Source organism: Hippoglossus stenolepis, chromosome 1 (assembly GCF_022539355.2).
Source record: "Hippoglossus stenolepis isolate QCI-W04-F060 chromosome 1, HSTE1.2, whole genome shotgun sequence".
Lineage (NCBI taxonomy): Eukaryota > Metazoa > Chordata > Actinopteri > Pleuronectiformes > Pleuronectidae > Hippoglossus > Hippoglossus stenolepis.
This window is the reverse complement of record NC_061483.1, coordinates 4,480,231-4,604,072: the sequence shown is the minus strand read 5'-3', so window position 1 is coordinate 4,604,072 and position 123,842 is coordinate 4,480,231. Positions and strand designations below refer to the sequence as shown.

Here is a 123,842-nt window from a genome sequence, read left to right as displayed (position 1 = left end):
AATACTAACTGAAGAATAAAAACAGGCTACACACCAGAGGGCTGGTGGACGGAGGGTGGGTTCCCCCAAAAATGTCTGAGACGATATGGACAGTTCAACGGTCGCCAGGTCAAATGACAGGTGACGTAGTTGCTAATCCCACGGATTCCAGTATCATACTGGATAGAAAATAGATTGAAAAAAGAAACACCAATGTATATTTTTCTGCCATGTATCCGAACATCAATATCTCTCCGGGGTGACAGTGGGAGCCGAATGGAGTCGGATGCCTTTAATCCTCTTTAACTGCTCTCTGCCGCCGTCGCTGAAGAGAAAATTTGCCGCAGAAAATCGCTTTTCTACTCCACATCCCATCAACAAAGGCTTACATTTGGCTCACGGCTTTCGCGAGGTTCACTCATGGTGAGCGAGAATTAGCGAGATAGAGTCGGAGGGAGGAAGTAACACATCAGTGGCAGGTCAGGAAATACTCGCTGGAATGGCCATTTAATGTCATAACCGTTTTTTAAAATCCTAATTTCTTTGCTCTGCCTCCATTTAACTCATTTACTATTTATCTGGCGTTGTTGTTAACATCCCTGCACCAAAAAGAATGAAAGAAACTGATTTTTAACTCTAATGATCAACTGTTACCCAGATTTTAACACAGGTTTTTTTCAAGGAAAGTTCTTTTGACACTTTACATTTGACTTTAACCTCGTCCGTCATAAATCCACATACAAATAGAAGAGTTCAGTCTTCTAATAATGCAAATGTGTTAGTTTATGTGGTAGGATTCACTGTGTCGGCTGAGATTGGCTCCAGCGATAATGGATTTAATTCCTTTTAAACAACTTCTCTAAAAAGTGAAATATCTTTGAAAAACTTGTGTAACTTACCTTTGATAAAATTGCTATTGGATCGGTAAGGAGCTAAGGGACATGGATGATAACGGTACACAAGAAACGCAACAAGCTAAAAAGGCAAAATGTAACTTTACTAACTTGAAAAGGCAGCAGATAATTCCCAAGCATTTGAAAACAGTTTTACGAAAATACAAATTTGGGCCTTTTAGAATTAATTAGTCTTTTGTGTTGTCAGTCATCTGAAAAGTCTGTGCTCACTCTCGATGTGTGTTTTCGTCGATCCACCTCTGATTCAGCTCCGTTTTGTTACCGTGGTGATTCCTGTCCATGTTTCCTGCCTGAGCTTTGAGTTTTTGGGATATTTCCTGAATCTACTTGTACCTGCTCAGGTTTATTAAATATTCTTCACTGCACCAACCTGCTCTGTCCGGTGTGTCTGCACTTCTGCTGCAGAAAATCATACAAACCGAACTGTGCTAATCCTTTTAAATGCAAACGTACAGCTCATCTTTATTCACTTTAGTTAATCCTGATTCCTGGTTCTCTGATCTGTACTTTTTACACCTGCTCAGGGGATTTTCCCAGAACAATACACGGATCCGCAGACAGTCGCTGCCATATACTGTTAAACAACATGAGGCAAATTTGTGTTTTTGGGCCACATGAATAAAATTTGACTGGACCAGCCTTCATAGTATTTTTCATTACACAGGGGCTTCTGCTGCTCCCTCTCATGTGGAGTGAGATTTGTCTGGACAGTGTGAGCATGTGAGACGGAGCCTGAAAGCGTGAGAGTTGGCAGCACTGGATTCCAAGCAAGCCACACAGCTGGTCTGAGAGCTGCCAGCCCAAAGCTGCAAGTTGAGCCAGTCACATCACTGTAATAATAACATTTTAAAATCGGAATAAGCTCCAACAGTTTCATGGCAGCGTTGCTGAGATGGGGAATCTGTGTTTCAGTCTTCTGCACCCAAACATACAGCAAACCTAGAAATCCAGGTTCCCACATTTAAGATACAGGAAATCCTCGTATCCTAATCATTGGAATCTTTCAACCAATCGATTAATTTGCCAACGTACTGTTTGTGGTGTGTTTTATGTTCCTTCTACTTCATGCATGTTATAGTGCTTTCTTCCATGTTGTCATACAGTAGGTTCTCCTGAGGACGGAACAATGCTACTACATTAGTCATACAGTCGAGTGCACTACACCACTTAATTCTAAAAATATCCCTTCCTGTCAATGTAAAGAATATCTCGAACATTTCATCTTATCTGCGTCACACTTGACAAACCAGAGGACGTTTAGTGTTCAAATTTGGTGGAATTTGCATTATACAGTACGTTCAGTAATAATAGAATTTAAATAAACAGGAAACTAGCACTGTGTATGACGAAGGCAACAACAACTGATTCTTATTCTGTGAACTGAGGGGACCAGGTCTTTGTGCTGCAGCAGTGGTGCAGCTCCAGGTTCTGTGGATTGGGTTCAGCAGCCGGTCTTTATTTAGCAGTGGCTCAATTACTCCAGGGTAACTTTCACAGTTTCAGAGAGAAAGCTGCCACCGGCATCACCACAGGCCAAACTCACAGCCCATTCCAGACAGACAGGTTTAGAGCGGACATTGCACTGGTGTGATGGAGTGAACCAGGTGAGATGGTTCCTGAGTCTTTGAATGGACGGGTACATTGGGCCTTTCAAGGCTTTTACAACAGGACCGGTGTCAAGTGGGATGGAGCCTACGTGACCAGTCTGTAGAATGAGGATTATCAGAACTGAACCGCTGAGGGCGTGGAAACGAGCTGGATTTGCTTCTGGTATCATACGTGCATTGGGACATAAATGACAGTTGCATAGTCTTTCACTATTCTTGTGGAGAGTGAGGGAACAAGAACCTGGATGTGACAGATGGTTGGTTACACTGAACCATATGGGGAGGCTTTGCTGGAAATTGGGAAAGGGCAGGCGTTTCAATAAACACTTGGCAGGTGATTGGAGGAACCATCTGTCTGTCACCAGTTACCGAAGCTAGTCGGGAGAAAGTGAAAAGATTCTTTGCGTCGGGTAAAGTTTTCAGGGCCGTTCTTTGCTCTTCTTTCAACTAAGAAATGCTCAAAAGTTTGGATGTAACTTTTTTAAAGCATCGTCGTCACACCTGAGACACGCCCCCAGGCTGCCAGTAGTTCCTCCGTCGATGCTGATTGGTCCAAACCACTGTAGCCACGAACTTTCCAAGATGGAGTACACCTCAATTTGTGCACATGAGTACATACAGATGCCCTGAGGGGATTTACAGGAAACAACCACTAGCTTCTCCACTTTATATTTCTTCAGAATTTCAATAATTCCACATTGATTTTTTTACTGTTTTTCTGAGTAAACTTTTGAACTCCTGCAGACTCACAAACGCACATTTCCAGATTTAAGATTTATCTCCTCAAACGCTTTAATTAGTTTCCATCTGTCTCTATGATATCTCCCAAAAAAACACTGTCAGGGAAACCAAGCAGCCACATATGGAAGAAGAAACAAGTAATTAAACGTTGGTGTTAATCTGGGATTTCTCCCATATACAGTTTGACTGAGTGACTAATACACATGAAGATGTGATTTGAAATCCTGAGTGGGCGTTTCTGCAGAAGAAATCAATTAAAGTCCAATGTAAGAGGTGGAACTGTTGTCCTGCAGCACTGGAGGATGTGGTTCAGCACTGGCCAATGTTTCTGCTCTTTTGTTAGTTTGATTTGTTTCTCTGCAGCCTCCTCCACACACCTATGGCTGTTTATCCTGCTTTAGTTCGGCGGTGCTGCCGGGATCAAATTGTATAAATGATTCAGAATTTCCTATAAACCACGACTGTTAACTCCCCCGGCAACCCGAGGACAAAAGCCACATAAACACAATAACACACCGGCCCCCGACCGAGAAAAGGAACTGCATTCACAACTTAGGAGGTATCACAGGATCTCGCAGGCGTTTGAAGAAAAGTGGTGCAGTGTCTAAACATGCCTGGTGTTGCTGGTTGCATGTTTCTTGAACCGTAAAGGTAGCCTGTAGTATTTGAGTGAGGCTGGAGTCGTGATCGATGCTTCGCTGCTCGTCTTTGTCTTTCCTTTCCAAAAAGTATTAATTTCGTTGTGTATCCAAAATCCTTAAAGGTCCAGTGTGTAAAATTTAGTTGAAAGGGATCTATTGGCATAAATTGGATATAAAATAAACCTAGGGATGTTTTCACTAGTGTGTTTCATCTAAATTGTAGGATTTGTTGTTTTCTTCACCTGAGAATGGGCTCTTTATATTTAAATACTTTATATTCACATCAGGAATCGGCTCCTCTCTGCGGAGGCCGCCATGTTTTTTACAGTAGCCCAGACTGAACAAACTAAACACCTCTTGAGTGTTTATGAAAACTGAAGCTACCACAGGTTCTCTTTCATGTTTGGAAGGGGGGAGGGTGAGGTGAGAGGTGTTCAGCTGCAACATGACACGTCACCACTAGGTGTCACTAAATCCTACACACTGGACCTTTAAAGAGACAGGAGCTAAAAACAAGAGTTTCAGACACAGGCTGAACAGAAGAGCTACATTTGAATCCTCGAGTTGGATATAAAGTGAACATGTGCAGTAAACTTTATAAACTTTATGCTGTTGTTGTTTCCACCTCACTCTCATTAATGCCCCATGTGGGCAGATCCATAGCTTGACCAGCCTGCCGTGTCTAATCACTGTTGCTATGAGCGGAGGGTCACAGTTTGGGGCAGGATTTAGCAAACGGTCAATTCTATTCTTCTTCATTGAACTGGGGAGGCGCCAAAAAGGCAGATATCTCACAAGCTCGGCACGTAAAAACCCAAACGATCTGCTTGGTCATGTTGTTTTTTTGGCAGTACTTTAAGCACGGGTTTAACCAAAGTTACTGCATGTCTCTTCGTTAATCTCTTACCTTTAAGTCAAAGCCCTGTAATCAATAAGACTTTTCCTCTTCCGCCGCCAGCTGTTTTCTAATGAATGCATCTCCCTCAGTCATTACTCATAAAGACACGAACCGTGCTGTGCACACTTTCCCCGGAGAAACAAGCCCATTGATTTTTGTTCCTTCTGTCATATAATCAGACAAAGTTGACAGCGAGTGTAATGGCCGACATTATTAGGCCTTGATGAGAGGCTAAAGTCTACTGAGGGCTTTTATCTATGAGCCTGCGATTTATACACTATTCTGTTTTATCTTGTTTAACGTTTAAAGTTTGGTTATTTCATATTTAGCGGCACATTATCCACAGGATGTCAGGAGGAAACATGTCTCGATAAAGAGTGAAGTTTATTAAGTGTATTGTTCAATGTCACCCGCTGTGACTGCTGGCGATTTTCTACATGAGGAACGGGGGCTGTGATGGAACGGGGGGGAAAGGACGGAGGGAACGACGTTGTAAACCCAGCAAGAGAATTCATCCACAGTGTCCTTGGACTACTTCAGACCCCTGTGAGTATGTGTGTGTGTGTGTGTGTGTGGCCTAAGACAAGCATAAGGAAGCATTAGGACCATATGTTGACAGCATTGTACAGAGAGAGAAATTAAAAATCAATGCGTCCTTATATCATCTGTGCTTTTCTTCTCTTTCATCACAGGCAGTGGCGCCCGTTGACCTCCGCAGACTCTTCATCAGCAGCTGCCAGAGGAAGGAAAGTCCAGAGAAACACTGCATCGACCTTGGGTTCTTACTTATTTATTTATTTTACGTTTTATTTTATTTTTGTATTTATTAAATGATTGATGAAACTGGCCATTAAGTGAAAAAATCATTAATCATCAACCATTATCTCTATTGAATCCAAACCATAAAAAATAATAAACAGTCTCTCATCCTCTAGGTCTCGAACCTCGGAGATTCAAACTCTTTCTGAGGTCAAGATGTCGGATTCAAGGACGATTCACAGAAAAAAGGGATCACAACTCGGTTCTGTGGCACAGAACAGGATTTGATCTGCTTCTCTCTCGGGGACAATGGAAACTCTGACAACAATGATGATGCAGATGCTCGGGGGGGGCTTGAACAACACAATGACACAATCAAAGATCTAATCTGTCCTGGTTCCACAAAATTCTCGTGAATGACATTTGTGAATTGACACATTCAGCCGACACAAAGCGACATGAGCGTTCATTCAAACTGGTGTTTCTGTTCGGTTCTGCCCCCATAAAGGACTCAATAGGTGACTTTTAGAACTTTTTGACTATTTATTCGATGTCTATTTGTAATTATTTCCCGTTTGACTTTGACTTTACTGACTCTACCTTGTGTGTCTCTTTGTTTTTTCCTCCTTCTGTTTGTCTAGAGCGTGGTTTTCCCTTTTTTTTACCAAACTTTGATGAGTTCTAGCCAGAACAGGTCCAGAGTTACGTACAGTGTGAGCACATACATCCTGAGCTTTAGCAGGAAATCAACTCAGCTCTAGTTGGTTTGTCTGTTTGTCTCTCATGTCTTACCTCATGTTTGTTCACCTCAATGCTTGAGTTTGGACTTTCTGCTTCTACCTGCTGCAGAACCACGTGAGCATGTTTATTCTCATTCAATCATCTCCAGGGCAACTTCCTGCCTTTTGTCAAGTGTCTGCATTTTGGGTCCAGAAATCCTTTAACACGTTTTAACAGCTTCTGGCCAACTGGACAACCAGGTCGGTAGCTCTGAGATCCGACCATTGAACTGTGAGACTTAATGGACACGTTGGAGCGATGCGAGGCGGCTGATCGTCCCGGGTGAGGACCTCCACGCTTTCAGATGTTTCTCGTCAGGGCTTCAGAACACTTTCAGTCTCCCTCTGTAATGTGCCAATTAAGGAAAAACAGCCATTTTGCACAGTAATTGCCTTTTTTTTTACATCTCCATGTTTTTTCCGTGAGCCGTCTGGTCTTCACCTGCTGACTTTGTTCCACTCTGAGATTCTGCATTAAGTGCATTTCTCTAAGAGCTTTGTGCAGGTTTAACTTTGGTTCTCATCACATCATTATTGTCTCTACTTGTGAATAATATCAAATGTCAAAGTAGTTTCTTATGAATGAAAATACCCTTTAAATTCAGATTACAGCGCGTTTCTCATTTTCCGGACAAAAGCTGCAAAAGAACAGGTTGTGAGGTTGTTGAATATGACATAACTCGCAAAGTATATGGACAAGCTGCATCTTTAATGGATGTTTAGAGATTTCCAGCTTTCAGATGTGGAGGATGTCATGGTCTCTTAGGGTCGAGTGCGTCTGAACAAGGTGCTTATGTTCTGTGAATGATGTCTCCCACACTGGAGAATAAGAGCCCTGGAAAATATGAAAAGCCTCTTGAAATCTGCAAATATACCTTCCGAAACATCTGTGACCCCCAACTCCCCCCCTTTGGAAAAATGAAATAAACAAAAACCTCTCACGCTCCTTCGAGGTGGAAATCTGTCTTCAAAAAGAGACGTGAATCGAATGCACTGGTTCAGAGAGAAACAACAGGTGGAAAGATATGAATTTACTGTTCAACATGACGTATACATTCATATGTAGTTGTTCATGTATGATATTGAAAAATGTCACTTAATATTTCTTAATAATGTTGTCTTTCATATACAGATGTTAATGAATCTTGAAATCTTGATACTGATATTTAAACCCAGTTAACATTTGTCTTCATCACTGTCACATCGAATGAAGACGTACTACTCAGTGTCGGCTTGTGTCTTTCTCTAACTTTTACAATAAAAAGTAAACAAATGAAATCCAGAGACTGAAACAGACATTTTTCCCTCAAAGTAAAAGTCGCAGGCTTTGATAAGTAATAAGTAATCAAATAAACAAATAGTCAAATTTCTGATTATTATGACTATAATTTAAAGTTATATAGCTGCCACTTTTATGACAATTGAAGGAAGGAATTGAACAAGAAGAAACAGCTTTCTTTCAAAATAAAAGTTCTTCATTTGCAGGCCACCAAGTGTAAATCTGTGTTGTTGTAAATTCATAATTTGTTAATTTTGTTAGTTTTACTTTCTGTACATTGACGACTGCAGCCAACGTGCCGCTCAACCCGAAACTTTCACTTTGACGGCGAGCAATATGAATTTCAATGAACAAGTTGGATGGAACAAGTTGACTCAGAGTTGAGCTGAGTTCTATTTTACATCTTCATTCTCACTTCATGAGCAATACCCCACTAAAGTGACATTTTTCTATGTACAACAGGAACAAATGCAGATGATTTATACGTCGTGCTCGGAGCCATAGTGAATATTATCCTCATAACTAATAGTTGTGTCAGTTCTGTCTCCACAGATCCACAGAGACGACTTCATCACTGCCCATCTTCTGTCTGAAATACACAGATCATAACAAAGCCCCTCCGACAACTTCATGGCACCACTACGCTCCACAACTCAAATAATGCTGGTTTGACTTTATTGTGTGTGTGTGTGTGTGTGTGTGTGTGTGTGTGTGTGTGTGTGTGTGTGTGTGTGTGTGTGATGCTCGAGTCATGATTTATAGAAAGCATCATTGTTTGTCTATATAGGTTGATATAAGACACATTGAAAGCTTGTGTGTATATAACAAATTACAGCACAATATTCATCATGTGAAGCTTTAAGGGGAAAGAGCTTCCCTCTCTACTGCCAGAGGCTAATGGACGGAGGAAGCAGCAGAGAGAGCTCTTGTAGGATTTGAGCAATAGATGAAAAAGGTTTGATGAATGGAGCGTCGGTGCTGCTGAGGCCGACGTGATCTCCTGTCGCCACCCGGTGGAGCACGTGGGATTCAGATCGGTGGAGTTCAGTTGTTTGATTATTACATCACGTGGCAGCAAATGTTGTTGTTCTTCTTTTTGCCATTTTAAATTTCACATAGAATCGTTACTCAGGATATTGACGGCAGATTTAAAAGGTAGAACTTGGCCTTGGATGCAGCACCTGTATGTCAACCTGTATATGACCTGTATTAAATTACAGACATGGTTTTGGTGCAAGTCGAAGAAGGACATAAGTAGTGCAAAGATTTTTCTTTAATTCCATTGCATCATATCCTTAAAATCTTCTAAGACGAAAACATCTTATTCCTCACTGTACCTCAGTAAACGAACCTTCTGAATTATATTTGTTTCATTACAGATCAAATGATGCTAACGTGACTAGAGCCTGATTGATTTATTGGTAACTTTGGCCAATATGAGTCTTTCACATGAAGATATGAAGCAATATGGAAACTTTATATATGTAATAGAGCTTTATAAATGCATCTCAGAGTAATAATACCGTATTATATTCATATTTATTATATTATCAAATACCTAAATTCTTAATTTGGTGATTCCTGTGATGTGTGTATCTTTATGTAATGCACAGTAACATGTGATGTATTTTAATAGTTTTCCAGTCCGCGTTATGAAGTAAATCAAACTGGAACGTTACTGTGCAGCTCACGAGCTCCAAAAAAGAGCCAACACCACCATCTAGTGGACATAAGATAATATTCACTGGTTCTTTTTTTTCAATCATGAATTGATCTGTAGTTATAAACACAAATTTAAATAAATCCATGAATATGACCTGGGTGACCCAGGTTTGTGAAATACATGAATTAATCTAAAAGAGGGATTTAATATTAATCTGAAATATGCTGAAATTACTGAAAATCCTTGATAAAGACAAACAAAATACAATGACTGTAATTAACTTAATGAAGTAGATCTGTTGTCCTTTTAATCGTGCACTGTTTATAAAGTTCAGTGTTTGTAAAGTTCAGTGTTTGTTGACAGATGAATCCAGCCGAGGACGTGAGAGGTCAGACCCCTGAGAGGAGAATCCTTCCGTCAGGTTCTAATCCTGTTAGGCTTGTTTCTCCCTGTTCGGTTAAACATAGTTATTAACTAATCCTGAAGCCAAACACGGACGTGATTTCATTTAACTAGTCTCACCACACTCACACGCTGCATAAATATCAAGATTACATTCTTGTTTCTTTTCTGTTCTCTGTTATACAATTTGATATTTTCTGCTAATTTTAAACTTTAGAATGGGATGGATTTTCGATTTAACACCAAAACACAGATAATATGATATATTAGTTTTAATGCACCTGCACATTGAGTTGATTTTTTTAAAAATCCCTTATTTTTAAGGTCTTTCTTGATCCCATATGCAGAGTTATCATTTTCAGGTTAATTGTGGAATTAGAGTGTTTTAAACTATTTCAGGCTGTAAGTGATGTGGTGTCACTGGGTTGTGCTCGTCACAATTAAACTTAAACTGCAAAGTAGTGATAAAATACACATTTATTATTGTAGCATATAATTGTAGTCTAGTTTAAAATTTCATGGTAACTTCAAGACATGAATAGAAAAGCAACTTGTTTTCTCTTTCTTTAAATCCTCTTACAGACCGACTGAGTGAAACCTCCATGAGGAGCCTGTGAAAGCCACAACACAGAAGTGAAGAGTCGTCCCAATCATGAGAGATTAACAGATGAAGATATTTTTGATGTTGTACCGCTGTCATCTCTGTTTCTCCTTTGCTCAGTTTACACAGTATAAGTTGCTGTAATGTGCTGGAAAAGAAAATAAATCCCACAGTCTTGAGAGATCTGAGAAGATCTCCTGTAAAAACTTTGTGTTGATAAAGTAATTAATCAGGATTTGTGACGTGTTGTGTCCTTGAATTTGAGGGAATTGACCTGGAACGACTTCAGATTCAAACTTTGTTTCTCAATTAATTTCTACAGTCTATCCCATTCTTGTAAGGTGAATAAATACATACAAAATACATGAGAGTATAACTGAGAATTCCCTGAAAAGTCCATTTTCGGGATTGACTTATTATTCCCTCTGCTTTCTGGACTTGAGGAAAGTGGTGACACCTCAATTACTGGATGCTAAACATTTACTAAGTTTGGATAATTAAGTCAAATGAAACAGAAACCAATCAGCACGTTGTTGGACTCTCGGGGTTAATTTGGACACCTTGAGGGATCCACTCACTCTACTACCACTGAGGGATTTGTGCCTCTATCAGCAGAGCTTTTACAATCTGATTAAAAGAGATTGATACACCAATTCTAAATAAGCGTGACTTAGAGCCTCTTAGCCTCTCGGTCCTGACGAGAAAAACAAGAGTGGGACTGATTAGGGACAGCAGAGGACGTTTCTGTGTAAAACTGAACCCTGTCAGGCTGATGACCTGCTGCTGCCCTGCACGGTTTAAATGTGACGACTGAACGAAGCTGCAGTCAATCAAACGGGATGAAAACTTTGAACCAGGTTCACTGCTGCAGGCTGAATCCTCAGGCCTGTTTGAAGCTAAATGCTAATGTTAGCATGCCGCTGTGGACCCAGAGAACAGCTGATGCTTATTTATTGTCCCGGTTTAGCACGTTAGGAATGAGTTAGTTCAGAACACAGTGCAGCTTGAGGCTAATGGGAATATCTGATAACAATAATATGAGAAAAAGTCAAAATTCTCTGACGGCATAAATTGCTGCAAACCTCAGAATTAGTAACGAGTTGGTTAAGAAAGTTGAATATCTCACAGTTTAAGAGTCAGACATTTGTATGTAGAGTTGATGGGGAGCAACAGCTACAAGAAAAGTAAAGTTTGGATATAATGAATTCCTAATTTACTGCTTTTTAATCACCTCTGATTTTATTTTACTACTGGACATTTTGTTTGAATAACACCTGCCACTCCTCTGTGTTTTGGCCGAGACCCACATTTGGCTGCAGACCTTATTAGCTCAGTGGAGGAAACCCCACTGACGTACTACCAAAGTAATCCTGCAGCCACGCTAATCACCTGACTCTAAAGTAAACTGGAGCTTTGGGATTCCACGCCTGTTATAAAACAAAATCCTGAGACCGAGATTCTCTCCGAGTCCGGCCACGCCATCGCTGCAACTATGGACGGTTGAACAGCACGTCGGCCATGGGGCAGACGCAGCAAACAGAGAACAGTGAGGAGATTGACGTCAAAGCACTTCAGGATATGTATAAAAAGTTTGTCATGGAGTGCCCAAGCGGACGTCTGTTTCTGCACGAGTTCAAGCGCTTCTTCGGCGTGGACCCGACGGGAGAGGCGTCCGACTATGCTGAAAACATGTTTCGAGCCTTTGACAAAAACGGGGTGAGACAGTAAAAGCTTTTTTCCATCCCGGCTCCCCGTGCGACACCTTTACTTTGGACCGTGACCCGGCTGTTCTCATTTCAGTGATGTGTTCTTTCAGGACAACACCATAGATTTCCTCGAGTTCGTGGCAGCTCTCAATCTGGTTTTCCGAGGCGACCTGGAGCACAAACTGCGCTGGTCGTTCAAGGTGTACGACAAAGACGGCAATGGCCACGTGGACAGGGACGAGCTGCGGGCAATAATTGATGTAAGTTAGTCAAAGAGTCAAGTAACAATATTTTTTAAAAGATACTGACTTTGAGAAAGGAGATTTTCTTACAGTGAACGACCGCTCACTGTCACCCTCTGTGCCAAAACCACATCACAGTACTTATTATGCTGAGAAAATGTGCTTTCATCCTTGAATATTTTATATAATTATTAAAATGTCATCCTTTAATAAGTGTATCATAATCTACTTATATGCCTATTGCCCTTTTCATTTATACTTTAGTTTTTCAAGTTTTAAAGCCAAAGAATATGAAGTCGGGAGAAAAAGAAGGAAAACTATTCTCTGTAGTAATAAAATATTCATGTAATGTAAAGTGAGTATATCTCGTTGTGAGTCATACAATGATTCGTATGTATACAAAGCTTTAAGGGCGACTTCTTCATGCTGAAGTGAAGCAGATGACCTGATTGAGTTGGTTTCCACTGTAGCTGCTCTCTCATCGATGTTGTAGCTGGATGCAGATCTGACAGCAGACGTGAAAATGTGCTTTCTGGTGAAGCCGCTTTCTCAAGTTCACGTTTGTTTCCCCACCGGATTTCAAATCGTTACTTTTCCATACTTCTCTTTCATTTAGATAAGACATGATGGTAAAAAACACATGTATAAAATAAATGTAAAATAGATAAATATGTGTATTAAGAATGAGGAGTAGTTTTTGATTTGAATTCAATCAGTATTAACAGTTAAATCAAGAAGATGAATTAAACATCACAGCACAAAGAGGATTGCTTCAAATAGTCAAATATATTCAGGATTTACAGGATTTAACAGATATAAAAGGGATGTTACTTTAATGCCACAATCATATTGCTGCTATAAACCAATCATCAGTCCCTGAGTGTGTCAGGACTCATCACACAACAAGAAACACAACATGTCCCTTTCTGTTTCAGAGCATCTACAGGATTAAGAAAGGCTCGAGGACGGACACGAGCAGTTCTCAGCTTTCAGTGGACGAGGCTGTGGATCGCCTGCTGCAGGCGGTCGACAGCGACGGAGACGGTGAGCATCTGTGTCCCACCTCACATTTACACTGAAAACAACAAAAGACGGATTGGTTGTATCAGCAGAGAACATCAATCGTGCTCCAAGTTCTTCTTCGTTTTCTTGGGACAGGTCAGATTAACATGGAGGAGTTCATCAGAGGTGCACAGCAGGACCCCTGGGTGCTCAACATGCTGAAGCTGGACATGAACCCTGCTGGATGGGTGCTGGAGCAGAGGAGGCGGAGCGCACACTTCTGAAATGTCACCGTGGATCTGCCTTAATAAGAATAAGCCTTAAATTCGATCTACGAAATGTATTAAACTCACAACTTACAAGTAAAATCAGGAGTCACCTTCGATACTATGAGTGAGAGATGTTTTATCAGAGCTGGCCAACGTTTGTCTTAAATCTCAGCCAAAGAGAAATATACTATCTACACATAAGTCTTTCTTTTCAAAGTTAAAAGTATTTGTATTTTAATTTTCTTCCTGTATTTTTAAACAAATACACAGTCACAGCTTCTCCTCTTATCTTACAAAATGTCATTAATTGTCTAAAATGTAAATTGTCTGCTTTTCTAATTTTGTTGTGTTTTTAATTAATTTGTTTTGCTCTGAGAAAACTAAAACATTTTCACTGTGAATATTCAGTTTTTACCTGATTATGTTATTGATGCTAAAGGCGTGTTTTAAATATATGTCAATTGAGGTTCAATAAATAATAACATGAAAAGTTTTGGTTTCACATGTGTATGAACATCTGTCCTTTTTGTTCAGACCTGAAATCTATGCTCAGATCTGGTTTTGTATCATGTTCAGGCATTGAAATATTTGTAGGCATCTTTTACTCAGCATGACACGGAACATGTTGATGATAATCTATAAATAGAAGTTTATACAAATTCACATCATATTTGTATTATAATTAAGAGTTACCTTTTCTCTGTGAGGTATCCACAGGACCCAAGGTTGAGTTGGGAGAACAAATATAGTAGAAAGCAACTTCGTGGAGAGTTTTGATCCATTAGAAAGTTTGATTGTTTCTTTATCTTGTGGGCTGAGGTCTAGTTAAGGAGGGAGGACGTAAGGCAAAACTGAAACTCCACATGGGGGGTGGGGTCTGACAACTACCTGGTTGCACTGACCTGTGTCACCTGAGGGGGGCGTAACTTCAGCTGACAGCGGGGGGGGCAACCCGACAGACCGTCGTAACCCAGAGCTGCTCCAGCTCAGAGTCTGGTGGAGGCAACGCCCAGTAAAAGTTAGGCTGAAAAGGGAGAGTCATCCATCAGCTCCCTCGTCAGATAGTTTGACTGCACATAGGTGAAGCATGTGATTAGTAAACTGCAAACGCTGCAGGGACTGAATTCAATATTACCAGGGGAAGCTAGATGTTGAAGACAGATTCAATGGTTTGACGAGACAAATAAAGTTTTAGACATATTAAATTTAATACTTTGCCCTTGTAGGTTTATAATGAACCATTTTAGCAAGAAAAGCTCAGTTTTGATGATTGCAATACAGCTGTTAAATTGTTAAATGTCAGTCTCCCTGATGCATTTCCTAAATATTCCTGCTTAAAGCATAATGCGTCTCCAGAAACCTCCTCCCTTCACCTTAAAGACTCTGCAAGGGATTCCTGAAGGTAGAGAGGGAGGCTCCTCTGCTCTGACAGCGTTTGCTAACTTATTTTACTCCAGGGGAGTAGCAGTAGTAGTCGGGGGCACTGAGTTCAAGATGGAAGCAAACCCAGAGATTCCATTGAGTTGCACCGGAGAAATGAAAATTAAGGTTGTCAGAGCAGTGATCTGGCCACTTTACCAGCTGCAGTGAAAAGGAGCTGTAACTCCAGCAGTATAAAGTGTATCAGTGACCCTGGGTCACCAAAGGTTCAAGATAGGATCAGGATTATTATTTTAAACTCAGCTTGTTGTGGCCTCGGGCTGAAAATAAGCATCTTGGTTGGGGGCAGGGATCACATGAATCTGTTATGATGCTTAACTCTGTTCTCGACCCCAGAGCTGTTGAAGAGACCTTCGACAGCAGCCATGAAGCGGACGCTGAAGAACTCACTGCAAGGAGCTTTCAGGATATTACTCTACTAAAGAATCTGCATTTATGTTTTATACAAAATAAGAAACTCCTAGTTTTCACTGCAGTGGTAGAGTTTGGATACAGCATGGGTCAGAACCAGCAGATACAAACGCAGGAACCAGAGCTGGAGCTGAACAGCATCCAGGACCTCTACAACACATACATCACGGCGTGTCCGAGTGGATCACTGTACCTGCACGAGTTCAAGAGGATGTTTGGAGTAAAGAATGGGACGCCTGAATCCCAGTACATGGACAACATCTTCCGAGCATTTGACATGAATCATGTGAGTCACAAGTGAAATCTTCCTCAAATGACAGCTCAAGCAAACAAAGCTCTTCCGCTTATCTAACCGAGCAGATGTTCCATGTTGGTGTTTCTCCCTGTTTCTTCAGGACAACACGATGGATTTCATAGAGTACGTGGCCGCTCTTCATCTTGTTCTGCGCGGACGACTTGAAGACAAGCTGCGCTGGTCGTTCAAGGTGTTCGACAGCGATGACAACGGCCGTCTGGACAGAAAAGAAATACACAAGATTGTAAAGGTAAGAGGTCCTGGTTTCCTAAAAGCAGTCAGTCACAGCCTCGTGAGCTCCAACAAGGAGGTCATCACCTCTGTCCGTTGGTTATTGGTCGGTTTGTGTGTTTGTTTATCAGCAAGATTACGCAGAATCAGCTTGACGGTTGAATACCATTCTAGTTCAAACAAGAATTGCTTTTTAGGCAATAGCTTCGGTTTTTAGGTGTTTTTCAAAAGACCATCTTTACGTTTTTTTATTATATCTTATTAACTGTGTTTTAGATTATCAGGTCCAGCTGTAATATAATGTTTTACTGTTCATTAATGTTCGGTGGACTACATGAAACGTTGAGTGGTCAGCAGCTGATCCTCTTGGGACCACGACATTAGAATTCGGGTACGAGATGAAGGACAAACGGTTTCATTCCTGGTTTTTTCTTTCAGATAATCTACAAGATAAAGAAAGGCTCCGTGTCTGACGAAACGGGAAAGGAAAAACTCACTGCGGAGGAGGCGTGTGACCGCATCTTTCAAGAGGTCGATGTGGACCATGACGGTGAGTTGACCGCACACATAAAATCACCAACATCACCAAAACAGCGAATGCCTAAAAAACAAAGGTTCCCATGCTATCTCACTGAAAGCTCCTCTGTCTGTGCTGCAGGTCAGATTACACTGGAGGAGTTTGTGGAGGGTTCTCAGAGAAGTCCGTGGCTGCAGAGCTTCCTACGTCTCGACGTCAATCCTTGTGGATGGGTCCAGAAGTACTTGTCCGACCGGCAACTCATGAGTGCCAAGGATCCCTGAAGGAGTTCAGTATATTCAGCCTGCACAATGGAAAGGAACCTCATTGTGAAGTTTCTGGGAAACACTAAAGTACTGTGACAAGACTCCTCCTGCCTTCACTGACAAACCAGCATAATGACTATGAGCTAATTATTTTTAATTTATTCCCTCTTGGACCTGGACACACTGAACATTTTGACATGAAGGAAAAACAATCTTCTTTTTTCAGAAATGTGTTTTCTGTGGCACAAGGAATATCATTTAATCTGCGGCCTCGCAGAAGGCGTCTGAAGGACTTCAGCAACATCTAGGGGTCGTATTAAAAATAACACTTGGCCAATGAAATGGAGAGATGGACTGAAGCATTTATTTCTTACAAGCAATAAGTTGTTCACTCGAAAGAAAGAAAGAAAAGAGAAATCAAGGAAACTGTTCTTATAATATCAGGATCATCACAGAATTATTTTTTTCTACACACAATACAGTGAAAAGTAGCCTACTGCCCTCTGCTGGTTTGTCTCTGACATTACTCCCTAATAGTCCCAGGTCTTGATAAATGTCATGTCAACAGACTGTCTCCAGTGTGTTTGTGAGTGTTGTTTGTTTAACAGATTAAAGACAAATCAAAGAGTTTTTTTTATTCTAAACACAAAACATTTTTCTCTCTGGATTAAACCACTGAAAGATCAACAGGGAAATCTACACCTGTTACATTCAGACTCGTTTTTATAAATGTGATCAATACAGTGGGTCACGTTCCTCGGATTAGTCCAGTTTGGTACCGACTGAAATCCACCTCTGTTTCCTGATCCTCTGTTTTCCATCCACTTGCATCCCTCACTTCTCTGCTGCTGCTGCTGCTGCTGCTGCTGCTGCTGCTGCTGCATTCACAGGCTCATCGTAAACTCCAGCTGCAGGAACACAAGCAACGTGATGTCAGGGTGAACCATTGTCCTGTTCATCTGAAATATCTGCTTATCATGAACTAAAACAAATAGCGTTGTTCTATTTTTCTGTGATGATGCATTCTGTAAAATAATAATATCATGTTTTTTTTTAATTATCTCGCAAACGAACATACAACTAACAGAATGTGCCTGTTTTTGATGTCGTTGATGTACGTGTTAATATTAACTGTTAAAACAATTTTGTCTGATGTGTGAATTATGGCAGACCCACTCCAGATGAATATTTCAGAAGTTCTTCCACTCCATGCTTTTGCAATTTCCCTCCAGCTTTTCTCATTCTCTAACATACGTATTGCATTGCATGCTCCACTGACTCCTCTATTTGGCAGTAATCGCATGAGCCAACTCTGACTTGAAATATCACCATGTGTTTTCAAAATAATCTCTCAAAACTTTGACTTTTACTGACTGGCTTTGACTTGATAGTTTTTATTTTAGTTTGAACTTATGTTCCTTTTATCTTTTTCTTTTGCCATTAAATGCTGTTGAATTTTTGTTGTTGTTGTTGTTCTTTGTTTGGTTTATTGCAGGTGGCAACCAACATCAAGGTGCACCCCCACCATCCAATAGATCTGCTCGTCCTGTACTGTACAGTTTATATTTTAAGGATTCTTCTTCTTTCTTTTCGTCCATTCTAATGCCGGCTACTTTTCTGTTGTCTCTGATTTTAGATTTTTCTAATAGGCTTACAGGCGACTACTGGCTGTCTTTGATTTTAAATGCTCATGTGTTATTTAGCCTTGTTGCCTTTGATATTTTGTTCAGAAACGTTTTAGGGGGGGGGTGGTTTCTGAGTGTTTATCATTTATTATCATTAATAAATGAACACACACAGTTCCCTCATCACCAGCCCAGTTGGTTTACCCACAGCTCAGCGGAGTTGTGACTTTTCCCACAGCCCTCAAAGGCAGCGGCAGCATCGCAGCAGCAGCACCGCAGCAGCAGCAGCAGCAGCAGCGGACCTGGCAGGTGTCTGCACCGGGGAAGCTGCGAACTGCACAGCGGAGCCAATGGAGGCTTGATACGGAGGCGGCATGGCGGAGAGAGACAAGCGGAAAGCCAGCCCTCCGGCCGGCCGCGGCGTCCAGGTGAACTCCCCGGCCAGCTTCAGGTAAGAGCTCCGGGGGAGGAGGGAGCTCCCCGGTGGAGGAGGAGGAGGGCCTGCGGGGCTCGGGCTGCTGATGGCCGGCTGTGTGCGCTGCGGGGAGCCGCTGCAACTGCGGTTTGGCTCCGCGCGGCTCTGCGGGGAGAGGTGCTTGTGTTTGGGCGTGTCTCTGCTCAACCAGGGGCCGAGGGGAACCGTGTGCACGTCCAGAGCATCCACTGGAAACATTGCATTTTAAAATGTGACGCGCACTTTTTGGGTGATCACGCACCGACCAGCAGAGCTTGCAGAGCGGCTGTGGGACTTCCAGTGTGGCCTTAATATGTTCCATGACATTTGACATCATGTGGTATTTCCCTCCTGTGACCATCATGAGCTTGTGTTGTTATAAATATACAGTTTTTTTATTGTTTTAATATCCACTTTGATTTATGAACAGACATCATATTCATCTCCAGTCACTGTATTGCTGAGTTAACATGAGAATTAACATCCTAAAAAGTTAAAATCTTTGTAATATAGAATCATGATATATTATTATTCTATCATTCTATATTATTAATAATAAGGAGTGGGATGCTCATAAGATGCGAATATCGATACGCTGGAGCCAAATATCGATTTACTTTAGTTTGCACTTTTGCCAGTTTATGGTTATTTTACTTTAGGATGATGTCGCATGTGGATAATGACTAGTGTGTTTGATAAAGAACAAGTACTAAGATACGACTAAATTAACAAAGTACAGTGAATTAATACACAAATACATCTTCAGGGGTATTTGTATTCTTCTCCAGTTACCCAAACATTGTGATGCATCTGTATATATGATTGTTTTGTAATATATATAGATTATCGCAGAATCGCGGTATCGTGATATTCTCGCAATCGCAGGCCATGTATCACATATCAGGTGCCCGGGTTGTTCCCAGCCTAATTAACAATATTCTTAGTTCAGTTTATTGCACGAAACATAAATACAAAATACATGAATTCAATTTAAAAAGTACACATGGGGTTATAAAGGTTATATATTGGTATTAAAGAGAAAATTCATTATATTCATAACTGTATAAGTAAAATAAATGAACACATTATGAGTTACAGAATCTAAAAGAACAGCAGATAAATGGATGTTTTAGTTTTCGTATAGTCTTTGCTGTTTAAACCTGGCGTTGTCATAGCCACCATTTTACAGCTTTGTTTTGAATTTCATTTTCATTTGTTTTAATTGACGAATACGAACTGTCTACTTGTCTGATGAGGACATTGGTTTGCATGAATAATTAATGAAACAGTTCATATTCTGGCCACAGATACAATTATCAGTCAGTTTGAAATACATGCATTATTCAGACTGCTGGTGGATTGTATCAGTTTTATTTTGGCCCAGATTAAATCCCCTCTTGGGTTCGAGAAGTTTGAAGATTCACTTCAGGCTCCGGGAAGATGAGATTGTGAATTTAGCCTAAATAATTCATCAGTAATGAATTGCATGAGAGCACGATTGATTGCAGAGGTTGAGTTGACGATGAAAATAGTGTTGGAGAGAGAGAGAGAGAGAGAGAGAGAGAGAGAGAGAGAGAGAGAGAGAGAGAGAGAGAGAGAGAGAGAGAGAGAGAGAGAGAGAGAGAGAGAGAGAGAGAGAGACCCTTATAATGGCGCCTGAGGAGAAGCTGTAATTCTTCAGTGGCGTTACAGAGTGTTGGGAGATCAATGATCAATATACAGTGAGACAGCGACACACACACACACACACACACACACACACACACACACACACACACACACACACACACACCATCAGGCTCGGTCTGTGTCTCACATCCCCAACCCTCCTCCCTCCTCCCTCCTCCCTCAGATCATCAGAGCGGCTCCAGCAGTGTTTGATTCATGTGACACATAAAATATATAAATAAACCTTAAAAAAGAAAAGTGCCTCAGAGTTACACACGAACATACAAATCATCAGAGGAAACAGAAACCGTTTCAGCAGCACAACGAATTAAAGATGCTCCAAATGTAAACTGATCATCAGCAACATTCAAAAAGACATGAAACCGTACAACTGGAGCTATTTAATCAATCATTCATAATCAATGTCAAACGCTCACTTCATGTCGACGGATGTGTAATTTACATGTTAAAGAAATTAAACGTTGATTTAGAAATCGATTGAAAGTGCGAGCTGTTTGAAAGGATGAATTTAGAACATAATTGATTTAGATCAGTGCTTAACACTCCGGCTTCTTTTCCTCATCACAGCTGAACTGTATTCATTGATGGTTGTAGTTGACCGTAGCGAGAGGAAGCCCGATAATCCACTCAGGTTTGGCGCCGGCCCAGAGCGGCCATATGTTGGCTTGATTTCCTCCGTCACCTCCTCCTGCCGGTGGTCAAATCCTCCGTCTCTCTGTGCAACCTGCTGCTGCTGGAGAACAGACGAGTGTGGAGATATTCGCCGAGTGGAGATGCACGAGCAGCGGATGTGACCCACTTATGAGGAATCTTTAAAATTTTCATCGCTCCTCAATGGGGACGTGTCAAGTTGGCGTTTACTCAGATATTCCTGTTTTTTTCTTTTAGCAGTTTGAACGTAAGATTTTACAGAACAGATATTTCTTTAAGACCTCCATTGTATTTTATAGAACAAAGAAATGCATGGATCTTTCTTGTGGACATTGTCAACCCCTGGCTAATATTTTTTAAATAATTTTATCTCTAAAACAAGTTCCATGAAATACATAAATACATATTGTTAATGCAGATTCGCAAAGATTGAAAATGCAGCTCTCAAAAGCAGATATTTACAGATTTCTGTGAACGGCTCCCTAAAGATGTTGTATAACTAAATTTTACAAGATTTTTTACAATAAGCACTGACTTCAAAATCTTCAGCTTTGAGTGGACAGGGACGATTACACCTTGTCTCATTCAGTGGCTGCCGTCAAAGATGGACGACAAATCTCGACTTCCTCCCATTGTACATCAGTCAGGCTCAGCCGCCAAATCGTGATGTTTCTAATTAAAACTAATTACCACAAACGTAAACACTTTAAACATCAGCGGTATAAGACCTATTTAACATGACGCAAACCATTTTTGAGAAAAATTTATTTAACATACACTTTTAATTTGGTCTATGTCTCATCGGTTTATATCCTATACTGAATCCAGCCACCAGGGGGCAGTCCAAATGATTTGGCTTCATCTATAGGATCTATAATGTCGTCCATCTTCATTTAAAGATGATACCAACAGATAACCACTGATTTAGGAAGTGAACCCTTAATACATCAAGACACATTCCTGACGTGCTTGAAGAAGTAAATAATGAAGACAAAAGTAAAGTGTGTCCATGATCTCATTTCTTTCTCTAAGTCACTGACTTACCCTCTAATGTTTCTTTCATCCTCTTCTCTGCTGCGTCTGAACCGACTCTCTGACGAGATCCGCTCAGGCAGACGCATTCACAGGCTGTGGGATGTGAGAGGGATGTGAGAGAAAGGGGTGGGGGAGACAGAGGGAGGTTAAGGAGATTTTCTGAAGTGTCAGTTTCTCTGATCCGCTCACATCCATCTGTTATTGACTGTGATGTTTTCTCGATGATAAAGAAAAACTTGAATTCTGTTTTTTTTTTTAATCAGTTTTATCCTCGAAGAGAAAAGGAGAGAATCAGGCTGATTTGAATTTCACCCCCAGTAGAAGCTGACACACTGGACAGTAATGGCTCTGGTTGCAGTCGCCCCCCCCCACGCTGATAATTTACTGCTGTGGCTCGATTTTGCTGACAATGCACGTTCCATCTGATGGCACCTCCCCTCTGCTTATACAGTATGCTCTCTCTCTCTCTCTCTCTCTCTCTCTCTCTCTCTCTCTCTCTCTCTCTCTCTCTCTCTTGTCTCTCCCTGTCTCTTTCGCTCTGTGTCTCTCTCCCTCTCCCTCTCTCTCTCTCCCTGTCTCTTTCTCTCTCTGTCTCTCTCTCTCTCTCTGTGTCTCTGTGTCTCTCTCTGTGTCTCTCTCTGTGTCTCTCTCTCTGTCTCTCTCTCTCTCTCTCTCTCTCTCTCTCTCTCTTTCTCTCTCTGTCTCTCTCTCTCTCTGTGTGTCTCTCTCTGTGTCTCTGTGTCTCTCTGTCTTGTGTCTCTGTCTCTCTCTCTCTCTCTCTCTCTCTCTCTCTCTCTCTCTCTCTCTCTCTCTCTCTCTTCTTACTGCTTTGCCAGTATTGAGGTTTGTCTGCCTTAACGAACAAAAAGATTTTAAATGATGCAATCGTCCACTAGAGGGCATCACATTCTATTGACAACCACTTCTTCCTACAACATGGCGACGGAGGAGGAAAAAGCCAAAGTGGCTGTTTGTCCCAGTGCCCCGGTCTTAATGACATCATACAGACACCTGTAGTTTATAAATATTGATTAAATTAACGCAGAGTACGGACATAAGGCTCCTTCAGTTTAAATGTCTCACGTTAAGCATGAATGAGCCGGGATGTGTCAAACATACAAAGCTGTGCATACGAGTAAACTTGTATTTGAAACAAACACATGTAGCTGCTTTATAGTCCAGCACTTTATTTTACTATGAACTTCATTCCAATTTTTTCCACAAGCTTGAAATTCCTTTTAGCCGTTTTATAAAGGTTTTGTTTTCCATTGCACAGCATTTTAATATTTAGTATGCAGACAGGGGTGTTTCAAGGGATTTTGTGGGCCCCAGGCAAATGGAATGTGGGGGGGCCCTGCGCAATTATCTTTGCTGTGGATGAACGTAATCAGCTGTTCTCAGTGGGGCCCTCCATCAGCCCGGGGCCCCAGTAAATTGCAGTCTACGCTGTGGCAATGCCCCCGTGTGCAGATTCTTTCTTCTGACAAAATTCAGCACAAGTTAACGTAACAAAGGATTTAATGCAAAATAATTTAATGTTGCTGATGGCCCCATCGACGTCACACTCTTAATTTGCCTCCGCTGATGAGCTGTAAGGGGATTAAACATCACACACACACAATAATGTAACGCAACCTGTACAGTCTACACTGGGGATGTCACTGTGTTGAAGTGTGTGAAGCCTGTGTGTGAGCTCCATAGCTTCGGGCCAGTTACCAAGGTCTTGCTATGTCCATCTGGCTGCATGTGGGTTTCTCAGTGTAGAGGAACCCGGATTCAGTGTCTCTGACTTTTTATAAAGAAAAACCTTGAGTTTGCTTTTTCCAAAGTGCAACTTTTATTATAACTTTTACACCCGTTGCCATTTAGAAGTTTAACAGGTTGGAGGAAGATAACAAGATGGTAGATATACGATTTAGTTACATGTTTTAAAGCTGTTGTCGTTTGCGGCAATGAATTCTCCATTTACACATCCAGCAATGTAATCAACACATTACTGTTGTTTTTTAGCTTTAGCTTTAATTTCTTCACTTGCTAAAAAATAAAAAAAGGACCTCTAGCTGTTAAATGTTATGGTATATATATAAATATATATATAACTGAGTCTGTCTTTCATTTGTTGCAGAGAAGGTGCAGTGAGATAATCAGAACTTGTTTTCTAAAAGCTGTAAAATAAAAATTTAAAAGAAGTAGAAATAGCTGTTTTGGGTGAAAACCATTTGTTCATAGACTGTTTATAAAGATGGACGACGCAGAAACCATCTTCGGAAAAATATGCTATGTTGTGTATTTAGATTTTTTGTTTGCTCCATGTTTTCTCTATAGAGGAGGCAGGGTTTTATGACTGACTACTGCAACCAGCCACCAGGTGGCGATAGATATGCTTTGGCTTCACTTATAAGGGGTTGTCACGTCCTCCATCTTTATGTGCTATGATCAAAGACTAGCACAAAGATTATTCAGATTTATTTTTTATTGTATTTTTTAAAAAAAATTTTAACAAAGAAGCTGGAATTTTCCACTAAGAGGACGACTGAAGAGAAAGGAGAGATGGACAAATTTGGTTCAATGGTTCTCATGAATAATTGAGCACAGTGGTGTTTTTCAGAGAGAGAGAGAGAGAGAGAGAGAGAGAGAGAGAGAGAGAGAGAGAGAGAGAGAGAGAGAGAGAGAGAGAGAGAGAGAGAGAGAGAGAGAGAGAGAGAGAGAGAGAGGAGTGTCCTCCCGTGCTGATGTTTCTCTTGTTGGATGTTCTGTTAACATCAGCAGTTCCCTGCAGTGGCGCATAGTAACATCTGATGCACGCAGCACAGAGTAAACATCAGAGAGAAAGACAGGAGTAGATTATATAACACTCCTCTCCGGCAGATTCAGCTCCTCTGCTTTAAAGAATTCCCCCCCCCACTCCATCTCTCTCCCGCTCCTCCGTAAGAGCGGTAGCGGCGGCAGCGGCAGCAGCAGCAGGCTCTGAATCCATCGACCCGGACAAGCTGCACCCCTCCTCCCTCTCCTCCAGCTCTCTTCCTGCTCACTCCTCCCTCCATCACTTTCTAACCTCCTCCTCCTCCTCCTCCTCCTCCTCCTCCTCCTCCTCCTCTTTTCTCGGCTGTGGATGCCCTCCTCACTTACAGTATGGACTCGGGAGGGGAAGGAGGAGAGGGCTGGATGGAGGACCAGTGGGAGAAATGGTAGGGCATGTCTCGCGTTTCTTCTTCCATCTCTTTTACCGGCATGCAGCAAACATGGCTCTGTGCGTGCGTGTGTGTGTGTGTGTGTGTGTGACCTTGTCAGTGTGTAACTGCTGACATGTTCTTCCTGCTATGTGTCGTCTCCTCGCACCTCAAAGCTCAGGGACAGCCATGCCCTTGAAGGCGAGTGTGCACGTTTGTGTCTTCAGAGGAGGGGTAGCGTGCACAGCAGGTGCTGCTGGTTTACGTTGACCAAAAATACGACCAGAGAAGCCAGAGGGGCGACTTTATGTTGTTGCATGACAGAAAGCGGTGGTGGAGCAGATGCACTGCATGGATGCATTTGTGTCTTCAGAGTTTGTTGTTGATGGAGGTTTTAATTTTTTGTCCCGGCTGTATGTGGTGAATCGGATGGGACGGTCCTGATCTGGGTGCTTGTCCTGGTCCTGTCCTTGCAGGAGGGCAGAGCTGATGAATGACGGTCAGCGCGCAGCCTTGTAACCTCTCAGTGGGAGAATAAATGTGTGAATCATTGGGGCTGAACAGGTGTGCACACATCTGTGCATGTGTGCGGAAAGTAAGACTGAACCATAACAGCACCACACAGATGCTGAGGACAGGGTAACGCCACCGTCCTGCTTCTGCTGGTGCATTAGCCAATATTGCAATAAATCAATGCTATAAGTGTTTGGATGGAAATCAGACTCATGGCAATTTAGGTCCATAATAATCTGCCTGTTTGCATTTTCTCCACATCTTCTAATACAAGAGGTGTTTTTTTAATCTGCCTTCCCCACAACATCAACCTTTTTCACCCTAAACTGCAAAAGAAGTACATTCTTGCATAATGTGTCTTCAGGGCCTGATGAGAATAGGGAAGAACTAATCTTTTCAGTGACAATCTGATGACGAGCCGTCGTGTAAGGATATTCGACCTGGACAAAAACCTGCGGTCAATATGTGCAACCAGGCAGCACTTTGATACAGTGCTGTCGGCATCAGGGTCAGACCTGGATTCAGATAAAGACTAATGAGGCCCATCATGGCCCGAGCGTGCAGGGTCATGCTGTCCTTCATTAACGAAGAACAAACAGTCCAGCAGGACGCAGAGAAACACAGGAGTTTAGCCCAAATTCTTAGCGTCCGTCCTGCAGCGTCGTTGCCCTCTTTACGACAGAGTGTCGTCATGTTTCATCTCAGCTGGGACACTTTGGAATCAGGACTTCATCCACCTGCTTCGGTTTTATTTCTGAATTTGTGCAGAAGTGACGAAGGAGCTGAGTCTTAAAACCCAAGACACGTGCCTCTTTAAGCCTTTAAATACGGAGCGTAAGTAAGTGTTGCACCTTTGGAACACACGGGGCTGTGTGAATGCACCTGAGCATGACTTTACATCTCTGGGGGATCACAGAGCGTAATTAAAATCATATTTATGGTTATTAATACTGGAATAGTGGGAGAAAGATCATACAGTCAGAGAATGGGATCAAAATGACTAAATGACACATGAAATATTAAAATCTCCCTCAGAGAGACGGACTCAAGGCTTAAGATCCATTAGGAGTCAAATTGACTAATGAGACTCTGACATCCTGTGGAAAATAATTCATATTTCATGAGAGGTTTGGGGTCTTTTGGGGATTGATTTAGATTCTCTGGAGCTGATACCAGTGTTTATTACAACACTACATCTTCAGTGGCATCAGGAGCGGTTAAATGGTTTTTCAGTTGCGTTATTCACTGCATGCAAGTGTATTTTTATCACTTGTAAAAATAGGAAACTGTACATTGTTAGTTTTCACATTTGAGCCACAACAACAGCTGACAACAGCAATGTCCTCTTCCTCATAAGTGGCTGGTTTGCATCCAGCTGGTTCTTGGAGGTTTTCCACTTTTTCTGTTTATGTGTGTGTGTTGGTTTTGATTCGATTTTGAAAAGGTCACCACTGACTTGGAAAAAACTGAAAAGTCGAGTTTGATATTTAACCCAAATGGATTTTCCTGAAACCTTAAAGGCCTGAAGAAATGAAAAATACATTTCCCCAGTTGTAATCCTGTGTCCTTTTGGTAATGGTTCATTTATCTCTTTATCTACATGTAAAAAGAAAAATAACATTTTAGTATTTTACATAAAAAGCTCAGTCATTTATCTTCCTGTAAAATAGGTTAAACAGTTTCAAGGTTACTCATTTTTGCATCTTGGAACTTTACCTCCGTCCAGTGAATATACAATCGACCAGTTCTTGGTCAGTTTGCCTGAGCTGTCGAATTCATCTGTTGAATCTGCAGGTGTAGGCGATGGGGGGGGAGTCGGCCACGTGGGTTGTAGCGCACATGTAGCGTCAATCAATATCTGAGACAAGTCCTTCTACACCTCTGTGTTTGTACCTGGTAGATAAATAAATGTGTAAATATAGTAATAGTTGATGTGCAGGATCAGTTCTGACACGGGATGTGTGAGCAGTGTAAACAGAAGCCACAGAATACAAACGTCCAAACATCTGCTCCTGCTGACGTCGCATCTGCTGCACCGAGAACATCACATCTCCTGAAGGGGAACTAAAGCTAGGCCATTTTAAAGTTTCCTCTTGAAGCCTATTTCCAACAGATTCGATCATTCTCGACATTTTCCCCCAACAGGTTGTATCGTTTCATATCTTTCAGCAGTTTCCTTCAGGTGGTCGGATGCTTTTCGGGGTCCCCTGAGGTAATCGTGTGTGACAGTGAGGATGTCGGCGTCAGCTCGTCGTTACTACAGTCGCAGATTTTGCTGCGTCTCACTTTCAGCGATGATGACACTGTAGCTGCCTCACAAGCATCTCTGAACCCGGACAGCGCCGCCAGTCTGCTGCGTCAGCACACACTGATCACTGAGGGGGTTGTGAGAGGGATGCTTGTACTATGTAGTTCAGGAATACAATCCCAGAGAGGATGTGTATGTAGGCCTCTGGATTTTAAACTAGATTTTATTTAAAGATTTAAATTATTGATACGACCACATAATGTTTGTCAGATTTTTTATTTCTTAGAATAATAAAATATGTGCATATTTTCTGATTAAAGTGTTTAATCTCTGGGGTCAGGTGTGTCATTCTCACATTTCCTGTCCATATCTTGTTCTTGTTATCGTGTTCTTCCAGAGTTACAGGCCTAATTTGTGAGGATTATTAGTTTGTCCTCAAACTTTGGACAATACTTTAGAAGGAAATGTTTTTTTCTGGGACTCTGAACGTTGTCAGGTGCTGTGGACGCTGCTGTCGAGCTCAGCTGATCCAGTCGTTCTGATCTGTATTCTCCTCCAGCGAGCTCTGCTGCTCTGCTGCTCTGCTGCTCTGTTGCTCTGTTGCTCTGTTGCTCTGTTGCTCTGTAACGATTATCATCACCATAAATTAGAATGCTGATTTTTCTTTTATGGGCTTCTTGATGAAACATTTGGTCCATTAGAATGTCAGAATGTCAATAGTCCATCTGTTCATTATCTATATCACTTATTCTTTGAGGGTCATGGGGGAGCTTGAACCAATAACAGCTGACACGAGAGAACCATTCACCCTCACATTCAGAATGTCATTAGCAAGAATCTAACTCTCATCATCCACAGTGACATTTTCTAATTTCTTGTTTAACTTGAGCAGTTGCCGAACATCTTCAGTTCACCGTCAGGAAAATAAGGAAGAAACAGCAAATATACAGATTTAAAAATGTGGGAAGTTGTGGATATTTTCTTTCTTATACGTAATGCCTTGAATGCATAATGTATATTGCAATTTGTTGCTATACAAATGAACTTGAGTTCAAATTGATTTTTATAGAAATTAATTAATTACTAATCTAATTGTGGCTGCTTGAAACGTGAATGAGTGAAGGAGCGGTATTCCAATATCAATATTTCAAATTCCCTGAGAATAAAAGGTTGATTCATATTTCCAGTGTTTCCTTCTTAGCTGGAAGCTTTTTAAACACAACTCCGAGTGGTGGGGGTGCACGTGTATCGCTTGAGTTTGCTGTTACGCCTTAATGATGCTGTCAGGGATAAAATATCTCCACAAAACAAACTGCTCTGCTCCTACAGATCTCGAAGATAAAGGAGTCCTCTTATCTTTTACAGAACAAAATATCCCCCCCCCGCCCGAACTCTGTAACAGGAGGTTTTCACGTCGTGACTGTGATGCGACCGTGCCGCCGTTTTTGATCGTCGAGCGTGCTCAACGTGGCACGCCACCCTGTGATGCGTGAGCCTCGATGTGTGACGATGTAATTTGCTCGGTAATACACACTCTGTTGGTTTTCTCCCGTGTCCGCATCCCTCTTTACCCTCAACTCACTGCAGCAGAGAGGTCACCCTGTCCAGTCCTGGTGGTTTATCTCCCAGCACTTAATTCCCCTCCTCCCTCCTACCATTCCCTTTTTTGTCCTGATGACTCTCTCCATCCTCTCACTGTCCACACCGCCTCTTTCCTCAGGGTTTGATCTACAGTCACGACATCACCTCTTTGTTCGTCCTCTCTACGCTCCCTCCCTCTCTCTCTCCGTCCTCGTGAAGCCGCAAGTACGGGTCAAAATCCTGCAATTCACGGTCAAAAATAACGTGACATATTTAAGGCCGATTGGCTCTGATCCTCCTCCTCCTCCCCCCCCCGTCCTCCTTTCTGCTCCTTCCTGTAAGTGAGGCTGATAATGGGGGGGACACCGAGGAGGATATTGATTTTGTTCCCATATAAGCAGCTGTCTGTGCTGTAACAATTACATTAGTAGTGAACTGATAAGTGCACAGTTCTTGGGTTTTTAAATCAGAGCAGGTTCCCCTGAACGACGACTTGGTCGGGACAAGTTGGGATGGCACCTGAAACCACAGGTGGTGAGTGGAGCATGTTTACTGGGAAAAATTAGCAGAGCTGGAGATATATAAATATATATAACAGAAAGGATTTTCTTAAATATAATTATATCTTTTTAGCTGGAAAAAAATTGACCTTGTGAATGCCTCAGCTATTAATAGTTACTAGTCCAGTGCTATTAGCTTGGCCTGTGGTGTTTGTGGTTGCAGCTCTCTGTCTGCAGCGGATAAGGGGGGCTGCACTACTGTTTGCTTGTTTACTCAAAGTTCAGAAGTGTAGCTCGACCCTGTTTGCAGAACCTTGAAATGGAAATTCAGTTTTTTCTCGCCCTTGTTGTGAATGAATATTTGATCAATGACCCGACTCATGTTGTTGAGTCCCGGCTGCTGCTGCTGCTGCTGCTGCTGCTGCGTAACAGAGCGCTGTTCACCTTGTTTATTCAAAATTTGTTTTGTTGCTTAGACTAAAGCAGAACCCCCCCATGCTGTAGTTAGCCTCTTGCAGCTCGTTGTTGTGGTTCTCCAGCTGCACGTGGAGCCCATGGTCGAGTCTTATGGCTCTCACCCACCTGCTGATTCTTACAGACTCTTAGTCGATGGAGATGTAAATCAGAGTGAGAGGGAAGATTAGTCTTTACATTTATCTGGTGGACTCGAGCACAAATCGTTTTACCATAGATCTGCGTAGGTCAATTAAATTACAGCATTTAAAGAAAGAAGAACAACACAATACACGACTCCCTCTCTGTTCGTTCCCTTTACCCAGACACTGTGGCTTCAGCCTTTTTTATACTGACAACACAAAGCTTTTCGGCTGAGATTACACAAACAGATCCATCTTTCAAAAACCGCCAGGTTCTGTTTCATCCACCCGCTCTACTGCTCCGTCTTTGAGGTTGAAGTTTTAAGGGACAAGCTGCATCAGGCTTTGTTACAATGGCAAAACTTGCAGGATCAATTGATTGTTTTTGTGTTTATTAGATTCATGGATCCGATCACCAGCCTCATCCAAACTCTACAAAACAAGCTTTTATTTCAGCAGGAAATTAAATCAGATTTTTCAACCTCAACTGTTGCACAACTTAGGTTTCACAGTAGAAAACCCTTTTTTCATTGTTTCCCATTAATTACTTTAATCGGTACAATCACTCAAACCTAAACTCACACTGATGCTGCAGCTTCTCAGTTAAAGGGCCGTTGAATGAAGGTGGATGGTTGTATTCCACTGGCTGGTTTTCTTAATGTCTCATTATCAGATGTACAGTATATCCTCATCAGGGATTCTTCATTCTCTCCCCGCAGTTTGCAGGGTTCATTCTCTCTCTTCATCTTCCCTCTCTTTCATTTCTTTCTCTTCCTCTCCATCCATCATCCATCCATCCGCCTCCTTCAGGGCCTCATTATAGAGCTAAACAGATGCTTCTTCTCGGGCTATTTAACTCCTGCCGCTGACACGTGATGGCTGAAGAAGACGACGGCAGCTGTGTGTACAGGAGACAGCTGCAGTGTCTATGTGGTCAGAAATGACATCAGCATCGTGCAGCAACAAGGGGGCTCGTAGCTCTCCAGGTTCACCGGGTGTCTTCGACAGCTCGCTGCTCCTTGTGATCGCTGTCATCTTCTCTTTCCTCCCGCTAATAACATTTACCTGCCCTGTCTCTGTGTGCCGTGCCCAGGAGGCTGCTGGGTAAAACGGATAACAGACGGACATAATTACAGACGGGCAAAACTGAAGCATTGTTTACTGGCAGCTAATTGAATCATCCTGCTACAGCAGCAGCACATTTCCCTGCCTGAATCTGGAGTGATGGACGGGGTCGCTGCAGGAGTGTTTAAGACCTTCTGCTCTTCCTTGCAAAATAAAATGTTTTTAACTATGTGCACTGCTGCACTAGGTCGATGTGCTTGTACAAAACTGATGCAGAGGTTGAAGCTTTGCAAGGAGCAAAACATTTGGCAATGATTCATTGATATTTTATAGTTTAACCATAGACTTATATAACTTATAAACTATAAATAAAAAGCTTTAAAATACAACCAAATCAATTAATTTAATTTCTTTTCTGCGATGTTTAAGATAGAATAACTTTTGTCTGTTTCCTCACAGGATTTAGATGATTAGTTTAAAAATGTGGCTCTTTGGAAAAGCAACTCCTGAAACTTCTAGTCAGGATTAGTTCAGTCTGCTCTGATATGCTTCCAGCCACAGAACCCTCGGACTGAGCTGTCGCCTGCGATCCATGTTTCCCTTCCACTCCGTTATCACTATGATTCAGTGTCCTCGTCACTGTGGGTGTGCAGCTTTGTCCACATGGCTGCTGAAGCTTAACCAGCAGCCACATGGACAGTCTGCACCCCACCACCACCCCAGTGTCTGGTGTTTTCACTGACCAGGGGTGTGACAATGGCGCCTGTTTGTGATGAGAATGTGCTGCCCGGGGCTGTTTGTGTGATGCTCTGTGTGAAGTTGAAGGGAATCTTGAAATGCTTTCCTTTTTTGAGAAGTAGCTGATGAAGATATGCACAGAAATGGTATTTGGAGTTTTGGTGATTGCTGTTCCAGAGTAACAGATCTTAGGCATCGAGCAAAATTGATAATAAAATAAAGATTTTCTCAAAAGTGTACCAACCCCATCATCTAATAGATGCAAAACAAAAAATTGCAGTTTGTTTGTGAATATCCTATTGATTAAAAAGCTTAATTCAGCCATTATGATAATAATAATAGTAATATTTTATTTTAACAAAGCACAAAGACACTTTGCATAGGAGAAAAACTGAGGAAGCTAAAAAGGCAAATTACTAGAAATCAAAAATATCAGTAATCATTCCTTAAAAGCCATTTTTTTTATTTTACACTTTATCCAAAAACATATTGAATACACTTTTTTTTGTTGAAGTTTTATGCTGACATTTGTGACCAGAGCTTGTGACCCATATTCATGTGTCCTAGGATTTTGGCTCAGAGTTTTCACCCAGTTAAATTCGGTCAACAAGAGATTTTGAGATGTTCCGAGGCTGCGGATGAGTGATGAAGGATTAACTTAGATTTTTTTTTTGTGTGTGCTTCTCCCTCTTCTTTCCCTTCTCACCCTAATCCCCGCCCTTCGACCAGGTTGACCCACGACATCAGCCTGGATGAGTTTGAGGATGACGACCTGTCGGAGATCACAGAGATCACAGACGAGTGCGGGCTGAGCCTCAACTGCAATGGCCCAGACATGAAGGTGAGCTGCCCCCACACAGAGCTGCGAGTTTATATTCTTAAAAGGAAGTTATTCATTTTTTTTACTGAGAGCCTTTATCTTAGAGGTCATCTCTCCTAAGGTCCCAAAAGTGAAGCCAACTTGTCTTGATCGCCCCCTGGTGGGTCCCTTTAGTACAGGCCATGAAGCCCTCCTCCTCCATGTCACTGGATGGGAAATGGACCAAATTAAAAAGTCAACACACGTCAAATACATTTTTCTGAAAGATGGTTTCCGTCCCATCACAAGGAGGCGTGATGTGTGAGGAAGTGGAGAGGCATTTTCCAATCTTTGTACAAAGTCTATGTCTATGGATGGAAAATTAAATATACAAAATATAATATTGGACACAAAGTATATTTGACACATGGAAGTTTAAAATATTTAAAAATAACCTTATAGAATACTGTATTACAGAGGCTTGGCATTAAAAACATAACATAACATCCATTCTTCATTCACATGCTCATTGAGCCAGATCGTGTCCGACATGCTGCCGTCATTCAGTGACACCGTGTGTCCACGTCCGAGCTCGGCGAGGGGTCGGACTCTCTTCTCTGTGGCGTTTTGTCCTGAGCAGCTGCTGCATCCAGCTTCCTGCCGGCAGAGGACGGAGGCCAGAGGCAGAGGGGGGCCTGACAGACGCTCTATTAAAAACCTAGAGTCTGATTGCATACGATTGCCCTGCTGCATCCTGGAGTGTGTGTGGATGATTTTCTCTGAGCTGTTTACATTTTCTTTCTTCAAGACCTCAGAAACTTTGCCCGAAATGGAGCGTTTTGTTGTGTTTTTGTTAAGTTTTGAGCAGCACGGGCTCAATCTACACTCTGGTTTTCTCAAGTGTTATTGCCACGGAAACAAGGAGGTCATTATCTGCAACTGGAGCGAATGTGAAAATGCAGCCGTGGAGAGAGAGAGCGAGAGATGTGGAGAGGCACAGGGGGAGAGAATGAGCCAGAGGTAAATTTGTCATTCTGTCAGATCTCTCCGGCTCCGTCTCCACTAAAACCTTCATCACCTCCTCCTCCATTCATCTTTTCTACCGTAACCAAGGCAACAGGAGGGTCTCGGGGCTTTTTTCTGTCACGTATACGAGCAAGACGAGAGATTTCCTTCCACCATGACTCGTATTTGTTTGTTTCAGGGAAATTTGCCGCAATGCTACGTAGTTCCTGGGATATTTTTAGATTTAAAAGCCAGTTTTTTTTCCCCCTCTGCGTGCTTTTTCTTGGCTTTTCACCCAGGGAGCTAATTATGGCCCAGATTATTGAATGGGAAAGCTTTCTGCTGGAGGTGTGTGTGCTCACATGTACTATCTGCACCAATGACTCATCCTCTCCCTGAGAGCACAATCCAAAATGGCTCATACTGGCTCAAATTTGCAACTGCAACAATAACAAACCGTATGTGTTACAGTCTCGTTTACTCAGGATGAGCCACACAGTCCTGTTTGGCTTCTGCACATGTGGAGAGGCTACGGAACATTTCAGTTAAGGATTGTTTGCCGTGTAGGGAAAGAGCAGGCTCTGCTGGTTGGTCTCAATAATGTTTCAGCCTCTTGTCACATTTGACAGTTTGCCAAACTACATTTTGAAGGCAGTGATCGGCATTCAAAGTATTTTACATGAACTAATTGTGAAACTGAGAATAGCTTTGTGGGAAAAACACAAAAAAGTCCTATGAGTGATTGCAAATCATTAAAATATGACCATGCAGAAAGAGATATAATTCCATAAACACTTGGACCAGGATTCCAGAAAGAGAAAATGCATCATCAGTGAAAGATGAGCATCACGTCCCCATAGGTTGTGTAATTTGGCTTCTGCGGTGTGTTAATTATAATGTAGGCAACATGACAACATGTGTAACGATGTTCTCTGAAGCCGCTGAGCAGAAACTAATCCCACAATGCTCACAACGACCTTGAGGACTGTTTGTTTTATTAGCGATTAATCTGCACCAGACGGACGAGCCTGTTGTCAAAGACAGAGCCAGAAAACCCACAACAAATGACATCACTGCGTTTCTATCCTTTTTAAATCGCTGCTGATTTCATTCATTCACACAAAACTGAAAGATGTGTCATCGGTACACAGATTTTTCAGCAGTTTCAGACTCGGAGACAGTATCAGAAAAATAAAACTTACAGAAACAGGAGATTTCCTGATAGCAGCATCGGTAAATCTCTACTTTCTACAAGATTGTTGAACTCCGGTCGTTCAGACGTGGAGGACAGAGGTGAGGAGCAGTGACTGAATCAGACCTTCATCTCTCCCTAACCCTAACCCCCATCATTCTATTTCAAAGTGCACATTGTTCGATGGAGGCCCGGCCTGTTGAAAGATGCATGCGGAGGCTGGTGCAGCTGCAGCACGTTTGGGGAGGAAAGGGGTGATGGACCCTGGACACTTCACGTAGAAGCCCCTCACTGACCCACAGAGCGGTGACCTCATCAGTGAGCTCATCATCATCCCGGGGGGGAGCTTCAGGATGGATCTAGTCTCATCAATAATGGAGGGTCACACGGAGGGAGCATCACACACCGCAGACGGGCGTGGTGTCTCCCTCTGCAGGGGGGAGGGATGGGGGGTGTGGCTGTGCTCACCCTCTTGATAGACATGAGTGCAGGACGTCTTTCATATAGCACCTGTCGTCCAGAAAAGTCCAGACAGAGGAACTGTCAACTCAGGAGTTGGCAGAAGTAAATCCCATATTTTTTACCAAAGTTGTTCAGACTGAAAAAGAGCAACAAGTAGTAATGAGGTGGAAAAATAAGCAGATATTTGTTTGAGACAACAGCTTCTTTCCAGGCTTTTCTCAACTGAATGTTTGTGGTGGAAACACGAACATGAATGTGATAAAGATATTGATTTTCATTCCAAATTGAATTTCATGGCTGTTCTCATGAAGAATTAATGTCTCACTCTGGCCTTGAGCTGCTTCACATAAAGAGATTTACTGATCCTCAGAGACATGAAATGACAATGTGCATTATCACAACCTGTGTGTGTGTGTGTGTGTGTGTGTGTGTGTGTGTGTGTGTGTGTGTGTGTGTGTGTGTGTGTGTGTGTGTGTGTGTGTGTGTGTGTGTGTGTGTGTGTGTGTGTGTGTCAGAGTGGAGTGCTTCTGTGCACTTGTGCAGGGCTGAATGGATTAGATTAGCAGCCATTTGTTTTGTGTGGGTGGTTGGACAAGTCATGTGTCAGGGTGGGGTCGGATAGAACAGGCAATTACATAGAAGTGACTCTGGAACACACAAATCAAACACTACAACACAATGCACACAGACATATCATATATAACCTCCTCAGCACTCAACACACCCCGATCTGCGCACAGAGGAAAAATCATATCAGGAACTGCAACAAATATGCAAAGTCTCATGAATTTCAATGCACGATTAAATCCAGCGTCTATCATCTAAGTTTCTTTCAATCAAACACGTCACTTAATCTCGCTTATTTTATACGATGTCCATCATTTAGACCTGTAGACTTATAGGAAGGGTTTAAAGTGGGTCGGATGAATCTGAAATGGTTCTAAAGCACCTGCAATTAAAAGGCCTGAGGAAATGAATGTAAACTTAACAGTTATGCCATCGTGTTTAAATTCAAATACAGAAATCCTTTAGATATCAAATTTGAATTTTTAAATTATTTACATCGGTGATAAACTTCAGGGCTTTCGATTACACTGTTTAGAAACGTTCCGATCGATAAAGATGATTGATTCAAAGCACTTTGGTGACAGTGCTACTACAAGCAGGTTTCAATTACCCAGAGAGAGAGAGAGAGAGAGAGAGAGAGAGAGAGAGAGAGGAAGAGAGAAGAGAGAGAGAGAGAGAGAGAAAGAGAGAGAGAGAGAGAGAGAGAGAGAGAGAGAGAGAGAGAGAGAGAGAGAGAGGAGGGGTCCACAAAAAAATCTCGAAAGAGGAGAGGGAGGGCTATTTCCATGGCAACAGTGTTTCTCTCACCTACTGCATGTGTCGGAGCTGAAAATACATGCACTGTTGAAGCACACACACACACACACACACACACACACACACTATCACACACACAATGCCCCCTTGGATACTGCTCACGTCATCTCATCCACATGGTAACAGCAGAGAGGAACCTGCTCGCTGCTGCTCACAGGATGTTTACTGGGATTCAGCTGTTTGCACATAGTCATGCATCATTCACAGAGACACCAGCTCCGTGTTTCCTGGGACTAATCAGTTTAATCAGCAGGAGCCACTGTTGACATTTTTCAGTCCTGGTCTGTGTGGATTCATTCACAGTATAAAATAACGTTTATTTCTTATTAACTTTTCAGGCAGCAGAAGATGTGGAACATGTCAAAATCATCACGTTGTGTTAGAAGACAATTACATATGGAGCTGATAAGGACTGACTTTATAGTTTGATGTCTTTTTCACATGTTAAATACAATATCAATACTATGTCCACTATTATAGAGGGTTTATCAAAGCTTTATTAAATGCTACCTGAAACCAGGTTGAGCTGGAAAACCAAAACACAACGAGCTGATATGAGTAAATGAGCCTGGGGAGCTGACATTATATATGTGATAACGTTTTATATAATAACAGAACGTTGGCACTGAATATTGTGTTTTAATGTTCCACTATAATCTGTCAAGGAATCTGATGTCACATCTGTAGCCATTAATTTACACCAGCTGTTAAGACCTTTCTCTTAATGTGTTTATTTGTTAACCGTGTTAATTATATTCTTATTTTCCGACACCATGTTTTGAGTGATTTAGGACTTTCAGACCTTTTTCATTTTCTTGTGTTGTTGTGGTCTACGTGTTGCCTGTGTGATTCCCCTTCTCCGGCTGCTCTGATTGGTCCAGAGGCAAGCGTCACCGCAGCATCTCCTCAGCCTCCTCATCCTCACTGAGCCCCCTGTCTCCTAGCAACAAGAGCCAGGCTCTCTTAAAGGGGCCAGTTAAAAAATAGCTGTATTAGCAGGTATTGATCGTCAGCAGGTGTAAAGTTAGATGGAAGAAGAGGCTGAAGAGAGAAAAGGGAATGAAAATGAGAGTGGTTGTATTTTTATTTCAGACGCAGAAACAGATATGATGTGGCTGAGCTGAAAATTTGGTGGTAGTGGTAAATGAATGGATAGATGGATGGAGGCATAAACAGGTGGACAGATGGATTTGATCAAACGCTATCGGAGTTTGTTTTAACAACTGTGAAAACAGCAGGAGCCATAAACACCGGTCACATCAAATCTGGATCCTGACAATTATCGACTTTTGTTTATTTCTGTAATTTCCAGAGAAGGTTTCTCTGCTGCTTTTGTTTTGCATTTTCATTCAAACAATGTCCTGCTTCCATTATTTACACCTTGCAGCTGCAGTGGCATTTTCTCAGGTGCCAGTCATATGATAGATTAACCCTCATTTCAACATACGTCATGTGACATTTCCGGACGTACCAGACATCAAAGTCAGCCTGAAACCATTGTTGAATAAAAAGCTACATTTGGAGAAACATTTGAAAAGCGACAAGACTTTTTTTTATTGGTATTAAATCCAAAAATGTGGACTTTCAAGGGCGATGATCACTGAGTAGAAAAGCAGCTACACACACTCTTTCCATTTTATTCCCAGTACAAAGGGACTGATACAACACAACCCTTCTCACACACACACACACACACACACACACACACACACACACACACACACACACACACACACACACACAATCCTCTTTTCTTTCTTTAGGCAGAGATAGAGAGAGACTTTCAAATATCTGCGATTGGCGTCTCGCTGCATACAAATGTGCTTGAAGGCAACACTTAGCCGGTGGGGTCGGATTAACCTCTATTCCATTCACCCTCCTGTGAGTTCGCTTGCACCATCTGCAGCAGCACACACACACACACACACACACACACACACACACACACACACACACACACACACACACACACACACACACATGCTAATACCCACTCTGCTACTTTCACAAAGAAAACACATGTAATTATCTTCATAACGCAGTCGATCGCTAATGCACAGCCAACGTGGAGGCGTGTGCATGTTGAAATAAACACAATATAAGGTTTATACTTCCAGGTTTTATTCCTAGAGGTGATTTAGTTATTTGAATGATTGGAAAATGTGGGTCAATTTAAAAAAGGAGTCTTGTTGAACTCTCGGCGATTTTATCCCCTGAAATAATCCAGACTGTGGTGGATGTGGTTATCATAGCGGCTGGTCTCTGGATCTGCTCTGAAAGGAGCTCGTTGTTTTTTCTTTTAGCCTTTACTCTTGACATCACATTTCACCAACATTAGCAGGTATATACGCAGGGTTTGTTAACGCAGGTACATCTGCAAAAAAAAAAGCTGATTGAATCTTTTCCCATCGGAGGTAAAGGAGTTTGCCTTTTCTTTCCAGAAGAAATGATCGTGTTCACACAAGTGTCACGTTTCCATCTCTGCCGATTTGAGTCGGAGCTGATGAAACACACAGAGTCATTTAAACTGAGCAGATTATATCCATTATAATCGCAGTTATAATGTTAGTGGGGTTTGTTGACCGGTGGGAAAAAAAGCTTAACCAATCATTGCGGATTCGGGGCTGATTTATTACAGACCGCGAGTTTAGCTTCCCGGTATCTTTACTAATTCATTTCCCAATTATCTGACTCATTTGTAAGAACAGGGTGATAAATGATCAGGTATTGTCTCAGTAAGATAAAAGACTGGATATAATAACATATAGAGATTATGTGAAAATAAATGTGTGTAATTAATTCAGTCTGTTGGTGTTTCTGTTGCATGTTCACAGTTTTGCATTTTGCTTCATCAGGAGATGACTTTTTTGGGCAAATTTGCTCAAATTATTCAAATCTTTGCAAACTCTTAACAGGAAGTTAAAGCCTCTTAACGTGTCTGATGAAAAAAATCTCAAGACTTTTTGGGCTTAAGAAGTCAAAGTGACTCCAGTCGAGTATTAAATGTTACATCCTGCATGTGTGTGTTCACAGCGGGGCAGCAGATCACGTGTTGTGTACATGGAAATTTTTTTGGGAAGTTTGTTTATGTGCAGCAAAGAGGGAGCTAAAGACAGTAATAAGCTTAACTGTGACTCAGTGTCAGAGTGTTTCTCGTCTGTGTGTGTGTGTGTGTGTGTGTGTGTGTGTGTGTGTGTGTGTGTGTGTGTGTGTGTGTGTGTGTGTGTGTGTGTGTGTGTGTGTGTGTGTGTCTGTGGCTGTGGTGATGGTGAGTAAAGCAGACTGTTGCTCTGGCCCACTGGCCTCTGACTTACCGTCTCTCCTGTCACTTGGGTTCACGTCAGTGTCGATGTGAAACACATTCACAGACAGATCTCAACACAGCTTCTCTGACGTGTGAAAGTTATGGGCAAAAAAAAGAAAAAGATCCCGTGGAGAGAAGAGTCTGAAATTTGACATTTAATCCAAATGTTGCAGATCTAACAAAAGAAAACGCTTTAATTTATTTTATTTATTTAGATTAAGATCATTTCACAGTTTTGTAACAATAGTATATATCCAGTATAGTAAATACCCAGGAAGTATTATTGTGTAATGTTACTTTATTAAATACAAGATAGAACAAATACAGATTTTCCTCCTTTATTTTCTATTTATTATTCTTCAGTATGGGGATTTGCAATGTTATTTTTTCGAACTGTTGGAAAAACCCTCGTTGACTCTTATCCTTGATAAATCTACTTGTGTCCTGTGGCAGCTGCAGGGATTCTCTCAGTGGCTTCCCATCTGTCAACAAGGCTTGGTGTACACATAACTATCTTTGACTGGAAATAACCAGAAAGACGTTAATAAACACGTATATGATTGTCACAGCTCCACAGAACGTTGTGAGCAATAACAACTTTTACATATTTCCTCTTTCAACCCGAAAAACAGCAAACCTCTGCTGCCGATCCCGTGTCTGGTGTTTATGTGTCGTTGATCGGCTCACTCGCTTGTCTAGATAATAAACCCTGATCAAAAGAGGCTCGAATGGGAGAAATGTGTGACCCTGAACCGATCAGGGGACGTCAGCGCTCTCATTTACTGTCGGTAGGTAAATGTTGTCATGTGGAGAGGCTCCTCTCCGACTCGGCTTTAAGCTGCTCAGTGTCGGCAGCGACAGTGTTACAGCCTGTAGACAGAGCTGCTTCTAATTGGCCGGCTCAGTCTCCTCATCCCTTCCACATCACATCCACTCTCTCTCTCCCTCTCTCTCTCTCTCTCTCTCTCTCACTGCCTCGACTGACGGAGAGTTTCCTCCAATCCCTGCAGGGCCATGTGAGGCGAGGAACCAATCACACGTCGGTGAGGGCAGAGCTTGGCGCCGTCGGCCAGCTCCAGGCAGAGATGCTGCATTTGGACCTCATAGACGGTGCTGACGGTTACCGCGGCGATCAGGAGACATTGAAGGCGTCTGCCATCGCACCCCCGCCGGCCACCAAGGACCCTGCAGCACCTGTTACCATGGATACCTACCGGCCCAAGAGACCTACGACCCTTAACCTCTTCCCAATTGTGCCACGCACACAGGTAAAGCCTCAATTAATCTTATACACACACACACACACACACACACACACACACACACACAGACACACACACAGTTTGTGGCAGAGGAAAATTGATCGACATCCAGTGGGAGTGGAGGGGATGTTTCAGTGAAGGAGATTTAACTCACAAATATGAGATTTACAAACGGGAGTCGTGAATGGACAGACCTGCGTGACATCACCACCGGCTTCATCACCAGTCCTCCTCTGACAGGATTTGTTTACTGGACTGAACAATAGCCTCAGTTGTCACGACAAATCGGTGCCCGTCTCTGTGTGTGTTCCAGTGCTGCCCGAGCTTGTGACTCTCTCTCTGTGTGTGTGTGTGTGTCTGTGTGTGTCTGTCTGTGTGTGTCTGTCTGTGTGTGTGGAGGACATTTTGTCTTCATTTTGTCTTTAAAGCTTCTTTCAAGCTTAATACAATAAGGTCTTGGTTAAGTTTATGCTGAGCGACAGAATGCCCAGTGTCAGTGAGGGTCCTCATAAGTATAGACATACTCATACCTGCACTGTCACGCACCGCCTCACCCAAACACACATGCTCATGCTTGTGGGTGTTGATGACGCAAAACACAGTGTGTGAGATTCTGAGTATTTTTTGTAATGAACGAGGCACATTTAACATTTCTCATCAGCAGGATGACACCGTTTGTCTGGAGCTATTATTAATCTAATGAATCTGTTTGATAATGTGACAACACTATGTCTAAGGTTTGTTTAGGTTAAGGCACAAAATGACGTAGGTTAGGTTTCGGGAAATGTTGTTGTTCGGGTTAAAATGACACGATGAAGTTTAAGAATAGGGAAAGATTGTGGTCATGCCTCAAAAACCATTGTCGTCCACAGTCAAGTGGAATCAAACAGTGTCAGATTTGATTCACCTATAACAGATTTTGTTGATTTATAAGAAAGTCACCTGACTTCCTCATTAAGGGTGTTGACACCTGAACCTTAAACCCCCTGGTGGCAGGCTGCAGTATAGGTCATAAACCCAGACGTCTACATCACATAGAAGTTCACATCTGGATTTTTCTGGTATGTTTGGTTTTGATTAGTTATTTGAAGCTATAAAAAGGGGGCGGAACATCATGATTGGCAGCTGAGACTGACTCGCGATTTGTCGAGCTTGTGTATCGATGAAACCTCGACACCCCGGCACCATGTCATCCATCTTAATATACAGTCTATGGTTCAAACTTAATATATTTCACTACATGACAATCCTCTAAAGAATCATTATGGCTTCCATCAGATGTTGTCATTGTCTCCACCATTGATGGGATTTCCTACAGCAAAAGTCCAGTACAGCAACAGACATGAGCCGCCAGTTAATTAAGTGAAGAATTATTAACACCCAACATTAGCATTCCTCTGCTGTTACGTCTCCACAGGCAAGATCGATCGTCCCTCTCAGCATCGTCTCTGTCTCAACTCCTGAGGACAGTCTCTGTCTCTTCAGCCGCAGGATATCTTGTTGTCTGTCTGGTGTTTGGTTCTGGATCCAGAAGGTTTATCGTGACATGTTCGGTCAAAACCGCTGCTACATGGATGAAAGTGAGAAACGTCTTTATAGCTGCAGAGTAATTCAAGGGTTTTAAATTATAAACTCAAGCCAACAACAAGTGAAATTAATTATAATCTTCATTTCCTGCTAATTTATACTATTACATATCTGAGAAAATGTTTTATTTCAAACGAGCCAGGTTCCACAGGAATGAAAGTGCCTGCATGGTGATACTAGTTATGCAATGTATATAGTAATATATAGGATAGTGATAATACACACACATACACACACACATACATACACACCCTCCCCACAATGCACCCTGTCATCATGATCAACCCATGCAGTAGTATACGTGTCTCTGCTTATGAGGTGGAAACGAGCCCACTGTACTCGCTGCGGTGCGTTTGTTCTGTGTGTGTGTGTGGGTGTGTGTGTGCGTGTGTGTGTGTGTGTGTTTAAGCTGTCAGAACTGAAAAGCATAAAGGAAATAATTGCTTTGAAACATTTGTTCTCGGAGAGTCTTCCAGTCTCCTGGAACCTTTTTCGCTCTCCACACACACACACACACACACACACACACACACACACACACACACACACACACACACACACACACACACACACACACACACACACACACACACACACACACCAGATTCTAAATATCTCATGTTAAATGAGTGAAATCTTCCTGAAATGGGACTTTGCATGAACCTTGTCGATGTGAAGCAACACAATCTCATTTACATAACATCCACCAGCAGCAGATCTGGGATCCTTTTGGATTTGCAGAAGTTTTAATGTTCGTGGTATTCATTTGACCGTTTGTTGCGACTGCGATCTTTTAATAGTTAGCTTCAAAGTTTCAGCGACCGACTAAAAAGCTTTGGTTTAAAATTACGATAATCGTATCCGTTCTTTTTTCAGAGTTTGACAGATAAAAATAAAGTTTTATGTACATATGATGACATACAAGTAAGTTAATTGATTTAGTTTCACTCTTACCCTTCTGATCCTGAAATGCACAAATTACCAAAGTGATTTGTGCTTGACCTGTTTTCCCTGCACACCAACACTTGAGACACTGCTGCAGCTTTACGAGCTCTAACAAAGCTGACGGTGAAAACTGCAGGTTAAGTCCGGAGGTGCAGGGGATGAGGTGAGCTGCACGAGTGCTGATGACACCCTGACAGTTTAACTCAGACTGAGAACTACAGAGAGCAAGAAGAGACAACACACTGGCTGACTGTTTCCAGGTCAGTGGATCAGTGGAGATGCAAAAAACGTGCAGTTAGCTCTCGCATCGTTTGGCTCGACAACACAACTCTGAATATGAATCAAGGTTAGAGTAGTGACGCTTTATTTTTAGATGCAACAATTTGCCAGGAGCCAGCGTCTGTGCCAGAGAATAAAACTGTCATCAGACACTAAACCAGTTCTTTTAAAGTAAATATTCTTTTCACCTGTTTTTAAAGAGAAAATAACTGATCTGTGCTCAGGCGGGTTTTATTTCTCAGATTGTCTCGGCTGAAGTAGAATGATTCCACAGACATGTATCTCAGGGAGGATTCCTAATCTGAGTCTAATCTCTCATCTGGCTGCAGCACGCTCCTTATGTTCAAGTGTGTGTTTGTGTGTGGGGGGGGACACAATAAACCCTTAAGTCATACAAAAAGAATGGAAGGGAGTTTAAATATTTGCTTCCATCTTTCACTGACTGCAGGATAAAAACATCCCATATTAACCAAATGCATTAAGATAAGAAAATTAAGAAATATGGGAAAGTTATGACACAAATCGACTTTCTGGTTCAAATGTAAACAAGTTGCCAAATTGTAAGATTCAGTCTTTCTTGTTCTTGCCTCATGCTCCCAGATCTCAGTTATTACTTTGTTTGCATTGTGTTTTTTGTAATCTGATAAACCTTTGGAGATAATCCACATGAAGGAAGGCATCTCAAACCCCTGGATTAACTGTACCAAACAAACTTCAGAGGGTTTCTGTTACTTTTAAAGGAGGCGATATGTTTTTTTTTATTCTGCTGCCAAACATGGTTTCTGGTCTGTAGTGGGTGGTGGTGAAGTTATAATACGTCTCTGAGCAACTAAGTCTGAGCAGACTGGAGGCGACGGTGACTCAGGAGAAGCAAAGAAGTTTTAAACATTCACAGCAAATTCATGAGTTATATTTTCGGTGTTTTAGCAAAAGTAGAGTTAATTATACTCGGGACAGAGTCAAAACTCTTATATTTGACTCTCAGTTGGCAAATAGTTCATATTGTTATGGCTCCACGCCGGCGACTGCCTGTGGCTGGAGGCGTTATGTTTTCGGGTTGTCTGTCCGTCCTATTTACCGTGAACATGATGATATCTCAAGAGTGCCAAAGGTCAAAGGTCAAGGTCACGTTGGACTCACAAAGTATGTTAATGTTTTTTCTTGAAAGGGATCATCTTAAGATCGGCTTGAGGGAATCTCATCAAATTTGGTACAAACATTCACTTTGACTCAAAGATGAACCGATTCCATTTTGGTAATTTAAAGGTCAAAAGGTCAAGGTCACATGTCCTTGCGTTGGGCTTTATATAAAAATGGGTATGTAGAAATATTTACACAGAAACTGCACTGGCTGGGGAGTCATTTTTTTCCATTTCTTTGTGTGTGTGTGTGTGTGTGTGTGTGTGTGTGTGTGTGTGTGTGTGTGAGGCCTACAGCCAAATTTGGAAGTATAGTTGAAATAGTCATGTGTTATCAGTCAATCCCAGTAGATCTTAGTCACACACACACACACACACACACTGTATCTGAGTCACTACCCTCTCTTTTGTCAGACCAACTTTTTGCTCTCCTTACTGACGCTGCTGTCTCCCACCTGCTAATGCAGGCGTTACCATGGCAACAGCTCTGTCTTCGCCTGGACTGTAATATGAGTCATGCAGTGGGCGGACAGAGGGGGGAGGACACAATCTTATTCTGGACATCGCGTCGTCGTCACAGGAGTTTCCGGTTCTCCTTCCAGCTGTTAAAAATTCTCTCTCAGCCGTGTCTGTCTCTGCTTCTGTGGCAGAGTCACTCATTTAGAACTGCATCACACTCTGATTGAATTTTTCACCTGGTTTGCTTTAACATTCTAGTTAAAGTTAAAGTTTTGATCACATGATGCATGATCGAGGGGGAGCGAGGCTGGAGAGAAATGTCACTGGTTGAACTTTCCAAGTCTCCTCCTCCTCTGACTGGGTGTGGTCAGGAGTGGGCGTGGTCTCCCCTGTTAACCACACTGATGTCGCTCGTACTCTTCTACATCACCACAAGGTGGAGGATGAACAAGTGAAGGGCAGCAAATCCAAGGTTTTGATTTAGATTTTTTGTATTTTTTGTATTTCTAGAAAATCCGAATGAAGGTAAGACAGTTTTGTGAACTTACATTTTTCAAATGAGACACGAAATGAAGGAAAAAGAAGTTCTTGTGATTATGGTGAAATGACCCTTTAAAGTAGAGTTTGTATCGTGGTTTCCAGAGAAGGATCTTTCCCGACAACTTCCCAAAACAGCAAAGAGACTGTGTGTGTGTGTGTGTGTGTGTGTGTGTGTGTGTGTGTGTGTGTGTGTGTGTGTGTGTGTGTGTGTGTGTGTGTGTGTGTGTGTGTGTGTGTGTGTGTGTGTGTGTGTGTGTGTGTGTGTGCGTTTCCCAGTCGCTTGGGTAAAAGGTCTAGTTCCCCTTTAAATGCACACCACGGAGCACAGACAAAGAATCCCTGCTCATTCAAATGAATGAAAGCTTTGTGTGTGTGTGTGTGTGTGTGTGTGTGTGTGTGTGTGTGTGTGTGTGTGTGTGTGTGTGTGTGTGTGTGTGTGTGTGTGTGTGTGTGTGTGTGTGTGTGTGTGTGTGTGTGTGTGTGTGTGTGTGTGTGTGTAAACTGACAGAAAGAGACAGGGAGAGAGAGACAGGGACAAAACGTTGTGTACATTGAGCGTCAGGATCCAGAACTCACTGACCAAACCTCCCTCTCCTCTCTGTCTCTCTCTTCCTCTCTTTACTCCGTCTGTTTTTCTTTCCCACGACTCCCTTCTTCTTCTCCTCCTCCTCCTCCTCCTCTCTTCCTCTGCATCTCCACAGGACACGTTAAACAACAACTCCTTCGGGAAGAAGTACAGTTGGCAGGAGAAGGTTTCAGGCTCGTCGTCGCCTCTGAAAACAGGTGAGTTTTCCCTTCTCTAGTTTTAGTTGAGTTGTCAGTTATTTTTTGTATTGATACCTGAGATGTGCACAGATGACATTATTCATCCCTGTGCTACTAACACAGCAGCTGAACGTGTGATTTGCAGTGATTCTGGCAGGACGTGTGTGTCTCTGATCCCCAGGGGACAGTGTTAAAGCTTGGATTAGCTATGCTGGGCTAAGTGTAGCTAGCTGAGGCAATGGTATATTCTGTGGGTGTGTGTGCATGTGTGTGTGTGTGTGTGTGTGTGTGTGTGTGTGGGTGTGTGTTATCCAGCTTGGGGCTTAGCCAGCCGGGAGCTGTCGTGGCTCATTGTAACAGCTCTTTTCAGAGCGGCATGTGGGGGCAGACCAACCAAACTCACTGCTAACGACTCAACGCTGCAGGAAAAAGTGATAAATTACTTATATTCTCAAATATTTGAAAAAACACTGGGAATAAAACCCGAAAAAAATTAAGTCAACTTTCCTTTTTGTGCTTTTCTACTCATGGTGATAAAAGGCAGAATGGGAATATTCACGCTAAGCTGGCACAGTTACACCGATCCACTCTGCAGCCAAATGTGGATCCAAAATGTAATCAATTAATTAACTTAATTAAGTTCATTAAAATGTATTTAATTATAAGACTGAATTTATATATGTCAATGAAAACGTAACCTCCTGGGTAATAGAGGAAGTAATGAAGTAATCCAACTATGCAAGTCGCTCCAGCTAAGAACATAAATATATATATATAAGACCGAGACAATAACAATAAATAGAAAAACAAATTCAAGGCATGAGTTCAAGCTTTCCACCAGACTGTGGTGAAACCGATTAAACAATGAACACAACTGTTGCTATTCACATGCAGATTAGCAACTGACATCATACGGACTCACAGACAAAGGAAAGCAGAGGTTTGCTTTTACGGAATCTTCCACAACTCAGAATAGTTGAAACCAAAAGTGCGGCGTCTTTCTAATATCGTTATTGTGGAATGTTCAAGTATTTTCAAAATGCCACACTTTAATTTTCAATTAGCCATTCTGCTCCATAAATTCTATAAATAATAAAACATCCAGAACTCACATGTCGTTTTGTTTTCCTGTATTTTCTGACGTCATCATCCCCAATTGAAATTATCATGCCTGGATTTCCTGGCAGTGGATTATGACATAACGCCTCAATCACCTTCTCTTGGCTGCGCTCTGAATTTGATGAGTAATGGGGATTTAGCTGCGTAATCCTCACATCTGTTACCTAATCATTTCTACTCCTCTCTCTTCCTGTCTGTGCTTTACTTTATCCCTGTGCATTTGCTGCCATGCCGGCCTTCGCGTCTGCTCATGCATTTGCTTGTCGCTCATGTCTGCGTCTCTGCATCATGTGTGTTTACTCCGTGTGCGTGTCTGGCCTCTGTGTGTGCCTGTGTGTTTGTGCGGCCGTGTGCATGTTGTTGTTGTCCGCGTCCGACCTCTCTCTAGGTGAGCTCACCCCTCCGCACGAGCACAGCTGTCTGAGCGACGAGGACAAGGTGCAGGGCGGCGGAGCACAGACCAAAGACCGGGGGACCTCCACCGACGGCCCCTGCAGACACGGCTCCGGACACTCGCACGGCTCGACCACGGCAGCGGTGACGCGCTCCAAACTTCAGGAGAAGCCACCGGCTCCCCCGCCACCGCAGAACTACACACCAGCTCCCCTGTATCCTGCAGGGAAGGTAGATGGAAGTGGGAACCACCGGGAGAGGATCCGCTACCACACGGACGTTCATGTGGAGCCTACAGAGGAGATCTATCTGACTCCTGTGCTGCGTTCTGCCGACTCTCCAGAACCCCCGACCATTCAGGACCGGCCTTATCTCTCCCAGCAGACTGAGCAGGGCCGTATGTCCATCAGCTCCGACACTGAGGGCCCGCCTCCGTACCAGCCCCTCCCAGATCGGACAAACCCCTCCATCTACGAGGAGGACGAGGTCTACATCCCCCCACCCTCGTATGCTTCCTGTATAGAGTCCCTCATCACGCCGCCCAGCATGGCTCTCTCAGCTCGCTCCTCCCTCGCTCTGGACCTCAGCTTGAAGGGGGCAGGAACGGGGGCCGGGGATGTCCTGAGAGCAGGGTCCTCGGTGGAATATGTGGACGCCACAGATGAAAGCTACTGTGGAGAGGACGAGGATGTGGACAGGATAATTATGGACGGAAGAATGAGGAAGTGCGTAGGAAAAGGCGATGGCGGCGGCGGTGGCAGATCTGCCCCGCCAAGGACTTCCATGAGCTCGGAGGCCAGCGGCCTTTCGTATGACTCAGTCAAATACACGCTGGTGGTGGATGAGCACGCTCAGCTGGAGCTGGTCAGTCTCCGTCAGTGTTACCAAGGTTACAGTGACGACAGTGACACGGCCACCATCTACGACAACTGCGTCTCCTCGCCCTACGAGTCGGCCATCGGCGAGGAGTATGAGGAGGATGAGGACGACGAGGACGGGGCTCAGATAGGAGGAGTCAGGAGAGAGGCCACAGCTTGTCTGTCTGAAGACTCCACACCTGAGGCCGACCTGCACTTCTCCAAGAAGTTCCTCAATGTCTTCATGAACGGACGCTCCAGCTCCTCCAGTAAGTTATTTCCATTAGTACATGATGGTTAGTTCTTTGTGTTAAGGCTGTTTAACTAAGGGGTGTAGTTTCAATGAAATATTCCTAAATTGAGATTGTCACATATTATTAGAGGTGTGGGTGAAAAATGTGTTTTATCATGTGTCGACTTCTGCTGGAATTAGATAATAATGTGATACAATGAATTATTCCAAGCAAACTGAAAGATAACAAAAGCTTTTAGTGAGATTGATCAAATGCAGAGCAGCAGAATGCACGACACTGCATCAAACGTAATATTTAACATGCAATCTTGCATGTATTTACTCTAATGTGGCATAAACAATACCAATAATGGAAAAATACTGGTTGATACCATCCACCTAAACATACTAAACAACACTTTTTATTTTTTGATGGGGAGTTTTCAGGTAAAGGAACAAATATTTTGCTTGTGATAATTTGATTATTTGTTTTTTATCCATAATTATGAAACAATAAAAGAGGCAGAGCGAGGGAAAGAGAGAGAGAGACATAGGGCTTGAACAAGAGAATAAGGTTTTTTCCGAAGAGATGCTGTGATCCATCATTTCAGAAGATTCTCAGTTCGATTCTCATTCTCAGTGATACTTTCATTATCAGAATACAAATCTGAAGTTCCCATGAAATGATGTGTGAAACAGACACATCAGCAGTGCAGCCTGCTGCTCTGTGCACGTCCCTGTGAACACACAGTCACTCAGCACTGAATCCTGTCTGGATGAATTGGCAGCGTGGTGGAAAAGGATTAAAGTGACTGATGATGACTCCAGAGATTCTCAGGAGCTGGAATAGTTCCCGTACAGCTCAGATCATCATGCACATGACTGGTTGTTCTCTGGACACTGTGACAAAAGGTCTGATTTAGGTTTTTATTCGTGAAATGGTTCAAATTTAAGGTTAAAATCATGATTAAAAGTCTACAGAGCAATAATGTACTATTACTGAGAGATGATATTATGTTCTAAAGATGAATATTAGCTCGTTTCACAATGTGATTTACTTGAAAGTTGCACTAATTGAGGGCGTATCTCCCGACTCAGCTTGTAAGTCTCTGCCTTGTTAATGTCTTTATCAGCAGAGTGACAGCAGCGTGTTCTGAGCACAAACCCAGCTGGACATTAAAATGACCGGCAGTGGGGGGCAGGGACACTGGGCCAAAAACATTCTGCAGTTTCATGGATTTACCTCCATGTGATGTCCAGATTTATCACATTAACAAACAGGTTCTGAGCCTTTTTCTGGGCATTAAAACAAAGTTGGTCGATGTGTGTTTAGAGGAACTGAGGCAGGGACGTGGTTTTATATATTATGTGGTTTTTCTATATTGTTTCTCAGCTAAATCTGCTGAAGGTTTATTCGCCACCTATTTTCCCCACATCAAAGACAAATGGGCAAACTTTTCAAAGGCACAATTCCTGATTTGCCTCCAATTAGATTTCAAGGTGTCTCGACCAATCGTCGACAACTACGGCAAATCAAAGATGAAGATGGGTTGAATATCGAGGTGAAATTGCAGGGATCAAAAGATTTAGTAGTCCGAACATGGCATTACCCATAATGCAACTGAACCACAGTTTGAGCTAGTATATGGCTAAATGCAGTCATGAGGAGAGGACCGGTGTCTAGTGAGTGTTCGTTTCTTTCTGACTCCCACAACTTGTCATCTTCCAACTTTACCACCTGTAACCATTTTAACCATTTTAACTTTGACTTGAAATTGACATACAATCCAAGACGCCCTGTTAAAGTCATGAGTTTGACATTCTTTACAGTAGTTTTTCATAGACACAAGAACATCTGCAAAGTTTGTTTTGTTGCTGGAGGAAGGATGAGTCAGTCACATCATCTGGAGACTTTGAATGAACTCTGTCGCTCGATGTGCTTTGAGCAACAGCTTCAATCTGTCAGTTTCCAGTTCTGCAGCTTTCCCAGAATATATATATATATATATATATATATATATATATATATATATATTTTCTTTCACTCCTAGTGGAAAGAAAGAGGACAACGGTCCTGTGATGGAGGATTTACCTTCATTATCCCTTTTGTCCCCAGTCTGAATCATGGGCTGACCCACATGACGGTGTTTATAAAGAGAGGACTCATAGAAGAGACACAGAGTGATTTGTCTGTAATGTATATGTGGTCATTTCCTCTAATGGTCCTCTATTGTTGTCCACTTGGACGCCGTCCATGTTTTTACAGACTCATTAGAAACACCACAGCAGTTCATCTAAATAACTGATGTGTCCGGGGGGAAAGTAAATAGAAATACACGAAGCTCAGCTGTCACACACCTAATTAAAGTGTGATTCATAGGTCGTAAAGAATCCATGCGAGCGTTAGAGTAAACACCATGTGCCTCGGTTGTGTTTTCTGTTTGTTAAGGGAGAACCTTTATCGCAGTTTGACGCTGTCGTTAGTCTTTAGAAACTGTTTGTTCTCTCTTTATATCATTTCCCCTTGTGTTTTTCTTTTGCTTGGTGTTGAAGGTGCAGAGTCCTTTGGTTTATACTCGTGTGTCATAAACGGCGAGGAGAAGGACCAGAGCCACAGAGCCGTGTACAGGTGAGGAAGAACTGCACCAGCATCATCATCCTCGTCCTCACGTGCACACTTACAGTTGTGTTACAGTTGGCCTTTAATAACATGGGTTTCTATCTTTGCATCATAGACTGGACATGTCTCTACTTCCTCCCATTGTACAAAAATGAAACCACAATATCCTGGATCTTGCACATTTGATCAGGGTGTCAGATTCGTGATGTTTATTAAAACACAAATTGTTCACATGGAGGCGGCAGTAGTGTTTATGACCTTTAGGCTCGCCACCAGGGGGCGATCGAGAGGAATTGTCTTCACTTGTGAGCCTTCATGTCCATCTTCATACAGTTTATGGCGTCTGTCTCTTACTGCAGCAGCGAGCTACTTAGCTTGGTTATGTGATAGTTTCAGGTCATATTAAGTATCAAGAGTTGGATTTCTGAGTCTTTTGACTCTTTTTTCCATTCAATCCATTAGTTTGTTTGTTGTTCTGTCAAATACACACTCGGACACAAATTAAGAAAAAAGAGAATTATTATTATCATAGTGTCTGAAGTGTCACTTTAAAACTTGGTTGCTATAGAAATCATGTCAGAGATCATTTGTCAGAGACATTTTCGAGCTGATTATTACTTTGAAAATGAACCAGACGTCCCGGCGGACAGAACCTGAGAGACGTTATTGTGTCTCTATACATCAGCTGCATAACTGAATTTGTCCTCCACAGATTTGTCCCCCGCCATGACGACGAGTTGGAGCTGGAGGTGGACGACCCGTTGCTGGTGGAGGTCCAGGCGGAGGATTACTGGTACGAGGGCTACAACATGCGAACTGGCGCCCGTGGGATCTTCCCGGCTTACTATGCTATAGAAGTGACCAAGGACGCAGAGAGCTACAAAGGCACCGAAGGTAACGACACCGGAAGAGTTTGGATTGGTGCTTGAAACGATGTTTGTTCCTCGCGGTTAAGTTTCACAATGTAGAAATGTGTCGCTGGTATTAACTTCTGCAGGAGAACATGAGGAAATTCTTAATGATTCTTAAGATGCTGTTATCAAAACCTAATGATAAATATATGTAATTGAGGCTTGATAATTTACAGTTGAACTATAAACAACTCTACAACAAATATATGGAACCTGAGTTGTTCCGTCAAGTTCTTTTGAAAATTCGCTCTGGATTTTGTATCTTGAATAAATTATTGCAAATCATTTTGTTACGTTGTGTTTTCATGGGCTCTGACTTATTCTTATCATTTTAATTTCCTTCCTGTGCAGTGAAGAGCAGTGAGTGGATGGACAGGTACCGGCTGAAGTTCCTGGGCTCGGTCCAAGTCCCCTACCACAAAGGAAATGATGTTCTGTGCGCCGCTATGCAGAAGGTACCAGACTAATAAATGTGTCTTTTGCATATTTTAGCTTTTAAATCATTTGACAACTATAGCAGAGTCGCCTCATGCAGCCGTTGTACCTTAAAATGAGAACTTTAAAAATCATCGTGATGGGAGGATGGTGCCTTTTCCTCTGTGTCCTGAATGTGTGTTCTTGCTCTATGTTCCTTTTAGAGTGGACGGGATCTCAAACTGAATGAAGTCAGTAGATTAAACTGTTGGAATGAGGCCGGACGGGTTGAAAAGCAATGCGGAATTGATGTAGATCTGTTAAAGAGTCGTTAAAAACCAGAGTTTATCTGCAAAATTCAGCCAGAAATGCTTTTAAAATATCGAGACTTCCACATGGAGTTTGGTGCGTTGGCTGAGTTTCGGTTCAGCGAGTGGGACCATGTTGTAATATAATAAACAAAAAAGTTCATTACCACTTGGCCTGCAGAGGTCGCTGTTGCCCAGGAAAAAAGTTACAGTGTTGCTTTCAATGGGGATAAATGCCACCTCAGCGTTTGTCCCTGAAAACTCAGGTAAAAGACACGTGACATAATGTGAAAGGTATCAAATGAGGCAGAGGATCTCCTGATTGTAATGTTTCCCTTTTGACTCTTCTTAACAATTTCTATCTGAGTGTGTGACGTGTCCAGAAAACGTGCATTTAAATAAAAAGATAGAATCACATGCATACATATCAACATATTCCAAACGTTATTTTCATTATATCATATTATTATATTGTATATAAATTGATGTCTATGTTTGAGGGTTAATCTTCTAAATGTGTTTTCCAGATTGCCACCAACAGAAGGATGACGGTCAAGTACAACCCACCGTCCTCCTGCATCCTGGAGATCAGCGTGAAAGGCGTCAAGCTCGCAGTTCAAGAGGATTATTACGCTTGTGACAGAGTAAGACGTTTTTTTAATGTGTTGTTTCTTTAGTGTTTAAGTCAAAGTTCATCTTTCGCACCAGAAACCCATTGAACGATTGAGGCATGTCGCCCCCATGTGGCTGCTAATGGACAGTGCAGAAAATGATGTTGACTTTACATGCTACTTCACACTGAACATAGGATCAATTCTGACATTTTATGTTTGCACATCCTGTATTAATTAAAAAGTTAAAAATATTAATACAACTTTTTCCTAGTGAGCTGCTTTTCCTGATGTATTGCTAATAACCACACTATCCAAAATGATATTATAGGTTTACTGTAGTAGTTTCCACTAGTTTTGTCTACCACAAATTTGCAATTTCCCAGAATGAATCCTGTAAATGATCCATTGATTTTCAAAATCATTGTTCACGTTAATTATCTCAACATTTATTTTGTTTTCCATGTTGTTTTCACAGAGTAATGAGTGCAGTCACTTCTTCCAGTTAAAGAACGTCTCCTTCTGCGGCTATCACCCCAAAAACAGCAAGTAAGTAAAGCGCTTGAGGCAAAGTGTTCGGTCAAGGGTTTAAACAAGTCAAAACCCAAACCCAGAAAATATAGACTGGACTGAAAATGTTATGTTCTCCGCCTTGGTTCTTCCTCAGAGACCAAACATTAATTCCACCACAAGGTGTTGCTTAAAAACAACCAATCTACCTGACGTCACACACAGGCCTCAGCTGATCAAACTGCACGTTATCATCACCAGGACGTAATGGTGTTGGAAAGAATGAGATGACGATGCTGAATGTGTTGATTTTACTTCTGTGTAGTTCCTTCATGGTTTTCCTCGACCCCTCCGCAGGTATTTTGGTTTCATCACGAAACATCCGGCAGACCAGAGATTTGCCTGCCATGTGTTTGTGTCTGAAAACTCCACTAAACCCCTGGCAGAGTCAGTAGGGTGAGTCGCTTTTTAAATATCCAGTCTAGGAGGTTTATGCCCTATAGGCGGACAAGAACATTATTAAATCTTGCTGCAGGTAAATAATCATTATAAATCTAAGTTTTTAAAATCATTTGTCAGTGATGCAGCATTTCTTTATGAAGTCCTCGCAACTATTTAACACCAAATGAGAGACCTGCATTATCTTATCCAGATCTAGATCCATCTGCACGCTACCAGATTCAAAACATACTTTACATTCAGAGAACAAAGAACACAGGCGTCGGACTGTGTTCTTTGTTCTTTGTGTAGTTAACAGCAGTGTGTGGCAAAGCACCAACACATCAAACTCACACACAAAGCACTGGGCCCTGAGGATGCGTTACTTCCTCTTCCTCTAACAGAATGCACAACCATCGTTTCGCTCACAAGTAAATCAGGTTCCCTTTCATGATCTGCAGCCGGAGTTCATTTCATAAGCATTTAAAAATAAATACCAAAGAGAACAAAGAATGAAATAAATCAAAGTTATAAGCGTCACTATTGATGATTAATAAGAAACAATACAAGACAACACAATCAAATTAGTGGCAACAAGACAAGTTTTATATATTTTAATTAAGATTATTATTATTGTTATTATTATTATTTAATCTGATTATTATTATGATTATTGTGTTTTTCATCATTTAAGAAAAAAATTTTAATGATGAGATTATTGTTGTTATAACAGTGGTCATTTTATTAATATAATTTAATATTGAACGTTTTTCCTTATGCTCTCCACCAAATTATTATTGTATATCCTTATATATATATCTTATTATATGATTATTATGACATATATATATATTTTGTTAACTGGCCTCTATTGACTGTCCTTGTCCTTCTTTCAGTTAAATAACTAAACAAATAAGGAAGAAGACACCAGGATGTGAATGTTTGAATCTTTGAATGACCGTTTACTGTTTTCTGTTTTGCAGGAAAGCCTTCCAGTTGTATTATAAAGAATTTGTGGAGTTATCGTGCCCGACAGAGGACATCTACTTGGAATAGCACTGCCCTGCCTTCAGCCACAGCTCTGTACATTACACTGTATCATACCTTAACGTTGCATGAGGGACAGAAATATTCTAATTTAAGATAAATAAAAAATTAACACATCTGACCAACGAGCAGGAGAATGAAGGATGGCGTATTGGAGCAGTGACGGAACCCTGAGAAAAACAAAATATGCAAAATGTGGTCGGGGATGAGACGAGCGGTCACAGGCTGCACACGGGAAGCACAACCACTCGGCAGCACCAGATAGCCTGGAGCATTGTCCAATTGTACAACAGCAGCTGAGCTTCAGGGGGGGGGGGGAAAGTGACGGCTGCTTTGACTGCCAATATTTATAGTCTAAAAATGAGGGACGTGTACATTTACTGAGCGACATCCTCTCACTGACCATGTGCTCTGGGCTGTAGGAACACTTTATCCTTTTAAGGACACCTGATATAAAGAGGTGATCCACATTGTTCTAAATCCACCTGATCCACGATGTTTTAAAAAATAAGAAAACTGCTGTAGGTGATGTTCTTTGCATTTTTGGCTCCTCTCAGATCTTTGTTTGGACCTAAGGCCGAACCAAAATGAGACGATTTCTGTTACTTGTGTCCCCGGCTTCTCCCGTTCCCACTGTCACCTGAGCTGCAGTTGGAGAACTTGGGTTTCTTACACGTGGACCCTCAGCTTCCCCTTTGCTAAAAGTATTGTGTTGGTCGACGACCACAAGGAATCCTGAATATCCGGTTAGTTCGGCTCTTCAAGGATCCACCTGTCGGAGCATTTGTCGGCAGTAATTTGAAGGTTTTTGAAACTTTCTTATCTTTTATTGAAGTATTAACTGATAACGACCCAATCATTAAGAAGAGTTGGCAAGTGTGCAAGTTGCTCAGGTGACACAGAAAGTTAATCTGCTGCCGATCACGTGTCGAAATCCTTAAAAGTAAAAAGCAGATAAGCTTCTACACTGAATCGTAAAGTTCTCCTGAAATGCACTGAGCATCACCTGTGCTTTTAAAACAGTGGATTTTACTTTCAACCTTCTTAGCGGCTTCTATTGATACTGTCGTGCTCTAAGGTGAAGTGCTAAGATAAAAGGGACCCCCCCCACGATTTGCTCAGTAAACCTGAATTTCTCGTCCGATGCCAGATGCACTGCTTCTCTACCGTGTGTTTTAATACGGTATGAAACCAGTGATGAAGATGTTTAACAACAAAAAAGAGCCCAACCGATATTAGGGGTTAAAAAATTGCAGACACCGATATATCAAGCCATATATATATATATGGATTAAAAAAAGGTTGTTTTCATCAAACCATGACAAAGAAATTAAATTGAGGCTTAATGTTAGTTAAAATGTTATCTTATCTTTTCAGCATTATTAATTCTGTAAAATATAAGTTTTCTTTTCAGCAAACGTAAACACAGATTCGGATATATCGGTGAAATGCTCATATCGGCCAATTTCTTCCAGCCAACCAATAAATCTGACTCTAATACTGAAAACAGAAAAAACATCTGGGTTCGGCTTCGGTATGGAAGACGTGCACGGGTACACGGAACAACCTCTGTGTGCTGTGCTGGAAACTATCCCCCCCCCCACCCCCCTGAACATCAGAAGTTTGAAACGCTCTCCGTGCGAAAGCCAAACTCTGGTGTCCTCAGATCTTCACGAGTAGTGCCTCTTTCTCATCGCATCATTTCCACCTCGCTCAGCGACCATTACCACGACATTCTAAGGGATTTCCATTGAGTGTTTGTTTGAAGTTTAAGAGTTTGAATGCAGACTGAAGTGCAGGAGCATGTTTTGATGTGCGTTGCACTTTGTTTTCTCCACTGACTGAACTGTACCTGTGCTGGGGTTTTTTATTTTTTTTCTTCTTCTTGCCATATCTGTTTTAGACCAAGCAGGATACACTGAAACTGAGCTAATACAAAGCCTTATGTCTGAGAGTCATACTTTGAAAGGAGAAGATCCAGGCTAAGCTGAGATAGATCTGAACAATATGTAGAGATATAACATCCATGATACTTTTAGGAATGTGGAAAACACGTGTAGGAAATGATGCATGTTGGAATATATTATATAAGACTCTTGCACATCGTCAAACCAACCTTGATAATTGAACTGAGCTGCAGGTATGAGATTTTTAAGTTTTGAAAATAAAAACAAGTCCCATAAAATGCAAAAAAATCCTGTAAGAATAAACAAAAACTAAACTAGCCATTATAAATATATATATTATATATATATATATATATATATATATTATAGCCAATATAACTGAAAGCCATAAAGACGTCTTGACTTGCAGTTCGCTTGATAGAGACTTGACTTGAGTAGAATGGAAACACTTTAAAGTTTCATTGATTTGACGATTGACAGGAAAAACGACTTGATAGAACTAGGACCAACTAAACATGCTGTTTCATCAAGACCCGTGAATTATTCACTAAAAAGCTAAATAAAAAAAAATATATATATATATATATATATTTAAGTTAAAAAGTTCCTTGATCTGTTTTAATGAGTTACTTCTTGGCCCAAGATCCATCCTCCCACCAAATTTTGTGGAAATCTATTCTGTTGTTTTTTTCTGCAAAATCCCCCAAAAAAGTTTGTTAGTGAAACAACTTTCTGGACATTGTGATTTCGAGGTCAAACCCGTTTGCTAAAAAGACGCCGGTTTTACCTGTAGACTGTAAATGTAGATAGAACCCACCTCCTCCCTCACATAAACCCATCCCGGCACAGGTCCAGATGCTCTGCAGAGAAAAACAAACTGAAAACATGCTTCCTGCGTCTTTCTCCTTTCCCCCATTATTTCTTATCACTGGCATCGCATCAACATATCAAGACTGACTTTTATATGGAGTTCCCTTCTCAAGAGCCAATCGGGTGGACGGTAGGAACAATGTACTGTAGTCGGGGGGGGGGGGTGGCTATACAAAGGGTGTACAGACATGCCATATATAAATAAATACTTTAATATCTGTAATTATAAATATGACATTGTATTGATTCAACATGTAGTATGTGAAATTTCTCTTTATTTTGGATTTTTCTTTTTTTTTTTTAGGTGTGAATTCTTTATTTAAAAATTTTAATGCTGATCTCACGGTGTCCAGTCATTATTTTGTCTTTGTCAAAGTGTGAACACACACACACACACACACACACAAAGTATCTGGGTTGTCGTTGTTTCTCCTCTGTAACCACTGAGATTTCGTAATAAAATCAAGTTAAATCCCAAACAAGGATCTATATTCTCAAAAAGTGATGAAACGAACAAAACTTCGAACAGTTTTGATCGTCTTTAAACTGACATCTTTGCAAACCAGGTGAGGCTAACGTGGTGTTTGAGGAGGCCGCGGTCGAGGAGCAGCACCAGCTCTGCTGTGCCTTCACCATCTCTGCAGGAATACGACACAAGATGATGCCACAAATAGTTTCTACCCTTTACAATGTTTGCCATGGAAACCGGTTTGGGCACTTTAAGGTCGGCAGCATCACCCCCGCATGGTTTAACTGTACCTGAGTGCTATGCTGGAAGAAGCTTTAGTGAAGCATCGACACCGATCCCTGTTAGAATACAGACAAAAGGAGGATGTGTAGGCAGCACACGCCCTAGAATGTGAAGTAAGGACAAACCTACCTGATCAGCACAGGTGCAGACGGACTTCCCCTGAACACAAGCACGAGAAGAGCAAACACATTTTTCCGGATTTTGTTTGGCAACATTGTTAAAGAGAACGCCGAGAGCAAACTGCAGCATCGAATCAAAACAAGCCTCCTGAGGTTTCAGAATTAATTATTCTGTCATTCAAGCGGTTGCTCCTGTCGTCGCCATATTTGTAAACACGTTTACTGTTAATGTGTGTGCGCACCACTTCAGCTCAATGAGGATCAGTCAGCAAAACGTGTGTTTTTAGGCTGCAACAGAACAATGACATTATGCTCAATATTCCATGTCTCTTATTTAAACTTATTGGCTGTCAGACCTGCACAAGAGTCCGGACATTCTCCTGTAATTTGTCTGTATGTGAGAAGGCAAACGTTGAATGTTGTAGAAATGTTCCTGTTGTTACACTGGTATTATAATTACAGTCAAATATGGAACTGTATCACTTGCCTTAAGCATAATTCATGTAATCCAGATCCAGTGAATTTACATGTGGTTTCAAGTTGATAGTGTTTCAACGCCCATCCCTTGTGTCACAGCCTGGAGAAAAGAGGCAGGGCCGTTCCGTGGTGATGATACTAATTCACTCCCCTCAGTGAAAGGAACCACACCTCAATGCAGGTAGCAGACACACAGGGAGCAGTAGTGGTCGGGGATACAGTGATAAAGTCCTGGACTCTTACGCAGCGGTTTTTGCCATTTGGAACGTGACACCGGAGGAAAATCCAAACTCAGCTTGCTGACCAGCGTTGCAGGTTCATGTTCACTAAATTCACGACGGTGAAAACAACCTGCACACAGGTGGGTAAACATGTCTCGGAGTTTTCTGATGGAACTCGACAAACCAGGTTCTTGAATCTTGAATATCTGTTCCTTTGACGTTTAATGGAAACAACAAGGCCGCTTCATTTGACAGTAAAGTCGATGAATTACCTTTTGCTTAGTTAACATTGTTCTTTTGTTGTTTCTTTTCTGTCATTATATGGAAATAATCTTGTTATCGTGATGATGACTGGTGCTTCCCAGGGCTCCGCTGTTCCTCCTCGGACCCACTTTGACAAATACTGTATCTGTGAAATTTTGATCCGAACCTTATTGCTCCCAGCGCTTTTTGTTTTAAATAAAAGTGAAACCCTGACTTGGCAGAAACACAGTTTTATACAAACATTTCTTTGTCTTCAACATTTTATCGTGACTTATACGGGATGTGTTAACTTCCATTTCTTCTTCTAAATCCTCTTCAGCTCTTCTTTTAGATCCCCAGTCAGTGGCTACGAGTCAGATTTATCATTACGTTTGAAGGTAAAAGATTTGAAAAGCGCTCGATAAATAAAATGTATTATCATTATTATTATTCCTACAGGAATCCACTGCTCTGAGTAAGATGCCGTTTGTTGGTTGACTTGAAACTGTTGAAGGATAGAATGTGACCCGTGTTACTGGTTAAACTTGCTGTGCCTGACTTGAGTTAATCCCCTCAAAGGTGCAGATTTACCCACCATCACCAGAAGCCATAACCGTTGTCGAGCTTGTTTGCTGGAACGTTTCCCAGCGATGAGGTAACTCTTTGCTCAAATATTAATTTTTTAAGCGACTCATTTAAAAGCTCAGTCAATCCACACCATCCACATTCCTTCAGCGAAGACGTTGAAGGTCGTATCGTTGCACGTCAAAGCACGATGAGATTGTTCAACGTTTGTTTAAAAGCATCAAATCTCTTTCGCTCAATGAGATGAAGACATAATGACACGGACGGCACATACGATAAGAGTTAAAAGTACAAAGCCTTTCAATTAAATTAGAACTAAATCAAAGAACTGCTCACACAACTAAACACCATTTTTACCACATTGGTTATTCTCTATACTTACAGTTATGTCATGTCTCTTCGTGTCCAGCAAAGCAAGTAAAAGAACGCAAGAACAATCCTGATATTCATTGTTATTCTAGAAATATGAAAAGAAAACAAAGCCGTCAATAACCGAAATGATTTCTTTGTTTTTAAAAGTTTATTTCTTAGTGTTTACTCGTTTGTTTGGTTTCTCTATAATGTTGAAAGGTCTTGATCTTACTTCCTGCCTCGAGAGAATGTAAGTTGTGATTTGGTGCAATTGAAGTTAAATTGAATTGAACTGAAATTTAATTGGTTCCTGCCAGACGCAGGCCCCTCCCCTCCACCAAGTTCGGTGGTAAATGGTTTGTTAGTTTTTTGCGTAATCCTGCAAAACGAGTGAAAACACAACCCTGTTGGTGGAGGTAATTAGTGCCCTTAGCTTTAATATATTTTAAAGTAGAATATCACTCAGTAGACAGCATTCATCCGCCAAGGCCCAGCACTCCCCCTTTACTTCAATCACTAAATTTCACACACTCATATATATCAGTTCCCTAAATGGGCCCGATTTTAAGTTTCGTTGTAATCAGTCCAGTAGTTTTTGCGTAATCCTGCTCGCTAACAGAGAAACAAACAGACGCACGAGGGTGAAAACACAACCTCTTGGTTCTTCACACGGCGTAGCATTTTATTTTTCCTTGTCGTTATTCTGTTTATTGCTGTGCTCTTGCTTTTACCGTGCACACTTTACCTTATTCACCTTTTAATATGTCTTCATTGGGCTTCATGTTCATGCTAAATGTCTGTTTAACACACATTTCACTTGTAAGGCTGTAAAGATATGAAGTGAAATATTTGGTAACTATATATTATACAAATTCAACTTGTTCATTTCCTGCTTTTCTATCGTTGCAGTCGGCTCCATAATACTGTGAAGAATGGGGGGATCGGCCTCTGTCTTGTGCTGTTGGTGCTCAGCGTCGCCACTTTATACTCGAGGTGAAGATACTTCACGCTCTTCCTGAACAGCTGCAGAACTTTCTGTGTGAGATGATGCGATTTCATTGCCAGAATCACCTCAATTTACTTCACTGTCATGACGACGGTGGCTTTTTTTTAAAGATCCTTTGGATTTGTTACCCATGAAGAAAACCCGTTGGTGCCCAGAGAGACAGACAAGAGGAGGAACATAGATGACAAGCTTAACTTTGGGTAAGAGATCTGACCCTTGGGTGGAGTTAAAATCCTTTTCTTTTCTTCTATATGAAACAATACAACAAAACAGATCGCGGAGAGAAGCACAGTCTGTTTCTTTGCTTTCTCCGAGCGTCTACAGGAAGTAAACATTCTGCATTTTTTAAATTTTATTTTTTTATGTATAATAAATCTTGCAAATTGAGTTTCGAGACTGAGGCTTCAAATTAATCTGTTCATCTTCATCGTCAACTTTGTTTTCATCTTGTCTAATTCCAGGGCCAGACCGCAGGTTGAAACAATCACATCGTGGAAAGCTCCGATCATGTGGGAGGGGATGTTTAACTCGACCGCTTATGATGAGCTGCATATTCAACTCCGGTCGTCCGTGGCTCTCACTGTGTTTGCTGTGGGCAGGTTTGTTTACCCCATAAATATTGTGACTGCTGAGATGCAGACATTTTCATTTGTCATACTTTTTCCAAATGTGGGTGACGATTTAGAAACGCTACCTGACTCCAACTGAACAAAGTGCAAATGATCAGTTGGACTATGGCACAGTCAGTTTCTGTTTTGTTGTCTCTTTCTCAGGTACCTGGATGCCTACTGCAAGAATTTCCTGACCTCAGCAGAACAACACTTTATGTTGGGGTTACCAGTGACGTACTACGTGTTTACAGATTCACCAGAGAAGGTACCGGAAATCGAGCTCGGTCCTCAGCGAAGCCTCAAGGTTATCCATGTGAAAATGCACTCCAGATGGCAGGACATCTCTATGATGCGCATGAGTATGATATCAGAACTCATAGAATCGGAGATTGCTTCCAGCTTCAGATACGTCTTCTGCTTCGATGTGGATCAAGTGTTTAAAGGGAGGTTCGGCTCAGAGGCTCTGGGGGATTCTGTGGCTTTGCTCCACGCGCATTATTACAAACTTCCAAAGGACAGATTCACCTATGACAGAAACATCAAATCCAAAGCCTTCATGGAAACTGGAGATTACTACTACCATGCTGCCATCTTTGGAGGATTGTGTGAAAACGTCAAGAATCTGACAGACGCCTGCTACCTGAGCATCATGGAGGACAAATTAAATGACGTGGAGGCTTTTTGGCACGATGAGAGTCACCTCAACAAGTACTTCTGGCTGAACAAACCAAGCAAGCTGCTCTCCCCCGAGTATTGCTGGGACTGGAGTATTGGTGACATGAGCGACATAAACCCTGTACGCCTGGAATGGGCACCAAAACATTATGATACACTTCGCAATAATATCTGAATAACTTTGAAAAGATTGAGCCACTTGAGTTCCACAGCTTTACATTTCATAGATAGAGGTGATTTTTTAACTAAAGTTACCACCCTTCTGTTTTATGCCTTTGCAAAGCAGTTTACATCCATTTCTGTGCAGACTCTAAAGTCTGAAGAACCAAAGATCAGAGGCCAGGAGAGAAGAGAAATGATCCAGTTACGTGCAGTTTAGCCTTTAACCACTTGTGGGAGCTGTTGTTGAGTCTATAGTCCGTATGCATGTGTAAAGCATTGTAATATTACAGGTGTAACGGCCTGTGTGTGTGTGTGTGTGTGTGTGTGAGACTGTGTGTTTGTCCCACGTCAGGTGATTGGATCTCACCTGCATCCACTCACCTCATCACGATCCAAAGTTTAAAACCCTGCAGGAAATTCTCTTTGTTGCTGGTCACGTCTCAGCTGTTGTGGTCACGTGGTCGCGTTAGACTCAAGATCTGAAGTGTGTTATCGGCCTCTGTGGAATCAGTGCATTGTGGGTTTTTTTATTTTGTTAATTTTATTTTGTTAATTTTCTTTCTTCAGTTTCCCTTCTTTCTTTTTCCTTGTTAATTTTTCCTGATTCTTGGGTTGTGATTTATTCTGTGTGATCTGACTTATTCTGTATCGGTGTCATAAATACCAGGCGGCTGTGAACCAGAGGGTTGTGCACTAACCAGTAGGTTGTTGGTTTGATCCCTGGTGCCTCTGGTCTGCATTCTGAAGTGTCCTTGGGCAAGATACTGTGTTTTAAATGGTGTCAGATGGTAAATGCTGCGTATGTAAGCGCTATATGAACGTGTGTTAATGGGTGAATGTGACTTGTCTTGTAAAAGTGGGTTGATCAGACTCTCTAGATAAATAAAGTCCAATTAAAATTACCTGATTACAAAATGTGACATGTGATGCTCTGTATAATAAGCTGCACCAGATACCACATGGGATCATGCCATCTGCACAAACTCTCCACAAGGTGGTGCTCAATACACAAAGAATACAGTTATAGAAGCAAGGAGCACAAACCAGTCTCCAGTCACAGGGAAATAAAATCACAGTTAAATCCCAAACAAACAGCAGCAGAAAGATCTGACAACACATGAGGAGGATGTTATTCTTCTACTGAGAGCATCAGAGTGTTGTGCCTCAAAAAACAGGCACATTTCACTGCAGATATTTTGCCGTGTCACCGTAAGAAAAGAAGGAAAATGTCGGTAATGAAGTTAAAAGTGATCAGTTTCAGGGTCCTGGTGTTTTTCACACAATCATTTCTTCAAACATGGTATTCAAACATCAACCGTTTGATTCTGCAGACTCTATATCGGCAGGTTCCAGCTCCAGTCTCAGGGGTTCACTTCCCAAAGTCCACGTCACCTGTATCCGTACGTCAGAGCCGCTGTGTGCATTTTAACGAGGCCGCAGTCTGTTTACAACTGGTGCAATACCTGGCCATCGACTCTGCTATACTTAGCATGTGTGTAAATATGTCAGAAGTGATGAAATCATTAGTCCACCCGTCCATTATCTGTGCCGCTCGTCCTCTGAGGGTCGTGGAGGCGCTGGAGCCAATCACAGCTGACATTGGGGCGGGAGAGGTCGCCAGTGTGTCGCAGGGCCGACGTGCAAACAACCAATCACACCCACAGATATTATAGAGTCGCCACTGTGGGAGGACAAAACATAAAATAACAGCATGCATAAGCTAAAACCAGAAAATACACACATTCTGGAGCATCAGTGTAAACACCAGCGAGCACAGACTGAGTTACACTATTTGATGCCGACATCTCAACCTTCTACTTTCTCGCCCTTATTTTCATATCATTAACAAACTGTGTGACTTGCTTCATTTCATTTAAACGATTTTTGCTGTTTTCCAAAAAAAAATGTTTTTTGAATCACGTCCATTCACAGTTTTTCTTTTTCTTCTTAATCAAGACACGTAAACCTCACCTGACCCACGTTGACCACGGTTTCACTCACAACACAATGATTGACCTCTGGGGGGCGCTGTTTCACTTCTTAAAATGTAATGAATATAAAGATATAGGTGACAATCGCCACCTGGTGGCTGGGTACAGTGTGGGTCTTAAATCCTGCTTCCTCCATGTTAGCAGATGGGACATGGACCAAACTAAAAATTCAAAGTACACCACAATTAAATTTCTCTCAAAGATGGTTTCTGTCATTTTGTTTGTTCAAGTGTTCAATTTTTAGGATATGTTTTGTTTTATATTTGATAATTGATGATATAGAAATGGGCTGAAATGTCATGATTTAAACTACACAACTACATCAGTGTTTCAAAGAGTTTGTGAGTTTGTGAGTTTCTGCCAAGTCATTTTAGGAACATAACCCATCAAGGTTTGACGACATATCTGTGGAACACATTGAAGTAAAATCAATGAACTGGTTCAGCAGAATATTAGAGCTGTTGTCAGCATTTTAGCCGGTTTTCACAATTACATGTTTGACTTTTCTTTTACAGATGATCATACCAGGAGAATTTCATGTCCCTCCAGGTTTTGGAATTGCTTGGAACTGTCCATCACTGAACATGTGCAAAAAATTAATTCAACTTTTACCTCCAGGATCCAAGGCAGCCAAAATACCCCCATAGTCCCATGTGGTCACTATTTTTGTAATTTGGCAGAAGGAAAAACCAAAGAGAAATCAGATGCATTTTTAAATATGGAGGGAAAAAGTAGCTTGTGCTGCCGAAAACACACGACGAGCAGACTGAGTAATCGCAGCTTATTACGGTGACTTCAGCTGCTGGTATGAGAATCATCGCGGCAGAGGGAGGGCGGCAACTGGAGAATCCGTGGATCACAGAGTTTTCATGTAAGTTCCTCCAACCGCACCAGCACAATAAATCCTCAGCTTAGTTCCTTTGTGATGGCTGTTTGTGTCTAGTACCGCGTGTGTGTGTGTGTGTGTGTGTGTGTGTGTGTGTGTGTGTGTGTGTGTGTGTGTGTGTGTGTGTGTGTGTGTGTGTGTGTGTGTGTGTGTGTGTGTGTCGGAGAGAGACACAGTTCAAACAGGGAGACGGTAGCAGACCTGCTGTTGTTGTGGTGATTCACACAAACCCTCTCTGCTAAATTATGTCAAAAGTAGTTCATCTTTTATTTTGGTGGAAAGATACGAAGGGTACAACGATTGTAGAGTCATTCCGGAGGAGAAACAAAATAAAAAATAACATAAATAACACAAATAAGCAAAGTTTGAACAATTTTATTCAGTGATGTTTGAGGCAAGAAATCTGAGCGATGATTTAAAACATTGAAATATTTTTCATGGATCATAGAATGTAAATAAAGATATGTGACATGTCAGTGCTCTGAAGTGAAGGCAAATCATCTTGATTGCCCCCTGGGGGTTGGCTGCAACATAGGCCATGGACCCCACCTCCTCCATGTTAGAAGTTGGGACATGGATAAACTAATAAGTGCATGATCACGTTAAATTCAAACTTTCTTTGTCCCTGGGGGGCAATTCTAATTAATCCATTAATGTGTGGATATCCGGCCCGATTGGGGAATCAATGCAAAAACCCAAACTGCAGAACACAGAGGCGCTAAAAAACATATTATAAAACCTATTTTGGCCTCTTTGACTTTACGCTGTCAAACGTGTCTTAAAAGCCTTAAAAACATAATCTCTTGAGCAGCAGAAAAACAGCCACCTGATGAAAAACGTCAAGAAGAAAACGGTCCCGTGTTGGTTTAAGCTGTGCTGTAATCAAACTGCTTCTCTCAGTTGTTGAATAGTGTCGAGTGTTCTCGCCCAGAGAGGCTGCTCATTTCTTCACCAGGTTTGGAAGCAGCGGTCTGGGACACGCTGACATCATTTCCCTTTCGTGTTTTACAGGAGGTGACATCTATGTTGAAACGCAGCTATGAAAATATGGAGGTGAACTGGAATTGCAAACACTGGCACATGCACATCATGGTGAATATGAAGTCAGCACTACAAGTGGACGTGCATCTGGATTCCTCACTGGTAGTTTGGCACGTGCACGTCATGTTTGCAGATATGTCCGGCTTCTCTGTGTCCTGCAGCACAAACAGACCCCGCACCCTGAAGAAGCTGCTTTTTTTTTAAAGTTCGCTCAAGCAAAGAAGCCGTGAATCAAACCCTGTGGAGTCTGCGATCGTATGTATATGTTGTGTTGAAAAAAGATACCAAACATTGGCAAGGTAAACACGTTTTAATGTGGTATATAAAGGCCAAATTAACGGCGTTGAAAAATGGTCAAAAAGTGCAGGACTCCTTTCACCCGGTTGGAAACAGGAAGTGTTGCTGACATACGAGTCGGAGACGCTTATCTCACCCATCCAGTGTAGCCCAGGTGTAATGGTTCCAATACTGGTTCCATTTGGGATAAAATACAAAACCTCCTTCAGGTCAGATTGGTTTCCGGGGGAGAGGAATCCCTGGTTTTATTCATTTCATTTTGCCGTTTTTATTTGCGACATATCCGCTTGGACCGTCTCTGCTTTAACTTTAAAATGACGTATTAAAAACAAACTGTTAATTAACCAGTCAGCTGTTTTTTTCATTTCACTGTTTGTATTTATTCGTAATGGCTCACGATTATTTATTTCTGTTTGCTGCGTAACTTGAATTTAACCTCATCCGTCATATCATCGGCGAACGGTGGTGAAGACGATAACTCCCACGATCCCACGCTGTTCACGCATGTTTTCAATTGAAATGAATATTTGAATTAGTTTAGCAAAAACCGAACCTGGCAGCAGAATAACTAACGTCCTGTTTCGGAGCCTTTCTTTCACTATATGAGCACGTGGGTGGTGCACATGCCCCCCCCCCCTCTCATCGGGGGGATAGCATGTCTTCTTCTAACGTTTTGTATAAAAGAGTTTTGTTAAAGAGGTTTTTCAAGCAGAATTCTCAGGACAGAAAACTTTAAAGAATCGACCTCAGTTATTCCGTTGTCATTGATCTCTGTTTGTACACAAACACAATATTGTCTGAGATTTCCACAGTGGCCCACAGAAATTCCTTTGGATTATCGTCCACATGTAAACTTAATATAAAAGCTTTGTTTGGTGAAACGAGGGGCAGATTTTTGGATTTCTGGAGGTTTAGACTCTCACACTAATCTTTGAAAGTTGCTTTCACAGAGCCTTAAACACAATGGACCCCCACTCCCCCCCACACCACCACCACCACCACCACCACCACACACACACACACACACACACCCTTGCATACCCGTGTGAGGATACATGTCAAAGCTGGAACATCATCCTCCAAAGTATCACTTTGACTCTGTTCGGGTCACATTCCTCTGTGACGGTGGAGGACATGTGAAAGGATTCACCGATGTGAGAGGAGGAGGAGGAGGAGGAGGAGGAGGAGGAGGAGGAGGAGGAGGAGGAAGAGGAGAGTGAAGGAAGAAGAGCTGAAGAGGAGGATGAAAAAAGAAGAGGACAGAGAAAAGAGCGAGAGGAAAACCAGAGTTACCGACACACAGCACCATCTGGCACGGTTCATCCTTCCCATCATACACATTCCTGTCTGACACGCTCACAAAGCACCATTGTACTGAACTGGATCTGACTCATATCCTCGCTGCTACCTAGCCCATAAGCTACGACTCACACACACACACACACACACACACACACACATTTGGCCTTGAGCCACCTCCATTGTGCAGAGTTATAGGCTGACAGTTTTAATACACCTGTAAGTGATTCTCTACTGTACAGAGAGGAGGTGTTAACTTCAAAAGATGAGGAGAGAAGAAGAGAGGAGGAGGAGGAGGAGGAGGATGAGCCTTGATATAGTGTTCCTCTTATGTCATGTGACCCATGAAGGGGACATGCATTGAGCTGTGTGTGTGTGTGTGTGTGTGTGTGTGTGTGTGTGTGTGTGTGTGTGTGTGTGTGTGTGTGTGTGTGTGTGTGTGTGTGTGTGTGGCGTGCAGACCTTTCTCCTCTCACCTTCCTCATATATGTCAGTTTTTTAAACATTCACCCCTGAGCTCATCTTCAGAAGCCTCCTCCTATGATCATGGCACCATAACCCGTCACATTTTTATTTTTTCATTATTTGATAAAGAAGGAACAATTGATCCAAAAATAGTTTTAAAAAGAGAAATATCATGTAATAGAGAGAGAGAGCTCAGTGTTTCCTTTTGAAATATCCAGGGTCCATTGCACTGTTGGATTTCAGAGAGACCGTGTATAAAGCCCCCTGGTGGCTGGGCTGCAGTATGGGTCATAAATCCCCTCTCCTCCATGTTAGCAGACGGGACATGGGCCAAATTAAACAAGTCAAAGTGCACGCTAAATGCATTTTCCTCGAAGACGGTTTCTGTCATGTTAGGTCGTTCTTATCACAACGATTGTTTGTTGGCCTCCTTTCTGGATAGTGAGAGGAAGCAGAAACACAACGTCCGTCTTTATATGTTATATTACTATTATATTCTAAGTCTATGTGATTTCAGATTAAAAACTCAACACTGTCCTGGAAAAAGAAAATCCAATTTACTTACCAAAATAAAAATCGAACCAAAACCCTCTCTTAACTCAAACTAGAGTGGTCCTCAGTAGAACCCCTCCGCCAAGGCCCAACAGTCCCTTAAATTGAAAATGTGACACACACCCATAGATATTTACGTCCCCTGAATATACCAGATTTTTTATTTTAAATCAAGGTCCATGAATTATTCTCAGGTAAATCAGGCCCTGTCTCTGACAATGTTATCGAAAGCGATAAAAGATTCCGCCCCTTTATCTGGATCTACACAGTAATTGAATGATTTCTCTCTTGGCTCATGTCCCATCCTTCCAAGGTTTTAGTGGAAATTCATCCAGTAGTTTTTTTTTGGGGGAGAACCAAAAGGAAAAAGTAATTATCTAAAAGTAGCCTATAACTATAAATGTCTTTGGCTCTGCAAACTGTCAAACGTGTGTCGCTCGTGTCCTTGAGGCAACAACAGCTTTTTCCTTCATGAGCTCCAGTTCAAAGCCGGCGAGAAGTTATTTTCTCTTCATCCCGTTAACACGTTTTGAGCGAGCAGGGGTCTTTTTTTGGGGGGGGGATTGGGTAGAGCTGCACCCACAGAGTAGAGCGTCCCCGGGGCAGAGGTGTGTGTCCGTCAAAACGGGACGAGGGAGAAAAATCCCCAAATTCCCTCTGTGAATGGCTCTGAGTAATTAATCTGCAGCAGGGGTTTGCCCTCCTCGCTGACGTGTGAGTGACAAGCGTGTTCAGCCTGTGAGAGGTGTTTCATTGCCTCTCCCCCCCCCGGGCCTCCTCCATCATGGCCTCCTCCTCTTTCATGTGTCTCCTGTCTCTTTGCTTTATCTCTCTGCCGCCTCACTCGTCTTATATTTTTCCTCACTTCTAAGTTCTCTTTACTTTTTGGTGTCTTCCATCATCAGCGTGCATGCCGAGACATTGGACTGTTGCAATCAATACTTTTCTATTAACAACACTGTAATGACTTTAATGATTCATGGGGACAAATCCACAGAAGACTAGAATGCGATTTTTATAAATATAATGACTGGTTTTTAATATCCATGAGTTGTTCTCTGAGAAATCAACCAAAAGTGTTGAAAACTCAATTTTAAAAGTGAAAAATGTCACGTCCCCTGATCCAGAATCACACTAAAATTTCCATCCAGTTGTTTTACGAAAACATAACCTCCTTGGCGAAGGTGATGACCTCACAGCTCTGAGAGAAACCAAAATGGTGAATGTCTTGAAGTGGCTTGTGGTGCGTGATGTCACAAATACTCACAGAGAGATATTTCACCTTGATTGAAAAGGTGCAAATCAAATCCTACAGGAAAAAGGAAGGAGAGAAAAGGCTGGGCAGCAATTAATCATTTTAATTTCGATCCAATGCTTTAATAGTCTGTAATTCTTTAAGCCAATATCTGTGGCGTCTGTTCTTTTGACAGATTGTCAGTTGCTGAGAACGTGTGATTAACAAAAGTGTGAGTGTGAGACTGTCAGCCTGGAGTTGCCTCTTTCCAATAAACTTTACGTTTTGTGGCCACAGCTCCATAGGCCTCTATTTATTGTGGACTAGCTCCTGAGCGCCCCCTATGCAACGGAGCTGTTGTGAGAGTGGAAGTTTTCCCCTAAATTTAGAAACGATGACTTCCTTCCTCAAGTTTTGATCGACTTCTCTGCACTTCTTCAGTGATTTATCACCTGGAGTTTGACTGAATGGGTCTGGAAACCAGTTTAAAAAGCGTTACCAGTCAAACACAGCCGTGAGTGTGTCTGCGTTTATCATCTGTAAATGCTGGAACATTTTATTTCCCATAATTGTGCTTCTTTAAATAAAAGGACCAGCGACGGTCGATGGGCCGTAACTCGAGACGCAGCTATTTGTGAGCGACACTAAGTGTGTGTTGGTGCAGCAGAGGAGGAGAGGCTGCCACATTAATGACAACCACACTTATGTAAAGCTCCGCACAGTATTTATAGAGTCAGCTGGGCTTCGGAAGGCCACAGTCGGAAAGTCCACAAACCGCCAGTCATGACACACGTACGCAGGCGCACAAGCGCACACACGTCCCCAGAATGTGGCACAAGGAAAGCACCGCACGGCAAACTCATTTATTAAATGGTTTCCTCGCCGTCTGTGGTCAAATTCATCATGTACGGTTCACCACAAAAAACTTGTGTACATACATGGAGTCAGATACAATCTCAATGTTCTTTAAAGGGACCCAGGGTTTTGCTTTTGACCCCTTATCCCCAAATTCGTACCCAGAATTCATAGAGTGAGATACAGTTATTTCACAGTATTTGTATTTGTGTATTTTTGAGTGTGAAGTATATTCACTCTAAAATATGACAAAATTAAGTAGACTTAATATGATGACATTCAGACTTCGAGGGCCACAGATTTCAAGATTTATAAAATAATTATTTAACTATCGGCACAGTGGACCTAACAGTTGTGAGAGAATTAAAAACGTGATATTTCTCACCTAAATGGGATTTTTGTTTTAATAAACTGAACTAAAAATATTAGACGACATTATCGACTTAACAAAATATTAGCTAATACTAACTTAAACCATCTTTCCTTTTCTCTTTAAGTCAAATTCCACATCGTAAAAGTTCTTCATTTGCAATTTGTTGAGGCTTGTTGACCTTCTCAGAACATTTGCATGGGAACAATTTTATGTGGCTCTTACATCAAATGTAATAAATCATATTATAATCAATTCTTTCGGACACAAGCATCGTGGGCGGCCGAGGCCCAGGAGGTGGAGCGGGTCATCCACTGACCAGGAGGTCGGTGGTTTGATCCCTGGCTCCTCCGGTCCACATGCTCTGTGAATGATGTTGTTGATATGACCAGATAAGCGTAATGTCAAAAGTCGGACAAAAGCTGAAACTTCCTAAAAAAAACCATTTGCTTAGAATTCTTGGAATGTTGAACTAGTTGAGTCTTTATCATTTTAAAAGATGAATTATTCGAACAGAAGATAATTAGTTGGCGCAACTTTTCGGAGTCATTAAAATAACTCGTACGTTGCCTTGAATTTGTGGCCTTTTCTAACTTTCTATTTTGCAGCGTGGTAACATAATGACAAACTAATGATTAATTCCTTTATGAAAATGACAGCAGCTCTCCAACTTTTCCCTGTTGGCACAAAAACAGAGGTGAACAGAAAGAGCTGGTCATCTTCTATATACCCAGAAGGTCGGAGGTTCAATCCCCGGCTCCTACAGACAACTGTGCCGGCAGTGATAGAAACAGCACATCAGCGCTGTATGAATGTGTGTGAATAGCTGAATGTGGCTTGTACTGTAAAGTGCTGTGTGTCGTCAATAAGACCATGAGGAGCTCTACATAAACACAATCCATTTACCACTGTGTGTAGGAGCAGACACAGTGTGTGTGCTGAACAACACACTCGGCCCTGCTGGGTGTCTCTGACCCGACAGTGGCCGTCCCCCTGACTTCAGGCCTCCTCCGCCGTGTTTACCAGAGCTACATCTGTGTTTACGGAGCTGCCAGGGAAACTGCACACGCAAATATACACAACATCAGTGCCGACACATCTGCATCTGTATATACGTTGCAGAAGGAAATGGAAATTATTGGGCAAAAAACGTTGCTGTAAAGAAGGAATGAAAGTGTTAAGCTGTTCTTCCATCGGGATTCCTGCAGTTTTACACGTGCAACACATGCTCACTGGATCAACAGAATTAAATGTTCCCTTTCTTCATTGTTTGTATTAAATCGCCGTACGTCAGAAGGCAGCGGGCTGTTGCTCGGGGGCGTTGCAGTTACGGCCCCGGTGCCAAAACGTGTCTTCATCGTTGCACCACAGGTGTTTGACAGCTGACGTTTGGGGTTTAAAATTTCATTACAGCGTCCTCTTATGGCTAATTATTGCAAACGGGGTTGCTGAATGTGCGGCTGCGAGATTAATGTCAATGCACTGTCGGCTTTGCTGAGGTGAGCAACGGATTAATGCGCTGACATATTTCTTTACTTGGGCCCGTTGCTGAGAAAAGAACCTCGGGTTTGTATTATTTACATCTCCACAGTTTAAGAGCAATTTAAAAGGTGGTCATCCGTTAATCCCGTGTTTAGTGGCAGTTGTTTTACTTTGAGAAGTTGAAGATCCTCCGCTGTGCACAACAAAATGCATTTCAATGCACCGCGTCAACACAAACTCCTCACACAGCCTTGTTGATAGCAGCTGAAAAAACATGTAGTACACATGTAGTAGTACAACCAGATGTGTCATGAGAGTACTACATGTGTACTATGCATGTTACTGGAGTATTTCTCTAGAGGACACCGGAGGAGGTTAGGCTTTGTACTTCTGACATCACGGCTACTTCTGACAATGGGCGAGTATCTACTCCTACTGTTCACGTGCATTCTTGTCTGAGGACGTGCACCAATATATACAATACATCTCCGTCTTTAAAGCGTCTATAATATCCTGATCTTATACCTGCTTGTGAACATATCATGATATTGCCTGGCCTGTCTACACCTATATGTGTATATTATGTAAAGAATTTAATCAACAACTCAATCGACAGTACATGAGTGACGTCTTTTCTGCTCTGATTTTGTTAGTGTAGCTTTATACAATTTAAATAACTGTACATACAACAATTGTACTCTGACAAGTACAGTATCATCCTGCTGTTATTTATAGTGCGTATAATGACATCATCATCCACCAGTTAGAGATACCACCCAATAACTGAACCACACATCTGACCTGTGAGTTCACACAAACTATTCAAAGACACAACACACACACACTTTATCAAAATAAATAAAATATTCCATGTTTAAACTGTATTTTTTAGAAAGATACTGAGTCTAGAGTTTTGGGAGAAAAGTTACTGCAGCTCCAAAAGTTTCCAAAAAAATGTTAAGTTAAAGAAACACGACCGTTCCAAATCTCCATAGTCCTGATATGCGGATGCTTTAATTTGTGTCAGTCTTGACACCTCCTCAGAGGGATAAGAGACGCTGCCGCAGTGGGTGGTCCCCGTAATTGGCCCGACCCCACTGCTGGTGGATGGAGCAGGATTATGTAGGCTGGTGTGTGTGTGTGTTTTTGTATGTATGTGTGTGTGTGTGTGTGTGTGTGTGTGTGTCTGTGTGTGTGTGTGTCAGCGGGTACTTGCTGGACCATCCTGTGGAACTAAATTTACCAGAAAAAGCTGTGAATTGTTAGAAACTGCACACGAGGCTGCACACACAAACCAGAGGCAACACTTTGTATCACAATCATTGACAGGCCTCTCATTTGTCTCTGTCAAAGTGTGTCATTGTGTGTGTGTGTGTGTGTGTGTGTGTGTGTGTGTGTGTGTGTGTGTGTGTGTGTGTGTGTTGTGTTATATTCATGTGTTTGGGGATTCACACCATTTGTTAATAGCAGTAAAGAATGAAAGTAAATTCATGAATGCAATTATTTTGATTTCTGTAATTGCAGCGAAATGATGCTGCTCTAATTCCACCTCTGTAAACAACATAACAAAATAATTTTAAAGCTAAAACAAGAGGAAACTATTATTTTAACTGTTTTAAACCATTCAGTTATAAATATATATACGACAGTTCATGATATCACATCATCTCAATATCACCGTGTGGCCGGAGGCAGTACAGGTCATAAATCCTACCTCCTCCATGTTTGTGAATGGGACAGGGACCAAAATAGAAAGTTAACATACACGTGAAATAATATTTTATCAAAGATGGTTTCTGTCATTTAAGGATGTTCTTATCACACTGATGTATGTTTGGTTTGAATTAGTTATTTGATGCTGGATAGTGGGAGGAAGAGGAGCTGCATCGTCCATACTCCCTTCATGTGAAGACTTCAAGTACTCAGCTTGTGTTGTTTGTTGTGTGAGTGACACCAACCTGCAGGGAGTTGGTGAAAGTGTCTTTTAGCAAATCTCTGCTGTAAACCTGCTGCTCACAGACACATCCATCCAGCAAACGGTGAAACAGTGCCGAGTGCTGTGAGTCACACATTATTATTTTATAATCAAGTTCATCCATGTTGCAGTGCAGAGCCGCGGGTCGGCTGAAGTTCACCACCTCGTTCTGGTAGAGTTCATGAACTCCTTCTCTCTCTTTCTGCAGCTTAGCTCTGGTTTATCTCTCCACGTGTGATTTCACAGAATCCTGTCTGTCTCTGTTCTAAAGTTAATTGATGGATGTAGGTCACGTGCAAGAAAGCAGCTGTGAAACAAGCTGTAAACACATTATCACCTTCGGAGTTCAGATCTCAAACCTGTGCACAAACAGAGGCAGATTTATTCAAACTCATTTCTACAAAGGACAATTTCTGCTCATCTCACATTGTACCACATCCCAAAGTTTGCCCTCTGGTGGCTGGCGGCAGAATAGCTCTTAAACCCTGCCTCCTCCATGTGAGTGGATGGGACATGGACCAAACTAAAAAGTTCAAATTGCATGTTTCAAGAAAGTTTGGTTTTTATTTAATGGTATTAAGAATGACATCAAAAACACATATATTATATATATATATTGTGAAGTTGCCATATAACCAATACAAAATATTAAAACAAATATTCGAAAGAAGCTAAAACATGAAACACAACTTAGCACAGGTGATAATGTCACAGCAGCTTTCACATGCATTCATCATCTGTAACAGTTAATAAGATTCAATTGATGAATTGATTGAAGCAGCTTTAACTTTATTACGAGTCGTGAAGGTGTTGAACTTCATTCCTCCGACTTCTCACATGAATTTCTCCCTGAACACTGTTTCTGTCAAGATGAATAAACACGACATTGGACACTAAACACAAAACAGCCTTGACAATATTGTCTGGAAGACTCACACTCGGCCATTTAACACACTCGCGCTGCATAAACTGTAACGCTACCCCGAGGTGAATGTGTTTCACGGCACACTGCGGACAACTCAGACTCCACCGAAGCCCGAACAACATGTTTCCTGGCGGCTTTCTAAGGTTCTCAGGCGACCGGCGGTGCACCGGTGGACGTGTGGACAGTAACGTGTCTGGGAAGGCCGTCCACTTGAGCCACGTTTGTGTCCCCTGGAGAAGGAATAACCCTCACTCCAGACGTCCGTCCATCCATAATCGTGTTTCTCAGAGTCCGAGACGTGTCCACAAGGTTTTTCCACACTGTAAATCTCCCTGCACAGCTGGGAAATCCATCCATACCTCTTACATGGTCCTTAACATTTACAAGTTGTTGCATCAGCGAAGAGAATCTATCAGCAGCGTCTGTGTGTGTGTGTAAACCTCAGAGGTCTAAGGTAAAGCTCAGGGTCTTTTGAAGCTTTTCAAAGTGCTGTGTTCGTGCGGTTCCACAGTGAAAACTGATCAGGTGTTTATGTGATGCCTGACATCAGGAATCAGTGGAATCCCGGCGCGTTGTTTGACACCTTGAAGAGGATTTTGAAGCGAAGCTGCAGCGCTGGTCCCAACGACACGCTGAGCCAAAAGAAAGCGTCTTCTTTAAAACAAGCGCATGAAAGCAATAAAGCAGCATGGAATAAAACCAGCTGCCCCAAAGACGAACCAACAGAGGAAATCCAAATCACTAAAAGTGCTGTGAAAGTCTCTTTTTGTTTCTGGCTCACTTCTCCTCTCTCCGTCTTGTTTACTCCGAGCGTCTCTCAGCTCTGCAGCCGGCCGCAGCGTGAACATGTCGGGAGTTTCGTCCTGCAGCCTGAAACCTGGGAGAAACATTCCCACGTGTCCCCGGAAGTTCAAGCTCCCAGACAGACATGACGACCTCTCGAGTCCCTGGGACGAACACAAAAGACTCTGCGAAGGCGAAGCTCTCTGTTTCCGCGGAGTTTCAAGGCCTGAGGTGTCTCTCCGGTCCAAAACAGATCAATTATCATTCCTCTGCTCACCTTCATCTTTCATTTCACTGTCCTTTCTCTTTTCAAGATACACTCCTTGATGCTGTTGTTGACCCCTTTGTCAAAATCTAAATGAACACACGATATAACTTGAATAACAATGGTAACTTGTATTTGAATATCGCCTTTCAAGGTAAAAACTCAATGAAGAAAAAAGTTAAACAAACGAAGAACAGAAAATAATTTATAGCAATGCCTGCTGGAGATAATGTAGAAAAAGTGGACTAATGGTCAACAGCCTTTCTGAACATGTGGGTTTTGAGAAGTTTTTTTAAAAGTGTCCAGATCTGCAGGGGCGTTGAAAGCGGGGGGGGACAAAGCAGGGGATTTCCTGGGGCCCAGAGCTGGTAGGGAGGCCCCCAATTAAGAACAGCTGATCACATTACTCTTCCACAACGAAGACAATTTAGTGAGAACTCCCTTAAATCCAACGAGTGGCTTTACACAGAAGAATGACACCATAATCATCAATGAGGCCGCAAGCTCTCAGCCACAAGCGTCATCGTTTCAGAGGTGCTGGTTTACCATATTGCACAGTATTTACTTTGTTTGTTAATTTAAGAGTAAGAGAACAGTCTGCAGATTGGAATGATGTGGTTTGGTGTCATGTGTTTCTTGCGTGAGGGGAAGGTCCCGTTTGCCTGGAGCCTGGAAACAGAGCCTGGTTTTAATAATGGATCCGAGGTGAGAGGGCGGAGTCCAGAATGACACCCAGAAGTTTTGCGGAAACGGTCCGTTAAGATTTGCAACCATGTGGAACTTGAACATGAATTCTGCGTTTTATCAAGAGAGTCACGGCCTCAAGTGCTTTCGGGATCACTCTGACTTTTCATTGGCATCGCAAGCCTCCAAAATCTATTTGGTAAACTATGTTGTTGACAGATGAATAAAGTGATGTGAACGTCTCGGGGGGGGGGGGGTGAATGACCTCAGAGCCATCTTGAACGCTGCCTCAGACAATTGATGACAAGCTGTTTATTGTTAATATAAACAAGAGACAGGTGTAGATATGGTTTTTCTGTCATTTGACAAAGAGACTTGAAAAAAAGTGTTGGGATTATTGTATAAACAATAGAAAAAACAAGATATTAAATTACGTGGATGTGAATAAACAGAATAAATGAGAAGAAAAACATGGTGTATATGCTTCCATGCAGGGCACAGGAGGTCACTGAACGCTTTGATGGGTATGAAAAATGATCTGGATCATATGCTCTGTGTGTGTGTGTCTGTCTGTCTGTCTGTCTGTCTGTCTGTCTGTCTGTCTGTCTGTCTGTCTGTGTTGTGTGGTGTGTGTGTGTGTGTGTGTGTGTGTGTGTGTGTGTGTGTGTGTGTTTATTTCCCAAAACATCAGCAGATCCCTTATCACAAAAAGCTCCCGAGGGCGTCTATCAATCACTGTCAGTGAGCTGCTCGCATCTTCACACACACACACACACACACACACACACACACACACACACACACACACACACACACACACACACACACAGCACAAGTTCTCCAAACCACTTATTTGAAAGTGAAGATGAAGGTCACTGTTGTTTCCAGAACCTTCGACAGTTCAATAACGAGTCTATTTGCAGTGACACATTTCCACAAAATACAAAATATTCTTCTTTCAAACAAGTGGATTTATATCAATTGACTAAACTGTTTATTGGTTAATAAACTTTTTGTGTTGCCGCTGTTTTCGCCCGGCATGAGGAACATGGGCTGTATTAAGATGGTTGAAATGACTGCTCCCCAAAAGCGAGGCCAGAGCATCTCCATTGCCACCTGGTGGCTGGCTGCAGTATAGGTCATAAACCCTGCCTCCTCCGTGTTAGCAGATGGGACATGGACCACATAAAAATGTCAAAGTACACGTCAAATACATTTTTCTCATAGATGGTGTCTGTCTTGGTTAGTTCTTATCACACTGATGACGAAGTGTTCACGATCAAGTTATTTGATGCCATAAAAATAGGGTGAAACTAATTTCCTTTAAAACCAGTGGAGTCGACCTCTGCTGGTCATATGAGAGATTGCAGGATTCAGGCACTTCTGCGTTGGCTTCACTTACTGGACCTGGAGTCTGCGTCCATTTATCTACGAGAAAAAAAGTTTTAATGAAAAAATTATGAACCAACTCTTGAAAAGCTATGAAATAGGGTTTGGCGATAATAAAAGTTTTGTACGAAGCCAATAAAACATTTTTATTTCAGGGTTGGAATTATTTAAATTGGATGTTCTGGCTGGTTCTGGATCATGCACATTTCCTTTTTTTAATAAAAAGTTTTACAACATTTTAGAGCCCCACATCACCCCCCAACCACACCTCGCCATGTTGTGTGTGTCAGTGTGTGTGTGTGTGTGTGTGTGTGTGTGTGTGTGTGTGTGTGTGTGTGTTGTGTGTGTGTATAGGTGCTGGTCCCATCTCAATGATTCTGACCGTGAACTGGATGTATACATGCATCTTGTACCCGAGGCTGCTGCCGAGCATCTGAGTAATTCATCAACCGTCACAATAACAGGACCACTGATTAGATCACACTGTGACCGTGTGTGTGTGTCTGTGTGTGTGTGTGTGTGTGTGTGTGTGTGTGTGTGTGTGTGTGTTTGTGTGTGTGTGTTATGACTCAGTGAGTACAGCGTGGAACAGGCCGACACTCTGCCAACCAAATCCATTTTTTTTTTCTCCTCTGCAAACGCAATCCTCCAAAGTCGGGGGGGATTGACAGGGCGTTAGAGGGAGAAATGAAGCAGTCAGTCCAAATCTCTCGTTCCGCAGTTATTGCAGTTGGTTGGAAAACAAGGTGTCGTGAAAACAGAGCACACTGTAACGCTTCAAAACAAAAAAAAAAGACTGAATTATCTATTAAGCTTTTCTTTGGCAAGTCTGATCAAAACACGAGATCAGGATGAAAGAGTTTTTCTTTTCTTTGGAGCAGCAGAAGATCTTTGAATAAACAGTCCCACTGATGAGTGAGTCTGACTCATGTACGTCTGAATGAGCTGGGATTCCTACGCTCGTATAATAATAAATTAAAAAAATATTTTGAATGTGTGCCTCGGCTTATTTTAACTACAAAAGAGTGCAGCAGTTTATGGGGGGTAGTGAAAATGCTGAGCCACAAGAGAGAGAAATCCAAATTTCTGGACCTGAACCAACAGCTGCAGTGAATCATTGTCTAACATTATATAAAATTTTTAAACAACTAAACTCAGCTATAAAACTTAAAAACACTTCAACTTCCTAAACATGGTGGAGCAAAGACATTTTTTTTTTTTCAAATTGAGATGCTTTAAAATCTCGTTCAAAAACACACTCTTCAACCTGTTTCTATTCAGCCGCTGTGCAGCAACAAATACGACTGAAAACCTGCGATTTCCACCAACGTGTAGCGGAGATGATGTGGATTCAGCACAGAATCAAACTTTTACTTGCATCCTCACTAGTTTTAGATCTATGTCCAAATGAACGTACAAGTCTGGGTTGGACTGTTGGGCCTCAGGTATGCGCTCTACTAAAAGTTTAGATGTCTAGTGTCAAGGATTTAGTTTGACCGTTGAGGCAAAGAAAAAACTTTGACATTTGAAAACGCGCTCCTACACGTTTGCGTGACAGTTCCTCCTCGTGATCACGCTCCAGCCGCCGCATGTCGGACAGTTCTAATTGCTCCCTGCACCATGTATCTGTGAGGGTGCCCCCCCGCCCCACTCCCCCAAGCACAATTTGTCCCTAATGGCTTCTTCCCCCTCCCCGCCGCCATTCCCATGATGCTCGCCGCCTTTAGTTCCCCGCCGCGCTCCTCTGTCTCCGACCATCCAGCTCCTCATTGTGATGCTCCTGCAGCAGATGGGGGCCCTTTCAGCCACATCAGCTGTGGCTCCGGCCCACCAAGACATTAGTCATGCCTCCAGGCTACCGGGGACACAAGAGGGCTAATTGAAAACAGATCACACACACACACACACACTTGTGATCACATTTACACGTGCAATCACGCACACAGACCAAGGGCCAGGCCACCACACACACACACACACACACACACACACACGCACAGACACACACACACTTAATTACTCAGACCCTCACAGTAATACACTCTCTCACAATGCGTCACACACACTTGCACTCCCTGTCTTTCAGAGGCCCCTCCGTCGCCCCCGAAGGAAGCACCTCAGGGTGAGGAGAAGGGGGTCAGTGCATTGTTTCTTATGAAGAGCATGTGAAACAAATGAGGGACTCCACAGACGGGTAATGAGAGAGGGACGGAGGGATGAACTGACGAGAAGAAAGCGAATCCTCCACCTCCATTAACGTGGCGTCTTCTCCTCCTCTCCTCTGGATAAAGGACGGCTCCGTTCGCAGGCCACATTGTGTAAAGTCAGTGAACCCTTATTGGCTAATAGCGGCGCACAAACACAACCCCTGCAGATCTGGCTACACATCGACTCCGCAGCTCGCACACTCAGCTAACGGGCTCTTAATTAGCTCGTCAAGCCGTGACAGGTGGACAGACTCGTCACGTGTGTGAACGAGAGAATCTCAGCCGTGGTAGTTGTTGACCCCTCGTTCATTCTGTCTTCTTCATCCCGGTGGCAGAGTTTTATAAAGACGGTTTGATGTTGTCTGGATTCCCCACAGTCGTCCCACGATGCAGCGCGCTTTTATAAAAAAAAGTGAGCGATAGCGCTTACACCTGTGTTTTCAGGATAAGACACGATCACACAGGTGCAGTGAGAACAAATGAACCGCAGCAGCTGAGAAAATAAAGCAGGGCTGTGAAATCCCACTGCTCCTGGTGACAAAGGTAAGTATTGAATGCAGAATACAACGGAGGCAGTGGAAGCTGAGAAGGCAAACAAGACCGAAGGCAAACAAGGGAGTAAAAAGCTGCAGATAACCCAACATACTAATTACAGTAGAGCTCTACTATCATCACTACGACTATATATCCATTATCTATAGAGATTATCCTCTGAGGGTCAAAAGGGAGGAGGCTGGGTTCCTGCTGGACAGGTCACCACGTCATCACTGGGTTGACATATAGAGACTAAGTATTATATCCACTATCATGTCTCCACTTCCTCCCACTATCCAAATGAAGCCATCTTGCGTATTTGGAGCCAGAATCTGGTGAACGTGGACTGAAGGTCTCAGCTGTCAATCATGATGTTTCACCTCATTATGAACTACGTGATACGACAGAAACCATCTTTGTAAATACACGTAAATAATTTTACGTGTATTTAGATTTTTTCAGTTTCCACTAACATGGTTGGATTTAACCTTGGGAGCAATGGAGACGCTCTGGCTTTAGTTTTTTCGGGAGCTTTACATAAAGTCTAAGGACTTGAGCCGAGGATGAACCCATTCAAGTTTGAAGTAGATCCAGATAAATGGGTGGATCCAGGATTTCTCTTTGCGGGGCGCTAGCTTTGACGGAGTTATTTCATTTGTCACGAGGATGTAACGTTCTCAGGCTCCTTGTCTGTCCGGCTCCAGCTACTCCGGCCTAGTGACCAGTTTGTTTCGATGAGGGACTGGTCGTGCTCATACTAGACGCTCGTAAGACTCAAATATAACTTTCATTTTAAAAAAACGAATATCTGAACGTGAAAATACTGAGACTTAATGACTTGAGTAAACTGTACTTAGAGAATAAAAATGTTATTATCATTTTCTCTGAGAAGATTATATCACTCCTGCGTTATGTTCTGTTTGGAAAATGTTTTGATTTGACAGTAACACACAACCAGTAAATCCATGAGGTACAGTAGCTGACAGCCAGAACTCTAAACCTTGAAATACGTAAGGGAGAGTGAATAGATATGTACATAGATTTCCAGTATATTATACATCAGGCCTGAAGAGAGGATGTGTAGATGCTGCTCATGAATGAAAAATAAATTAAATATATACAACACACGTGGTGTTTGATGGGAGGTTTTGATTTGAGTCAAGGTGACTTCCAAACATTTCCCCCTCCGCCTGGGTTCGTACTTTTCTCCTCTGCGGCCAGATGACGAAGAAGAAGAGCGGAGGGATGTCATTCAGTGTCAGCCAATTAAATGTTGCCCTGGAGCCATGCCTCGCTAACGCAGCTAATTTGTGTATATTCAGAGGTAGCAGTTCGGTGGAGGCGGGTGGGCGGCTACTGTACATGTTCTCCGGATCGGGCCTGACTCCTCCGCGGCGGAGCGGGGGCCCGGCGTGATGGACAGCGGCTGATTAGGGGAAGTCCAGAGCAGGTTGGGTTTGCCGCGATGCCCCAAGGCTTTGTCAAGGAGGAAAAACATCTCAGCCAAACACGCCCCCCGATTACTTATTTATTCCTCCTCTCCGGGTGATGTGTTGACAGCTAAGGGCCGAGCTGTGATGAACAGGGTATTGTTGGTTTAAAGCCGATTCACTGACGAACCGCTCTTTGCTCCACTGGGATTCGTTCTTACGCTGGAAATTGGGCAATGAATGACGTTAAAGGAGGCAAGAGGAAGATGAGTATTATCCTCTGTGATCGCTAATGCATAAAACAATAATACCTACATTTTCTGCTTGGTCCTTTATTTTATATTCGTGTCAGGCTTCCAAAATATATGTTACTAGGGTATATAAACAAATTTAATACAAGGACAAAGTAGATCAACTATACTGTATGTGGAAAATACTGACTAGAAAGACTGAAGTCGTGTCATTTTATCGCCTGGTATCATAAATCATAAAACTTGCTTTACAACACACAACACCTTGTTTCTTCAGATCCTTGGTTCAAATAAGGAAAAAACTAACCAGGACAAAAAAGAGGAAGCAAAGCAGCTGGACATGAAATAGATGTCAAGAGTAGAGATGGAAATAAAACAAAGGTTAATTAAAAAATAACTTTACAGCAGTGAATTAAATTCTGCCTGAATAATCGCTCTCATCCACATCCTCTGACGTCAAATTCTTTGTGCGTCCAGCATCCATGTGTTGATTTATTAAACAGCGACAGTGCACATATATTAAAAATATTGCTGTAAATCCACCAGCATCAGCCGAGAAGCTGTTTTTTCATTTGCAGTCATTGTACAGATGTTAGAAAAGTATAAACCTGAAATTACAAATCCAAGAAACCATCCACCCGAGCCAACATGTCTACGACCTTCATGACGACCGAGCGTAAGAATGTAGCACTTCATTCACAAGAAAACGGCAAATAAATTGGACCATAAATATAATTACTCGGAGACAGAGCTGCAATATCATACTCGACACATAAAATATAAAACCAGATTCATACAGGATAAACATAGGCCTGGTGATTTATGGTGAAAAGAATATTTATAACATTCTGTCATGTATTAACTCATAACATCGTTAGGTGCAATTATAGAATAGAGTTATGTAACGTTTGCACACACACACACGCGCGCACACACACACACACACACACGCGCGCGCGCGCACGCACACACACACACACACACACTATGACAGGATTCAGTTGGGAAACACACTCCTTGAACTGATGGAAGGATTTTAATGTGGAACAGATGCAGGAAGTGTTGAGTTAGCAGTAACAGCAAACGACAGCAACAGCAAATTATCGCAATTAATGGCAGCACACCAGAAAACAGGGAGAGGCCTATGAATAAAACATATTTACAAATACACACTTTGAAAGGAGCATAAATGTGTACAAATACGAATAAACAAGAAGGAAAACAAATACAAATACGGAGTGAAAAGGGGCTAAAACAGGAAATTGTGCGAGTTATTTGTGTGTTTCTCTCTGTGTTGAGAGCAGAAACACTGCAGCTGTGGCTCTCAGGTTATGAATAGATCTCACATATCGTCCTGAAATGTCATCATCCTGCAAATCCAAACACAATATTGAAGCTTCGTGCTCCCGTTGGCTCGTCTGACATATTTCACATATTGATTTCCTAACCTCTTCCCCAGGTTATATCCCTGGAAAATACCCAGAAGTCAGTGTGCTCGGCTGCAGCTGAGACACCGGCTCCTGTTACATACAGTATATATATATATATATGTGCATTATTAAAATTTGAACAGAGCTGTGTTTTGGGAGCAATATCATCCGACAGTTTTATTTTCAAATCACATCTATTTCAATAACACACAATAAGGGTGTGATGCACTGCTGCATTTACTGTTGGTACATTTAAAACGTCATTCATTGTGTTCGTCAGACATTTAACAACTTACTATATTAGTTTCCTGTCCTGGATTAATAATGTGGGAGTCGCACACAGGCACTGAAATATCACGGGACTGAAATACATTTTGAATTCATAACCGGGGCTTCGAGCGCGGCCACTTAGACGAGATGCATATCTGCATTCGATCAATAATCAAATTATGCGAGAGTGCATGGAATTGGGAATATTAAGCGAGTACTCGTTTGCTACGCGAGTAAATAACGTCAAGTTAATTATTCTCAGTAAGAGCAGGGCTGACATCAGGCCTGTGTTACACATCACAAAGCAGAGTCACTCATTCTTTTAGTGCAAATCCACCAGTGGAGATGATTCCACTCCATGTGGCTCCATCGGTCCCTTATTGGTCCCTTTTGTGATGTGACAAAAAGCTGAATTTCTGTGCAAGTTTTTGTCCGTTGCTCAGGCATTATTGTTTAAATCAGTGTAGGGTCAATGGGTTTTTTATGCCCGGTCTGTGGGTGTAGAGGTTTTTTGTCTCCTGAAAGATCATAAGACAGAAGGAACAACACTCCGAGGAGAATAAGGTCAACGAAGCAAATGTAAAACGTGAAATGAGGCGAGTTTTTTAGAGAAGAAGTGAATGTAGGTGACGGACAGAGGTTGTACAGCTGCAAAATGATCTCAGATCAGATTTATAAAACCTCTTCCTCATTTCTAACTTTCAGATTTACAGAATAGGACGTCCCTGTGTAAACGAAGCAAACACAAGGCAGTTTTCTAATTAATCTAACATTTTATCCTGCATGTCTTCTACAAGTCACTGACAATGATCCTGAGAAAAGCTCAGACGTAGCATGGAGCTACTGTAGAAAAGAAGTGTGATGAAAAGATCTCTATAATGTTTAATATATAATATTAATATACAGTCTTGTATGCACATCCAACATGATCAGGCTCGACATTTCAGAGTAAGAGCGTCCGCACACCGAAGAACACTGAAAAATAATGTTCCTACGGCAGCAACCTGAGAACCATTATACTTCATAACAAACCTGCTGGGCCAAGAAATAATTTTTTATGGAATCTGATTTCCACTCCAAAGAAAAATCTTTAACGGTGATGAACCAGCCGTTACTGTGTTGCAGCCACGATGCCAACATTATTTGGCCAAACAGAAATCTAAATATAGCCGCCCTGGTTACCTGTGCCAGACTCGTGACAGGTTCAGGTGATTCAGGAATCTGACACCGGCGATGTCCCAGGTTAGACTAACACGATGTCGTTTCTCCAACCACATCGGCCGAATCCCACGCCGATGAAAACGTATCAAATCTGTCTGAGATGGATGAGTGGAGTCACATGTGAGGAGGTCAGAGAGAGAGCGGAGATTAGACTGGCTGTGTTGTGAGGAAAAATCATCGTCCAATGGATGTGGACTCAAATGAGTCAAAGCACTGAGGTGCTGTTTTTCTCACAATTTCCTTCCTCAAATGATGGAAATACTAATTTGAGTTTTATATTTCTCTGCATGGAGGCAGCAGAGCCCCCCCCCCACGGTACGATCCGCGCATTCATTAGCAGTAATCTGTCTGCAGCCCCCCGAGGAAATGGTTAAACTAAGCTTTGTTTTCCCGCTCAGGGTCGAGGAAGTTTGACTCCTCTCTCCCTCGTCGGCCTCCGAAGCAGATAAACTCTCATTTCCTCTCATTATCCAATCAGATTGTGAACGCCACCACAGGGACGGATGCTTCCTGCGGAGCCACGGAGACAATCAGACGGAGAAGAACTTCTCAGACACGGGAAATAAAGCCATCAATGAATGTGAACAATTTCAGCCTTTAGTCCACTGGGGCTCAGAAGAGCTAAAGCGGACCTTAAATAAGTGACAATCAGAGAAGGGAGAAACCCAGAGGACAAGGAGGAAATGTTGAAAGACAGGAAACGAGGGAGGTGAGGATTTCTCTTCGACTCGACGCTCCAATGTGACGACAGGAAAGGAGGCGAGCAGACTGATGGTCAACAGAAGGATTATTTCTCATTGCCAAACCACTGTCTCCTCAAACTCTCCGTGTAGACGGCGGAGGGTTTATGGTGGAGACGGAGGAAGCAGAGTTTAGTTGGCAGGATTCTCGACAGTAGAGGAAGCTTCTTATCTGGGACAAACAGAGAGTCTTGAAATAAAAAGTTATGATCAGATTCAGCTGGTATCACAGTGCGTGTAATTGATCTAAACTTTCTTCGGACATTCAAACGGAGACGCTCAATTTCCGATGGCCTGAATTAATCAGTATCTGTGTGACAGCTGTGGTTAAAGATGTGAGGCTATCGTGAGGTTACTCATCGAATTCCCAGAAAACAAATAAATGTGTTGCTCAGAAAGTCGAGCTATTCCCCCGACAGACAGAATTCCTGCTGAGAAAGTAAAGTCTCCCCCGGGGGGCAAAGTGAAACGCTGACAGCAAGGTCGGACAGGTCTTCTGTACACAGAGTGCTCAGCCAACAAAGAAGGTCAAAACTCTTTAGGGAGTTTAAACGATTTTTTTACGACCTTCTTGGTCCGGAGCAGGAAAACATCGTCATTGACGTCTGCATCTAAGACACGAAATCTTCCAGCCGAATAATAAGCTCGTGAGGCGTTAGATGTCTTTTGACTCAGCATTTGTTGAGCGCCTACGTGATCGTTAACATTACATTTGGTCGTGGGCAGCTTCTCTCTTGCAGCGCACTTGAAAGTGTTTCCCATTAAGAATGTAAAATAACCCATAATGGTTTTTAACGTGGTGTCAGATGTACGGTAATTAGCATATTTGTACTGATAATTGATTTTATTCTGATAATAAAAGGAACCAAATGGGTTTTATGTCAAAGAAAATGGAAGGTGGCCATGTTGTGAAATTGATATGTGCCTGAACATCATGTGATCACATTTAAGCAGCACTGACATCTTCATTCTTATTAAGTTCATGTGTCCTTCCAATATGGTCAGTGACTTGCAGAGAATGTTTTCAAACTATTATCTTTAATCATATCTCATCCTTTATCTCAGAAATATGTTTTATTTAGCTAAAGACCCGACTATTATTATAATTACAAATATTATTTTATTTCTTATATTTGTTTTTTGTCATGCCAGGCAGACTGTTGCTCAGAACACTGAAGTGTTGTTTTGACATACTGATGATCCAGATCTGTAGTGGGGCTGTCAGAGGTGGATACTCTGACGTGAGTATTACACACACACACACACACACACACACACACACACACACACACACACACACACACACACACACACACACACATACTGTTAAACGAGGAGAAAGAGAGTACAAACTCCCTAGCTGCAGCCATTGTTACTGTCTGTTGCAGTTACCACAGCAACTAATACACAAACACACACGTCTAGGCTTGTGTTTGCTCTTGCACACATGTCCGCACCCCCCTGCCCTCGCCCCTCCCCTCCCCCCCATCACACACACACACACACACACACACAGCGGTGTTGAATGACAGCGCTCTCTTGACCTTGGCGGCACTTGGAGCTCGTCCAAGCGAGAGGCTGCTGGAGGTGTTGAAGACTGAGCGGAGCAGCAAGGTGAAGGACGGGCAGCACTGTCAGCGCCGGAGCCGCTCTGCTCCTCATTCCTCACCTCGCATTCCTCCTCCAGTGGAGACACTCGTCAAATTATTTTGAGCCTTACATTCACCCACACATGCACACACACCCCCTCACACACACACACAGACACACACACACACCAGCGCTTGTTACCGCCGCTGCTTCTCACTGACGTGTTCGCAGTTTGTGAGAGAAAGTGTCGACCGCAGCTCTTTCACTAAACAACATACTTTTCTTTCCCGGCTACCAATTAAAATGCCCGTCGTACACCGCGGCCTCTTTTGTGATAATGGAGTCGAGGTAGGGTCTCATTATTTGCCTGATGATAAAGACGGTTGTGACACAGCAACATTAATCCGCCTGATAATAATGAACATTTTTGCTCCCGGAGATGAACAACGTTCGGACACGTTCAACCCACAACGTGGCAGCAACATGCCTCAGTAATCCTGCAGATGTGCTGCCAACCACTTTAATAACAGCCATTTATATAAATTTCCCGCGCAGCCATTACCTTCATTTTGCTTTACTTCACTATAAATAGAAAACAAATACCCAAAATAAAAATAAAGGAAGGCTTTGTTCAGCTTGCGGTCGTAAACAGGAACTGTGAATTAACGGCTGAGACTCCAGGAACAAATTCAATTCTTTTGGCAAATGCTTTTATCCAAAGTGACTTACTTTATGAAGGCAATTTAGGGTTTAATGTCTGAGCTGGAATTGAACCATCTACCAATCAAGCTGTAACCACCTGCAGCATTACAGCCAAGTCCTGTAAGGAACAATCAGACAGGTTGTTATTTACAACTCTTGTCATTTAGAATACAAACGCAATACAACTCGATGGAGCTGTAAACTCTGTGTTCAGCGTTATCGTAAGTTAAAAGTTAAAACTACCAGATTAATGTCCAAGATGTACAACAAACTTATCCTTGAAAAACTAGTCAGATTTGCCACTTTTAAAAATCCAAGAAACAATCAAATGGACATTTTACCTCATAGATCGTCTGTTTTCTTACGTCGTTTCATTTTGTGTTAAAAGCTTAAAGCTGCAAAACTTATTGTTAAAAAAAGCTGGAAGCTAAATGATGAGGAAGTGTAGCTGACCAGCATCCAAAGGCAAATGAACATCCAGCCTGATGACCAGCCCTGCAGAAATCAATGAGCGTTAATCTTGAATTTAATCTCTTTTGCAGCATGAATCGTTGTTACCTTTTCTTTTTTATGTATGATGCTCTCTTATGATTTATGGCACGGGCCGTATTTTCCAAAGCCTGGAGGATAGAGTATCCATCTTTACACGTGCCCTGGAGAATAAACAATAGTCATTTTAAGTGGTGTATAATGAGTTGAAACATGAAAAGTCCTGCAGCAATTACACCAGGACCTAAGGACAAAATTCCAAAGTAATCCAGGGAGACGCTTGTTGGTTTTACAGATTTTCATACAGTGGATGTTTGTGAACTCGCTGTGACGCCAAACTCATAAATAATTAATAATGTGTGGTGTAGCTTTGAGGTAACATTTAGCTAACACTAGCATACTTAGCCTCACGTTGTGCAAGGAATAATTAGGTATATTACGTTTTTGAGGTAGCGTTTAGCTCGCAAGTGCTAATATAGTAAATTAGACTAATGTTAGACAAAGAAAAACTATGTGTATTGCGTTACTTTTGTAAGAAATATTTTTTTATTCAATTATCGTCTCAAGTCCCTTTTCGGTTTTATGCCCCATGGAGGCGTGGCCCAGGTGCCAACTTTCAGGAAGTGCAGTCCAAAAACAATTAGCTGCACTTGCTGCTTATAGCCATAGATGGCGCTATAGAGAAATAAAGATCTATGAAATGGCTCCTTCACCCCCAACATCAGCCAAACAGCGACATCACTAGCACGACGCACATTGAGTAAATTATTTTCTCCTTTCCCTGAAGTTTGGAGTGAACTTTTTCCAGAGTCTGACTTTGCTTTCTCCTTCTTGTCCTTTGCCTTGTTGCTCTTTGTCAGCACATCAGAATAATGAGGGCAAGGGGAATCGCAGCGCTCGGGCCGGAGCAGGGACAGCCAGCTCAGTGCCCACATGAATATTCAGTCCTGCATATGGTGCTGTGCGCGGGATCTGCATTTACTTAAAGGCACTAATTAGGACGCTTGATTTGAAAAGAAGCGTCTGCGGTTGCTGTCAAAGCTTAGTTGGTCGTGTTTTTTCTTTGCTTAGGAGGAACAGGAAGGGTTGAGGGTGGGAGGAGCTGGATCTCCCCTGGAAGTGGATTATTCAAGTGGGGACCAACCTGTAACACTGAGCAGCTTTTATTTGGGAGGGAGAGAGAATGTCATGTCACATCATGGCGCGGATCACTGGGCTTAAAGCACTGAGTCTTTTTAAAGAGGAATACAGGTGTTACTGGTTCAGGTTCACCTCCCCAGAGTCTATATACGGTGTTTATATTCCCAACTTCAGAAAATGCTCTTGATGAGAATGAAAAAACAACCATAGAAAAATACATTTTGGTGTTTGCAACATGCTGATCGCTGATGAACGAGCTCTATTCTCTCCCGAGACATTGTGTTTGTTGTCTATTGTGAACACAAGCTGCTGCCTGCGACAAAGAACAACCTACAAACTTTCCAGAGTCGTGTTTCAAGTACAACGGAGGCGAAGGCTCGGTATCCAGAACAGGTTTAGAATCGGTTTTAAGAGGAGGATCGCTGCAATTTAGGGGGAACGTCTCCCTGGAGCTTTGGAAAAAGTTAATCCTCCTGTCAGTATCACAAATTTGTTAGTTTATCGCTGAGCTTCTGTGCGTCTCGCTGTGTTTACACAGCGAATCCTGCTGCAAGAAGAAAACATAAAAAAAAAAAAACTTGAGTTTCCCAAGAGCGAAAACACAAACTTCATAATCCAGATAAACAAAGGTATGACTGTCCTACTTACAGGAACAAGGGGCCTGCTGAGAAACACTAAACCATTTAATTGAGGCGTTTGATTTAGGCTGATGATCAACACGTCCATATGGAGGCTTAATGGATTCACTTATAATCAGGCGAGCTTACGATAAAAAACAAAGAGCCTCTCAGTTGGAAAGGCTTCACTGTGCTTATGTAACGTGAGCGCTGTTGATACAGAAACCTTCTCTGTGACTGGAAACTAATGATATCTCAGCCTTGTGCCTAATCCAGGATGACGAGTCCTGCATGTAGAGCCTGGAGCATGATGAAGTGACTGCTCACACACAAACACACACACACACACTTTGGCATTATGAGTCTAAAATACAATACAAAAATAAAATCTCAGCCTCCACTGGGCTAAAACTGTTATTTGACCATGACTTTCTTAATTATTAATAGAAAAAGACTAAATTTGATGCAATCAGAGACCTCAAAATTCAATTATATAAACCAAAGATAAAAAGGATACATGCAAAAACGTGGTATATGAGAAGCTGTGACCCGTGACACAAAATAAACTCGACACACCTGCAGCAAGATACTCGTACATGCATATTTTTCACCAGTTGGATTTACGCATCTCTCGAAATCCTATAAATCATTTCCCCACTCGGCCGCAGAACCGCCAGCTGCACTTGAGCTGTAAGTCTCATCCTCTCCCAGATGAGACTTTATAAGGCAGTGTTATCCGAAAAGCAAAATGTTTGGACTCAAAAAGAGCCTCGCGGAAAATCTGTTTATCGCCGGAGTGCCACACTGACATTGTTTACTGCACATTACAGCCACACGGAGCAGCTTACGGGAAACAAAAGCCCCTGAAGGTAGTAAAACACGGTGTTTAACTGCACAGAGAACCAGGACTGAGGATGTTCTGAACATGTCTCACATCCCCCCTTTGGCTTTTCTTCTCTCCGCGGCCCTCTCGATCTAAATCTATTTCCTTTATTGCTTCGCCAGATCTCTGTATCGGTTTATCTTTCTCCTCCTCCTTTGTCTTTGGATACCCTTCTCTCCTGCCTCCTCTCCTTCGGAGGCGGGTCGAGCCCCTGGTGACGACGGTTTGGAGTCGGCGCTGTTGACAGAATCAGGATGCCTCCTCCCAGAGGGATGCAGGAGTGTCAGGCTGGGGAAGAGACTAAGGAGGGCTGCAGGTCTCACATTAATAACCCTACGCACACAAACACACACACACACACATATTTGTCCCATATGCTCATCACTATTCATCACTAGTCATCTCCATGTCCTCATAAGCTGACAGGAGGCGGAGAGACACAGGAAGAAAGATGAGGTGAACAGAGAGAGCAAGTTCCATCCGTCAAGCTTTATTAAGTTTTGGGGATTTTTTGCTTTTGCAATTGGTTTACATCAGACTATCGAGCTGTTATATTCTTTTTTCTTGGTCCCAGATCTGGAATCTTCTAATTAAACAAATTATCGAAAGGAATATAACTTTTAAATAGAAGTTGACACTTGCATTTTTCATGACTTTGTTTTATTTCTCAAAGAATAATTTATGGATTCTAGTTCAGAATAAGATCAATAGTCAGATTATCGGTGTCCTTGTAAACATATTGTCATTGTGAGCATGTTAGCATGGTTAGCACACTTTACATTTCATTTCACCGCCAGTTATTTTACTATGAGCATCACAGACTCAGAATTAGCAACCAGAAAAATGTTCTTTCAAATGACTTGCAACCCACTAAAACCCGTCTCTTTTCCACTGACCTTCACGGAACATGTCACAGTGTTGAACTAATGCATTTGAATTTAAAATTGTGATTTCTGAGACACGTTTGACAGCTTTTACATCAGGAAACTACATAAAGGAAACAAACCAGACTGCTATTTACGTGTTGATCCATCCCAGTCCCTCCCACAGCGCCACCAGCCAGTCGATCGTTTGATCCTCGGTATCAGAAGAAGATACTTTCCGCTGCGATCTCCGTCAATAGATAATTATAAATTGGACTTAGAGACACTGTGCCACATCGTGTTTTCTGTCAATATCTAGTGCTACAAAGAAATCCGCTCAAACAAGCTTCCCACGCATCCTTAAAGTCGGCGGGTTATTGATTATCAATGCTCCAGAAAAGTCTTCTTCATGCAGAGGCCCAGCTCTGTGGCTTCTCGTTGTGTAAGGCAATCGATCACGGTCAAAAACATTGATCCAATTAGTCTAATTCGCTTTAATGGAGAAAGGGGAAAAAAGCCCAAACAAAGATTAAAGCCCAGCCGCTGCAAACACAGAGGAAATGTAGCGCATGTGTTTATCTCAGCTCCGATCACTGGCCGAGCAAACTCAGACTGAACCGGGACTGAAACGACCTGCGCTCTGTTCTCCTTTCATTTCAGCTGAAAAATAAGCAACTTCCAAGAACCACATGGTCGCAGCAGAAAATGGAAACAGCCCTCGTTGTTGGTTCAGCGGCAGAAAATGTGTGTTTGTGTTGAAACGATGACAACTTGTTGATTCCTCCGAGCAGAGATAAAGGTGTTTTCCTACCAAGAAATGAGCCGAGGACGTAATAAGTGGGTTTGTGATGCTGCGACACACTAAATAATGAAACCCTGTCCTGAGATAAACCCAACACGCCCTCCCTCCTTCTACTGCCCTTCTCTTCTCCTTTAATCCATTCCACTCCTCCCTTCTGCTGTGCTCACTGCCACTTTCATCCCTCGCTCATTTTATTCCCTTTAATGTTGCAGCCCTGCTGTCCACAAGTGTGTCGTGTGCACGTGCGGGAGCGTGCACTGTTGCATATGGACACACGAGCACCAATCCGAGTGCAAAGTTAGACGTATAGATCCCAAACAGGACACATCTGCGAGGCATTAGAGATTAATAAGCGAACCAAACCGCACCAAACCGGCGCCGCAGAAGGAAATCAAGCAAAACAGAGGGGGAGACTACATCCTCTCCGCCTGTTTAGCAACAGTTAAATATAGACAGCACACTGTTGCTTGGTGTAACAGGTCCCACACCAGAAGGGAATAATATCTTTCACACGTTGTCACTCCCCCCCCCTCCCACCTGTCGGTTTATCACTGCCCGGGGTGATGGAAGCTAATGAAGTGTCGCAGTGCTGCACTACGGGAGACACGGTGGCCGAGAATCTGTGGGAGTTATGGGGAAGAATGGGGAAGAAAAGCAGGTGAACGGGAACAAAAAAGTGAAACGTAGGAGGGAGATGGTTTGACAGAGACTGAGGCTCCTCTCGGGCCTGTCGCTGTAGATGAGCCGAGCTGGAGCGGAGGAGAAGTCCTCACAGCTCCCTGCTCCGAAGGGTAAATATACTGAGTCATAGAAAAAAAACCAGTAGCATTGTGTGAACGAGTGTGTGAATGGTTTAGTGTCAATTTTACTTTGAGTGATTGACAAGACGAGAAGAGACACATTATAAATACATTTACCAGACACACCCAGTTCTAAAAGTTGGCAGTAATGGATCTAAAGGTTGTCTGCCAGCCACCATTAATAAAAAAATGAAGATGAAGAAGATATTGTGAGTTTCTGTGATCTTTCAAGTCTCTGGAATTATAATATAAAACATTTGTTAAATCTGTGATCATGTCGGTGGTCGTTTTTTAAAAATCGGTCAAGAGTTGAAAATCCTCGTGTGCAGCAGCTCTCACTGATGGTTCTTTTCAGTTTACTTCCTGTTTTATTTTGTCCTGCTGATTGTAAGCTCCGCCCTTATTGTTTCCACCTGTGTGTTGTTAGTTGTGAGTATTTATACCTCGTGTTCCCCACTTTGTCTTTTCAGTTCACCTTCAAGTGTTTCAGCACTTTCCTAGTGTCACTGTGATCGTCACTGACCACAGTGTTTGTTTTTCAACCTGCCTCTGGTCTCTGAGTCCTGATCAAACCTGCGTGAAGGCCGTTTCTGATCTTTCACGCTGTGTCTTGCATTTGTATCAGTGTACAACATCTTTGAGGGGGAAAGTTCTATCACAAAACTATATTGTTATGATTCTTTATGCATTTTTTTAAGTGCCTTTCCTTAGTGCGTATGTGGTTATATAAGCACATCGCGCAAATTTCACCACTGCCCCAGAGGATGAATCCTGACTTTGATGAACCCCCGTCAGGTTGCACCAGTAGGTCACCGTACATAATTGATGGTGACATTTAATGTGCTAAAATGTGCAAAAAACCACCGCCTCAGATGTTTGAAATTCACAGATCAGACACCAAACTGGAACAGCACTCAGTGGAGTGTGTAGCCTACTTCTGCACAGGCTGAACAAACCTACTCATGATTGTTTAGTTATTACAGTAGAATTATAAAAGAAACAGGAACTTAAACTATAATTGAAGAAATTTGTTTGCAAATCATAGTTGATAAAAAAGTGAAAAAAGAAAAATCCTGGATCCTGAGTCCTTCCCAGAACTCGTCCCTAGTAGTTTATCGCTTAATTCTGCTAACGAATAAAATAGCTCAGTAGAAATTCAATCAAGTTGCACCAAATTGCACAAACAGGTGAACCCGCTAACAGAAGTTGATTGACCCCATTCCCAGTATAGAGGAGTTTGCCTTTCTGTTTTATTCCCCCCCAGTGCTTCATGTTCGACGTCATGAACGCATCGGAAACTGAGTCGCTCTCACACCGGAGCCGGAGCCCAGTCAAACCCGTGTCTACTGCAGAGTCACATGACCCGGGAGTGAAGCCAGATGTTAGTGAGTATTAGTCGGGTGTGTATATAGATATCAATCCCCTAAATATGTCAGATTTCTTTTCTTATTTCATCACGATCCAAAAATTAGTTCCTGGGAAATGTCCCAGTTCCCATCTTTCCACTCAGTGTCCAGAAAATTGGTTCAGTAGGTTTGAACGTGATCTGAAAGACAAACAACAATAAAAAACCTCCTCGATGAATGAAATAATAATTGAGCAATAATGTGCAAAGAATAGAGGTTTTCATTCATCTGAATGAAGATCACTGGTTGGAGCTGCGGCTCCTGGTTCACTTTAATCACACAGAGAGTGATTAGACCGAGCAGATCGATCCATCACTGATCAACTCCCTGTGGAGTGTGTGGGTGGCGTTACTAAGGAGCCGCAGCACTGGAATGTAACCACAGAAAATGTCCATCCCAGCTCCGTCCCCCTGAAGTCATCATGACAAATTGCTGCATTTATGGGATTGAAATACATCAACACGTTTCACTAAATCTCTCCCCTGTGCGTCGTTCCTCTGCTGCTCTCCCTCATTCCCTCCGTCCGTCACAGCGCTCTGTTGCTTTACTCCACCCACCCTCATCATTCCCATCAGTCCCCCTGTTCTCCTTCCTCCATCCCTCCGTCTGCACACAGCAGCCGTTCTGAGCTAAAATCAATATGATATGGAGTGTGGCCGCTTGCCTCTCAGCTGTTGTCTTTCAAAGTTATTGTCAAACAGAAATGAAGACAGCCTCGGTTATTTTTTGATTTAGCCTCACGTGGGCCGACACAGGATTTCTCCTCTACCTTTCAAAGAGTGAGCAGGAATGATAATATTTTTTAATTACTGCAAAAACATAACAGTGCGTTTCCCCTCACAAGAACACAAGCTGTTAACAAGATCCATGAGGTGTTTTCATGTGCGTCCACTGAAATCAGTGTTTCTGAATGACGTCAGGAGCATTTTGGGAAGTTTGCAATGATAGTAAAAGGGAGAACACCGGTTATGAATGGTGGGGGGGGGGGGCACTTGAAAAAACGGTGATCAAAAAAGGTGGGATATGTGACCTATACTGTAGCCAGCCACCAGGGGGCGATGGTTTAGGCTCTGGCTCTGATTGACGTCACCAGCACAAGATGGCAGCGTCCTCGTTTTGGCTTCATTTTTGTGCAGTGGGAGGAACTGGTGTTGATGGAGTAGATCTTTGTAAAATCCTTATTAGCATTTTAACCGTCACATTCTCCATTAGGCAGAGGCGTGAGTCCAGTTCGGTGAGAAATCTTTAAATAAACCATTTCCTCACTCGCCCGTTTTTTTAAGGAGGCAGCATCTCGATTACCGGACAAAAACAAACAGCGTGATATCAAACTCCAGCTGTGTCTCGTCTTTGCTTCCATTTCGACAGAAGCCGAACGCTCGCTCCCGAGACTCGAACGTAATTGTAGACGCTGAGGTGTCACAGAATGACAGTGATTACAGGAGAGGCACAAACTGGGGCCTTATCTTCCACCGTGTACCGCTCCCCCTCGAGAGATGTGCAGCTGTAATTTGGGATGCTTCATGTTTGTTTTTCTGGAAACATCATTTTCAAGGATTCTCTCATCATGAGTCTGACTGCTATTGTTGCCTTTAATAGATGTATAATCAGGTTTTTGTGCGATCATTCATCATGAAAGCCAAAGAAAACACCGGGTGGACATTTGGCCTTTATACAGTCGAGCTGAAGGCATCTTCACAAATGTGTTTCTGAGCACAGGAGACGTGCTCGTCTTTCTACATTTACGATGTCTCACGCCCAAAACATAACCTTTGCATGTGACGCTGCTGTTAATAATACATGATACCATATTTTTTTACAGGGTTGGGTCCCATTGCACAGGGAACAACACATGGATCTTGTTGAGTGTGTAAAAGTCGAATATGGCAGAATTAAATGTGGTGTCATGGGGGGGGCTGGAAACTCGTAACCTCCACCAACGTGTCGCTGAGATAACGCATTGTGATCTTTAGCTATAAAGCTTGTTTGAGTGGAAGAGGTCTCATGGCAACTCTAATTCTATATATGATTATATGATATTCATATGAGTTCCTTCCTTCCTCTTCTTCCACCTTTCTGAGGGTGAAGTTCTCTCTCATCAAAACGCAGAGTTTCCAAATTAAATCCAAACGGTACAGGAGGTTGTTTTGAGATGTAGAGAGGGTGAAACTGGAGGAAGGAGGCCAACAAAGAGTCCTGGTAAGTTTGAATACGCTGATACGTTTGTGAAAAGTTCATATCGGCCAGTTTTTATTGACCAACTTGTAAATAGTTTGAGCTGTTGTTAAAAGGACAGTTTTAGAGATTTAGATGAACTATGATAATTGTGTAAACAGCAATATTTCTTACGATTAGTAAGTTGTTACCTCTGCCTCTGCAGAACTTTATCTTTTTGATCAAAGTCATAAAATCGATAGTTTATGGTTCCTCGAGTTAAGTCCCAGCGTCCGCAGATCTCAGGAGTTACATTGGTACAATTTTCTCCTGCGACAGATGTTGACATTTGGAAAACTGAGCTGTGAAATAGAGTTTTGAGTCTTTTTCGCTGGTGCCAGAATCAGTAATCTCACGAGGTAAAAGGTCATCGAAACAAGCTTCCTGTTAACACACGTCTCCGGCTGGTTTGTAACCAAAGTTTCTGAGAGGAAATGGAGCAAGTACGAGATTCAATAAACTGAAATTTTCCAGTTTGGCCCAAAGAAAAGAAAACTCTCTGCTTTTTCTCAACTTTGTACTTCTGTCAGTTTTTTTGTTTTCCGTCTCTCAGCTTGTCTGTAAATTATCTTGAACTGTTCTGCAGCTGATCTCTGGAACTGCATTTCTCTGTCCACACACACCCCCAGCCCCCCCCCACTCGAGGAGCTGTAGCTGTAACGACGGTTGATGGAATTACAGTAAAAATATTGATCTGCGGCTGGAACACTGAGCAGCTCTCCACCTCGGCTGCCAGATTAACTCAGGTTTCAAGGTCTGTTTTGGTTCCTGGAGAGCATCCCGGGAGGCAGAGGACCACCAAGAACGAAAATTATGACAACATGGTTACTACCGAGATGATTGTCTCTCCGTTAGCACAGTGCCTCAGTATCTTTATTCCATTGTCTGTTTCCTTTTGTGCTTTTAACTTCTTACTTCAGTCTGGTCCATGTAGGATGAGTGACTCACTGCCGGCTTAGTCCTTTGGTTTCAATCTGAAAAATTATCTTGGTTTGCTTCTGTGCAGTTTGGTGAATTGAGCCTCAAGGGGAAAGCTTTCGATTTACCAGTCAGTCTATGGTTTTAAATTTGGCATAGTGACCGAAACAATACGATTGTGAAAGCAAACAGACGGAATTATCAGCATCAGCCTGGAGGATGTCGGACATCCGGATGAAGTCGAAATGAGCCAGTTGAGGTGGTTCGTCGCTTCCAGGTCGCCTTGTTGTGTAGGTTTCCCGGGGCATTCCCAACTGGGAAGAGAGGAGACATCAACGTGTCAACGTAAGATTCCCAATGTTGTCAGTTTTTGTGTTATTCTTACAACAGCTTAATACAAGACCTCCACAGTCTTTTTGTGGCCTCATTTGTTCGTAAGATGTTTCACTATCACTTCGAGCAAAAATTATGTAACAGGAGAAAAAAGTGCGTTTGTTAGGGGTTGATTCAAAGTAGTTATTGCAACATTGCAGTTCATGTGGAACTGACACAAAATTATCATTACAGCGTATACGTTCATGGTAAAAAAAAAGGATTTCTAACCCTAAGTTACAGACCTGCCTTCAGGCCTTTATCTTTGATGGCTTTACATTTCGATCTTTTCCTCGTAAACAACCTTCTGATGATTGAATGAAAACCCTTTCAGATTCTATCCCACATGTCCATTTAGGACTAATGACGCTGGACGTCCAGCCACCTGTCCCGCTGTCCACTGAATGAGTGTCCTGTCGGCCCATGAAAAGAAATGTTTACAGTCCTTTCGCTGTGGATACATCAAACACACGTTTGTTCCAATACGGACGAGAATTGAAAGTCAACGGTTAATTTTTAATCTTAATCGGAGCAGAACAATAGATGAAAGGACCGAGGCTGTTGCTGCAGTATGTGTGTGTGTGTGTGTGTTTGTTTGTGTGTGTGTGTGTGTGATTGTGAATGATTCATTGAAACAATCTGGCCCAAGAAGAGAGGAGGATGATTGAGTCATGGCTGCAGAGTGTTTCCAGCTTTTAATTATGGCTCTTTTTACTGTACCTATAAAAGCCTTTTTATCATTTTATACCGTCATAAAACGAACACACACACACAGAGATGCTTTTCTCCTGCAGTTTTTCACCCGCGTGATTATTCTCCGCACCTCAACCCATAATTGTTCAAGAAAAACTTTTACAGCATAATGAAAGTTATCTATCTGAAACCGCTCCAAGTGTTTGTTTTTCGCCCGAGTCTTCAGAGTTGAGACGTCAGTGAGAACAGTCGTGTTTTCACTTTGCCTCCTCCGTCAGACTGGGACGGTGGAACTGACGGAGGGATACAGGAGGAACTTGTTCAATTTCTTTTCCTCTGGATTTATCTGATCTTCTAACCATCTCCGAGATGATGAGTCTGGGGACAAACGGAGCCACTTTCCCCTTCGGACTCCACTAATCTAATTGTGCTCTTATCCTGCCACTTCCTGCCTCTTTGACTCTGTTTACTCTCAGAAATGGAGACGGCAAAGTCCGGGCTGCAGTTGAGTTCCACTTGAAATCAAACAATCTGGTTTTGTACTTTGTTTTACTGCCTCAACTGAAAAGCTCATGTTTTCACCCGTCTCTGTTTGTTTGTCAGGAGGATTATGCAAAAAATACTGAATGACAAGATATTTTGGTGCGGATCCGAACAAAAGGACGATTTGTACCTTTTCTACACATTTCCTCAAAGTTTTTTTTTACATTTTCATCCAATTTCTAGACAATAATTAAAGGATCTTATTTATTTAATCAGGCATATTTAGGGGACAGATATCTGAGTGTGTGCCATTTCTTATGAAGGGGACTGTTGGGTATTTACGGAGGCATGCACTCTACTAAGTGCACTTCGAGATTGTCGGTTTATCAGCAGGATTTCGCAAAAACCAACAAATTGATTTCCCCCGAAACTTGGTGAAAGGATGGGGGCTACGACATGAGCGATTTGGTGCGGCTCGATTGAATTCAAGGGGACTGTTGGGCCTTGGTGAAGATTTGCACCATTTCTGGTGAGACTCTTGACCAGTCGTGATACTGTTCATTCCCTTGTGTTACACTTCTTGTTCTAATAATTTGCGATGTTTTTGATGAAAAGTTCAAGATTTTGACACCAAACAAACAAAGTCCTCACACGTCTTGTTGTGGCTAATTAAGCAATTATTTAGGAAGAGGAAAGATGATAAATTGTCATGTCAGAAATGTTTATTAGCCATTCATCATTCTGTAATTACCAGGAGTTTTCTTTCAGGGATGCTACGTTGTGTGGACGAAACCTAAAAGTATATGACTCCAGTGTTGTTGTCCCCCCCCCTTCAAATCCAACCCCACTCCATGCAGGCGTCCATGACAACCAGAAGAAGTCACAAGTGCGGCAACAAAGACGTGACCCCTCACCAACATCCCAGCAGAGAACACTGCCACTTCTGTTTTAATGGAGTGCTCAGTCAGGCTTTGAGCACCGTCTGAATATCGCCCTCCGAGGTGATGAGACCAGGTTTTCTGTGTTTCTGGAAGCAGCTTGTTTCAAAGTCCTCTGCTTGGAGAAACGGAGAAAGGCCAAAGAAAAGTTCAGAAAACTCATCCCGCACCTGTCCACACTGCTACACAACTAAAACCAGCATTCACAAATGTTTCCCTGTTCCAGAGGGGTTCAAAAGAAACGTGTTGGACCCCAGAGACAACCACCAAAGACCAAATTATCTTCTGAGATCACTCCACATGATGCGGATCCATTTCTTCTGTCTGCATGTTTTTGGGTGTTGATGTGTAATTGATCCCTCGTTTTCTGACATCATGTTAGCGGTAGCCTGTTGCGATCAGAATAACGACAGCTGTCTCTCATTGGCCCTCGCGTCACCTCTCGGCGCCCAGATGGTGGTAATATACTCGCACCACCCACCCACCCACCCACCCATTAATACCAGAACCACCCAGTATCTCCAAGAGAAAAGCACCGAGCAGAAATACAAGCGTTCCAGACCCCGGCAGACATGAGGGGGGGATAGAGTCAAACAGCTTTATTGAATCTATAAACACACTGGGTGTTATTACACCTCGCAGTGACTGGAGGAATCAGAGGCAGTTTCCCCGCGGCACAAACAGGGTCGTAACCAATGAGGTCATCCGACAGACGAACTGTGTAAACAAAACAGAGGCCGGTTGGACTCGTGTTGGCACATGTGTGTGTCGTAAATTCAACTCCCCACAACTTCACCAACAGGGCTTTGTTATTATCAGTGTTGCCTCCCTACTCCACTTCCTGGTCCGGCTGAGCAGCGCGCAACCCGGGAGTCGCTGGAGGTCGTCGCACAACTTTTTCGGACGATTTAAGATGGAAGAATCTTGGCAGGGTTTCACACGAGGAGCCTCCGCTCGCTACTACTTGACCGTGAGTCATCGGATCGGGGGGGAGCCAGCTTTAAATCAGCGCTGACAGGCAGGTAATCATCTGTTGTTCTTCAAAGGCCCTTGTCCATTTTTAGCCCCGTGTCGTTTTGGGAGTTCCTGATGTCACCGGCTGTCAGGCCGCTCTCTCTCTCTCCGAATCCACATCATTACATCAGTTTTAAAAGACAGAGGACGTGGGAGTGGCTGAGCTCATTCTGATTAAATAAGATTATGTCAGAAGAAGAAATGGGGCTTTGCTCTGCTCAGGGTCCAGAACTGTTTTGGACGAGAGAACATTTGGATTTGATTTGACAGAGAAGCAACAAAAATGGATGATCAACAATTTTCAGGAAATCATAATCAGTTATCAGCTGCTTCATTTGTGCCTAAATTACCTTTAATGAAGTGATAAGTGGCAGAAGAATTAAACACAATTCATATCCAGTGCATATATTGTTACATAAGTCGTTTTCAGACAAGTCTTCCGAAGTAACTCCTGAGAATTGAGTCCGGAGTTTCTCCAGATGTTTCCTTTCACATATGAACAACGCAGCGGGAGGTTCTCCACTCGGACGCGTTCACAACAACAACAAATCCTCTGCAGGATTCAGGTGGAGCAGCAGGCAGAGGCAGGGTGTAACGATCACGTGTGTTTTTGTTTACAACACATCGATATGAGCGTCGGCTGTTTTCACCACGAACTCTCTTGACTTCTCTGTCTGTGTATTCTACGTGTGTGGCTCCGCGTTTTCATCCGGAGATAAATAGAGATTGTTTTATTTATTTTTCTCTTGCGTGTGAAATAAAAAAGTCACCAACTCCCCCCACTCGCTCGCCGTGAGTCCTGCGGAGGATCTCGTGTATTCACACTGAGCTCCTGGACTTTCTGAAGACATCACACCCCCTCCGGAGTTCAGTGCATGTCTGAAAGCAGCTTAACGCCACAAAGGCTTTGCAGGAGAAATCTACCTCAACGTCAGGCAACTTGAGTTACACCAACACCGCAGCACTGCTCCATACATACTGTATCAGTCCTATATGCAATTTAACATTAGCTTAGCATACAAAGCACATACACGACATTAATCAGGTATTTTCCGACAAGATTTACAATCTCCAGCACTTGTTAGATGACTGATGTTCCATTGTGATTTTTGATTTATTGCAAGCCGGCAGATTTTAGTGTTTTTATGTTATTTCATGTCTTTCATGTCGTATTTATCGCCCGTCTCTTTTGTTCAGCTGAGGTTTGTGTGGATACTGCTGTCGGTGCAACAAATGGCCCCAGAGGGACAATAAAGACATCCCAGTAATCCCAGTTCCCTCGATACTGGAAAAGCAATTGAAAGCTATCTTGAGTTGAGTTAAATTTGTGACAAAAACTAATTTCCATGCTCACTTTTCTCAGGGACTATTTACTCTGCAGACAGTAGTTCCGATAAAAAACAGTTAAACCCTAACCCTATTTTTCAGTGGTTCGAATTTAATATCAATTTTTACAACCCTGCAATAAATCAAGTGGCACCTTCAGGAAGGATTTCAGCTTTTGATCACCTGCTAAGGAGATTATATGTCTGTCTGTTTGTGTGTTAGTTGGCAAGATTATGCAAAAAATGACCATGCAACTTGGTGGAAAGATGCATTCTGGGTCAGGAAAGAACTTGTATCAATGAGCATTTACAGGAAATAGTTTTTTACCTTATTTAACATGGTGAGATGGGTTGTTTGTCTTCGTCACTATGTTTTATTAAGTGTAGATATCAATTTACAGCTAAATATACAACACAATAGAATGTGCAAGCAGTGAATGGGTTCTTGTATTTGTGCATCTACACCACGGCTCTCTCTGTTTGCCCCCCCCGCCTCACAGCCTCTGATCCGCTGCTGCAGGATTTCAATCTGCGGCGTCTCACGTCTCCTGCAAACGCAACATTTAACTCGGCTAATGATGACTGATGGCTGCTGTGCTGGAGCCTTGAGAAGATCCGTGGTCAGAGCTGCTCCTCTCGTAGATCCTGTTCCACCGATCACTTTACTCTGGTCAGGCTTCAGATGCCTGTTCGCCAAAAACTCCGACCGCGAGTTATAGGAAGACAATAAATCTCGTTGTGGGCTCAAACATTCTTTGCTCAGGGCTGAGAGGAGATGTGGAAATTTCTCCGGTGTCGGCTGAATGCTCGGCCTCCTGCACATGATCAGGTGAAAGCGAGCGAGGAACACCACTTTGTGCTTTTTTTTCCACATGCCGTATTTCCCATCCATCACGAAGCAGCAGAGAAATACTGGAGCTGAACATCTGTTTCAGGTTTGACATTACTTGGAAAAAGATGAGTTGGATGCTGGTGAGTTTTAGTGTGAATTAACATCTTCCTGTGGCCTGAGGGGCAGGTCCCCGGCTGCGTATAGAACAGAGGTTATTGGGCAAATACAGGTTAATTAAAAACATGTCAGTTAGAGCTGCTCATGCGTGACTCAACCCTGTCTCCTTCAAATTATGTTTATTCTTCTAAATGCGCAACAGAAAAAAATGCAACTGTGCTTTTTTTCTCAAGGTTGAGGTCAAACTTTCAGTTTTGACTTGTAAGCGAAAGACTTCTCAAAGCTGCTTAGTCGATATTTTTGACATTACCAATAAATCAAATGAGTGAATGCAATGTGAGCGGGGGTTACTCTGAAGATGGTTTCGGTCATGAACTAAAGTCGGGACGTTTTCCGGAAATCTTCTGGATGGGCTGTGTCTGGGAATGCAAAACTTTTCGTGCCCGTCTCCTGGTAAAATGTACGTAAAGTGTCCGAGTGAGAATTCAGCAGGAAAATGTCCATTCTAACGTGCGTCAAGAAACCGTGAAACTGGAAGAAAACAAATATCTCAGGATGAAAAAGTGCAGTCGTACACGTGGAAGACTCAAAGACTTGGAAAGACGAGGAGGATTCAGGAGCTTTTGTGATTTCTGCAGCAGTAGTTTATACGCCATGTCCTGTCATTGTCTGACTGGTCATCAGACCTACCAGGACAAGTCTTAATGAGCCGCAGCATCATTGTGCCGGTGGACTTTCAAATAATCTATAAATCATAATCCATCAATTCTTTACCAGCCTTGTCAGTTTCTGCACCGACCCTTTCTAAAATAGATACTTATTTCTTTGTTTTTCGATGAGTTGCATGTGCACCGGTTGTGGCCATAATCTCAATTTCTTCCATTTTAATGAGGCCTCTCCTTCGTAATCTCAGTCCTGCAATGGAGACTTTCTTACTTCCTGAGAGTAGACGATGTATAAAAAGAAATCTAACAAAAGCCGGCCTGTGTTTTTCTTTTCTCCCGTGGTGAAACACACTCTCGTGCAGTTTTCACTGACCCACTAAGAGAAGACAATGCACCGAGCACAGCTTGCGCTGAAAGCCTCTGCTGACGAAGACAAAAAGACAATAACCACATCACACCTGCTTCGGCCGCCTCGCGCTGCCTTTTCTTTTTTCTTTGAGCATTGATTTTAACGTCCTGGAACTTGTTTTTTCACGATGCCTTACATGACTCGCTACCAAGCAATATATCGGATTGCCTCTCCGATCGCACACTCCTGTTCACAGTTTGAGAGTCTTCTTGGTTTTCCATCAACAAGCAATACAAAGAAAACATTGTCGATTCATAAGTAGCTTTCCTGCGGTTTTAAAAACACAAATATTTACACGTAACAAATGCTGTTTTCTTTCTTTGCTTTGACGTCGTCCGTGCTTTGACTTCACTTCCATAGATTTCATTGTTTGCAGCTTCCTGGTGTGTGATTCCTTGTGAAGCATGTCTACGTGTATGACGTGTGACACTGATCGCTTCAAAATGTCATCGATTGAAAACGTACAGTGGGAGAACATACGGCGCTGAGAGAGAGAATCCTCCCGGGACGTTTCTCAACCTCAGGAATCCTGGAAAAAGATCAGTAACTGTAATGGTGCTCTGCAGATTCTGAGAGTTTCATGCTACAGAAGCACAGAGATTTCAATTGATGCAATTATTAACTTGAGAAACGAAACTGAGAGCATGTGAGGGGTTCTGGACTGAAAAGTCCCCTGAGCCTCTTGTTTTACCACCATCCCTTTTGTTTCCATTGCACGGATCCCAAGAATCCTGCAATTATCGTCTCTTCTTACGTTTCTTTTGTATAATTTCAGAAGGGAACGGTCACACTGAGGTTTGACCCATAAAACACTAACAGCTGTATCACGACTCAGGTCTGCAAAACCCTTGGTACACCGAGTGGACCAAGTCCGTGAAGGCCTTGTACCTTGAGCCTGCTGCACTTGCTCGGCCACCTGCATAGTTAGCTCGTTACCTGCGATATGTTGGCCCAGGATGGATCCACCCATCGGACCCTTGGCTGATCGGGTATAGAGGTGATTCATCAAGGAACCTTCAAAATGGGGGATTCTCTGAAGGAATGCGGCTCCTGAATTGGGACAGAGCTCATATCTGCAAGTACATTTGAGTCCTGTGTTCCACCACACGTGTTTCACATTCCCCCTCTTGCAATATGTTTTGACTTTTCCTGGGGGTTGTCTTTAGTTTACACTCTAGTCGCAGTACTCATCGGTGTCTTAGGCCACAGCCCCAAGCGCACGCGGCCATCTGCTTCTCGGCCTTTTTGAAGACCACATCATGGGAAACAGGTTTTGTGCTTGTTCGGCTGAATCTAATGTTTCTTAAACTCTCACATTACTGAGATCAGACGACTTCATGAAACAAGCAGGATGAGAATAAAATCAGGTGTGAGCCCCGGTTCTAGGCTGATGTAGTTCTAGCTCTGCTGCTCGTGGAATTAGGAGGTTTTTGCCGTAAAAGGAAGTTGGGAGCTTTTTAAAATTTAAAATTTAAGACGGTGAATTAATTTGGCAATATATGTATAATGCAAAGGTGCAAACTTACAGAGCTTGAAGAAATGGCACTGTGATTTATTGCATGTTGCACCAAAGGGACTAAGTAAAACACTTTTGAACCAGGTCCCTCATCATGACTTCTTTTAACACCATTAAATGCAAATTAGATCCTGCATTTAGAAAGATAGATACAATAGATCCCACTTTGTCAAACCTCTATAAGAATAAGAAACTTTATTTATATAGCAATTTTAAAAAAAGAATAATTGCTTATTCTAGGAATAAACTGTGTTGAAATCCGTTTTTTCTGAAATCTGACAAAAAAGTTATTAAGCTACTCATACATTCACATCCAAATGCTTTGCACATAGAAATAGAAATTCAACATTTGACCTTCACTGCGATCGAAGCCAACAAAAGCTGTAAAACGCCACAAAGTTGCGTGTTCGAAAAAGCAACAACGTGTAGTTTCTAAAGTGAAACATGTAAAAGTGCCGCTGGGACTCGTGCACCTGAGCGGTGAGAAGATGATGAGGGGAAGCAGGCGGGTCAAACCTCAGTGGAGACCTGCTGCCTCTGGGATCTGCAGACTGGACTCTGCTCCTGTCAGTCAAGATACTTGGCCTCAGGCTAGACACACACATGCATGTATGCATACAACACACACACACACACACACACACACAAGTATATACTCACCCAGTTTAAACAAAACAGCCTCTCGTGTCAGGACGCTGTTCGTTATGGCTCATGTAAAAATTCCAAAAGACTAATTTCGAATGCGAGAGGCTGAAAACCAGCTGGACATGAAAGACGCTCCGGAGTGCAGAGGTGACTGTATGGAAATGAATACGCTCATATAAAATTCATGAGGCATTTCCTCAGTGTGACAGCGCGGAGCCTTTGTTTCCTGCTCTTTTTGCTGTTTGTGAAAGGAAACACAACAGTGGAGGAATAAGACCAAAGTGTCACAATGACCCACTGGTTTCAAAGGTTTCAGCTCAACTTTGAATAACTGCAAATTACTGATGATCCCCCCCCCCACACAAGTTCACCTCCATGCGGTTCTCTCCATGTGTCAGGACAGAGAAGCCAAATGATCTAAAACGAAGATTGTTATTCTTTAAGCCTCGTGCACATTGAGACGTAATTTATTTCTGATAACACACGAGCATGTGTTTAGCTTTAATTTCAAAAGATAACTGGTTTTCCCCATGTCCCATTATGTGTGAAAGAAACACCAGACTGGACTCTGTGTCCTCGTCAACGCAACCCATCAATCCCGCTGGGTGTTTCTGACCCCTCTTATCTAAATTGCACGTTTTACCGAGATTTGGAGCCAGAAATCACATTAGACAAAAACAGCAATTTCTCAGCGTCACTTCAGTCGTCGTTTCCACTGAAGCACCAAACGCCTGCAGCTCTGTGGTTTTATCCTGGGTCACGTGTTCCAGGAGAGCAATTCACTTAACTTTCAAAGACATTTCACTCCTCTGAGATCCTCGAATAATAATGAAATCGTTTATCGTAAATCTTCCACAATAATGTTTGTACACAAAAATGAGAATAATAAACATTTTCATGAATATATGAGTTATTTCCAAAGTAAAAACTGAACCTTTAAAGTCCATAATTAATATCTTTACTACAGTGAACGTTGTCTTCTGCTGCATTTTTCTTTGATTGATGATCAGCTCTAGTGTTTTAGAATTATCTGTCAATAAAAACTATTTAATGTCTTCATCACTCAATTGAATTCCTGTAAGAAGCCTGCAAAATAAAGGGTATAATAGTATGAATATCAAATTGCTATTGAGATTAAATGCATTAACTCAGATGAGATCATCAGCTCAGATCTTCTTTCGTCCAGCTAGCATGTGATTGTTGAAAAGAAAAACATCCAGAGAAACCTCACCTGGTAAAATGCCTAAATATGATCTTTAAAAAATTTAAGAAAGGTGGAGAAGATGGGATTTAAAAAGAAAGATGGACAAACTGGATGTTTAATCATCATGATGTTAAAAGCTGTGACAAACAAAATTGAATCGAGGAACAATGTTCACACACAGCAGCAGTGAACTTGACTTTATCATAGAAGTTATGAAACTTTAATTGCATGTCATACGCCCCTTATAAGGCCGTCCACTTTGTGAATGACTGTTGCTCAGCCAATCACAGCCGGCTGCTGGGGGGCATGAGGGCCACCAGAAGCCGCGGGGTGAGAAGCGAGAGGCAGAAATTGGTGACGAGGGTGACGGGGCCGTGCGGCCACAGGAGGAAACCCAGTCTGTTTACCCAGGAGATATTTTAGGTTGAGCTGGCGACTTCAACCTGTTTTTCTCTCTGGATCCTTTCAGCGTGGACTTCAGCTCCTGAAGTCGGGTCCGAGACGTTGAGGCAACATTGACTTTGGCACGAGAGCAGCGACTGGGGAAGTGACGGGACCCTTGAAGAAGTTTTCCTCCCTGAACCTCTCGCCGCCTGCGCTCTGATGGACGTCACGTCGTACTCGACACGTGCGCTGTGACTCCTGCAGAGTATTATCAGACACATATCTACGTGTCCATGTGTTTTTTTTAGGGGTTGTGTTTATTTGTTTTCACTTTGTTGTTTCTTAAGAACTAGCTGCAGGAGATCGATTATGGCCTCGTGACCGGTGACGTGCTGCTCCTCATCCTGTTCCTCGACTGGAACGACGTCAGTGAGCAGAGAAAGTGGTCGTCCCGTCCTTTAATGGAACAAAGGAGATACAAAGCTGACTCTCACTCGTCAGATACGAGATGGAAACTGACACAGAAATTGATTTGGGGTTTTTTCCGAGGATCTTCAGCCAATCTGCTCCATCACATTTGAACGTGCATCAATCACTGCAGCACCGACATCAGGTTTGCATCGACGTGCCATCTTATCATTTTTATTTGATTAGGTGATATCTTGTTGACACTTCCGTCCTGAAAGTGCAGCTACAAGAAACCCCAGAACAGAACCGGCCCGACCGAGCGGCCGTGGCCCCCGAGAGCCCTCGAAATGCCCCACGATTGATTTTCTAAATAATATATTAGAATATATTCAGTCAATTGTGGCAATCAAACAAAAAATACATATTACGTTAATGGGCTTGCATGATAATACTACTGGTTTAACCACTTCCTGCTGCTGCTGTCAGAGCTGGAGTCACATTTCTGCTCATGTTTACATGCTCACTGTAACGATACGTAGTTAGGCATACTAGTTACAGAGTTTCATGATAAAAGACTTTTCATAAAAACACACAGTTGTTTGAGCTATTGTTGATTTTTAAACTGATTAGCAAAGCACTGCTCAACATTCACTTTCACACGTTCGTCTCTAAAACCTCGAGAAGAGCAGAGTTGAATACTGAGCAGGACGGTTGATTGGGAACAGACCAGTGACCAGTGTGTCGCTGGGATCCAGACCAAACTACAGAGGACAAAGTGATGAGTATCCATCAGTGTGCTGGTTCCCCCCCCACTGAGAGCAAAGATCGAAGCTGAACCCTGCCTGGAACACAGACTAATCGTGGGTTCTGTGTTTACAGCACCCAAGGGTGAGCTTTAATGAGGCTAACGGTGATATGACTAAACATCCAGCAGCCTTCATCTGTCAGAAGAGCGGCAGGCCTGAGGCGTTTCATGTCTGTCTCGGCAGCGGGAGAAGCAGAAGCAGAATCCGTCCTCTCGTCCTTTCAGACGACTTTGTGGAAGTGGAAATAGGAAAATGTCAGGGAGTGAACTGTGCATGTTTGAAAATGTCAGAGATGCAGCGTCTCGTCGTACACGGATCTGCAAGAAGCTGGAGGAAGATGAAAGAAGAATCAAGAGCAGTTTTGTTGAAAAATAACCAAAACAAGCCGGCAGAGTTTTTTGACATTTCTGGCTCGAAATCCTCGACTCGGAAAAAGCCAGGATAAGCAACTCGAGCCAAAAATGCAAATACCAAAGTAGTTTTGTTACTTCAGTGTCCTGCTTGGGAATATTTCACCTCCTTAACTCAATCTCTGCTCTAATATTATCCATGTTCCTCTACACTGTATACTGGAGACTCATCAGCGCTGGAAAAAAATATACTCATTCTTTATTTGAATCAAAATTGAATTATTTTAAAGTATTTATAGACATTTTATTCAAATTAGGGAAATTCAGCAGTAAATGTAAATCATCAAAGTAAGATATAAAATATAATTAAATAATGCAATTAATCTATATTTATTTTATTAATTTATTTTGATTTGATGTAAAAACTTAAAGGGGGCAAGGGGACGGAGACCAAAGTTTAAAATGATACAAACATCTTTTTCAATTTAAGCAAACAAATTATATAACAATATGATGGTTTGATTGTATAAAATTAAGAACACAGTAAATATTAATCACACAAATTAACTATGCAATGCATGAAAACATCAATAATACAATAAACAATACATCAAAGTCAGGACTTCATACCAGGCTGATAATAAATGTTAGATGTTAATGCCTGAAATATATTTAACTCCCTGCTATGGAATGTAATTTGGGCCTAAAAGAACTGCTGATATAGTTTTTTCCAGTCTTGGCATAGAAGTTAGTTATACTGTGAAATAACTGTGAAGTGTAATTTCACAATTCTTTGGTAATAACTGTGAAATTGGTTGAAATGTATAAGAATTTTTATTCGAAAAACAGGAAAGTCATTCTGTCGACATCAGCTTTCAAGATCCCAAACTGAAAACGTATACCTCACCCAGGCTGGTGCTGGTGTGTGTGTGTGTGTGTGTGTGCTTTGGAAGTCAGTTCGCCGTCCTTGCTGGTTCCTGCTGTTCCGTAGTCACTGTCACCGAACTCAAGGCTAATTCATGCACTGTGTGTGTGGGAGAGGGGGGGGTGGGGGAGCATCAAGGTGTGACGGCCCCCCTCCAAGGTGAGTGCACCTGAGTGAGGAGGACGAGGAGCAGACTGTGGTGAGGGTGGACACGTCAGAGCGCTGATGAATATGGATGCTGTGAGGCTGCAGAATACTGCTGCCCTGCTATAAAACCTCCCGTTACCACGACTGAGGAATGGACCTGATGGACTCGCTGCAGTTCAGAGATCCACTGGAATCACCTGAGAACACAAGCTGGTAAATTCAGTAGAAATATACCAGGAAACTGGATATTTACCTCGACCGAGAGGGTTTTCATTGCTGTTTGTTTCACTGTCAGCTCCGAAAATACTGAATCAATTTCCATGAAATTGTGTGGAGGCTTGAGGCATAACCCAAGGAGGCACCCATTAAATTCTAGGACGTTAGCCTTATCGGTCATTTATGCTGCCCTTACATACAAAGAGAGTCACTGCCCACATTGTCTGTGAATCCTTTATGTGGGCATGGTTGTTGCGATGCAGCCACTAGAGGGCAGTGCGAGAGTTTCCTACAACAACAAACATGGCGACAGTGAAGGAGGTTGTGAAAGATGCAAAACCGACCATTTGTCCCTGACACCAGTTTTATGTGTATAGCTACACATCAACACCGAGGCTACATCCACACTACTCAGCGTTGCCGGATGGGAAATGTTGAAGTATCGTACCTGAAGACTAACATTATCGTATTTTGAGGAAAACTATCGTACACGACCAGAGTAGGGATGGGACGCTCGATACCATCGATATGTTGTCTAGTTGTATATTAAATGAATCTTATTACTTTGTACCAGACCTGCTGGCGTCTCCATCTTCAGAATCTTGTTGTTCTTTGGCTCATCGCTGAGTGTTAATGTTCCAAATTGTCTTTTGCAACAACCACACAAAACCACTTTTAAATCATTTTTAATAAAAAATCGTCTTTGTCCCTCAGTTATTGTGAGACTGAATAAAGATGTGGTCCTGTAGACCCACTATCAGTCCAGGTGCAGCTGTGTCACCGATGTCTGACGGGTCCTTATTACCAGATTCAGGTCGCTGACACCGAGGTGTATATCTATATTGTTATTATTGGATAATGGGGGTTTGTGGTATATTGCAGGTATATATTTTTTTGCCTCATCCACTCGGGCAGAGAAGGTCATAAAGGCCTCATGGATAATCCAGAGAGGCCCCGCGATGGTAGACAAAGTCCGTCTGAGCCGAGGTCTTCATCAAATTGAAGTTTCCATCCCCCCGCCCCCCTGAAAGCCCCTAAAGCAGAACCAAGGTGGATCCATTTCACACCTGGAAATAGTTTCCTCAGCGTGAGGGTTCACGACGGGCTTACGGGCGAGCGCACGGGCAGGTGGAGGAGGCACGGGATGTTTAAGCTTCCATCAAATAATGGTTCAGCCACGTCGGGCTAATCTCAGCCGCCGCCTTGCTCTAATTTGATCTCCTCCACTGCCTCCCTCCCTATCTCTCTCTCCCTCTCTCTACTTGTCTTCCTCTCGGTCCCCCACAGATGTCGCCCCCTATCTTGCTGTGTCTCCCGAGCCGCCTCCATCTCTGACAGCTACAGACTCTATTAGCTGTGATTGGTTCCAGTTCACAGCCATGAAATGATCCCTGAAAAAGGAAAAAAAAAAAAAATCTAATAAATAACTCTGAACAACTCCCATTAGCTGCAGCGTGAATCCCTCTTGTTTCTGTGAACGTGGCCTGTGATAGGTAAGTAACGTGATAGTGTCACTTCGAACGCTTTCGGGAAACATCTGTGCCGCCTCCGATCGGCTCTTTGTTCAGACGGTTGGAGGGAAATCACCCCCAACATCCCTGATTCGCTGTGGAATCTTCTCCAAGGTGTCGCTTAGGAAAAAAGTAAACCTCTCCTGTGTGGTTTGTTTGAAGAGCTGTCAGGCTGTTTAGGATTTGATGCCCTTTTTTTCAAAAGACGGTTGGACAGTGGCGATTTTATTCTGTCAGAAACCAGAGCACATAACATTACTGTCATTACACTGTACAATAGTCTTACTGTGGGTTTAGTCTGAGTGCAAATCAGATGGGAATCATATGGAAAGCTCATTTCAGAGGTGGAACTAAGATGAAAGTAGATGGAAAAAGACTTTAAGTTGCAGTTTGACGATGTGAGTTGAAAACGTTCCCAACTTGTGCAAAAAGAAACTAGACGTTAAACTGCACTTAGTGAACAACTGGCACAGCTGCACACACCTGGTTGCTGCTAATGTTTTTTTAATGCTTTTATTTTATAATGTGATATAAAAGTATGGTACAGTAATCTAGCATCACACTTTAAGTCTAAAACAGCCATCGAGATCCTGGGGAGTAAAGACAACCAGTACCTTCGAACTCTAAGTGACCAAACATCCTCCGACTCATTAATCCCATTTTCCATCAACTTACTGAACATCAAGTATGTCTTTCATAACTTTGTTTATGTTTGACGTATTTATATGTAGCACAGCAGAACATGTCTGTTTGTAATGGGCTGTTTGTTCCGTCTGTGGTGATGCTGGTTGCAGTAAATAAAGAGCTGCTGCAGGACTCAGAACCCTGAAGCCAACGCAGCTGCACAAAGAGCCGTTCAGCTGTTTACTCAGAGTTTAGTGAAGCTCGACTCAGTTCGCAGGAGCCTGCGCTGGAGGATCCGTGGTTGTTGCCGTTGTGAATCGTGACAACATCCCTGATGTTTATTAGTTCCAGCCGCCACTGCTGCAGATCGCTTGTCATCTGTTTATTCAAGGTTTATTCATATTGGACTTGTGCCCAGTCCAGATTGCACCAAATTTGATTTTGCACCTCATTGGGCCCTTGACAATACACATGCCAAACGCTAAGCTGATAAAATCAAAGGGTTTTTCGAGATATGGTGCACAGATTGAGATGTGCACCATTGTTGTTTGGAGGACACGACTGGTTCTCACAACTTCAAAGGGCTGTTTGAGAGTTTTGACTTAAGGTTCAAGTTTGAATGAGATGTAGTTATAAGGGTTGGGGCAAGGAATTTTGTTGATGGATAAAGTTAGGGTAAGGGGCAAGGGAATGTATTATCACCCTGGACAATCAAGGTATTGTTTTTACGTGTGTGTGTGTGTGTGTGTGTGTGTGTGTGTGTGTGTGTGTGTGTGTGTGTGTGGTGTGTGTGCGTGTGTGTGTGTGTGTACGAACTTTCAGTAAATGGCATCATGAAGCCAACAGAAAAGGAAAAAGACATCATGCATTGTTCAAAAGTGCATTTTTCCAGGTATCTCTGCAGCCATAGGACTAACAACACAACATGAAGCTCATATAGATGCACAATAAACCAATTTCTGATCATATGGAGGGAATGATGTCGTCAAAATGATGGCATCACCATGAAAGCAAAAAATTACACGATGAGAATGAACTTTTCCAGCCAATAACATTGGAGACACTACAGATGAATCAGATCAACCGATCATTGTCGTGCGTAAATCTACTTCTGTGACACATAATCCTTAAATGGCTCTTATTACAATATAAATCCTCTGAAGTCGTGGGGCGACTGGGGATAAGGTTATGATTCCTCTCCAGAAAATGAACACAAGTGCATGTGAAGTCCCCGGAGGTGACCTATGACAACATGTGTGAGAGAGTGTGAGAGTTTGTCATTCAAGCGCTACTCAGGGCGGAGCATGTGGGAGATTAAGTGATGATTTAGTGCGTACAGTCATCGCTGTGGACGAGTGGAAATGTTTTCCTAAGGCACACTGCGGCACTTAACAGCCGCAGTTTACATCCACACACACACACACACACACACTCTCTCACCTACACACACATAACTCACATAAACACACCTAATTTCCCTCCCACTGGAGCGCAGCAATAATGAAGTGCAGATTGAAAAGCATTTGATGTAAGAACCTGGCAATTATATGCATTCACGCAGACGAACCCACTGTACACATACAAACGCTCGTACCCTTAACTACTGTATGTGCGGTGTTGTTGGCTGTGGGGTTTCATAAAGTGATCACAACGTGCCCGGACTGAGCGCAGCCGCACGAAGAGTGATGACAAATATACCGAGAGAAAGAGATGCTTAACTTTTTCCCACTGTCATCATCTGTTAGTGCTCGGCGCGCCACGTCCACCTGCCTGTGGAACTCAGCTCCTGGGCACCTCCACCTGAAGTCGTCCGTCACGGTCCGGCACGGCGCTGGAAGGCCTCGCCATCCTCTCGGGGGGGGAACCATCTCGGTGATACACGAACGACAGGAGCTACAGTCGAGTTGGATGACAGCAGATGTTCAGTGTTTTTGAGTGATTGTGTTAAAAGTCAGGTTAGAATGAGATGCGGACAACAACAACTGGTTCGGTAAAAGGAAAATAACACAAACAACTAGAGGAGCATTTGGAGGAGGCACACCCATCAACCCCAGTCAATTGGTTGAGACGTTTTTGAGTAATCGTGCGAACAGACAGACAAACAGCAATGAAAACATCACGTACTTGTTGGACATAACAAAGCAAATTTTGTCAACTGGTTCCACTGAGTCCTGTGAGCTGCTCAACCAGTTTTCACTGTTGAGTCACAAATACACTGGTCTGTACTGGTTACACTTGTGGAAATAAAGAAGTGGCTGTGGACGGAACTTTTGATATGAAGGTAAATATTGTGTACAGGGTTCAACCGGTCAACGTCTATGAGTAATTAATGACATCTCCAAACTGTAGCAGGCTGATCTATGTAGGGTTTGTGTACAAAATTACTCAACAGCACATTGACAGAGTTCCACCAAACTTGGAAGGAATATAAATTAGGAGTCTATCTCCAGACGAACAACTTTTGGAGCCAATCGGTGGAAGCTCGAGGTCAAGGTCAGGAATCTCACCTCAGGAAGCATCATACACAAATACAGAAATCATGCAATCCAGGAAGGAATGATGAGCATAGTTACAAAATGCATTTTTAAAGGTATCTCTGAATCCTATAGACACGATCTAAAGATTATATAGATCAAAACATAATGATGATCATATGGTAGGAATGATGTCATAGTAGTGTGTAATAATGCAGTAACTTTTAAAAAACAATTAAGATTAAAGACACAATCTACAGTTCAACCAGTCATCCATTTCCATGTGGTATAAATTCCGTCGATATAAAATACATACCAGTCAAACCATTGCCTGACTGGTATGTACAGGGAATGCATTGCCCTTCCGAAACTATTTATTTGAATGTTGACAAAGAAATAACCCCAAAAGCATTTGAACTGTTTATGACAGCATGGTTAGAAATGGTGGTTATTACGGTAAACCCTCTTAAAAACAATTTAAAACAACAAGAGGCTAACTCCCGTTCTTCCTGTTTTCCCATCATTGTGTGAATGCAGCATAAAATGCGGCTCAGACGGGGTCACGGTCATATATTTGATGATGATGATGATGATGATGGTGGTTGTGTCCTCGAACAACTCAAAATAACAAGATGACATGAATCTGTCATCATGAACATCAGTTTATTTCCTCTCTTGGCGTCCAGGGGAAACATTAATATAATTTCAGCTGGTAGTATCCCACAATCCATCTGGGTTTGAACAGTTCATTCAAGTGGCACTTGTCAAATCAGAGTCAGGAAACATTGAGCGGTCACATGATAATTACCAGGTTATTTCCATTCTGATAATCATCTAGAAAAGCCGTCAGTGGATGTAGGTTCATTCTTGACGTTGTTATATGCACTTACATATAAATGGAAATCACAGATGGATGGATATTTGTTCTTTCTCCTACTCACCACTTCACCACTGGTGTTTACCACGTTCCCAGACATACAAATTCCTTTAAGTCCTTCTGAATTTCTGGAATTTCACAGACTCTGAAAACACGTTTTTTTGGTTTTTGCCTCTGTGAGGTTGGCACATCTTGTTTGGGAAGATGAATTAAGCCTTGAGATCTTCAGGAGAACTCACCAAGGACAGACGTACTATGGCAGAGCAGATGTTTTCACCACCTGAGTGACATCGTAACAAGATCAATCCGTCCATCGTCTTGGACGTGGATCGTCTGTTGGAGCCAACGTCAGATGACATCGGGCAAAAGGTTGAGTACATCCTGGACAGTCCGTCATAGAGCCGACTTGTAAGCTGACAGTTTCCCCTGACATTCACCGGACCTCTGCCAGCCCCCTAGCAAAATCTCCAAGTGAGTCCTTATGAGAATACAGCAGGTAAAGTGGGCATGTTGATGACATCTACAACACCCCAAAACAGAAAAAACTATAAAATAAAAATATGCAAGGATAAAGGAGGAGCCCTACACGAAGACGCTGACAAAGACGTCAACTGGGAAAGACAATAAGATTTGAGCTATTGGTAGTAAGGGCCAACGCCGGCGTGGACGTGCTGTAAACAAAGACTTTTTACATCAGAATTTATACACGATGTCTTACCTCCTGCTGCTCTCCTCGGGGGCCACTCCTCGCCTGAACGCTGCAGACATTCGTTTATTCGACATTCATAGAGACGACATCTACTCTAATAATCAGGGCAATTTAGATTCCTCACTCAACCTAAGCTGCAAGTCTTTGGACTCTGGAAGGAAACCTGGAGAAAGACCACAAAGACTCGGGTAGAACACGCAAAGACACAGAAAGAAAGACCCTGATTGGCCAGCAGGTTCCATCCCCCCCCTCCCCCAGTGATGTGGATAGTCACAATCACTGAGGCAGGTTCACCAATAATGTAAATTTCACACTTATTCAGATAAGAATCACTCTTGGAAAGCACTGAACATCTCCCACTGATGGGATTCATCCGTATGAAAATGGTCTGAGGGTGAAATTGGCTTCCTCAATGTGAATTCCTATTTACACCCCCCCCCCCCTTATAGGTTTATACACCACTGGTTTGCCTGCTGTTGTGTAAAATTAATCTGAAAATGTTTTCCCCGTCTTGAAATCTGTCTCTGCGTGTTATTTCTCAATCAAAATACGCAATGAGTGGTTTCCCTCTCAGTGGCCGGGGGGCGATTCCTGAATAATTTAGCCACTAAACAGCCTGATGCCGCTCTATCACCTCATCACAGATTCAGTCACGGAAGCAGGTCACCAACCCTCATCTATAATCCACAAAGGGGGGGTTCCCCATCCATTAACACCCTCACTGCTGAACATATACCACTTGAAAACCCACACAAATGACATGGGGGTGTGTGTATATGTGTTTGTGTGGGGGGAGGTTGTTGTTGTGGGCTGTGATTATGTTGGAATATCTTGAAATAGGTTATTTTTCTCCTATTCTATACTTTTTTTGTGTGAAAACTCTCACAAGATTTTTTTAAATACTATAATTGTACTCGATATACTGTATTTAAAAAAAGTACTTACACAAATTAGTAGCCCCTGAAATACATACACAATAGATCAGAATAGACAGGTTTGAATATACCGGTGGAAATATGGGATTCGGGCTTGAAAAGAAAGAAGAAAAGAAGAGAATTTGCGTCAACATGCAGAGATTTGACAGTTTTAAGATCTAAAAAAATGAACAAAGTTACAAAACCTCCATGTATTTTTGCATTTATACTATTCAGATCAATCAGACTGGGAAGCAGAAAGCAGCCTTCAAAGTTTCTTCCTGAGACACATTTGTATTGTCACTATAATAACCGACATTACCCTGAACTGCACCATACAAAAAAAGGTCCAATACTGTCGACATCAAAGTCCATTTGATGTGATTTATTAACCTTTTAAGAGCATTAGAAAGTGCATAATTGAGCAGATGAAGAGATGATTGCGTCTTGTTTCTTTGATGTGTCTCTCGATGTAGATTTATGAAGCCTGAATAAAGGGAGGGAGAGCTTAATATCTCTTTCTCTCCTTATGTCGTTTTCTCTTTCATAACAAATCGCTCCGCCGAGGCAGGTTCACACTCGGGTCTCGTGGAGATTCGAGCGCAGTTGTCCCGTGTGTGTGGGACAATCACTGACGATTAAAGGACTGCTGGCAAGAGATAGTGTGATCATTTGTCTCCTTGTGTGTGTGTGTGTGTGTGTGTGTGTGTGTGTGGGAAGGTGTGTGCTGTGGTGAAAGTTGCAGTGTGAAATCTGTCAGCAGTGGGAGAAAACTCGCCTGCAGGGCTTTTGAGGCTTTTGTGAGTTTCCACCTTCAGAAAAAAACCTGGCAGCGCAAACGTAATCCTGCTGCTACAGGAGGCCCGACGAAGACAGAGAGACAGAGGGAAAGAGAAAGAAGTGGAGAGCGAGGGATGAAGGTGAGAATTTGGTTTTCAGGTATTCTGAAATCCACAAATTATGGTTGTCGTGAATGCGAATAATTTGTTTTCCTTATTGCTAGGAGTTTATCCAAAAGGAAAGTAAATAAAGATGGTTGCTCCATCTCCACTTCCTCCCATTGTACAAAAAATAAGCCACAATATACTGGACTTGGGTGCTGCCATCTTGTAGTGACCAGTGTCCACAGTATAGATCGTGTAGCCGCGGTATCGACATCCCGCAAATAAACAACTGACAATCATGACGTTTCATCACGTTTTTGCAAAAGTTTATTTA

The 123,842-nt window shown here is 42.4% G+C and overlaps 4 protein-coding genes across 8 annotated transcripts; all 4 read left to right on the top strand.

The window, feature by feature from the left end:
• The first annotated feature begins 11,722 nt into the window (after nucleotides 1-11,722).
• LOC118110239 (guanylyl cyclase-activating protein 2) lies at nucleotides 11,723-13,727 on the top strand. The gene is made up of 4 exons (XM_035157937.2): nucleotides 11,723-11,979; nucleotides 12,080-12,229; nucleotides 13,147-13,255; nucleotides 13,370-13,727. The coding sequence occupies exons 1-4, from the start codon at nucleotides 11,782-11,784 to the stop codon at nucleotides 13,495-13,497; spliced, it is 585 nt and encodes a 194-aa protein (XP_035013828.1). The 5' UTR covers nucleotides 11,723-11,781; the 3' UTR covers nucleotides 13,498-13,727.
• A 1,541-nt stretch (nucleotides 13,728-15,268) lies between these two features.
• On the top strand, nucleotides 15,269-17,470 carry LOC118112096 (guanylyl cyclase-activating protein 2-like). The gene is made up of 4 exons (XM_035161119.2): nucleotides 15,269-15,619; nucleotides 15,729-15,878; nucleotides 16,298-16,409; nucleotides 16,518-17,470. The coding sequence occupies exons 1-4, from the start codon at nucleotides 15,419-15,421 to the stop codon at nucleotides 16,658-16,660; spliced, it is 606 nt and encodes a 201-aa protein (XP_035017010.1). The 5' UTR covers nucleotides 15,269-15,418; the 3' UTR covers nucleotides 16,661-17,470.
• A 1,086-nt stretch (nucleotides 17,471-18,556) lies between these two features.
• Nucleotides 18,557-57,209, top strand: mapk8ip1b (mitogen-activated protein kinase 8 interacting protein 1b). Of its 3 annotated transcripts, none has more exons than XM_035161088.2 (12): nucleotides 18,557-18,718; nucleotides 33,237-33,348; nucleotides 41,663-41,920; nucleotides 47,565-47,646; nucleotides 49,136-50,266; nucleotides 52,783-52,858; nucleotides 53,562-53,743; nucleotides 54,112-54,215; nucleotides 55,010-55,126; nucleotides 55,572-55,642; nucleotides 55,961-56,059; nucleotides 57,025-57,209. In XM_035161088.2, exons 1-12 carry the CDS (start codon nucleotides 18,642-18,644, stop codon nucleotides 57,095-57,097), a joined length of 2,382 nt encoding a protein of 793 aa, XP_035016979.1. In that variant the 5' UTR covers nucleotides 18,557-18,641; the 3' UTR covers nucleotides 57,098-57,209. The 3 variants fall into 3 exon arrangements, with proteins under 3 accessions (XP_035016979.1, XP_035016988.1, XP_035016997.1); XM_035161097.2 differs by lacking the exon at nucleotides 18,557-18,718 and adding an exon at nucleotides 24,850-25,284; XM_035161106.2 differs by lacking the exons at nucleotides 18,557-18,718; nucleotides 33,237-33,348; nucleotides 41,663-41,920 and adding an exon at nucleotides 46,762-46,848.
• A 3,231-nt stretch (nucleotides 57,210-60,440) lies between these two features.
• On the top strand, nucleotides 60,441-65,968 carry LOC118112067 (N-acetyllactosaminide alpha-1,3-galactosyltransferase). Of its 3 annotated transcripts, XM_035161057.2 has the most exons (7): nucleotides 60,441-61,573; nucleotides 62,017-62,074; nucleotides 62,256-62,331; nucleotides 63,522-63,605; nucleotides 63,729-63,818; nucleotides 64,080-64,217; nucleotides 64,392-65,968. In XM_035161057.2, the coding sequence occupies exons 3-7, from the start codon at nucleotides 62,327-62,329 to the stop codon at nucleotides 65,077-65,079; spliced, it is 1,005 nt and encodes a 334-aa protein (XP_035016948.2). In that variant the 5' UTR covers nucleotides 60,441-61,573; nucleotides 62,017-62,074; nucleotides 62,256-62,326; the 3' UTR covers nucleotides 65,080-65,968. The 3 variants fall into 3 exon arrangements, with proteins under 3 accessions (XP_035016948.2, XP_035016967.2, XP_035016958.2); XM_035161076.2 differs by lacking the exon at nucleotides 62,017-62,074 and having other exon boundaries at nucleotides 62,262-62,331; XM_035161067.2 differs by lacking the exon at nucleotides 62,017-62,074.
• The last annotated feature ends 57,874 nt before the right edge of the window (nucleotides 65,969-123,842 follow it).

Bases quoted from the DNA above. Each gene is read 5' to 3' on its own strand.
- mapk8ip1b (XM_035161088.2), top strand. From the start codon at position 18,642: ATGGCGGAGAGAGACAAGCGGAAAGCCAGCCCTCCGGCCGGCCGCGGC. The intron at 18,719-33,236 runs GTAAGAGCTCCG...CCCTTCGACCAG, and splicing joins AACTCCCCGGCCAGCTTCAG to GTTGACCCACGACATCAGCC. The intron at 55,127-55,571 runs GTAAGACGTTTT...TTGTTTTCACAG, and splicing joins ATTATTACGCTTGTGACAGA to AGTAATGAGTGCAGTCACTT.
- LOC118112067 (XM_035161076.2), top strand. The intron at 63,606-63,728 runs GTGAAGATACTT...TTTTTTTTAAAG, and splicing joins GTCGCCACTTTATACTCGAG to ATCCTTTGGATTTGTTACCC. The intron at 64,218-64,391 runs GTTTGTTTACCC...TCTCTTTCTCAG, and splicing joins ACTGTGTTTGCTGTGGGCAG to GTACCTGGATGCCTACTGCA.
- LOC118110239 (XM_035157937.2), top strand. From the start codon at position 11,782: ATGGGGCAGACGCAGCAAACAGAGAACAGTGAGGAGATTGACGTCAAA. The intron at 11,980-12,079 runs GTGAGACAGTAA...GTGTTCTTTCAG, and splicing joins GAGCCTTTGACAAAAACGGG to GACAACACCATAGATTTCCT. The intron at 13,256-13,369 runs GTGAGCATCTGT...TTCTTGGGACAG, and splicing joins GGTCGACAGCGACGGAGACG to GTCAGATTAACATGGAGGAG.
- LOC118112096 (XM_035161119.2), top strand. From the start codon at position 15,419: ATGGGTCAGAACCAGCAGATACAAACGCAGGAACCAGAGCTGGAGCTG. The intron at 15,879-16,297 runs GTAAGAGGTCCT...TTTTTCTTTCAG, and splicing joins AAATACACAAGATTGTAAAG to ATAATCTACAAGATAAAGAA. The intron at 16,410-16,517 runs GTGAGTTGACCG...TCTGTGCTGCAG, and splicing joins GGTCGATGTGGACCATGACG to GTCAGATTACACTGGAGGAG.